Raw genomic sequence first — 144,179 nt, 5'->3', positions numbered from 1 at the left:
CGCCAGTGGTAGCTCTAGGAGTCCTTGGAGGTGTGTGATTACCATCATTGTTCTCAAAAGGATTTTGAGGATAAGTTCATTTATGTCCTTCATAGCATGCCTGATTGTCAGTGTTGACTTGTTTGTTTTCTCTTTCCATAGCTTATATCACCTCCAAAGTCTTTTGGGTTTCACATGCTTGTTCTTCTAGGCGACACTTAATTTCATCAAGGTGTACCATAGTGAGTATACCACTTGTATCCTTGGGTGTCTCAGAGGGTGTACCAAATGGATTTTCAAAACTATAGAGTGGACTATGCCTAACGTTAGCTGTTTGTGTTTGAGTAGACTCGAGATCTTCCACACAAAGTTGTTTGTGAGGATGCTTAGGTGGTGTCTCCAATTGCTTGAAAATGAAAGGCATGTGGCTACCATTACCAACTTGATATCTAGTTGTGACTGGCATGTAAAGAGTTGTCTTTGTTTAGTAGGAAAAGAAAAGCAAGCCAAATTTGAAGCTTTTACGATCAGGACCAGTCACTTGTCAAAATGTGATAGATGGCTTGTCAAATAGTGCTCAAGATCTTATAGCACAAGTGACTCGAGCTGAGTGGATGAGTGAGAAGCTCAATAGCGGATAGCTAGAATAAAATAATAGCTAAATTTTGACAAGTGATTCATCAAGATGTTTCAAGAGTTACATTTGACAGACTAAACCCATCTTTTCAACCTAGGATGAATTCTTCACACACTGATACGTAGCTAGGATCAAGAGTGACCAACATGATGCTACTTAGACCAAAAAAATCCAATTATAAACTCTTCTTTTGACCCAAAGTGACTCTACGCGATATTTTCTCAAAAGGAGGGCAACATAAGTTCAGCAAATAGTGTCGTGCAACAAAATTTTACCATAGGTGTGACACTTTTTGTTTGAGCGACAGATATTGTAACTGAGTGCGACAGAAGTTTATAGGAAGTGTGATAGAATTTAATATATACATGTAACAGATTTTTGGGTAAAAATATGTCACGCGATATTTCTCATGAGACCGTGCGACAGAGTGCTAGTTTTGTGCAAAAAAAAGTCAATTTTTGGTTTGAAGTTCGTTTCAATTTGTCAATCAGACAATTGTTTCAATCAGACAGTGTTTCATTTTAGTTTGTATCAGTAAATAGCAAGGTTTGAAAATAGTAAGTGTTTTAACATGTCTCAAAACAATTGATCAAAGGTAAAAAACAACCTTGTCAATATGCATTTGGGATATCAGAATAGCCTTCCTAACAACTTTTTATCAGAATGTTTATGTTGCAAGAACATTAACACTGGTCAAAACATAAAAAACAATAGCCAAGAAATCTACCTTAGAGTCACAGTTCATTACTCAACAACTTGGCCCATGCTTGATGCTCCTTTACCTCACACCAAGTGGTTTCCCACAAGATATATTGGCTTTGTCATGGAAGTGCTATAAGCACAACCAAGGGAACACATATGGTGAGTGTAAAATCTTGGGGTGATCCGGGTAGTCCACTAGGATTGATCTTTGCACCAAGAAGTTATGTGGCTAAAAAGGGTAGTTACTAACTTAGGGTTTTTAGATTGGGCTTCCATTTATAGTGTTCCTCTTGCTCCCAATCATGGGACACCTCACCTTGCGATGAGTAACTGATCTTGCAACCACAAGAGTACCTTGAGCATTCTTGCCTAGTGATCTCCCTATGGTTGAAATCCCATAAGCAATCACACTAGGAGAAGACAAACACTACATCTACCAAAGTTTTTTGTCCTTGGTAGCCTTGAGTTTATAGTGGTTTGGAAGAGCCAGGTAATTTTCTTGTCGCCACTTGGGTCGTTCCTCTTAGGTTGTCCGAGAGTAGGCCCTCTAAAGGATTCTAACTACACAGAGTGGATCAACTTTTAGAAGTCAAGATTTTTGGTTCACCACAAGGGTGAAGAGCATACTCTCCTATTCCAATCATTTTCTCCCAAACATGCCAAGAAGATTCAGTTACCCCTTGCTTTTGAAACCAAATGGCAAGTCAAGATTTTTGATTCACCACAAGGGTAAAGAGCATACTCTCCTATTACCAAAAGACTCCAATCACAAGTTTTATGTGCCTATGGAAAATGAACAATTAGTCAATGCCACACATGAAAACAAAAAATCAAGCAATTTTGGATTTTTATGCTTTAGGCAGCCCTGTAAACAATGTTAGTAGCCCTTGCGCATTTGAAGCTTTGACATGCGTTCTTTTTATGCAATGTTTCAATTTTTTTCACAAGGATGGCAACCTGCAATCATAACTTGTTAGAACCACAAGTTAGTGTGAAATAAAATTAAAAACTACAATAAAAAGTGGTTAGTTGCCTCAAATATCCAAGTTATCTTCCAATCAAGTGTATGCAAAGAAAGAGCAAACTAATCACAAATGTTCTCATTTTTACTCTTTGCTTTTGACCTAGTCAACAAGATTAGACTTTTTTGTTATGATTTCGGATCCAAAAATAGAAATAAAAAGAAGAGACCCCTATTAAAAATCTAAGAGCTTTCCGAAAATGCAAGAAATTCAAAAAAAATCTCTTCATTTGTGCCCTAGAGACCCATTTTTTCAAAATAGGCTAGATTTATCAAAGTGGGTTTTTGATCCCTAATGCGACCTCAAAAGTCAAAAAAAAAAGAAAGTACCCCAATTAGAATTCAAAAGAAATTCTAAAAATGTATTTTTTTCCAAAAAATATGCTGATTTGTGATCAAAAATGACTTTTTATGAAAAATAAAGAAAAAATCATAACTTCCACAAATCACGTCAAAATGCTCTAAAAATTGGATTGAGATATTTTGGAGACATACTAAACTTGCAAAAAAAATTTGAAAACCAAAATACAAGCGGTCTAAAAGATATGATAAAATCTTTAAACCAACTAAATTTTTGGCCTTCAAACCAATCTACTTATGAGTTGGCCTGAAAACCAAAATGATAATTCTACAAAGCACTTGATTATATCCATATGCTATTGTAAAAAACTAGAGATAAGAAATGAAAGCAAATGGAGCTAGAAACTTGATTCATGCCCCACGGTGGGTGCCAAAAATGTACACTAGAAATGTGTCACACTCTAAACCATTCTATCCAAACGATTCCATGAGTTGGAATGCTTGGATGCCAGCTTAGAACTCCCTATCCATGGAGTGCAAGAAGCTAGTATTAAAGAATGAAGGCTCTCAGCCAAACTTTATAAATGTGCTTCTTGCCAGTAAACCATGCAATAGGAGGTTCTTTGAGACAAGAGCAAGAGTGCAAATATCTAAAGGAATCCCTCAAGTATGCAATGCACGATGGAAGACTAAACTAGAATGGAAATGAAAGATGCAACTATGCTAGAATATGAATGAGAGTGTTACAATACTGTTATTTAAACTATGTGAGATAGATTATTGCAAGAAAATAACTAAACTAGCATGTAAGTATGAATCTAAACTAGTGTACAATGGTAATGAAGTTCTAAAAATGCACACTCAAAAGTGTCCTGCTCTAAACCCTTCTATCCAAATGATTTCATGAGTTGGAATGCTTGGATGCTAGCTTAGAGCTCCCTACCCATAGAGTGCAAGAAGCTAGTATTCAAGCATGAAGGCTCTCAGCCAAGCCTTAGAAATGTGCTTCTGATGCAGGAGCATCTAGAGGTATAAAGGGTAATCTTGTGTCACCCAAAAAAATGTACTTAGAATTAGTTTTTATTTCATGTGTTTTCATTTCTGGATACCCATTTGGGTCAAATAAAGGTTCCAACTCTCACAGTTCCACTATCAGTGTTCTAGGATAGAGTATTTGAACACCTTGGGATACATGTAAATGCCAAAAAAATAGGAGTATTTAATTGACCCATAATTTTGGTGAACTAGAAGGTGTAAATTGGTAGCATGATTTTCATTGTAATTTAGAGCATTCTTAGAAAAAAATTAGGTCAAAAGGCCCCACGGTTTGAAAGTTATCACAATTTCTCAATTTCTAGAGACATCCTAAGAATACTTCAAAGTCAGGTTAGGGGAATTAAATGACCTTGAATAGGGCTGGAAAATGGGGGATGAGTGAAGCTTGTGCATAACGCTATAGAGCGCTTTGAGAGCTTTACAAAAATGTAAACGGTTTGTCATTCGGAGCTATGGTTCAAAAGTTATGCCTCCCGAAAGTTCAATTACCATTTCTAGATTCTTCTAATTTTGTGCCAACTTCTAATGCAACTTCTAGAGCCTTCTATTTGGTCTATGGATCCCTACTAGCACTTTCTAAAATGTATTCCTAATCCTTAACCCTCTGAGGTCTATTTAAGAACATTTTTGACATTGTAAAAGGCAGTTTAGAGTAGAGTTTGAGAGGAGGTACTGAAAGGAGAAATTATCTCCAAATTTATACTATTGTAAGCCCATAGGGCATGTTTTGAAGTCTATTTTCTCTATACTAAATTTATTAGCTTATTTATAAAGTTAATAAAATTTTCCCTTTCTTGTTGTGTCCATTTTGTGCTAGGGTTGTGTCCCCATCAAGTGGTATCAGAGCAAGTTTTCCTGAGTGTGTAGATAGAGCATCGATTGTGAGGTAGTTTGCACCAAGACTGTGTGGTTGTGGGTTTAAGTTAAGAAGATGCCTCCACAAAGAGAGCATGGTGGAAGGGCCAGAGCTATTAATCCTGAGGAGGTTAGAGCCCTCCAAAATCAGGTAAAAGCATTGCATGAGGAGCTCCATAGAGGAACAAATGTTACTGCAGGTGACGAAACTGAGGATGATAATGAAGAAGAAGAAATTAGACCAGAAGGGGAATTTGACATGAAAATTCTGAATTAGGTAGAGGAAAGGCTTTTTAGGGCCATTACTAAGTTTGGAAAAAGACCTACAATTGATGTGGGTGTATTTTCAAGAAATTTGAAACCATATGAGTTGATCGATTGGATCAATGAACTGGAAGAGTATTTTGAGTATGAGGATATCAGGGATCTAGATAGGGTTAAGTTTACAAAGGAAAAACTAAAAGGTCATACCAAAATTTGGTGGCAAGAGGTTCAATTGAAAAGAAATAGAAGATGAAAGGAGAAGATCACAAGGTGGGATCATATGGTGGACAAATTGAAGAAGCAATTCATTCATGTTGATTATGAGCTTGATTTGTTTAAGATGACACATGGGTTAAAGCAAGCAAGAAAATTAGTCCAAGAATATATAGAGGAGTTTCATAGACTTCTGATTAGAGTGGGGCATGCAGAAGAAAATAAGGAGAAGGTTACTCGTTATATCAGTGGATTGCAACCTAGCATCTAGGAGGAATTAAGTCTAGTAAGAATGACCAGTATTGAAGAGGCATACCAATTTTCCATACAAGTTGAAGATAAGATAAATAAAAGGTTTGAAGGGAGACAAAGAGGGTGTGGTCAAGGAGGAAGGGGTAGTGGTAGGTCAACTAGAGGCTGAAATGAAACTCAAAAGAAAAATGAAGATGTGGGTACTAGCAGGAACCAGAGGAACGAGGGTTTCAACCGCTCCTGAGATCAATAATTTTCAAATCAGAGAGGAAGAGGTAGAGGATGTAGAAAAGGAAGAGGAGGCTTTCGTGGTACCTATTTCCATTGCAATGAAGAAGGTCATCATGCCTTTTGAATGCCCTCAATGACAAGGAAGGACAGATAGGAGAGCTGAGGGTCAAGCTAGGGTTACTCATGTAGATGAGGATGCACAATCATCACATTCAAAGGATGCAGAAAGAGGAGAGACTTTAGTAAATGAAAAGGTCCTACTAAGTGGTGAGATTGAACTAGGACAAAGGAGGAGTTTATTCTGTACCAGGTGCAAGTGTGAGGATAAATGTTGTGATGTGATCATTGATGCTGGTAGCACTAATAACTTGGTATCAGAGGAGATGGTCTCTAAGCTAAAGCTCAAGAGGGAGAAACACCCCCAACTCTATCACATTGCTTGGGTGAAAGATGATCATAAGGTCCTGGTAAGTGAACAATGTTTAATGAAATTCAAAATTGAGAGTTACCATGATGAATTTCTCTATGATGTTATTCCAATGGATGTTTGCCATCTATTGTTGGGTAGACCATGGTAGTTTGATAGGCATGTAGTACATGATGGTCATGCAAACACATACTCTCTAAAAAAAGATGGAGTACATCACAAACTGAAGCCCATGAAAAAGGAAGGCAAAAAGGTATGTAGCAGTGCTAGGATTTGTCTTGTTGATGGAAGGAAATTTTTAGATGGAATGAAACATTAGCACATGTGCTATGCTTTGATCCCTAGGAAAGATAAAGAAGGTAGTAGTGAAATACAACTTGAAGTTTTAGATTTACTAAGTGAGTTTGGAGATATCATCTCTGATAATGTTCTAGAAGGATTATCGCCGATAAGGCAAATCAGTCATCAGATAGATTTAATCCTAGGAGCTAGTTTTCCTAACAAAGCTGCTCACAAGATGACTCCTACTGAAACTAAGGAACTAAATAGATAGGTTCAGGAGCTATTAAGGAATGGCTTGATTTGGGAGAGCTTGAGTCCATGTGCAGTAGCTGCAGTACTGGAACTAAAGAAGGATGGAGAGTGGAGGATGTGTATAGACTCTTGAGCTATAAATAGGATAACCATCAAGTATCGGTTTCCTTTACCAAGAATGGATGATCTTATGGACTTCTTGAGTGGAGCTCAGTACTTCACAAAGATAGATCTCAAGAGTGGCTATCATCAGATATAGATACAAGAAGGAGATGAGTGGAAAATAGTCTTCAAGACCAAGGAGGGTCTTTATGAGTGGTTAGTCATGTCCTTTGGATTGATGAACGCCCCAAGCACCTTCATGCGGCTTATGAATGAGATACTTAAGAAGTTCTTGGGAAAATTTGTTATTTTCTATTTGGATGATATTTTAATTTTTAGCAAGACTTTGGAAGAACATTTATTGCATATTCGTAGTGTCCTTGAAAGGTTAAGAGAAGAGAAACTGTTAATTAATCTAAAGAAGTGAATCTTTGCAAAAAGAGAGTTAGTCTACTTGGGGTTTTTTATATCACCTGAAGGTCTCAAAATAGATCCAGAGAAGGTAAAAACCATCTTGGAATGGCCTACTCCAAGGTCTGCTATTGAGGTAAGATCATTTCATGGTCTGGTTAGTTTTTATAGAAAGTTCATTAAGAATTTCAGTGGCATATGTGCACCTCTGACTAACACAATAAGAGGGGATAGAAAAGAGTTCAAATGGACTACAACAGCTACAAAAAGTTTTGAATTGCTGAAGAAGAAGGTTATAGAACAACCTATGTTGGCACTTCCAAATTTTAGAAAGGTGTTCCAGGTGGATTGTGATGCTAGTGGTAGTGCTATTGGGGCTGTATTAAGCCAAGAAGGTAAGCCTATTGCATATTTTAGTGAGAAATTGAATGATGCAAAAAAGAAGTATTCTATTTATGATCAAGAGTTCTATGCAATAGTTCAGGCCTTAAAGAAATGGAGGCATTATTTATTGCCAAAGAAATTTCTTTTATATACTGATCACCAGGAATTACAATACCTAAATAGCCAAGGTAAATTGAATTAGAGGCATATGAAGTGGGTAGAGTTCTTGTAGAGCTATACATTTGTGTTGAAGCATAGAAGTGGAAAATCTAATAAGGTTGTAGATGCATTAATTAGGAGATAGTTGTTTCTTAAAGTAATGTAGGTTGAAGTAGTTGGGTTTGATGAACTCAAGAATTTGTACCCTGAGGATCCTGATTTTTTTGAAGCATGGAAAGCTTGTAAAGAGCCTGTTGTTGTAGATAGAACCAAGTGGCTAGACTATTTGATTCAGGATGGTATCTTGTTCAAGGGTAGTCAATTATGCATTCTAATGAGTTCCATGTAGAAAAATCTAATTAAGGAGAGACACAATGGAGGGATGGTAGGAAATTTTGGTTGAGATAAGACCATTTCCATTCTTAGAGAACATTATTTTTGGCCTTAGATTTCATAGGATGTGAAGAAGTTTGTACAGAGTTGTCAGATTTGTGAAGCTGCCAAGGGATTTAGTCACAATACTAGACTATATCAGCCATTGTCTATTCCATCAAAGCCATGGGAGGACATAAGTATGGATTTTGTTCTTGTATTTTCGAGGACACAAAGGGGTAATGACTCAGTATTTGTGGTGGTTGATAGGTTCTCCAAAATGGCACATTTCATTCCATGCCACAAAACTCATGATGCTATCCATATTGCAGACTTGTTTTTCAAAGAGGTGGTAAGACTACATGGTCTCCCAAGGAGTATAGTTTCTGACAGAGATACTAAATTTGTGGGGTATTTTTGGAGAACAATATGGAAGAAGTTGAGAACAGACTTGAAATTCAATTCCACACATCATCCGCAGACTGACGGCCAAACAGAAGTGGTAAACAGAAGTTTGGGCAATTTACTGAGATGTTTAGTTGGGGATAAGCCCAAGGGATGGGATTTGATTCTACCACAAGTGGAATTTTCTTACAATAACTCTATAAACTAGAGTATTGGAAGATCACCATTCCAAATTGTATTTGGAAGTAGCCCAAGGACTGCACCAAAATTGAGGAAGATAGAGCAAGGGGAGAGGACATGTGCTAAAGCTGAAGAATTTGTTGAACATATCAAGTGTCTACATGAGGAGGTTCAAGCACACATTACCAAGATGAATCAAGAGTATAAAGCTAGGGCTGATCAAATGAGAAGACATAAGGAGTTCCAAGTAAAGGATCTAGTCATGGTACACTTAAAAAAAGAAAGATTTCCAGCCAATACTTACAACAAGCTAAAGATGAAGAAATTTGGCCCCTACAAAATTTTGAAGAAACATGACTCAGGAAATGCATATGAAGTGGAGTTGCCAGATGGTATTCACATTTCTCCTATTTTCAACATTGCAGACTTAACAGAGTATCATGATGATGGTGCATATGAGGAGCCAATGTTAGAGCCATGTCTAATTCCTCCTTCTTAGAAGGAGGAGATAGAAGACATTCTAAATCATCGTGTGGGTAGGAGTACCAAAAATAGGTAGTATGAAGAGTATCTGATAAAGTGGAAAGGACGGCTGATAGAGGACTCAACTTGGATATCAACAGCTGAGATTTCCCATTTGGGATTTCCTCTACCATTCATAAAGTGACAGGGTCACTTTTTAATCTACCCTAGGTGTCTAATGCAGGAGCATCCAGAGGTATAAGGGCAATCTTGTGTCACCCAAAAAAATGTACTTAGACTTAGTTTCTATTTCATGTATTTTCAATTTTGGATACCCATTTGGGTCAAATAAAGGTTCCAACTCTCACTATTCCACTATCAATGTTCTAGGATAGAGTATTTGAATACCTTGGGATACGTGTAAATGCCAAAAAAATAGGAGTATGTAATTGAACTATAATTTTGATGAACTAGAAGGTGTAAATTGGTAGGATGATTTTCATTGTAATTAAGAGCATTCTTAAAAAAGAATCAGGTCAAAAGGCCCCATGGTTTGAAAGTTATCACAATTTTTTAGTTTTTGGAGACATCCTAAGAATACTTCAAAGTCAAGTTAGGGGCATTAAATGACTTTGAATAGGGCTGAAAAATGGGGGATGAGTGAAGCTTGTCCATAGGGCTATAGAGCACTTTGAGAGCTTTCCAAAAATGTAAATGGTTTGTCAATCGGAGCTATGGTTCAAAAGTTATGCCTCCCGAAAGTTCAGTTACCATTTTTGGATTCTTCTAATTTTGTGCCAACTTCTAATGCAACTTCTAGAGCCTTCTATTTGGTCGGTGGATGCCTACTAGCACTTTTTAGAATGTATTCCTAATCCTTAACCCTCCAGGGTCTATTTAAGAACATTTATGGCATTGTAAAAGGTAGTTCGGAGTGGAGTTTGAGAGGAGGTACTGAAAGGAGAAATTATCTCTAGATTTATACTATTGTAAGCCCATAAGGCATGTTTTGAAGTCTATTTTCTTTGTACTAAATGTGTTAGCTTATTTACAAAGTTAATAAAATTTTCCCTTTTCTGTTGTGTTCATTATGTGCTAGGGTTGTGTCCCCATCAGCTTCTTGCTAGTAAACCATGCAACGGGAGGTTCTTTGAGACAAGAGAAAGAGTGAAAATATCTCAAGTAATCCCTCAAGTATGCAACACAAGATGGAAGACTAAACTAGAATGGAAATGCAAGATGCAGCTATGCTAGAATATGAATGAGAGTGTTACAATACTATTATTTAAATTATGTGAGATAGATTATTGCAAGAAAATAACTAAACTAGCATGTAAGTATGAATCTAAACTAGTGTGCAATGGTAATGAGAGAATGAGACAAGAAATGAGAACTTCTCCACAAAGCTCCAAAGAAACCTGTTAGAAAACTTGGAACATAACAATATTTAAAAGATGGATGGATCCTTTGAGGGGGAAAGCTCTCTCCCTTTTAAAGTCATACAGATGGTAGAGATTAAGATGAAGATGGTGGATGATCAATGGTGGAGTTCAAAAATAGGTGTGATCCATGTGCACACACAAGTAAACCAATAGAATATAAGTTGACTAGTCATATAAGACAAAAGTCTCACAAGCATTTTCTTTTGATTGTAAAATAGAAAAAGGACTCTATGTGTGCACTTTAAGTGGGTTAGAAGAATGGGGTGTTTTATTTAATTAAAAAGGGACATGTTCTTTTAATCAAATAATGAACTTAGGATAACATAGTCAAACTATAGATTATAATCAAATAAATTGATTATTAGCAATTTGGTCTAGGTAAATGATTAAATTAATTTAGCCAAAATGCTGAGAAGGGGGCTAATAGTCTAGATGACCATTTTTAGGTGATTACAATAACATCATAGTTGAAATCTTCCTTACAATAGATCCTTGCATAACTTATGTTATAGAAACTGATAGTAAGCATGTATGAACTAATGAAGAAGTTACAATACTGTCTTAGTTGGAATCCTTCAAGAAATGGATCCTCTAGCATAACTTATATTATTGTAACCAGCAGTAAGCATATCTGAAACTGATAAAAAATTCAGCCTACAATGATAAATTTTTGACTTGGGTCTCTTCTCTTGTAGATCAAAGTATAAAGAAAGCATTACAAATGGACCATCCAGCTGCTTCTACAACTGATGAATTATTCCTTACCTCCTTTGGGAAGCACACTGTATTTATATGATATAAAGCTCTCTTATCTTTCTAGATGGGTACAAGGGTTTTCTCCTCTTTAAGTCTTGGGTGACTATATATAAGACTTCTATAAAACAAAATGAAGTCAAACATTTTGTTTGATACAACCTCAGATTCATGTAGCATATATTGTATTCTAGTTCTTTTTGTTTTTTTGGTACAATCTTATCTAATTCATGATATGTTTTTCATGGCAAGCATTGAGGAGAAAAAAACTATTAGTGGAAGGGGAAGCATTGAGAGAGAAGAAAGGGGGCCATAGCAGCAATAAGTCACCTGAGGGTAGCCATGCACAAGCCTCCAAGATTAGGTCTGACGATGAATTGACTTCAAATGAGATGACTAAATCACCTACTCAAGTGCACATACCTCCTTAGATGTATGGAAAACCTAATTTTAACATTGATTATAGTGGACTCCAAACCCACGGCCCTAAGCACCACTAAGTTGGTTCTACAATATTTGCTTAAGCATCATCAAAGCATAGCACACACGCTAATGTTTCATGCCATCTATAAACTACATATTCTTATTTGTTTATGGGTGTTTTATGTCTTCTTTAGGTAAGTGGGGTTTTTGAGGCTAGTTGGTGACAAAATATGATGGACAACTGTTATTTCTTGCTGCAGAGAAACATGCTTCTTCCATTTGGACAACTAGGGCAATACAAGTGGTCAATGGAGAGGACACATCCAACTTAGAGGTATTATATAACATTGTTATCTTTAGATCAATTTTTCTTTTCTAATTCTTATTTCAAACTTCTATTTCATTTCATACTAAATCATTAAGATTAGGATTAGGGTTAGGGTTAGGGTTGAAATTTCAAACCTATTGATACTAGTCATTTTATTTCATTAAGATAAGGGTTAGGATTAGAGTTGAAATTTCACACCTATTGATAATAGTCATTTCATTTTATCTTAACAGATGAATGAAAAAAAACACATGAGAACATCTTTGACATCATTTATGAGCAGCCTTCTTAGAACATTACACAAGAGGCCAATAGTGCTAAAGGTCTCCTCCAAGAAGATGTCTGGTAGAACTCTTGCTTCTAAAAATGTCATTCCAGATTCAAATAGTGAGAGACTTAGCCTGACAAGTTCACTTTCTCAAGAAAAATCTCAGACATTCTTCAACTCACATTCAACAAAATCAACTAATTATGATGATAATGGAGAGATTACAAGAATGGACTACACTCCTACTCAGAGAAACCCCCCTATTCACAATGAGGCATTACCTTAAATGTAATCAAATTAATGCAAATAATAATACTCTTAATCATATCTTGCACCATCTTTTCACCTTAAAGAATTGCTCTACTATAAAAGAAAAATTGAGACAATGTGTATAAGAGAGACATATGTGTTATCTATAGATAAGGACCCATATTTTATGGTCTTGTAAGTTACTTCAAACAAGGGTCAGATTTCAAGCATAGTTCCAATGCCATTGTGAGCTATTGTCCCAATGTCGATTTGTAATACTTATGTGCAAAAGAAATAAAATTAGTGTGTTTTATTTATTCATCTTCTATGTGTTGAGATTTCCAAACATAACCTTTTTTTCCTTAAGCATGGAACATTCTTTCTCTCTCTATTCCTCAATATAATAAGTTAACAAAATTTGTCTCTCAAACATGATATGCAAGTTTTATTTTCTGTTCCATCAATGCTGATGGGCTTCCATACCTTTACATTTAATGCATGTGGGCTTAATCTGGACTGAATAAAGAGGTATGTAAGAGTTTTTTTTGAGACTTCCATCACTTCCATGTGCTATGAAGTGGTTTTTCTATTTGGAAGAAACTATGATAAGCATGTGAAGATGATATAGGACTGGCTAAATGATGGAGACACAACCCAAGCATAGAATGGACACAAAAGGAAAGAGGAAAATTTTATTAACTATGTAAATGTGCTAGTACATTCAATATAGAGAAAACAGACTCCAAAACATGCCCTATGGGCTTACAATAGCATAAATCTAGAGATAAATTCTTCTCCCAGTACCTTCTCTCAAACTCCACTCCCAACTGCCTTTTACAATGCCAGAAATGTCCTTAAATAGACCCCAAAGGGTTAAGGATTAGGAATACATTCTAGAAACTGCTAGTTGTCATGCACCAACCAAGTAGAAGGCTCTAGAAGTCGCATTAGAAGTTGGCACAAAATTAGAAGAATCTAGAAATAGTAACCAAACTTTCGGGAGGCATAACTTTTGAACCGTAGCTCCAATTGATGAACCGTTTACATTTTTGGAAAGATATTGAAGTTCTCTATAGCCCTATGGACAAGATTAACTTGTAACCCATTTTTTAGCCCTGTTTGAGGTCATTTAATTCCCCTAACCTAAATTTGAAGTATTCATAGGATGTCTCCAGAAACAAAAAAAACTGCGATAACATTCAAACCATGGGGCCTTTTGACCTTATTCTTTTTCTAGAATGCTCTAAATTACAATGACAATCATATGACCAATTTACACCTTCTAGTTCACAAAAATTATGGCTCAATTACATACTCCTATTTTTTTGGCATTTACACGTATCTCAAGGTGATTAAAAACTCTAACCCAGAACACTAATAGTGGAACTATGAGAGTTGGAACCTATATTTGACCCAAATGGGTATCCAGAAATGAAAACACATAAAATAGAAACTAAGTCTAAGTACATTTTTTTGGGTGACACAAGATTGCCCTTATACCTCTGGATGCTCATGTATCAGACACCCAAGGTAGATTGAAAAGTGACCCTGTCACTGTATGAATGGTAGAGGAAATCCCAAATGGGAAACCTTAGCTGCTGAAATCCAAGTTGAGTCCTCTATCAGCCATCCTTTCCACTTGACCAAATACTCTTCATACTGCCTATTTCTGGTACTCCTACCCACATGATAATCTAGAATTTCTTCTATCTCCTCTTTCTTAGAAGCAGGAATTGGACATGGCTCTAACATCAGCTCCTCATCTGCACCATCATGATGATACTCTATCAAGTCTACAATGTTGAAGATAGGAGAAATGTGAATACCATCTAGCAACTCCACCTCATCTGCATTTCTTGAGTCATGTTTCTTCAAAATTTTATGGGGGCCAAATTTCTTCATTTTAAGCTCGTTGTAAGTACCGACTGGAAATCTTTCTTTTCTTAAGTCTATGATGACTAGATCTCCTACTTAGAATTCCTTATGTCTTCTCCTTTGATCAGCCTTAAATTTATACTGTTGATTCATCTTGGTGATGTGTGCTTGGACCTCCTCATGTAGATGCTTGATATGTTTAGCAAATTCTTTAGCTTTAGCACTTTTCCTCTCCCCTTGCTCTATCTTCCTCAATTCTGGTGCAGTCCTTGGGCTACTTCCATATACAATTTGGAATGGTGATCTACCAGTACTCCTATTTATAGAGTTATTGTAAGAAAACTCTACTTTTGGTAGAATCAAATCCCACCCCTTGGGCTTATCCCCAACTAAACATCTCAACAAATTGTCTAGACTTCTATTTACCACTTCTATTTGGCCATCAATCTGTGGGTGATGTGTGGAACTGAATTTCAAGTATGTTCTCAACTTTTTCAACAATGTCCTCCAGAAATACCTCACAAATTTAGTATCTCTGTCAGAAACTATACTCCTTGGGAGACCATGTAGTCTTACCACCCCTCTGAAAAATAAGTCTGCAATGTGGACATCATCATGAGTTTTGTGGCATGGAATGAAATGTGCCATTTTGGAGAACCTATCAACCACCACAAATAATGAGTCATTACCCCTTTGTGTCCTCAACAATCCAAGAAAAAAATCCATACTTATGTCCTCCCATGGCCTTGATGGAATAGGCAATGGCTGATATAGTCCAATATAGTGACTAAATCCCATGGCCACTTGACAAATCTAGAAATTCTTTATGAACTTCTTCACATCCTGTGATATTTGAGGCCAAAAAAAATATTCTTTGAGAATGGAAATGGTCTTATCTCAACCAAAATGTCCCACCATCCCTCCACTATGTTTCTCCTTAATTAGATTTTCCCTCATGGAACTCCTTGGAATGCATAATTGACTGCCCTTGAATAACATACCATCCTGAATCAGATAGTCTAACCACTTAGTTCTGTCTATAGAAATAGGTTCTTTACAAGCTTTCCATGCTTCAGTAAAATCAGGATCCTCAGGGTAGAGATTCTTGAGTTCATCAAACCCAACTACTTCAGCCTACATTACTGTAAGCAACAATTGTCTCCTACTTAATGCATCTGCAACCCTGTTAGATTTTCTACTTTTGTTCTTCAACAAAAATGTATAGCTCTGCAAGAACTCTACCCACTTCATATGCCTCTGATTTAATTTACCTTGGCTATTTAGATACTATAATACCTGATGATTAGTATACCAAAAAAATTCCTTTGGTAATAAATAATCCCTCCATTTCTTTAAGGCCTGAACTATTGCATAGAACTCTTGATCATAAACAGAATACTTTTTTTTTGCATCATTCAATTTTTCACTAAAATATGCAATAGGCTTACCTTCTTGGCTCAATATAGCTCCAATAGCACTGCCACTAGCATCAGAATCCACCTGGAATACCTTTCTAAAATTTGGAAGTGCCAATATAGGTTGTTCAGTCACCTTCTTCTTTAGCAATTCAAAACTTCTCACAGTTACCGTAGTCCATTTGAACTCTTTTCTATCCTCTCTTATTGTGTCAGTTAGGGGTGCACATATGCCACTGAAATTCTTAATGAACTTCCTGTAAAAACTAACTAGACCATGAAATGATCTCACCTCAGTAGAAAACTTTGGAGTAGGCCATTCCAAGATGGATTTTACCTTCTCTGGATCCATTTTAAGACCTTCAGGTGATATAACAAACCCCAAGTAGACTAGCTCCGTTTTTGCAAAGATACACTTCTTTAGATTAATTAATAGTTTGTCTTCCCTTAACCTTTCAAGGAAACTATGAATATGCAATAAATGTTCTTCCAAAGTCTTGTTGAAAATTAAAATATCTTCCAAATAGACGATAACAAATTTTCCCAAGAACTTCTTAAGTACCTCATTCATAAGCCACGTGAAGGTGCTTGGGGTGTTCGTCAATCCAAAGGGCATGACTAACCACTCATTTAGACCCTCCTTGTCTTGAAGGCTATTTTACACTCATATCCTTCTTGAATCCATATCTAGTGATAGCCACTTTTGAGATCTATCTTTGTGAAGTACTGAGCTCCACTTAAACAATCCATAAGATCATCCATTCTGGGAAAAGGAAATTGATACTTGATGGTTATCCTATTTATAGCTCGAGAATCTATAAACATTCTCCATTCTCCATCCTTCTTTGGTACCAGTACTGTAGGTACTGCACATGGACTCAGGCTCTCCCGAATCAAACCCTTTCTCAATAGCTCCTGCACCTGTCTGTTTAGCTCCTCAGTTTCAGTAGGAGTCATCTTGTGAGCAACCTTGTTAGGCAAGCTAGCTCCTGGGATTAAATCTATCTGATGACTAATTTTCCTTACTAGTGGCAATCCTTCTAGAACTTTATCAAAGATAATATCCCCAAACTCACCTAGTAAATCTAAAACTTCAAGTGGTATTTCACTACTAGCTTCTTTATATTTCCTAGGAATCAAAGAATAGCACACACACTAATGTTTCATGCCATCTAAAAACTACATATTCTTATTTTTTTATGGGTGTTTTATGTCTTCTTTAGGTAAGTAGGGTTTTTGAGGCTAGTTGGTAACAAAAAATGATGGACAACTATTATTTCTTGCTGCAGAGAAATAGGTTTCTTCCATTTGGACAACTAGGGCAATACAAGTGGTCAATGGAGAGGACAAATCCAACTTAGAGGTATTATATAACATTTTTATCTTTAGATCAATTTTTCTTTTCTAATTCTTATTTCAAACTTCTATTTCATTTCATACTAAATCATTAAGATTAGGATTAGGGTTAGGGTTAGGGTTGAAATTTCACACCTATTGATACTAGTCATTTTCTTTCATTAAGATTAGGGTTAGGATTAGAGTTGAAGTTTCACACCTATTGATAATAGTCATTTCATTTTATCTTAATAGATGAATGAAAAACAACACATGAGAACATCTTTGAAATTTTTTATGAGAAGCCTTCTCAGAACATTACACAAGAGGCCAGCAGTGCTAAAGGTCTCCTCCAAGAAGATGTCTGGTAGAACTCTTGCTTCTAAAAATGTCATTCCAAATTCAAATAGTGAGAGACTTAGCCCAGCAAGTCCACTTTCTCAAGAAAAGTCTCAGACATTCTTCAACTCACATTCAACAAAATCAACTGATTTTGATGATAATGGAGAGATTACAAGAATGGACTACACTCCTGCTCAGAGAAAACCCCCTATTCACAATGAGGCATTACCTTAAATGTAATCAAATCAATGCAAATAATAATACTCTTAATCATAGCTTGCACCATCTTTTCACCTTATAGAATTTCCCTACTGTAAAAAATAAAATTGAGACAATGTGTATAAGAGATTCATATGTGTTATCTATATATAAGGACCCATATTTTATGGTCTTGTAAGTTACTTCAAACAAGGGTTAGATTTCAAGCATAGTTACAATGCCATTGTGAGCTATTGTCCCAATGTCGATTTGTGATACTTCTGTTCAAAAGAAATACAATCAGTGTGTTTTATTTGTTCATCTTCTATGTGTTGAGATTTCCAAACATAACCTTTTTTTCCTTAAGCATGGAACATTCTTTCTCTCTCTATTCCTCAATATAATAAGTTAACAACATTTGTCTCTCGAACATGATATGCAAGTTTTATTTTCTGTTCCATCAATGCTGATGGGCTTCCATACCTTTACATTTAATGCATGTGGGCTTAATCTAGACTGAATAAAGAGGTATGTAAGAGTTTTTTTTGAGACTTCCATCACTTCCATGTGTTATGAAGTGGTTTTTCTATTTGGAATAAACTATGATAAGCATGTGAAGATGATATAGGACTGGCTAAATGATGGAGACACAACCCAAGCATAGAATGGACACAAAAGGAAATAGGAAAATTTTATTAACTATGTAAATGTGCTAGTACATTCAATATAGAGAAAAAAAACTCCAAAACATGCCCTATGGGCTTGCAATAGCATAAATCTAGAGATAAATTCTTCTCCCAGTACCTTCTCTCAAACTCCACTCCGAACTACCTTTTGCAATGCTAGAAATGTCCTTAAATAGACCCCAAAGGGTTAAGGATTAGGAATAAATTCTAGAAAGTGCTAGTTGGCATCCACCAACCAAGTAGAAGGCTCTAGAAGTCACATTAGAAGTCAGCACAAAATTAGAAGAATTCAGAAATGGTAACTGAACTTTTGAGAGGCATAACTTTTGAATCGTAGCTCTGATTGACGAACCATTTACATTTCTGGAAAGCTCTCAATGTGCTCTATAGCCCTATGGACAAGCTTCACTCATCCCCCATTTTTTATCCTTGTTTGAGGTCATTTAATGCCCCTAACCTAACTTTGAAGTATTCTTAGGATGTCTCTAGAAATTGAAAAATTGCGATAACTTTCAAATCGTGGGGCCTTTTGACCTAATTCTTTTTCAAGAATGCTCTAAATTACAATGAAAATCATCCTACCAATTTACACCTTCTAGTTCACCAAAATTATGGCTCAATTACATACTCCTATCTTTTTGGCATTTACATGTATCCCAAGGTGATTAAAAACTCTAACCCAAAACACTGATAGTGGAACTGTGAGAGTTGGAACCTATATTTGACCCAAATGGGTATCCAGAAATGAAAACAAATAAAATAGAAACTAAGTCTAAGTACATTTTTTTGGGTGACACAAGATTGCCCTTATACCTCTAGATGCTCCTGCATCACTAAATGCCTTGTGATTTTCAAATTATATCATATATGATGGAGGAGATAGTATAATTAATGCAATCAATTTTGGTTGACTTGGGTCTAGATTTAGGTATTAAGACAAGCCATCCTAATAATGAGGAATATTTCTCATCCATTTGGGTGTGGATGCATGAACGGAGACAAGGTGTCCTAATGAAAACAATAGAAGATCATTCCTTGGAAGTTTCAGAGCCATTCAGTCATTCATCTAGAGGATTCACCTCCATTATTATCTTAAAGATGACCATCTCTCTTTTATGGGGATGCTGACATCTCAACTTTCACATGTGAATGAGTTGATCAACTTAAACAACTATACCTACATGCTTTGCTTATCAATGTACTTACTTCTCCAATGGATTTGTTCTAATCAACAAAAAGGGAAAAAATGATATATTGATCTAAACTACCCTTAATTGCATACCCATGGCTTTTTCATTTCTTTATTTCGTGACATTTTGATCAAGTTGTTTTCATTAATATATCACCGTATATGTTGATGTATTTTTGATGAATGTTGGTGAATAATCTTATTTTAGTTTCATTTATATGTGTGAATCCTATAGGTCTAGATCTAGTTTTGGAATTTCTATTATTCACCACCTTAGTTTTGATTCATACATGCAAAGGTAACTCATCCAACTTTGATACACAAATTAGAGTCCCAAAATTTAACATGTTTTGACATCATTTTAATAAGGTTGTTTTGTAAATTGATTAGATTTAAAGTAGATGACTTTTGCATGGAAGTTGGTAAATAATATCAACCCAACTTCATTTACATGTATACATCCAAAAGGTCTAGCTCTAATCTTTCAATCTCTATCAAACATCACTGAAGTTTTGGTTCATAGATGCAAAATTGACCCATGTTATTTTCATTACTCATTTGAATCACTTGCATTCACATCTCCAAATTTAATTTTAACCCATATTCCATCTTTCCTACTAACTAATATGGGTTGCTAAAATACAAATTATTTTAAACTGTATCCTAAGATGATGCTTTAAATGATATGCTCAAATTCATTATTATTAGCTAAGTAGAAATTCAAGAGTAATATTGATATAGTATAGAGGGCATAGCTAGAGTTTTAGCATTGCATCATCATAGGCACACTACATGGATTTTGATAGTATTTGATATTTTTCATTTCCATTGAATCAACCCACTTTAAGGTTTGGCAAAAAACATACTCCCTAACTAGAAAACTCTTCAATAATATTTTTAAACATTACTGGCCAATTGTTACATGCCAAAAACACATTGGTGAATAGATCATAGAAGCATCAAGAAGAGAAGTTCACATCCTCAACTCTATGTGCAATTTTGCATATTGGTTTTATTTTGTAATAACATAGATCATTTTAACATGAGCATAGATGAGAATTGGATAGTCATGCAAAGGTTTTTAGTATTGGTCATGCATGCATGCAGAGAGCATAACTAGAACATTAGCATTACATCATCATAGGAACACTAAATGGATGCCTATTTTTTTTATCTTTGATCACTAACATTGAATTAAATCACTTTAAACTTTGAACAAAAATATATCCCCTATCTAGCAACCTCTTCAAACATTGTTAGGTAGTTGTTATAAGTCACAAACACATTAGTGAATAGGTAGGAGTCATCAATAGATGCTCACATCTCAACTCTAAGTATAATTTTCACATGGGTTTTATTTTGTAATCACAAAGATCATGACACACTCATCTAAATGAACCATTTTCTCATACCATGAAAAAATAGTATCTGTCTATCATAATAATTCCTTCTTGACTTTTGGAGTTGATTACACAATTTAATTCATTTGATTACTTGACTAGTTGTCTATATTTATATGAAATTTGTAAGTATTTAATGTTCTCCAAGTTTAATAATATTTCTATAGCATTATATTTCATTTTAAATTTATAATTATGATATTATGGTAGCATGAATACATAGGATGGACTTTTGTTGCCTCATAAAGTACATAAGTTGAAGCATATTCTGAATTCATGCAATGCCATCATAAGTTAAAATGTTCATTTGAACAATAAGGGGCCAAGGAGATATAATATCAAAGAACACCATATCATGGAGTCCATACTAGGTTTATATAATTAATGGCTTTTATAAATCTTCAAAGATTCATTGTGTATTGAATCTTAGGGCTCAAGGCCTCAATGTATTATAATTATTTTTAGGCAATAATGGATATCATCTCAAACATAGTTATGTTTTGGTATAATGTATTAATTTCTATGCTTTCTTTGTATTTCCATTATGCATTGGGCTAGTTGGTGTAGTGAAGTGAATTGGTTTAAGAAACCTTTAACTGGGTACTTTGATATTTTCCTATATCATTGATGGTATTACTATAGGCATTTATGAAGTTTAAATTGTGTGTTCAAGAGAAGAACCAATAGGAAATAATATATCTTCAAGGGTAACCAAGTTTTCTAAACCTATGTCCAAAATTTATATGCATAGTTAAATATACATAATTGCATAACTTGTTGTTAACATGCTAGTGAAAAGAAAGGTTGGAAGAAGTATAAATATATTTCATTATATAATGAGAATATTAAAAGAAAAAAGTGGAGATAATATTTTGAAGGACATAATTCTTCAATTAGTCATCTTTTAGTAAATACAACCAAGAAAGTAATAAAGGAGATCATAAAAGGGTCATATAGAGAGAACCGAGATAATATCAAGCCTCATGAATGGTGAGGCAATTGACATTGTGTAATGGAGTAAATGAATGATAGCACAAAATGTTATGATGTACATGCATCATTTAACTTTCCAAATGAATTGGGTATAAAATGCCCCACTTTTGTATCTGAAATCTAAGAAAAAAATCCAAGCTATATATCATCTTGGTATTGTTGTGGCACACCCCCATTTTTCATTCCCATTCTAAGATTCTTAGGCACCCGAGTTGACCCTAGTTTATTAAATATTTCTTTAGATATCTCATGATATAGCATCCCTCATTATATTTTAGGAAGTTCTATCTATCCCCAAATAGTGATGGTGAATTTATTATGGCATCGAATCATTTTTAAAGAGGGCTTGGTTTTTGTTAGGGTGATTCAAGCACTTTAAAAACACAAAGAATGAAGGCATAAAATCTCTAAGTAAACAAGAGGACAACACTCAAGGTTTAATATTTCCAAAAGCTTACCTACTATATTGAAAATTTGTGACAGACCAATAGAAAGGTCTCTTCAATAAGACCCACACAAAACTTCATGAAAACACTCATTCATCATGGAAATGTGAAATGAAAAAGTTGAATGAATAGGCCACAGGTTTTATGAGGGCCTCTGTAACTAATGCCTGCCTCTCGATGCAAGAAGTCATTGGATCGCGCACGATGCATACAATTAAACATTGATGTGGATATCTATCATAAAAATAAACCTATAAATCTATGTTTTCACTCAGAGCTCCTTGGTTCTTCAACTCCCGCACATGCATTGAAGCTGAATGGAGAATACAATGAAATGGGTTGCATTTGCTGAATAGAGAATACAATGAAATGGGTGGAATTTTCCCTTTTAAGATATTAAGCTTGTGTTGGTTGAAATTTTGACCAACATGGGCATAGATTTAAAAAAAGACATAGTTTCCCTTTCTATACCGACCAATTTAATAAATGGTCAAAAAATTTGGTCAAAAAATGACCTCAAATCTACTAGTGTTTACATATTATTTCAATTTATCTATTGAATATATGAGATGGACATATGGTGAAAGTTTTATGCATCCAAGTTTGAACTACTGATTCACCCCTCCTTCCCCACCTTAGAAGTTTTCTTTTCTTATTATAATTCCAACAAATATTGCTTTTCAATTATAATAGGCGTAGCTACAAAATTGAAATATATTAAGTAACTTCTCTTTATGAGGGAATACCTTCCCATGAGTATTTTTACCATAAAATACTTAAAAGGTTATAACAATCAATTCATCAATATGAAAAGAATGTGCAGTTTGAAAAACCATTCAAATTTAACAACAATAATCATCCACATGATTATTTATTAAAAATGAGATCGAACTATAACTTTCAATTTCTTCCATTAGTTTCTTCTTATTTCAAAATAAGATTTTATCCATAACAAGTCAAGAACACTTTAACATGTAATTCATTCCATAAGAAAATAAATCATAGTTTAAGTAGACAACAATATCTATCTGAAAAAGCACCAATCATAAAAATAGTAGAATTTTAAATTCCTCATCACCAAAATCTTACTTATAATTCAAAGCACAAATACTAATGAAAAATATTTTTCTCTCATATCTACTCAAACTCAACCATTTCTAGCCATTAGTTACTACATATATATCCCTTTTAGAGCTGGATAAACCATGATTCAAAATTAGCCCACTAGGAGTTAATAGTTTTTGCTTACTTAACTATGCTAATTGTTTAAAGAATGATAAAGTAAAAAATATAAAATATGGGAATGTTTTCCATCTAGATGGCTCTAGATGTCATAGGATCCTAAGATTTCACAATAGCAACAATAGCTAGTTTTCCTTATTTCCAAGTCTCATATGTGATAGTGAAGGTATAGATAAATAATTGATGTGGCAGACCCAGATATGCGATCCTCTATTTCTAGACCCCCTTTTTCTTATGAATCTCACCAATCTTTGATTCTTGCAATTCTTGGTGTTTTTGAATAATTATCAACATGGATTCCATGTGAGCTATGCTAAAAAAATCCTACTTTGTTGGCATCACCTTTTCTTTCACTTCTAGCAACCTCTTTTGTATGTCTTTGATAATTTCTTCAGTGGAAGTAATTGGATAATTTCCTTCTTTAGCCCATTATTTATGGAACCATTTTAGGTCACCCTAGATTATTTCATCAATATCATTAAAGCCATTGAGTAGATCTTTGATTTCCTAAATCCCTTGCATGATAGCTTCATTCCTCCATTTGATCCATCCTTTGATTACATAGAGTATTTTTCCATCCAACCCTATCACTAACCATTTTGAAAGGAAGATTTGTAAACCATATTTCTAAACTTTGTTCATCTATGAAACCTCTATAACCCAATTAGCCTTTTCTTTTTCATGAACATAAAAATTTAATTCTATCTTCCTAATCATGTTGGTAGTTTCCTTCCCAACTTTGTTCAAAAGATTTATCTACTTTACTATCTTATCCTAGAAAAAATGAATCCATCCTTTGAATATTTTGGTAACTTCCTTTCTCCTTTGTAGATTGTCTAATTTTTTTGGTTAATTGGTGACTTAACATCAATGATGGAAAACATTTCATTAAGTTGTTTCAGCTCTAGATATAGGATAGCATTAATATAATGGCCCATACTCTTCGTTATTTCTTTCATATTGTATTTTTCTTTGGTATCTTTGCACATTAGGTCGATAGTTTTCTTGTTGGAGACTTTGAATATTTTCCTATTAACTACCCTACTACCTTTTCCAAGGTCCACCTTTGATACTTGGAAATCCTAAGGATTTATCTCATCTTCAACTTTGGCCTGAGGTGGTTTGGCAATCTCGTCCAACTAGTGCACTATATCTTTATCAAGATTGTGCCAAGATTCAATTATTTTCATCTTAGCTTTAGAATATTTACCTAGGAATTTTCTTACTAGGTTATCAATGGGTAAGGATAATGAAACCATGCTTCACTTCTTTACAATTGAGGTCTCCAACCATTTTGGTTCTATGGGATTATTTTTAGGCATAGAGAAAGTATTTGTAAGGGTGAGGGCATCCATGGATACACTCTCATATCCAACTAACATTTTTTGACTTTATGTAATGCTTGAAATATTTTTATTAGTAACTTTCTCTATTTTGGGTTCAGCTTTAGGAGAGTCCAACTCTATTAGAGATTTTCATTCTTTAGGGTTGTGTCCATCCTTTATCTTTCTAATGCTCAAACAAATCATTCTTCTTATTAGCTTCCACCTTAAGATGAACTTGAACTCAAACTTTTGGAATGCCCACTTTAGCTTAAATTTTCTATTTACCTACAATAGAATAATTTACACCATGGTCATTTCTCTAGTCTTTGAATGCTCTATTGATGATTTGATAATAGTTCCCTGGCCTTTCTTCTTTTTGAGCCATTCCTCTATTATTTTGAGCACGTCTATTGTTTGGGAATGTAGATCATCTTATTCTCTCTTTCTCTAATCTAATTCATGAATTTTAAAATGTTCAATTTATTCAATACCAAGGGTTTATTACATCCTTTTCTTCATCATCTTTCACTCTAGTAATGTCTAGGTTGATTTTGAGGAATATTCCTGAAATTGGATGCAACTTTGAGATTCTCTTTAGAAAATCTTGCATAGTTGAAACCTTTCCTAGCAACATAAGGTTTAAGACAAAGATTAGACATCTCTACCTTTATCATCATAGCATGCTTGAGGTTTGGGTAGATGGAATGACCCATTTATATAGGGAAAAGAATCACAAACATTTTCTTAGTGATTTCAAAAATAAATTCAACAATGATTAGTTATTTGCATAACTACAATAGATCAACAGTGCCTAAACATTAACAAGGTAGGCTAAGGGGCTCACCATCAAAAGCATCAACTCTATCTAATATAGGAAAACTTGGTAAACTAGGTGTAATAGAAACCATAGGTTTGTATTGCTTCCATGGATTCCTCTAAAATTCTACAATTATCTTTTCTTCAGAGTTCAAATACCAGCCTTCCTAAGAATACATCATTGATCCTCTTAAATTATTGAGAGGGTTTTGTAGCCTTTAATTGTCTATAGTATTGATATATCATCATATCCTTATCTATGGTTCATAAGGAAGACCTTCCCACTCTCTAGAAACAAGTAGAATGTAAATAAGGAAAGATGACATGAAAAAGGGGGTGAAGCTAGTTAAACCCAGAAGCCCTTTATGCAACCCCCCTATTACCAAGTCAACCCAATCAATAAATTTCTCACCTCCTACAATCTTCTAGATGAAGAGGTACATCCAATCCTCCTAGTGGAAAGAAAGCTCATTTCCTTTTACTTTATTTAATAATAATACTATATAAATGATTTCTTTGATAAAATACTCAATATTCAACAGCTTGGTTTTAAGAGCCAACTTTGTGCCACCACAAAGTCATAATCCTTCTTATTCTTTCCATATAGATGCTTTGCTTCTTCAAAATTCCAAGGATTTTAAGGCTCTTTATGGAGAATTTCCAAAGATGGCATGACAATTACCCTATTAATTCATGACTACATTTCTCTTGAAACTTTCCTAATTCACCTGCTATGAGGATCATAGTGATTCACACATTCTATTATTAACTCAAGATATTCCATAGAAAACAAAAATGTTGTAGCCTCTAACAACCCACTACTGACTAGCTTCTAGTCTATGGTTTTTCTTTGGGCATATTTGGTTGTTTCTACTAGCTTAGTTAGATTTATATTTACCAAGAATGTATCTTGAATTTCCATCAGGGAGCTCAACAAACATGTCTTTTCAAGATTTTGGGAGCTTAGGCCTAAATAGGGTCATATTTTCTTGGAAAACAAGAATGACCCACTAAAAATAGCTACTTGAAATTCTTAAAAAGAAACTAGGAATGGAAACAGACAAGGAAAGTTGCTTTGTACTCACTTATTTTGCAATGCTAAATTACTCCTACTTAGTCCTTATTAGCTTGATGCTCTAGACTCTAGAATAGAAAGTTAAGAAAATAAGTAGAAAAATAAGAACTTAAGGTATAATTTCTAAGAAAGATCATGAATAGATATGGAAATGTGAAATCATTAATATGCCCATGTAAAAATTTATTTGACAAGACATTTTATTATTTTTAGTTGATTGCTTCTATCAAATTGGCTCATGATCTCACACTTAAGTGATGTTAGTTGGCCATCACTTTCCTTCTAATAATAAATCATACTTTAACATGTTCCTCCCATTTGTCACTATTATCATGTTTCCAACATTCAATTCTAGCATGGTGTATGACTTTCAAGAAATTTGTGCCTTAATATTTAGAAAATCCTTATAAAGAAAACAAGGTAAAACTTGTCAAAAAGGGGAAGTTGAATTTGAACTTGAACTTGAATCTATCAAGTTCAAGTTCAACTTCAAATTGACAAAAAATGGACTAACCATTGAAGACTCAAAACAAAGAGGTTTTAGGTTCTAAGCCCTTTCAACAACTTCGATTTGAACTTGAACTTGAACTAAATAGTGATAGTTTAAGTTTGATTTCAATTTGACAACACTAGGACACATAAAATGGGAAAGACAAATATGAGTGTAATAGTCAACTTTGACTAGGGATTGAGATTGTGAAGGATTAGGAAAAAACTTAGGATCACTAGTTTTGAAAACTAGATATGAACTAACTTATGAGAAGGGGAACTCCAAATGAGGACCAAAAAGAAAGAAAAGCAAGGAAAAACTACTCGGATTTACAAGTGGGAAGTATACTTCCGAGAGGGGGGGTGAATCAGAAGTAGTAAACTTTAACCAATAAAACTTTTAACTTTAAAACATTGCATGCATAAACATATGGAAATGATATATAAATAAAATGCATTCACATAAACACTTAACACCAAATATAATTACCCAAAAATCCTCCAATAAGAAGGTAAAACTAGGGTAGGGATGACACACACAACTCTTCACTACTACAAAAATAAAGTTAACCTATTAAGGTTACATATTTTGACCATTCTCATGATCTACCCTGTGAAAGGCTTGCCTATTAAAAGCTCACAAGGATTGTTAGATCCTATTTGAATTAAAGTTAGAGTAACTGAGAGGGGGGGTGAATCAGTTACTTACAAACATTAATCCACAGATCCCTTAGATGTTTTAGAGATCTAGTTACTGCTGATACTCGATAAACATAACAAAAATGTTGTAACTCAGTAAATTAAAATATTACTTATCTTCAAGCAAACATGCATGCAATTGAAAACAAAATGAACACAAGAGACACCAAATTTAATGTGGAAACCCAATATGAGGAAAAACACCAAGTAACTAGTCACCAATTTTTCATTCTTCTGAAGTGAGCCCTATTAGGAGCCAACCCTGTTAAAGGTTGCAATACACACTGTTAGGTGTGACCCCATTAGAGGATTTAATCACCCTATTAGGAGTGGCCTTACTAGAGGTCTTTAGAACAATTCAACATAACTATCACCTTGTTAGAGGATTTACAAAATGGCTGTTAAACCAACTCTGTTAAGAGATTTGAAATCACTACTACAATGGTTAGAAAGCAACAATGAAAACACCTAAACAAGATGCAACTAAATCTGCTGACTACAGGTCTCTATTCAGACTTATTAGATCCTCCTTGATCAAGTATAGCTTTGCTACTCCTCAATGATCTTTGATCATCCTTCAAATTTGCTTCCACAATAATTAGTCTTCATATCACATTAATTCCACACACACTTCCACTTCACACTTAGAATTTGCAACTTGACCTCTTAATTATACCATTTAGATTGTCAAGTTGGCCCATTTACATGTTAAATTTACCAATAAACCATACATCAATCGGCTACAAATATTACTCTAAACAAATAAAAGTTATTTCATAAAACAATGAAATCCTTTACTGGCTGACCATGCTCGGTAAATACTACTTCTAAAAATTTCCTAAGTTAACCTTCTTGACTCGGTTAACATTGCAATATTCATAAAATCCTTTGGCTACCGAGTTTACTCAGTAAGAACTAAATTCCTTCATGAGAAATTGAAAAGAACTAATTCTACCATATTTCTTTTGATGATCGAGTGAGCTCAGTAAGAACTATTTCTGCCACATTTCCTTTGATGACCGAGTTAGCTCGATAAGAACTGTACCAAGTTTTCTTTACTAACCTCTTGGGCTCGGTAGATTCTATCCTTTTGCCTTGTTGAACTTCTGAGCTTAGTAGACTTTTTCCTTTTCCTTGCTGACCTTCTGAGCTCGGTAGACTCTATCCTTTGCATTGCTGACCTTTTGAGCTTGGTAGACACTGTCCTTTGCCTTGCTAACCTTCTAAGCTTGATAGACACTATCCTTTTCCTTGCTGACCTTTTGAGCTCGATAGACACTATCCTTTTCCTTTCTAACCTTTTGAGCTTGGTAGACACTATCCTTTGCCTTGTTGACCTTATGAGCTTGGTAGACTCTATCTGATGATTGATATGACATTTGTGTGACATCAAATATAACACACAATTGAACAATTATATCCAACAATCTTCCTCTTTGGAATTGATGGAAACACAACATGTCATAGCAGAATGAAATTTGAAAACAAGTCTTTTACTGATAGAATACTTCACTTTCTTCTTCAAATATAGTAAACTCCCTCTTTCATAATAATCTCTCACTCTTGCACAAATTCTTATTATTTTACAAATTTTAGAAAGATATGACAATATATTCTCTGTCTTTGACAACACATGCCAAAGACAACTCAAAAAAATTGAATAACATTATACCTGACATACTAATTCATATGCAATGTCTTCATTGGTTTCCTGCATCAACTGATAGATCTTCAATTCTATTTCTATTGATGCATCACTAGAACTGTATTTTAGTGAGCTTCAAATAGGGGAATGACCCCTAACTTACCTCTTAGATACAAGAATGCATCCTTAGGTAAAGGCTTTGTGAATATGTCAGCAATTTGTTCCTTTGTATGGACATATTCCAATCTTATTTCCTTTTCTTGCACTAATTCTCTAACAAAGTGATACTTTATGGAAATATGCTTGGTTTTTGAAAGCATCACTAGATTCTTGGAGATGTTAATTTCACTTGTGTTATCACAAAACATAACAAAAAGTTCTTTGATTTATTGCTTCATACCTTCCAATAATTGTTTGAACCACACAATGTTTGAGCAATTTACTGATGCTGCAACATATTCAACCTCTACTGTGGATTGAGATGTACAATTCTACTTTTTGCTTGTCCAAAAAACCAACCTTTTTCCAAGAAAGGAAGCTCCTCCACTTGTGCTCTTTCTATCATCAATATTTCCTACCTAATCTACATCAATGAACACCTTTAAATCTAGATTTCCTCCAAGTTTATACCATAATCCATATTCTTCAGTTTCTTTTAAGTATCTCATGATCCTTTTGATTGCCATCATGTGATTTTCCTTTTGTTTTGCTGAGAATTTTGCTATAATCCCTATTGCAAGGGAAATGTTTGATCTTGTGTGCACTACATATTGCAACTTTCCAATCATAGATCTATACAATGTTTGATCTACTTCCTTTGATTCATCATCCTTGGTAAGTTTTAATCCAGTACACATAGGAGTCCCAACTGGTTTGCAGTTTTCCATACCAAACTTTTGCAGTATCTCCTTGATGTATTTAGATTGAGTGATGTAGATGTCATTCTTATTTTGTTGAATTTGAAGAAAAAATATGACAAAATATGATTCTTGTGTTTCCATCTTATCCATAGTCAAGTCAGTTACTACTTTTTGCAACTCATCTACATTGACTAATACTAGATTACTAATAATTGAGCTTGTAGAGTTGATTGGTTAAGAATCTTTTGAAGATCCTCTACAGTCAATGGATTGATTTTATGACTAGATTTTCCAGGAAGATCCTTTACTTTTATTGAATCTACAAGTGTCACATGGAGGACTTGGAGGTGGCAATTGTGTGTCTTGCTCACTCTATTCTATTTGCTACTCTTCAATAGTTGCCATATCATTTGTCTTTTATGTTTCCTGCTCCATAGTTTTATCTACCTTTTCTTTTTCACCTCCACCTTCCTTTTCATTATCATCTTCTTCTCCATTGTTTCTTCCCTCAAAGGGATCTTCTTCTCCTTCTTTGTTAGGTGTTAGGCCATAAATTTATTTTCACATTTGAGTGGACCTCTTAACAACATCTTCAACCTTATTTTGAAGAATGCTAAATGCTTTATATTTGGGTGCAAATTTGCTCCCATGCTTCTTATTGGCCTTGGTTATTTTCCCTATTGTGAGCTCAGGGATTACTCAAGCGAATGTTGAATCTCTTATTTATTTCTCCATATTAAGGTGATAATGCCATTTATTTTCAACAATAGAATATAACTCTTTGGGCATTGAATTGTCAAGTTCAAGTGGGGTGTTCTTGAACTTTGCCATCAAGGTGTAGACTGATTCTTCAATCATGTTTTGTTCTCCTCTACTAAACTTGTTAAAATAAATACTCTTTAAGCTAGTTAAGTTTGCATTATCTCTAATATTATTACATATATTTTCTAAATAAAACTTGGTGGTGTGACTTACCACTCTAAATTGGCTTGTGTCTTCTAACTCTATTCTCTCTTCATCTGAGTGAAGTTGAACAACATATTTTCTTCTCAGCTTCTTCTTTGCTAGACCTTGCTACTTGGTAGCCTTCTTCTTTCTTTCTCCTTAGCCTCCTTATTTTTGGGTCTTGTACTTGTCCTTATAGTAGGCTTAGTTGGGCTTGGCTTGGTAGTCTTTTTGCCCTTGGGCTAAGCTATAGGTTGTTTTTGAGCTTTTCTCTTCTTTGGCTTTGGCTTGGTAGGTGCTTCCTTGAATTACTCTTCCTCCTTAGCACCTTCTTCCTCTTCAACATCTTCTCCCATGCCTTATGTCAAGGAAAGTGGCTCTTGGCCCTTTTCTTCTTCTTCTTCACCTTATATTGTCCCTTCTCCAAATTTGGCCTTAAGCTTTTTTACCAATTTTTCCCTTTTCTTTAGGGTTGCAGTAGTTTTCAACTCCATCTCTACCTTAGACTTTACAACATCAAAAGTGCCAAAAGGTTTAAGGTTTTGCACTTTTATCAATGTCTTCTAAAAGCAATGTTGTGATTGTTGCTAAGGCCTCATCTATGTTTATCTCATATCCAAGTGGCCTTAGCCATTTCACCCTTGGTATTGTTGCTTGGATGTAAGAGTAGTCAATGTCAATTAAGAAACAAATGTCATTGATGTGTTGATCTACAAGAGAAACTGGTATTCTGAACCTTTGCTTCATAGATTTTTTGAAGTCTTTAAATAGCTTATCATTAAGGTTTCAAAATTGGTTCCCAATTTCTCTATGTACTCATTTACTTGTTATACTATAGACCTATTTTTCTTCCAAATTATCTTACTAAAAGAGGGAACTTCATTCTAAACATAGAAAAATATTCATATCAAAATTGATCCAAACTTACTTGTCCTTATAGTAGGCTTAGTTGGGCTTGGTTTGGTAGTCTTTTTGCCCTTGGGCTAAGCTATAGGTTGTTTTTGAGCTTTTCTCTTCTTTGGCTTTGGCTTGGTAGGTGCTTCCTTGACTTACTCTTCCTCCTCAACACCTTCTTCCTCTTCAACATCTTCTCCCATGCCTTATGTCAAGAAAAAGTGGCTCTTGGCCCTTTTCTTCTTCTTCTTCACCTTCTATTGTCCCTTCTCCAAATTTGGCCTTAAGCTTTTTTACCAATTTGTCCTTTTTCTTTAGGGTTGCAGTAGTTTTCAACTCCATCTCTACCTTAGACTTTACAACATCAGAAGTGCCAAAAGGTTTAAGGTTTTGTACTTTTATCAATGTCTTCTACAAGCAATGTTGTGATTGTTGCTAAGGACTCATCTATGTTTATCTCATATCCAAGTGGCCTTAGCCATTTCACCCTCAGTATTGTTGCTTGGATGTAAGAGTAGTCAATGTCAATTAAGAAACAAATTTCATTGATGTGTTGATCTACAAGAGAAACTGGTATTCTGAACCTTTTCTTCATAGATTTTTTGAAGTCTTTAAAATAGCTTGTCATTAAGGTTTCAAAATTGGTTCCCAATTTCTCTATGTACTCATTTACTTGTTATACTATAGACCTATTTTTCTTCCAACTTATCTTACTAAAAGAGGGAACTTCATTCTAAACATAGAAAAATATTCATATCAAAATTGATCCAAACTTACTTGTCCTTATAGTAGGCTTAGTTGGGCTTGGCTTGGTAGTCTTTTTTCCCTTGGGCTAAGCTATAGGTTGTTTTTGAGCTTTTCTCTTCTTTGGCTTTGGCTTGGTAGGTGCTTCCTTGACTTACTCTTCCTCCTCAGCACCTTCTTCCTCTTCAACATCTTCTCCCATGCCTTATGTCAAGGCAAGTGGCTCTTGGCCCTTTTCTTCTTCTTCTTCACCTTCTATTGTCCCTTCTCCAAATTTGGCCTTAAGCTTTTTTACCAATTTGTCCCTTTTCTTTAGGGTTGCAGTAGTTTTCAACTCCATCTCTACCTTAGACTTTACAACATCAAAAGTGCCAAAAGGTTTAAGGTTTTGCACTTTTATCAATGTCTTCTACAAGCAATGTTGTGATTGTTGCTAAGGCCTCATCTATGTTTATCTCATATCCAAGTGGCCTTAGCCATTTCACCCTTGGTATTGTTGCTTGGATGTAAGAGTAGTCAATGTCAATTAAGAAACAAATTTCATTGATGTGTTGATCTACAAGAGAAACTGGTATTCTGAACCTTTGCTTCATAGATTTTTTGAAGTCTTTAAAATAGCTTGTCATTAAGGTTTCAAAATTGGTTCCCAATTTCTCTATGTACTCATTTACTTTTTATACTATAGACCTATTTTTATTCCAACTTATCTTACTAAAAGAGGGAACTTCATTCTAAACATAGAAAAATATTCATATCATTCTAAACAGTTCTGCGAGATCATATGTATGATCCTTCTTGACAAGCTTACATCCCACATAAACAAAAATGCAAGGTAAACTATTTAGTCAACTTTACTAGTAGAATATATGGGATATGACCCTTATAGAAAATTCTACAATTGGATATCTTCTTGTGTCAATAGTCATGCCTCTTTTATTCCACTTTGCCCCAATGTTCTTCTCTATGGCTTCTTTTGAATCACTCCTCAGGGTTTTTGGCCATTCTAGGGTTGGGTATCCTATTACCCTATGTATGATTACTTTTGACAATTTAATAGGTACATCTTCCAACCATAGGCATCCATCATGAATTATGCTTAAAACTATTCTTATCCACTCCCTCTTAAAGACTATGGGGAAATCTAGGACATGGGTTAAGCCCTTCCTTTCAACAATCAAAATTTCCTCCTTTAATACCCCATTCTCACAAATTTTATCATAGGCTTGCTGAATATCCATGTCACCTATTGCTCCAACTTTACAATTATAACACTTTCTTACATCTTGCACCATAACAACTTTAGGTGGAATAATAGATAAAGCACCAGTAGGGTCATTTTTGTAAGTCATTTTAGGAATTGGCCTAAAATCCAATTGTTTAACTCATTACTAACCAACTAAACCTCAAATAGTTCCTTGGCCTTGAGATTCCTAGATCTAGATACCATTTCTGAAAACTAGGTTTTCAAGATGTAAAAAATTGTGTAATTGTGTAGCTTGACACTTGAGTAAATACCTTGAAATGATGATATCACTCTGAATCATTGTTGGAATCTGGTTAAATTCTTTTTCCTTGGTTGAAATCACTTCTATGATCTTCTTACTCTCACATTTTCTCTGCTCTATTGAACTTCACATTCTGCTCTCTCTATTACTTACAATTGCATCTTCATATCATGTATCTTTTCTAAATGATAAATGAAAATGTCATTACTTTATACTAAGTCCACAAGACAATTCCTTTAATAAACTATTAGACCTTCTTAATTAATCATTATAGGACCTAATTAAGAACATGTTATACTTAGTGATAACATTAATCTTCTACCTTGTAACGTTAGTATCTTTCTATACATGTTTCATCATGATGAGTGAACTTAGCCATGTAATAAAAAACATCTCTTCTTCATATCCTCAACCTTGATTTGCAGAATAACAAATCTACTAGGAGATATAACAATTACTAGAACATGCCTCTATAAACTCTATCTCAGAATAGACATAACCAAAACTTACATAACTTCTTCTAGACTTATCATTTCTTCATCCAATGTTAACTGAATATACTAGATACTCAAAAGTATCTTCCATAACCTTGGATAGTAAGAATAATCAACTAGCCATCCATACCAACTTGATCTTTTTGATGTTCTTCTATCATATACTATAGAAAATTTCTATGATGACATCAATGAAAAACTTAGTCATGAATATAACATATCATCATGGTAACATATCTATAATACTCCCCCATAGGAATATCATCAACATTCATGCTTCCAACTAGATCCTACTTAGAGATCAAAATCAATTGTGGAGGAGGGGATCCTACTTTAGTTAATCAATAAGTGGATTCACTTGAATATCTTTTGATGTTGGTTCTCAAGGTGAGATTCATCTCACCTTTGTAAATATGATAGGCTAGGTATATGTTTAGTGTAGTTGTCTTTTTTTTCTTCTCTCCTTATTTCTATGTGTTTCCTTTTCTTTTGTGTTGGTTTACCTATTTCCCCACCACCCAAATGCATAGCATCTCCCTATGCCATTTAAGACTCCGCAACCCAATGGACTAGGCACTGATCTTTGCTATTTGGTGTTTTTTGTAACAAATGAAGTAGGTAGCCTTTTGCTAAGTTTTTGCCAAGATTTTTGTGAAACCAAAGATTGCTAGGTTCCTACCTAGGCACTAACATGCCTAGTTCCCTAGTCAGAGCTAGTTGTTGCCATGATTTTAATCTCCTATATTTTTAGAACTTTTAGGAATAGGGTTGATCCAATGTGATGTCAATTCTAAGTGTAGATTGCCTATAAGATGATCTTTCTTCTCATCATTCCTTTGAGCTAACCTAATGCAGGAAATCATATGAGCAATGCATCAGTCCAAAGCTAGGTTATAAGGTTTTTGAAGGGTTTTTTGTTATGCTTTATGCTAATGAGAAGAAGGTATGGATATTCTACTGATTCATATTTTCTTGTTCCTAATGATGCTAAAGACAATAGTCCACCAAGATAACTGAGAGGAGGGGGGGTGAATCAGTTATCTAATAATTAAAACATTCATCTTCTTTAAAAAAACTTAACCATTCAACCAAAATAAATAGTAACCATAATAAAATGCACATAGACAATTACACTAGATATGTTGCCTAGGAAAACCCTTGATCAGAGGGAAAACCCCGGTAAGAATGATGCCTACAAGATGATGTACTAATATGAATATTCCTTGTTAGAGGATGGACCATATTAGGATTTTATTATAATATTTAGTACATAAAATTTTTGTTAGGAGACTTTGAATCCCTATTAGGAGTTCCAACCCTATTAGGAGTTGTAGTACAATGTATGCAAGAAGAGCCCACTACCCAAACATGCAATTTCAACTACAAGAAGAGATCAATACTCAAACATGTAATTTACTATTATTTTATTCTTTCCTTTATTCTTTCAACCAAACCAATCACTACTAGACCTTATAGACTAGGTAAAAAACCTCAAATCCAAATATCAAACCTTGGATCACTTAGCAAAACATTGGCAATGAAGTTTCCTTCACTTCTGCACTACTCTACTCAACTTCAAATTCCACTCTTGTATTGCTTAAAGAATTTCTTTTTGATTTCATGCTTGATAAAGGAAAATTTCCTTCCTTTATATTGACTCCATAAATAATTCCTTGAGTCGATTGTTAGACCTTCTCAGTTAATCATTATTTGACCACATTAAGAACATGTTACACTTAGTGATTACATTAATCTTCCACCTTGCAACTTGAATATCTTTTCATACAAACAATTTTATGATGAGAGAACTTAGCCATGTCATCAACAACATATCTTCTTCATGTCCTCAACCTTGATTCTTAGAATATTAACTCTGCTAAGAGATATAACAAATTTACCAGAACATGCCTCTGTAAATATTATCTCAAAATAAACATCACAAAAACTTACATAACATCTTTTGTACTTATCATTTCCTCCTCCAATATTAACTGCACATACTAGATACCTAGAAGTATCTCCCATAACCTCAGATAGTTAGAATACTCAACTAGTCATTCAAACGAACTTGATCTTGCTACTATTCTTCTATCAGATACCATAGAAAATTACTATGTTAACATCAATGAAAAATTTAGTCTTGAATGTAACATTTTGTTAGTAAAAAAATTTTCCTTTAGAAAGAAATGAAAACAATGATAAAATATGCTTTGAAAGAAAAATGAAACATACTAACAATTGGATAGATTATCATTTCATTGATAATCTTCCTCTGAATTGAGAGGTAAAACTCCATGATAAAAGATATCCAATGAATGTGATATCTAATTATATGTTTATTCTAAAGACACAAAAGTATTTCTAACATCTACCCATCAACATGGGATGAATTTTCTTACCAGATTTATTAATAAAGAGAGAAGACAAATAAATAACCCTATGATCACTTATTCAACTTCCCACATTACAAAAGAGTTAAGAGGGGCTACAAATATCATTATGAAAAAATGTGAGTACATGAACCATAAGATTACATACATCACAAATTTGAAGTAATAAGCATGACTATATCTAAAACAAGAAATAAAAGACCATAAGATCTTTTTGAACTAGAAATACAAGTGCACAGACCATAGAATCAAACACATGCATATCCTTTTTATTTCAAAGACATAATAGAATAACAATAGTATTATTCCATCCCTTCCATTACAATTAGACTGCAAAAAAAATCTCTCCTCCCTACTACAAGCATAAAATATTTTTCTCCTTCCTCCTACAACTATAGAACTCTAGAACCAAAAAAGAAGAACCCAGCTACAAAGGAATTTTCCCTTTTTAATGAATCTCCCCCAAAGAAGTTCAACCACCATAACTTCTTACCAAACTAATTTTTTATTCTTGGGCACATAACTATAATAATTAATTCCATTAAATAATTAATTATTTACATTTTTTTATTTAGCTTATTTCCCAAGAATTCCTCTCCATACAATTTTCCACTAAGTTTTATGTTACAATAATAATGAATTCTTTTGAAGAATTAATTCCTTTAAATTCCTTTTTCACTTTATCTTACCCCCGTTAATTAACCAAATTTATATCTCTTCCTATTATAATTATAATAAATCCTTATAAAATTAATTATGTGAGAGATTTATTTAGATTAATTTGATATTTAATTATTTTGCATTCAAATATTTTAATAATTAATTATTTTAAAGAATTAAATATTATATAATACAAAATAATTTATAAATGATCTTTAAGAGCTTACCTTTTATATTTTCTCACATAATTGAATGGCATAAATATTTAGGGTTCAAAAACCCTAGGTAACACATATCATCATAGTGACATATCTACAATTCTCTCCCATAGGAATATCATCAACATTCATGCTTGCTATGATCTACCCTTTGGCATTGATGGCAATATAGATGAAAAACATCTAGTTCCAAGAATACCAATAAAATATTGTTTATTCAAATCCTCTTCATCAATCATTCTCCCCCATTGATATACTTCAATGTGCTTTCTATCAAATTTTTATTTCATGTTGTAATTATTCTAAACATATTGTACTTATGCTAAACTTCTCCAACTATCATGTATACTACGTTACCATGTTTTTTTTCATGCCTAACATCTCCCCCATTGACATCAATGTCAAAGGTTTCAGCAACTAAATTTACTACATCAAATTTTGCAACAACTAATTTTTACTCAGCTTAAGTGTCCAAAGATGTTATTCAAAATAACACCCAACAAGATTCCTAGATGACTCTATCCATCATAGAAACTCCCCCATACAAGAAGCATTAGCATGTAGTCAAGACAACAATGGTGCTCTATTACACTAGATTGATGCACTCTTGCATCTTCTACTCTGATGTAGGAAGGGGCATAACCCCAAGCATACCTCACAAATACTCAAAAGCCTCTTTGGGAAGAGCCTTAGTGAATATATCTACAATCTGCTCTTTAGTGCTCACATACTCTAATCTAATTTCCTTTTCTGCAACTTTCTTTCTCAACATATGATACTTAATAGAAATGTGCATGGTCTTAGAATACAACACTAGATTCTTAGACATATTTACCATGCTTCTGTTGTCACAATGTATGATAATAGGTTAATTGATTTCTATCTTTATATCCTTTAGCATCTGCTTCATCCAAATGACTTGATTGCAATTGTTTTCTTCTACAACATACTCTACTTCTACTATACTTTGTGATTCACAATTCTACTTCTTGCCTAAGCAAGAGACCAATCTTCCTCTAAGAAAAAAGGCTCTACCACTTGTGTTTTTTCTATCATCCATACTATCTGCTCAATCTGTATCAGTATAAGCACTTAGAGTGAAATCATTAGATCTATTATACCACAATCTAAACTTAGATGTTCCCTTCATATTTCTATATATCCTTTTGAATACTGCATAATGTGCTTCTCTAGGATCATCTTGGAATCTTGTAACAATTCAACTTCATTTTCTATATCCATCCATGCGTAATTCAAATACTGCAATTGTATGATCATAGATATGTACTTTTTTTGCTCAATAGTAAGTGTCTCATCCTTTGTGGATAATTGTGTCTAGATACCATAGGTGTTCCAATGGGTTTGCATGTTTCCAAAGCAAACCTATTCAATAGATCCTTCAAATACTTAGCTTGAGAAATAAAGATTCCTTCTTTATTTTGTACAGTTTGCAATCCTAGGAAATATTTCATTTCTCCTATCATACTCATTTCAAATTACTTCTTCATCCCTTTAGTGAATTTATTACTTTCTTCATCATTTCTTCCAAATATGATACCATCAAAAAATATTACCAAAATCATCAAACCATCATCAGTTTCTTTCCAATATAGATTATTTTCTTCCATACCTTTTCTATATCCAAGCTTTGTCAAATGTTTGTCCAACCTTGCATGCTAGGTTCTAGGTGCTTGCTTGAAGCCATACAATATTTTCCTTGGTTTACATACTATGTCCTTGTCATCTATCAAAGAACATCCTTCAAGCTATTTAATGTACACTTCTTCTTCAAGTTCTCCATTCAAAAATGTTGACTTTACATTCATTTGATACATTTTGAATTTCTTTTGTACTGCATAGGCTAAGAATAATCTTACTACTTCTATTCTAGCTACTAGAGCATAAGTCTCCTCATAATCTCTCCCTTCTTGTTGTGAGTAACCTTTACATACCAATATTTCTTTGTTCCTTACAACTTTTCCTTGTTTATTTATTTTGTTTCTAAATATCCATTTAGTTCCTATCACATTCTTGTCTATTGGTCTAGGGACCAACTCCCATGTCTCATTCTTTACTATCTAATTTAGTTCCTCTTTCATAGCTTATTCCAATAATCATCTTTACATGCTTTTTCTACATTCTTAGGCTCAACTTGAGATATCAAGCATAATTCTTCATTGACTTTGCTTCTTGTCATCACACCTTTATCTTTGCTTTTGATGATATGCTCAGATGGGTGATTCTTTATCATATTATTTCCTAAAGTAGGAGTTGCTATCTCAAATCTTGGCTCTACTAAAGGTTTTAAGCTTATTTCCTACCTTTTCTCTCCTTTATTCTACAAATCAATGTTAGTGATAACTCGCACATTTTCATGGTTAGCCTTAGGATCAACAATAGTTACCAAAGCTATCTCTTCTACTACTTCTTTTTTGTTGGTGTAAATAAGTATTTATTATTTACACTTTACTTAAGTTTTCTTAGGTTAATACATTATTTTATTATATTGCATTATTTTATTATTTATTTAGGTGAGACACTTAGGATTTCAAGTACTCTCACGAGTTGTCATATTGACAATACTAGAGTATGCAACTCTAATTCAGCACATTGTGTCTACAACATTAATTTGCATACTAATCCTTTGTAGGCTTATCCTCTCATCATCTCACTTACTCTCGTGCTCAATGGAGGATAACCCATATATGGTGGACATGTGCCTACTTGTATGACTTATAATGTTGCTGACTTCTATGCATTCTAGAAGCTTTCTAGAGGCCTTTATATACAGGCACTCTTAATGTACTTTCAACTAAATATTGAATGAATATATTATCTTTCTGATCACTACTCTCTTTGGTCTACTTTTGTGCTTGTGCTTGAGTTCCCTTGTCTTGGGTCAATTCCACCCTAAGGCAAATTCTTATGTAGTATCAAAGCTTGGGGAGATTCTCTACACATAGTTGTTTGAGACCATTCATACTTTAGCACCTTGACCCAAATTTGGAGAATCTATAGAAATTAGGAGCATCTAGAGCCAAATTGAACCTTGTCATTGCATCCAGAATGTTGATTTGATGAAAATCGGCTATAAATTTTTTGATGTTGGGCTAAGTCGATGGTGAGGGAAAAAAAATTTGCAAACCAGCACCCAAAAGCACTGATTTTCAAATTGGGTATGGTCTTTTATTCGATCTGTGCATTTATTTTCATATCTGAATTGCAATTTTATTCTTTGCTATTTTTTTGCAATATTTTGTGGAATTTTTCAAAATATTTTTTCAGCCAATCGAGCTTGTAGAGAAATTTTTTTTGCAGAACCTGGCAGTGACACCCTGGCCCTACAATTTGGGAGGAATATTCTATTTTACAAATGGCATATTCTAATTTGGCGAGCTTAAATCTGGCTTCTCTATTTAATCTACCACCATAATTTGGTAGTCCATACTACACAACTAGATTAGACTACATAATAACCTAGAAATCTAGTGAGGGCTCCAACTCAGCCAACAAACCTACCCAACACACTAGCAACTGTTTGCATTACCAACTATGGTCTTGTGTTTTTAAATAGTACTAGCCTCACCTTCCCCATGAATGTGGGATATTTTTTAGGTTTCTCAGTGATCCAAAGACTTCCCTGCACCTTGTTTAGGAAAAAATCTGGCCCCCACAAAAGTAGACTCTTGGCCACACCATGCGACGTCACTAACACCTGCCACACATTTTCTATACATGTGATAGTTTTTGACACAATGTCTAGTTTAGAAACACATGTAGTCTAGTACAAATATGACACATGTACAAATAAACCTACCATGGTGGAACTTGCCACATAGACTACCAAATCCACATATAGTTAGCAATCCACCTCTTCAGCCAGCTAACTAGTTAGTAGACACCTAGGCAGATAGTTGGCACCCCATGTTAGCATATATAGTCACTACCCATGTTGTACCTAATCAAAATTTGTATGACACATCACCAATTTTTACAATTCTATACAAGTTGACATCATCATAACATCACACTAACATCATCATAGGGCCTTTGTACACTGACATCATTAGTTCAAAAGCCTGAATTTGATGGCCATCTAACCATCATCTAGGGGAAAAAGTGAATTGCTACAATGGCTATATGATTGTTAAATTTAACCCCATATTTTGTTGATACAACCCCTCTCTAGACTAATTTTTTATTTTGTAATCCGACTTTGCAAGGCCATATCTCAGTCATCTGGACTCCAAATCGGTTGCAATTTTTTGAAATTGGGTAGAGTTTCCTAAATTTTTTAGTGGTGTAGCTCTTTTCTAGTTTTAGTGCATGAATTTGTCAAAAATTACATCTTTTGGTGACTATAACTATCTAATCCTTCATTTTGTAACTTCAAATGCTCCATATGGGCTCATCTAAACATGAAAATAGGTTCTATTTTCTTTTGAAATTGCTTTATTTTTCATCTACATTCTAGATCTACAATCAGATTATAGGGTTGTATAGACAAAAGTGTCACTTTTAGAATTAGGTCCTTTTTTGCATTATAATACTTTGATATATCTTCAGAATTGTTGTATATCTTAGATACATTCTAATGTTCTAGTTTTGAACTCCATAAGGAGGTTGTAAAAAGGTGAAATTTGGTAAGTGGCCATTGTAAATGCACTACATGTGCCAAAAGCATCTTTTTAGGGGGGTTTCTTGATTTAGTGAAAAGGGGGAGTGTTCTTGGTGTTGTGTTCCTCTTTTTTCTGTTGTTTTTCTATCATTTTCTACATCATGGGAAATTTTAAATTTCCAAAATTAACTCCACATAACTATGCTACATGGTCCATTAAAATGTGGTCTCATTTAATGCATAAATGAGTTTCTCAATATGTAGATGGTAGCCTTCCTAAACCAACAGTGATCAAGTATCTGTCAATGAAATCACTAATTGGCAAATAATGGATAGGAAAGCCCTAGGTGATTTTTTTTGGGGGTTGAAGACAAGATCATATATCAGATTCAAAAGTCTCGTACATCCAAGGAAGCTTGGGATACCCTCCAAAACTGATGCATAAAATAGAAATTCCTCTTTTCTCCTTTTTTCCTATTTTATTTTATTTTTAATTTTCTTTCTATTTTCGTCACTTTCTCTCTCCTCCACAATTTTTTTTTAAAATTTAAATTTATTTTTATTTTTATTTTATAAATTTCCCATGCAAAATGCTCCTACATTAGACTCCCCTAGCAGATAGAAAAGTGTGCCCCACATTTTGATGCCAAAAGAAAGATATACAACCATTTTCATCTTCACTAACGTCTTCCTCATTTTTTTTCCTAATGCATGATGCTCCTGCATCCAAAACCTAATGGCAAAGTGTCCAATGAAGATGTTTTCAAAATTGAAGATAAGCGTGTCTCCTTGGATCCTAAGGCATTTAATTTCATACATGATTTTATCATAAAGGTGAATGAATTAAGAACAAAACTAGATGATTGTGGGAGTTCTATTAAAGATGATAGGTTAATCTATCTCATTCATAATAAGCTGCCATTTGAGTACTCCACATTTGTTTCTACTTATAACACCTCAAAGACTACATTAGGGTCTTCCTATCAGAAAGTCTCTTTCGATCATTATGTTGAACTATTGGATAAAGAAGAAAAGAAGTTGAAATCAATGGGGATTCTCAATTCACCAAAGTCAAAAGCATTGGTGGCCAAAAATAAGGGTTCTCAAAATTCAACTGGTCAATCTTCAAATAAAGGAAAAGGCAAGAATAAAAAGTGGAAGAATAATAAATTAGAGGATGCAAAAAAGACAACACCACAATAAAATCAATATGGCAAGTCTTCCTTGAATTCAAACAAGAAGGGGGACAATAATAAAGACAATAAAAGTGTGCTTATTGCTAAAAATTGGATCATGAAAAATATGAGTGTTATCATAAAAAGATTGATGAGTTGGTGACTATCATGAAGAGACATAATGTTCCACTATGTAGGAGATGGTACAAAAATGGACATTCAAGGGAAAGGAAACATGGAGATGGAAAATGGAGAGTTCAAAGATGTTCTCTATGTTCCTCATCTAAGTTCTAATCTCCTCTCAATTTACCAAACCATTGACCTTGGAGATGGTCATAATATTGAGTTCCTTCATAAATTAGTAAAGCTATGCAATCTAAAAGATGACTCATTGGTTGTAGTGCAGAAAGTTAATCATGACAAAAGGTTGTATTCTTTCTCTCACTTTGTGCCCAAGTCTCCTTCACAAGCCTTGTTGACTCAATCCAATTCTCAAATCCAATTATGGCATGAGTGGTTTGGTCATCTTGCCTTCCACTATCTTGTGAAACTTTTCTCAAACAAAATGGTCAAAGGTCTACCTATAATCAAATTTTATGTATCTAGAGGAGAAGTTACATAAAGGGAAGTCTTTAAGAGCACCAATTGTTCTTTAGTTGGTTCACATGGTACTAGAAAGTCCTTTTGTAGTAACATTAGTTAGCCAAGGTCACTACATACTTTCATTGATGAATTTTCACATTACACTTGGATCTACTTTCTTCATCACAAGAATAAAGTGTTGGATAAGTTTCTAGTGTTCAAGACTCATGTTGAATAGAAATCTAGGAAAGCCATCAAAGTTCTAAGGATGGAAAATGAAAGAAGATATCTGAACAAAAGACTTTTAGACTTTTGCAAACTTGAGGGTATTAATCTTTAGAATCCACTAGCATTTAGTCTGCATAAGATAGATGTTGTGGCATTGAGTATACAAACACTTAAGTCCTTGGCAAGTTGCATGATACAATCCAAGTCTCTTGACTGATCACCTTAAGTCAAAGAAAGTAGTAGTTTCAATCACATACTTAATTAGTCTCCTCATCCTACCTTAGATGGAAAGACTTCTTTTGAGGCATGGTGCAATAGAAAACTAGCAATGACACACTTCAAAGTCTTTGATTGTCTAGCATGGGAAAACATATCTTCCAAGGGATGCAAGGCACCATCACCTTGGCCTTTTATTTTCATTGGATATGAAGATGGTGTGAAGGTATACAAACTTATGGATCTTGAGACACATGAGATCTTTGTGGAGAAGGATGTTCACTTTGAGGAAATTTCACCCACCTTATCCTCTAATCCTCTCTACACATCATACATTATGAAAATTGATAGTGACACCAGTGATAGTTCTTCAATAGATTCAAACATGTGGGGTTCTATTGATAGTTTTAGTGAGAGGACATGAAATTAGCATACTCCACATGTACATATTGTCATAGTGACAGGTCCAAAAAAGCAGAGTACACCTAATCTCCCAACTCTAGCAATAGAGGATGACTACATGGAAGACATTGCAAGTTTTTTCATGGAGTCATACATAGTGGATTTTGGGGACATCATTGATGATATACATATTCTCTTTGATGGAGAAGATACATCTTCAATTGTTTCAAGGGCTCACTCTAACCCTCATGTCCATTCTCATGATCGATCTACAAAGGTTGATGTGATTGTGGATACTTATGTACAATAGTTGTAGGAGGTCTCTTTATCATTCAAGGAGATAGTAGATTCTTTGGGATAGGTTTTGCATTCATCCCTAATAGGGATATTTGAACATGTTTTAGAGACATCAGTGATCATTAGGATTCTTTCCATGTATAGTGGAAGCATCCCATTTGTACCTATGGTATTGTTTCTTCCAAAGGGGAGGAACACTATTCTACAATCTTGGATCAACTTCTACATTGAAGTAGCTATCATTTATCAACACTCTTCATTTGGGGGGAGACTATCTTGTCTCTCTTCTTCTTCTCTCTTGTGGGGGGGACCTTTTCCTCTTTTGGGATAGTGTTCTTCTCACATTTCTCTATTGTATATACTTGATGTATGTCATAATGGGGGGTTCTTGATTACTCCATCCATCCATGCATCTAGTTTTTTCATCTCTCCTTTTAGGGGAGGATTTTTCCCATGAGGTTTTCCCTCTTTCTCTTCTTAATGAGAGATTCCATTTCATTATGTACATGGGTACCTAACATGACCTAGTAGCTAGGACCCATCATGTATTTCATTTTAGTTCTTGTGAACTTAAGTGCATTCCCCTAAGTTGCACTTAAGAGGGGCGGGGGGGCTGTTGGTGTAAATAAGTATTTACTATTTCCACTTTACTTAAGTTTGCTTATGTTAATGCATTATTTAATTATATTACATTGTTTTATTATTTATTTAGGTGAGACACTAAGGATTTTGCATACTCTCATGAGTTGTCATGTTGACAACACTAGAGTAAGAAACTCTAATTTAGCACATGGTTTCTACAACACTAGAGTTTACATAATTTATTGAGTTGTCATGTAGACCACATAGTTATTCACACTCCTAATTTAGCACATGATGTCTACAACATTAATTTGTGTGCTATACCTTTATAGGCTTATCCTCCCATCATTGCACTTACTCTTGTACTTAATGGAGGATAACCCATATCTAGTGGACATGTGCCTAGTTGGATGACTTATCATGTTGCTAATTTCTATGCATTCTAGAATCTTTCTAGAGGCCTTTATATACAAGCACTCCTAGTGTACTTTCATCTAGATCAATACCTATCTTGACCTTCATGTCTGCTTCAAATAACTCACCATGATTTTCTATCTTCTATGATGAAATTTCCACTATCTAACGTAGGACTATCTTCTCTCACCATAATCTCCTAAAAGTTGTCAAGCTTTATCTTCAAGGACCTGATGCTCTGATACCAATTATTAGAAACAATAGTCCACCAAGATAACTGAGGGGGACGGGGGGTGAATCAATTATCTAGTAATTAAAACATTCATCTTCTTTAAATAAACTTAACCATTCAACCAAAATAAACAATAACCATAATAAAATACACATAGAAAATTACACCAGATATGTTGACTAGGGCAACCCTTGATCAAAGGGGAAACCTTAATGGGAATGATGCCCAATAGATGATGTATGAATATAAATATTCCTTTTTAGAGGATAGACCCTATTAGGAATCTATTACAACATTTAGTACATAGAGTCCCTATTAGGAGACTTTGAATCCCTATTAGGAGTTGTATAATGTATGCAAGAAGAGCCCACTAACCAAACATGCAATCTCAACTAAAAGAAGAGCTCACTGATCAAACATGTAATTTACTATTATATTCTTCTTTCCTTTATTCTGTCATCTGAACTAATCATTTTTAGACCTTGTAGACTAGTTCTTAAACCTCAAATCCAAATATCAAACATCAAATCACTCAGTAAAACCTCAACAATGAAGTTTCCTTCACTTCCACACTTCTCTACTCAACTTCACATTCTACTCTTTTACTACTTACACAATTCCTTTTTCATGTCATATATGATAAAGGAAAATGTCATTCATTTATACTAAGTCCATAAAACAATTCCCTAAGTTGGTTGTTAGACCTTCTCAATTGATCATTATAGGACCACAATAAAGACACATTATACTTGGCGATAACATTAATCTTCCACCTTGTAACTTGAATATCTTTCCATACATACAATATTATGATGACTAAACTTAGCCATGGATTCAACCTCAATGCTCAGAATATTAACTCTACTAAGAGATATAATAAGTTTAATAGAACATAACTCTATAAAATTTATCTCATAACAAGCAAAACCAAAAATTACATAACTTCTTTTGTGCTTATCATTTCCTCTTCTTATGTTAACTACATACATTAGATTCTTAGAAGTATCTCACGGGTATGTGCAGGATCATGGTGTGCCAAAAAGTGACGATGTGAAAAAAAGAGAGTTTGAAGACGCCTAAAAGCGCTTCAAAATCTGCTCTGACTTTTTTTTACCTATCCAGGAACCAAACTTGGAAGGTTAAGCCGAGCCTTATCGAATATCCGATATCATATCGGATATCCGATTTTAAATCCAATATCCAATTAATAATTAAAATCATATAATAGTATGATATATTATTTAATATTATTATTATTGATATAAAATAATAATAATATTATTAAATAATATATCATACTATTATATTATAATAATAATATTATTATTTAATATTATTATAATAATAATAATTATACTATAATATAATAATAATATTATTATTATATTATAATCGTATAATATTATACTATAATAATAATATTATAATAAAATATTATATTATAATAATATAATATAATATAATATTTCATATATTTTAATATATAGTAATGTAATATAATATATATATATAATATAATATAATAATAAAAAGTAATATCCTATAATATAATATATAATAAAAAAGTATAATATATTATAAATTATAATAATATAGTATAATAATAATATTTTATATTATAATATATAGTAAATTAATATAATAAATATAAAATTTAATATAAAAATATATAAAATGTAATATATATGTTATATTATATATATTATAATATCGGATATCTGATACCTGTGCATGGATTAAACACAAAATCACAGACCCGCGGCCCTTATTTTCATGCGAATTTGGGCCAGTCAGATCGGATATCAGATATCAGGTATGTTCCCCCCCCCCGACTCATTTTTAACCTAAATTTAATAGATTTTAACAAGATTTTGTTTGTTTTAGTTGAATCTAGGGTTTTTTTGACAAAAATGGTTAAAATTTAGATTTTTTTAAATATATATTACGTTTTGCAATTCAATAGGAATGGTTGATCAAAATGATGACACTGAGGCAGGGAATAATATTCCTTGCAACCCACCACCAAACGATCCAGTATCCCCACAAAACCGTCCACCAAATGATCCTCTACCTCCTCAAATCGAGGATTTGATAAATGAAAATCTCACTGAGTTGAGAGGTTTGCATAGAACATACAATAATGTACCTGCACTGCCTCCTATGTTATCCACGTTAAACACCATAGTGGATAACATTGAAACTCTTACAAACCAACAAAATGCCGCTCTTCATTGGCGTGATGAAATGCACTAGATGTTTGATGATGGTTTGGATTATGATGAGGTCGCGGCCCTCAACATAACTAAAGATGATTTGGCAAGCCTTTTTGCTAACCCAAAAATGGGTATACCAGTTGACCCAAAAAAAACCAAACTATCGATTAAATGGTGCACAAATGATGCCATACGTGCAAATTTTTGGGACCGTTGGCGGATGGTCTTTGATATCCCTCCACATGGCAATTTAGACATACCATTTTATTTCCTTAAAAAATTATATGCAGAATTTGTGTTGAAACTTAAAGTTAACTATTGGAGCATGAAGCCCAACATGGGCTTAGGACTAGGAGCTCCTCAGGATAGACCCTCTTCCCAGCGGAAGAAACTTGGCACTTTTGTCCCCCCCCTGATATCTCCCCCCCTCCTCGAGTGCAGCATCTAGATATTATGGCAGAGGCTAGCTCTCAGACCATCAGAGCCATTCATAGGCTGAGTAGCCTAATGATATCTCAGGCTAGGTCAGTCTTGCCTCCTCGTGTTGATGATGTTGGTGCCAGTTCATCATCGGCTAGCTCATCACACGTTTGTGTGCCTCACACTTGCATTACATGCAAGAATATTTTCCTGGGTCCCATAGGTGATCTTCCTGAGTATCATTTTGTATTAGATGAGGATACACCAGACGCACGTGTAGAGGCTACAAACCCTGATGCGAGAGAGGAGGGGAATGTAGAGGCATGGACTCCTTCGGTGTCAGTACGTGTATACATTTTTTTGTTATGACATATGTGATTTAAAGTTAATTTTTATAATAGAGTAATTTTAATTTTTAAGCCATACTGACTTTTACATGTATGTGATCTTCATTCATGTTTAGTTGATGACCGAGGAGGAGCTCAGATAGATAGATGATGCTACACTCTCGGCCATTTCATTTGGCCTTGAGACATCTATGGTACATTATGTTGTGTTTGCATTTCTTTTTTCTATTTGATATTGTAGCATATATGGTTGCTAATCTTTCTTTTATCTTGCAGATACCACCTGCCCCGGGGGGACAAAGTGCGGGGGGTGAGCCAGCATGCATTGACAAAGGAAAGGTAATTAGATGTTTTCTAATTGATTAAATATTGATGCATTCTTGTAAAATGTTTGTGGTAATCTCATTTAATTACATTATTTATTGTATATAGTGTGTGGCTACTGGCGATGAGCCTGTATAGATTCGGTGTCCTAGATCATCAGGGATTTTCATTCGCACAGAGAGCCCCATTGTATGTATAAGTATCATTTATTTTTTATTTTTTTAATTGATGCAGAGGAAATTATGATTGTTGTTCTATAAAATTTCTATGATTTTTTCCATACCAATAATGATTCATGTCTTGCATATGTTCATTACAACTTAAATAGGCTTATATGCACCTGTCCAACCGACCAAGTTGGTTACAAAGGTTTATTTAATCAAACAAATACCAAATTACTACTTTCCCTCCAAAACTAATATGACCGTTTGAATTTGAAATTCAAATTTCAAACTATAGTTTTTATGCATTCCCCAACTTTCTAAACTATTCCATTGACTCAAAATTGGTCATATGGATTTATTAAATGCAACTAAGTAAATTTCCAAAAAATTGAAGTTTTTATTATTTTTTCTCCAAACCACCGTACACTCTGATCTCCCCCTTTCAACTGAGATCACATATGACATATATAAAGGTCTACATGACCGTTGGAACAACCATATAGGCGTTCCCAACCATAAAACAAACAAACAACCACTTTTTGCTAATACTGTTTAGACTCTAAATACCCTATTCTAAGGCCTTTTGGTCCCATGGAGTTACTTGGTTTATAACCACACCAAAATTCTTGTGGGCCTTACATGTGCCTTTATTACAAAACATAGACCAACTTGTAAAATATGGACCAAACCTTTATTCCAACTTCCTAATCTACTTGAATCCTCGCTTTCATGGAGTGGCAAGGTGTCCGGCAACAGAGATACTTGTTCCCCCCTACCACATAGGTTAGGTGCCCTGCACCACCTTTCCTCTCTCTCATTCTGAACACTAGTCCACCAAGTGAGTGATGTTCCTCTCAGTCTTGTTGTTGCTACTTTTACCTTCTTATCTGCCTCTCTGTCTTCAAGATCAAAGTAGTTCTCAAGGGCCTCTATCCACCCTAGCACTTCTTCACTATCCATTTTACCCTGGTATATTGGAAAATCAATATGGTTCTTCCCACCATTACCTTGTACTGCCTTAATGATTCTCATAAATCTCCTTTCTTCAGGATCATCTGTTGTCTCATGCTCTTGCCTTGCATTACCAACCTCTTCTTCTTCATGGTTCTCTCCATGATTTCTTCCTCTAGCCTCTTCTCCTCTAGGTTCTTGCCTTTCCTTTTCTAAGGATTCTATCCTTGCAATAAGCTTCAACCTCTCTCTTCTCATCTGTCTTTCTTCCCTCACTCTAGATGCTTCAAGTTCTCTCCTCTCTCTTTTCTCTTTTGCCAACTCTTCTCTCAATTCTTCAAGTTCTCTAGCCATTTGATTTTTAGGAGGCATTTTCACATCAAGTTTTCTTCCTTCCCAAGGGCCAACTCACTGATTCTCTTTCTTTCCTCACCAAGAAATCTCTGGACACCAGTTATGTACCTTTCAACTCTGGGACACACAAGGATGAATTAGACACACCAAGGCTTCAACAAAGGGACCAACACACTAAGGATTTTCAAGATTATAGGTCTTGGTCACACTTCTAAACACCCAAACTTCAAAACCCTCCTTAAAATGGCTTAAAAACCAGGGCCTGCTTGTTCAAACCCCAAAACTCAATTCTAGAACATTTTGACTTGTCTAATGACAAGATATGATCATGACAACCTACATGAACCTATCAAATGACACATCTACCATATGAAATCCTAAAATCCTATCTCATGCCCAATTACAACTTTCTTCCACATATGAGTCCAACATTATAACTTTGTATGCTTCCATGAGCCATAATTGGTGCAAGGATTGCCCAATTGACTTCAAGAGATGTTCCATGACCTCTGTAATGCCTTGGATCTTCAATGTTCCCCTGATGAGCATGGGATGCTCTTGCATCACTTATCTTCAAAAATAAATTCAAAACTAATTTCCGTGATATTAACAACTACTATTTTGTATCTCATAGGAGACTCCTAGTGCACATGATGTTCGACGGGACAGTTATGTAGATTTGATGACGCGGCCACTCACTCCTGAGGAGGAGCCTACAATAGTAAGTTGTATTTTGAATTCATGATTAAATATGTTATAAATTTAGCATGCTATGAATTATAATGTTATAGTTTAAATTGTAGATTCATCTGACAAAGGTATTTGAACATATACAGCCCACAATCACAGAGGTACCAACATTGTCGAGGGCATACGAGAGGACTCCTGACCGGCACATGAGGTCGATGAGAGAGGTATTTATTATGAAATTTTGATAGTATTAATCTCCAATACAGAAAAGATCATTATTCATTTGAGTAATTCAATGTTAGATACGTAGAATCATATAAATTTAGTAGTCTAACTTTGGGTTTTCCTTTTTTGTTTATGTAGGAGGCATCTGATCCACCTAGTGCAGTGAAGAGGCTGCATTTTGATCATCCACCAGCACCCTAGGATAGTATAGTTTTCGTAGGATGCATCATGAGACATTTTGAGATGGCATATGCCACATTGTATATAGAAACATTGATATTATACACATTCTGATGGCAGGATCAGCCACATTTTGTATATGGATCTATGTATTTTGATATATATATATTTGAGTACTTTGTCTATGGATACATGATCTTTCATATATATTTGTGTAAAATTTTTTCTATGGATACATGTATTTTGATATATATTTTTATCATTTACGTGCACAATGATATACATATTAATTTAGTATCTAGCATTGTTCAATTTATCGTGGATCATGTGTCATGCCCTAAATTTTACTAGTAAAAACACAACAATTTTTTTTTTTTTTTTTTAGCTTATGAAGTCGCATAAGAAATTACATCTTGTAAAACAAGGTTATCATTGAATAGGAGTTCAAGACTCATGTGAATAGTGTGAAGGTGTTAACATTTTAGTCACAGGTGGTTTTCAAATAGATTAGATGACAGTCTAGTTCAAGTTAGCGTCACAAGTCAAATGAGCAAGTTCAAGATACAACACTCATAAATTAGTGAGGTAATTCATATCCTAACAAGCCTCTGATACTAATATTCTATTAGGGTCTTTCAGTTGTATCATATGGACTAGGTCGTGATTCTAGCATGTAAGGGAAGGGGATCAGAATTACTTATTATCCTCATTACCAATGTACACACATTCATTAATCATTACAATATATATTAATGTGACAATTAGTATATTACTATATCCTCATTATCTATCAACATTGCTTCCTCACCAAATTATTGAGTGCACAACAAGATTGTAAGCAATCTACTAAGTTTTAAATTTATACAATCAATGGTATCACATAACATCTATGGATTGTTATTATCAACTAGTCATTTACAATACCACAAGGAGAAAAATTTCTTTCACATTTTCAAATGATAACAATGATGTCAAAGCAAATTTGTGACTTGTACCAATGCTTCCATAACAATATAAACTCCAAATGAAACATGCATATACAACCTTATCAATATTTTCTTCTACATGTACATTAGGTAACAATGATACAATCTGCTTCCATCACAATGGGGCAACATAAGGGACTTTTCAAAATCATAAGGAACATGGACATTGAAAGATATGGACAATGAGTAGCATGAACATTGTCCAACATGATCGTTGAGAACATGAACAAGCTGGTGAATCCTCCTTCACAAATGAGGGCACAATGTCAAGTTTTCTCATCCAACATCAATCTGCAAGATGATCTAGCCATTTCCATTGCTCCCTTGGACACAAATCTGCATATGCAACACAACAAAATAACAAGGACCATGGGTGCTTTCCACCCAACCATAGGCCTCAAAGAGACCACCCCTGCGCTAGGGAACAAGGCTCAAATTGGGATACACATACAATCTTTCAATGCATAAACATTACATTTCAAACTTGAAAAATCCCCCCCCAAGACTATTTCACAATGGCTTCACAGATGGAACCATAAACATAGGGTGAAGGTGTGTTCTAAAATGGAGACTTGCCATACCAAACCATATTTTCAATAAACAATTTTCATGCCCTCTCAGGGCTATCATAATTCACCAAATTTCATGCCCTCTCGGCGCTATTATAAATGAACCATTTAATGCCCTCTTGGGGCCTCCACATTTCCTCCTCCAAACCCACTACCATCAGCTATAACTCCGCAAACTTCCTTTCTACACCATACTTTCCTTATCACCCCCAGCAAGATATGAAATGTTATGGCATACAATGGACTTAAGCCCTTCACCATGGACTTCTCTTCCCTTCCCACAAGGGTGAGTGTAAGTCCCAATCCCATAACAATACTCAAGCACAAAACAAGAAAACAAAACCAAGTAGAAATAAAACAAGAAATTTTGGCAAACACCCCACTAGTTTGGCCAAGACCCTCTAATAAAGCCTTCCCACTAACTTATTTTAGCAAAAACACTAAGCCACTCCATCCTTACGAACTTGTCTCCTCTAACGGTTCATCGATAGCCCTCACAAGCTCTGAGTTATGACCCTCGAAGGATCAACCTCAAAATGCACTTAGAGCACCTTGAAGACTCCTCGGTACGGGGTGGCTACAAATGATGGATGGTCTTCGTGGCTAGAAAAAAGGTGTGACTAGGGTTCACCCGCTCATCTGGAGCTAATGGGACTGATGATTTGATGCCAAGATCAGCGGTTTCAAAGTTACGCTATGGTGCACCTATGAACTGAGGCACACTGCGAGTTTTGGCATCGAGCAAGATCATTGTGTTGAATCCAAATAGAATGTGATCTCTCAAAAATGAGATAGGTTATTTTAGGCCTTAGGATCACCGTCTTGTAGCATTTTACAATTCGTCGATAGCCCTCACGAGCTCTGAGTTATGACCCTCAAAGGATCGACCTCAAAATGCACTTAGAGCACCTTGAAGACTCCTTGGTACGGGGTGGCCGCAAATGATGGATGGTATTCATGGCCAAAAAAAGGGTGTAACTAGGGTTCAACCGCCCATCCGGAGCTAATGGCACTGACGATTCGATGCCAAAATCAGCGGTTTCAAAGTTACGCTGTGGTGCACCTATGAACTGAGGCACACTACGAGTTTTGGCATCGAGCGAGATCGCTGTGCTGAATCCAAATGGAATGTGATCTCTCAAAATTGAGATAGGTTATTTTAGGCCTTAGGATCACCGTCCTGTAGCATTTGATAGTTCATCGATAGCCCTCACGAGATCTGAGTTATGACCCTCGAAAGATTGACCTCAAAATGCACTTAGAGCACCTTGGAGACTCCTCAGTACAGGGTGGCCGCAAATGATGGATGGTCTTTGTGGCCAGAAAAAGGTTGTGACTAGGGTTCACCCGCCCATCCGGAGCTAATGGCACTAACGATTCGATGCCAAGATCAGCGGTTTCAAAGTTACGCTGTGGTGCACCTATGAACTGAGGCACACTACGAGTTTTGGCATCGAGCGAGATCGTTGTGCTGAATCCAAATAGAATGTGATCTCTCAAAAATGAGATAGGTTATTTTAGGCCTTAGGATCACCGTCTTGTATCATTTGATAGTTCATTGATAGCCCTCATGAGCTCTGAGTTATGACCCTCGAAAGATCGACCTCAAAATGCACTTAGAGCAGTTTGGAGACTCCTTGGTACGGGGTGGCCGCAAATGATGGATGGTCTTTGTGGCCAGAAAAAGGGTGTGACTAGGGTTCACCTGCCCATCCGGAGCTAATGGCACTGACGATTCGATGCCAAGATCAGCAGTTTCAAAGTTACGCTATGGTGCACCTATGAACTGATGCACATTGCGAGTTTTGGCATCGAGCGAGATCGCTATTCTGAATCCAAACGAAATGTGATCTCTCAAAAATGAGATAGCTTATTTTAGGCCTTAGGATCACCATCCTGTAGCATTTGACAGTTCATCGATAGCCCTCACGAGCTCTGAGTTATGACCCTCGAAAGATCGACCTCAAAATGCACTTAGAGCACCTTGGAGACTCCTCGGTACGGGGTGGCCGCAAATGATGGATGGTCTTCATGGCCAGAACAAGGGTGTGACTAGGGTTCACCCGCCCATTCGAAGATAATGGCACTGACAATTCGATGCCAAGATCAGCGGTTTCAAAGTTACGCTGTGGTGCACCTATGAACTGAGGCACACTGCGAGTTTTGGCATTGAGCGAGATCACTGTGCTGAATCCAAACAGAATGTGATCTCTCAAAAATGAGATAGGTTATTTTAGGCCTCAGGATCACTGTCCTATAGCATTTAATAGTTCATCGATAGCCCTCATGAGCTCTGATTTATGACCCTCGAAGATCGACCTCAAAATGCACTTAGAGCACCTTGGAGACTCCTCGGTACGGGGTGGCCGCAAATGATGGATGGTCTTCGTGGCCAGAAAAAGGGTGTGACTAGGGTTCACCCGCCCATCCGGAGCTAATGGCACTGACGATTTGATGCCAAGATCAGCGGTTTCAAAGTTACGCTGTGGTGCACCTATGAACTGAGGCACAGTGCGAGTTTTGGCATCGAGCGAGATCGCTGTGCTGAATCCAAATAGAATGTGATCTCTTGAAAATGAGATAGGTTATTTTAGGCCTTAGGATCATCATCCTGTAGCATTTGACAGTTCATCAATAGCCCTCACCAGCTCTGAGTTATGACCCTCGAAAGATTGACCTCCAAATGCACTTAGAGCACCTTGGAGACTCCTCGGTACGGGGTGGCCGCAAATGATGGATGATTGTTTGAAGACTACTCCATGTGTCACTATCTTTCTTGGAAAAAAAATTGCTTTTGAACATCAAGCTTGCAATATTATCAATTATTGTCAAACTTTTTCAACCAAGTCAAAATGTCAAATGCAAATATTTGTTTGCATTTTTTTGCTAAGGGGAGTTTCATAAATTGACTTTGATTTTCTATGTCTCTAGTGCTTGAACATACTTAAAATGGCTCTTTGGTCTTAGAGCTATTGGTATTTTCTAACTTCATGGTCTATGATATGAATACTAAGAATTTCTTTCACTAAATGGTTTCCTTGATCTATTGACTACACTTAAATTTGTTCACTTGTCATCTCTCTTTCTATATGTTCAATACAAAGCGCTATAAGAGACAAATAATCTTTCTTACTTTCATCTCTCTAAGCACATGATAGAAATCAATTCTAAACTTGAGAAAAGGTTAGAGGAGAACATTGCATTCTTAAATTAATCTCCCTTAAGACCTTTACATACACACGGGGCATTCTTAAATTAATCTCCATGGAAGAAAATTTCATAAAACTAAAGATTCCATAGTGTTGAAACATAAAATCCAAGATCTCATTTATGATGGGATTGTTGATACCTCTAATGACTCATCCACTCATAGCCTTCATATCCACCTTCATATCATGTCAGTATGCATGTGCTATCTTGCTTATTGGCTTTAATTTCTTATCCTACATGCTATCTTCTTTCATGGATTTTATGGCTTATCCCAAATGTGCTTCATACAACTTTTCAATATGAAAGTCTTTCAAAACATTATACAATATTATGACTCTTTATGCTTTCAAATGCTATGATTGGTTGTAAAATGGAAGAAATCAAGTATTCTAATTGTTCATCCGTACTTTATGGATTTTTCTTATTTGATTAGTTTGATAAAAATAGTTTTAATAATCATAATGTCAGCTTTATGTCAAATAAGGAAAAAACCAAATTTGTAATAAGATATCCGCATGCAATTATCTTTCATATAGTTATAAATGCTCTTAAAATTGTCGTTATAGCCTTGTATCACATGCAAATATGATTTGGAAGAACTTGTTCAATATCTTCCTCTTATAATTCCTTACAAAGAACCTACCAAAATACAAAAACCATATACAAAAAACTACACATTTTACATCATAATACATCATAAATTTTAGAAATTCTCCCCAATACCACCCCCTCCAGCTCTTCATGATGTACCTACATTCCAATATCATACAAAAATTAGTAACTTATTGTATTAAACAAGATAATCATCAATTCATTAAATCATTATGAAGAAAATAACATAAGAAGTATATATACCTAGTCAAGTATTCCAATAGGGTCCTCTCTCTGTTTTAGGGTCTCCAACAAGGCTTCATGATCAGCATTAGCAATAGTAAAAAATTATTTTACTTTTGGTCTTCCTTGATGCTTCAATAAATTTACATTTGTTGCTATAATAAGATGCGAATATATGAGAATTACTTTGTGCTTCTGATAGTCTTTGAATGCAGGAATTCCGTTCCTTCTAAGCATGTATGTCTGCAACCATGTTCCAGCAACAACCACTGAACCAGTAGGATATGTGAATCCAACATCATCTGTGATCTATTGTGCAAGTTTTTGTTTTCCTCTTACACAACGTGCTAACCAATAATCGGATTTCTCATCATTCCCCTGTGGTGCAACCAATGCAAAGACATGTCCTGGCTGAAGTAGATCTGATAGATGATTATGCTCAAGTGAACTTTCAATGTCATCATTTTTTATAGAGGGTATGATAGACAATGGAGTAAGATAATGTGGAGCCCATGTGTCCACCCACTCACTTGACTCACAGTGATCCCAATCACACTGAAAACAAGTACAACAAAAAGAAGCTAGTTGTCGTGTCCAAATGGTCCATGTACTAGAATTAGAGCTCCAAAATGAATGCATTTTTGATGAGTTTGTCACTGTAGCACAATCTGATCTATCACCTATGGACCCTTCCTCAACCAACCAAAAGAACCTACGTACCACTGAATTAAGAGTCCCCCCCTGTGATAATGCTAAACTACACCAATCAACAATGCTACGAGCATCAAGAAGCTCTGTTGTTGAAATCTTCAGTTGCTCCTTAACTAGAGCTCTCCTCACACATGCCCCTGCTCCATCATGTTCCCCTTTTCCATGGCCGGACTCAAAAAAACTCCAAATATGAGGCACCCCTCTCTCTACGTGCATCCTACACAACCAATAAAACATGCAAGCATTCTTGAATTGACCTGTACAGTTATCTGACCAAATGATATGTCTATCCATAGCAATTGCATGCTCGTGTAAGAAATAAAAAAAATTCTCGAAACAATGTTGCACAAACTCGTGAGAGTGAGATCTATCATCACTCATATAAAAATGATACTCTCTAATAATCTTTCGATTATCTTCCGCACTATCAGGGGCATGTCTATATGTTATGTGAACAAAAATTGCAATCTGAATAGAGTTGTAATACTGAGATTGTGTCTCATTCTGAGGTTGCAATGTGTAGTTCTCAGCAAAATCAACAACTGATATAATAGTGTCAATGGGAAAAGTCTCCTTACACGTTCTAAATTGTTGATCCAACCATTGAGACTTGTGACTATGTCTTGCATACTTGTAAAAAAGATTTGCCTTGAAATCTAAAATAAAATTAGCCACATTGATATCTTTTCCAACCAATTCACATCTAGAGCTCTCACTCCCACTCTTCAATTTGTATTTCACCATTTCATAGACCCTTTTTTTCACTATTGTCTTTCCAAGATCTTGTTCACACCCCTCATGGAAACATGTGTCAAACTTGGATAAGCCACCACATTCTGAACACTTCTCATTTAAGCAAGCATTTTTATAAAAGGAACAACCATCAACTCTACGACATAAGAGTTGATCTAACAAGTCTCTTGATGATTTTGGAAGCCCACTAGCCCCACAATCCTCCAACATTTCTTTACTATGCAAAGTAGAATGGATGGAGCATAATAGTTCATGGTGCATAGAAAACTCAACATGATATTTGCAACAACATGTATTTCGAATTTTGAGTGGCACACAATAAAATGGCTTCAAAGATTCAAAAGCCCTTTGTGATATATGAACACTTGGATGACTCTCTCTAAATTGTTTGAACAACATAGTTTGACTTACCTCCAAATAGTGTTTAGGATGTGGCGTGCGGTCTCTGATGCCAATTCTCAACTTTAAGACATCTTTAGCATTGGGTGATACTCGTGAGTTAGAGTGCCAAAATTGTATAATTTCTTCCTTCACATCGTCGGATAGCTTCTTATCAAAACGTGGAAGTCTCCCACCAAATGCCCATGTTTCATTTTGAAGAGGATCATCAATTTTCTCTCATCGACTAAGTGCTCTTCTCAAAGTAGTACGATTTAGATTCAAATCAATACAAGTTTGTCTCATATATCTACCCTTTCCCAAATGATGACTTACCAAAGAGGTTGTAATAACCCTTCGAGCAACTCTATTATCCTTCTCTCTGCTATTTTTTCCAATGCTATTGAGAGCACTGAAAAGATTCTTCACAATAATGGCATTTCTTTCTAACTTTTTATTGACACGAATTTTCAATTTGGAAAGCATAGGTCTCATCTTTTGCATCTTTAATAAGTGCATGAAAAGCTGACATTGCTCTACCACTGTCTTGTTACTGAAAAACATCTGATATAGTCTTGAAGCCCATAACCGAATGGTTCTTTCTGATTTTTTTCCTTCCAAACTAGTCATAATAATTTCATCAATTTCAATTATCCATTTTGGTGTTTTAGAATCTTCATGTCGATTATAATTAGGAGATATGTAAGGTTCTTGTGCATTAAGTTCCTGTGCATTGTCATCTTCGACATGGTCAATTATGCAATTTGGATTATGACTTGGTGGCATTTCTTCTTCAAAATTTTCAATCTCTACATTTTCAATTTCCGCATTATCATTTTCAATAGGTACATTTTCATTCCCCAACTATACATTTTCATTATTTGACTCTATGATTTCACCTTCTATTAATTCATCGTCAACTTGATTGATATTTAGCATACCTTGTCTTTTTTTTCGGTGTTTCATTTTGTCCTTTTCCCTATATGCTACAATGTCTTTATTGGATATCTTCCTTTTACGTTTATTCTTTCGAAGACTGCTGCTCCCCATTTAGATGACAAATTCGAACACCTAAGGTTATATTTTCGAATTCTTTTCGATTGGTTGGGCCCCAAAACACGGCTTTTTACAAATCCCGTGAAAAAAGAGGTAAAAAAGTAATGTTGTCAGGTCTGTAGGGATAGTCAAATATTTGAAATTGATGCTAGTATAATCGGATATCCGATAATAGATCAGATATCCGATCCAGGATCGGATATCCGATATAGGAAGAGGACTTTTGGGGGGAAAACTTGCTAAGGTTTCCCTCCTTTGCCACAATAATATTAATATTATAAAAATATTTGGAGGCAAACGACTTTAATTTATAACTAAGTTAATAGTATATTAGTATTAGTATAAAATATCAATAATATGAATATAAAATAGTATTAATATACCTATAGTATCAATATTATTATTATACCTATAATAGTATTAATATATATTATTATTATAGCTATAATAGTATTATTATTATTACTATACATATAATAATATTAATATTTAGTGTTTATTTATATTATAATTATTATCCTAAAATAGTATAAATAGTATATCCTAAAATATTATGTTATATATACTAAAATATTACGTTATTATATTGATATATTAATAACAAATATATTAATATAATAATATTTATAATATATATTATATTTAATAAAAATATTACGTTGTTATATATATATTATATTATTATACATTAATATAATAATATATAATACAAAGAGGGTCGTCATTTAATGGGTCAAAGGGGGGTCATAGGTCACCCTATGACCCCCTTTGACCCATATGAACGACTCAACTATGTCCCTAGGCGTCCTAGGACCCCTAGGGACATACGTCGTCGTTTAAAGGATCAAAGGGCCTTTGACTCATATGAACGATTCAAATATGTCCCTAGGGGTCCTAGGACCCCTAGGGACATATGTCGTCATTTAATGGGTCAAAGAGGGTCATAGGTCACCCTATGACCCCCTTTGACCCATATTACCCATTCGAATATGTCCCTTGGGGTCTAAGGACCCTTAGCGACATATGTCGTCGTTTAATGGGTCAAAGAGGGTCATAGGTCACCCTATGACCCCCTTTGACCCATAATATCCATTCGAATATGTCCCTAGGGGTCCTAGGACCCCTAGAGACATATGTCGTTGTTTAATGGGTCAAAGGGGGTCATAGGTCACCCTATGACACCCTTTGACCCATATTACCCATTCGAATATGTCCCTAGGGGTCCTAGGACCCCTAGCGACATATCTCGTCATTTAATGAGTCAAAGAGGGTCATAGGGTGACCTATGACCCCTTTTGACCCATATTACCCATTCGAATATGTCCCTAGGGGTCCTAGGACCCCTAGAGATATATATCATCGTTTAATGGGTCAAAGAGGGTCATAGGTCACCCTATGACCCCCTTTGACCCATATTACCCATTCGAATATGTCCCTAGGGGTCCTAGGACCCCTAGAATCATATGTGGTCTTTTAAAGGGTCAAAGAGGGTCATAGGTTACCCTATGACCCCATTTGACCCATATTACCCATTCGAATATGTCCCTAGGAACATATGTCGTTTAATGCATCAAAGAGGGTCATAGGTCACCTTATGACCCGCTTTGACTCATATGAACGATTCAAATATGTCCCTAGGGGTCCTAGGACCCCTAAGGACATATGTTGTCGTTTAATGGGTCAAAAGGGGGTCATAGGTCACCCTATGATGCCCTTTGACCCATATGAACGATTGGAATATGTCCCTAGGGTCCTAGGACCCCTAGGGCCATATGTCATCGTTTAATGGGTCAAAGAGGGTCATAGGTCACCCTATGACTCCATTTGACCCATATTACCCATTCTAATATGTCCCTTGGTGTCCGAGGACCCCTACGGACATATGTCGTCGTTTAATAGGTCAAAAAGGGTCATAGGTCAACCTATGACCCCCTTTGACCCATAATACCCATTCGAATATGTCCCTAGGGGTCCTAGAACCCCTAGCGACATATGTTGTCATTTAATGGGTCAAAGGGGCTCATAGGATACCCTATGACCCCCTTTGACCCATATTACCCATTTGAATATGTCCCTAAGGGTCCTAGGACCCCTAGCGACATATCTCATCGTTTAATGGGTCAGAGAGGGTCATAGGTCACCCTATGACCCCTTTTGACCCATATTACCCATTCGAATAAGTCCCTAGGGGTCCTAGGACCCCTAGAGACATATATCATCGTTTAATGGGTCAAAGAGGGTCATAGGGTACCTATGACCCCCTTTAACCCATATGTACGATTCGAATATGTCCCTAGGGGTCCTAGGACCCCTAGGGACATATGTCGTCGTTTAATGCATCAAAGGGGGTTATAGGTTACCCTATGACCCCCTTTGACTCATATGAACGATTAAAATATGTCCCTAGGGGTCCTAGGACCCCTAGGGACATATGTTGTCTTTTAATGGGTCAAAGGGGTTCATAGGTCACCCTATGACCCCCTTTGACCCATATGAACGATTGGAATATGTCCCTAGGGTCCTAGGACCCCTAGGGAGATATGTCATGGTTTAATGGGTCAAACATTTGACCCATATTACCCATTCGAATATGTCCCTTGGGGTCGTAGGACCTCTATGAACATATGTCATCATTTAATGGGTCAAAGAGGATTATAGGTCACCCTATGACCCCCTTTGACCCATATTACCCATTCGAATATGTCCCTAGGGGTCCTACGACCCCTAGAGACATATATCGTCGTTTAATGTGTCAAGAGGGTCATAGGTCACCCTATGACCCCCTTTGACTGATATTACCCATTCGAATATGTCCCTAGGGGTCCTAGGACCCCTAGCGACATATCTCATCGTTTAATGGGTCAAAGAGGGTCATAGGTCACCCTATGACCCCCTTTTACCCATATTACCCATTCGAATATGTCCCTAGGGGACCTAGGACCCCTAGAGACATATATCATCATTTAATGGGTCAAAGAGGGTCATAGGTCACCCTATGACCCCCTTTGACTCATATGTACGATTCGAATATGTCCCTAGGGGTTCCAGGACCCCTAGAGACATATGTCATCATTTAAAAGATCAAAGAGGGTCATAGGTTACCCTATGACCCCATTTGACCCATATTACCCATTCGAATATGTCCTTAGGGGTCCTAGGACCCCTAGGGACATACGTCATCGTTTAATGCATCAAAAGGTGTCATAGGTCACCCTATGACCCCCTTTGACTCATATGAACGATTGAAATATGTCCCTAGGGGTCTTAGGACCCCTACGAACATATGTTGTCGTTTAATGGGTCAAAGGGGGTCATAGGTCAACCTATGACTCCATTTGACCCATATGAACGATTGGAATATGTCCCTAGGGTCCTAGGACCCCTAGGGACATATTTCGTCGTTTAATGGGTCAAAGAGAGTCATAGGTTACACTATGACCTCATTTGACCCATATTACCCATTCGAATATGTCCTTTGGGGTCCGATGACCCCTAGGGACATATGTCATCGTTTAATGGGTCAAAGAGGGTCATAGGTCACCCTATGACCCCCTTCGACCCATAATACCCATTTGAATATGTCCCTAGGGGTCCTAGGACCCCTAGCGACATATATCGTCGTTTAATGGGTCGAAGGGGGTCATAGGTCACCCTATGACCCCCTTCGACCCATATTACCCATTCAAATATATCCCTAAGGGTCCTAGGACCCCTAGCGACATATCTCATCGTTTAATGGGTCAGAGAGGGTCATAGGTCACCCTATGACCCCCTTTGACCCATATTACCCATTCGAATATGTCCCTAGGGATCCTAGGACCCCTAGAGACATATATCATCGTTTAATGGGTCAAAGAGGGTCATAGGTCACCCTATGACCCCCTTTGACCCATATGTACAATTCGAATATGTCCCTAGGGGTCCTAGGACCCATAGAGACATATGTCATCATTTAAAGGGTCAAAGAGGGTCATAGGTTACCCTATGACCCCATTTGACCCATATTACCCATTCGAATATGTCCCCAGGGGTCCTAAGACCCCTAGGGACATATGTCGTCGTTTAATGCATCAAAGGGGGTCATAGGTCACTCTATGACCCCATTTGACCCATATAAATGATTGGAATATGTCCCTAGGGTCCTAGGACCCTTAGGGACATATGTCATCATTTAATGGGTAAAAGAGGGTCATAGGTCACCCTATGACCCCATTTGACCCATATTACCCATTCGAATATGTCCCTTGGGGTCCGAGGACCCCTAGGGACATATGTCGTCGTTTAATGGGTCAAACAGGGTCATAGGTCACCCTATGACCCCCTTTGAACCATATTACCCATTCAAATATGTCCCTAGGGGTCCTACGACCCCTAGAGACATATATCGTCGTTTAATGCGTCAAGAGGGTCAATTGTCACCCTATGACCCTTTTTGACCCATATCACCCATTCGAATATTTCCCTAGGGGTCTTAGGATCCTTAGAGACATATGTCATCATTTAATGGGTCAAAGAGGGTTATAGGTTACCCTATGACCCCATTTGACCCATATTACCCATTCGAATATGTCCCTAAGGGTCCTAGGACCCTTAGGGACACATATCGTTTAATGGGTCAAAGAGGGTCATAGGTCACCCTATGACCCCTTTTGACCCATATTACCCATTCAAATATGTCCCTAAGGGTTCTCATGACCCTATGACCCCCTTTGACCCATATGAATGATTCGAATATGTCCCTAGGGTTCTTAGGACCCCTAGAGACATATGTCGTCGTTTAATGGGTCAAAGAGGGTCATAAGTTACCCTATGACCCCATTTGACCCATATTACCCATTCGAATATGTCCCAAGGGGTCCTAGGACCCCTAGGGACATATGTCATCGTTTAATGGGTCAAAGGGGGTCATAGGTTACCCTACGACCCCCTTTGACTCATATTAACGATTCAAATATGTCCCTAAGGGTCCTAGGACCCCTAGGGACATATGTCGTCGTTTAATTGGTCAAAAGGGGTCATAGGTCACCCTATGATCCCCTTTGACCCATATGAACCATTCGAATATGTCCCTAGGGTCCTAAGACCCCTAGGGACATATGTCTTTGTTTAATGGGTCAAAGAGGGTCATAGGTCAGCCTATGACCCCCTTTGACCAATATTACCCATTCGAATATGTCCCTAGGGATCCTAGGACCCCTAGGGACATATGTCATCGTTTAATGGGTCAAAGAGGGTCATAGGGTGACCTATTACCCCCTTTGATCCATATTACCCATTCGAATATGTCCCTAGGGGTCTTAGGACCCCTAGAGACATATATCATCGTTTAATGGGTCAAGAGGGTCATAGGGTGACATATGACCCCCTTTGACCCATATGAACGATTCAAATATGTCCTTAGGGGTCCTAGGACCCCTAGAGACATTGGTCATCATTTAATGGCTCAAAGAGGGTCATAAGTTTGTTTAATGGGTCAAAGGGGGTCATAGGTCAGCCTACGATCTCCTTTGACTCATATGAACGATTCAAATATGTCCTTAGGGGTCTTAGGACCCCTAGGGACATATGTCATCATTTAATGAGTCAAAGGGGGTCATAGGTCACACTATGACCCCCTTAGAGCCATATGAACGATTCGAATATGTCCCTAGGGTCCTAGGACCCCTAGGGACATATGTCGTCGTTTAATGGTTCAAAGAGGGTCATAGGTCACCCTATGACCCCCTTTGACCCATATTACCCATTTGAATATGTCCATTGGGGTCCGAGGACCCCTAAGGACATATGTCGTCATTTAATGAGTCAAAGAGGGTCATAGGTCACCCTATGACCCCCTTTGACCCATATTACCCATTCGAATATCCCTAGGGGTCCTAGGACCCCTAGAGACATATATCATCATTTAGTGGGTCAAGAAGGTCATAGGTCACCCTATGACCCCCTTTGACACATATGAATGATTCAAATATGTCCCTAGGGGTCCTAGGACCTCTAGAGACATATGTCATCGTTTAATGGGTCAAAGAGGGTCATAGGTTACCCTATGACCCCATTTGATCCATATTACCCATTCGAATATGTCCCTAAGGGTCATAGGACCCCTAGGGACATATGTCATCGTTTAATGGGTCAAAGGGGGTCATAGGTCACCCTATGACCCCCTTTGACCCATATGAACAATTCAAATATGTCCCTAGGGTCCTAGGACCCCTAGGGACATATGTCGTTGTTTAATGGGTCAAAGAGGGTCATAGGTCACCCTATGACCCCCTTTGACCCATATTACCTATTCGAATATGTCTCTTGGGGTCCAAGGACCCCTAGGGACATATGTCATCGTTTAATGGGTCAAAGAGGGTCATAGGTCACCCTATGACCCCCTTTGACCCATATTACCCATTCAAATATGTCCCTAGGTGTCCTAGGACCCCTAGAGACATATCCCATCATTTAATGGGTCAGAGAGGGTCATAGGTCACCCTGTGACCCCCTTTGACCAATATTTACGATTCGAATATGTCCCTAGGGGTCCTATGACCCCTAGGGACATATGTCGTTGTTTAATGGGTCAAAGAGGGTCATAGGTCACCCTATGACCCCCTTTGACCCATATGAATGATTCGAATATGTCCTTAGGGGTATGTCATCGTTTAATGGGTCAAAGGGGGTCATAGGGTGACCTATGACCCTCTTTGACTGATATGAACGATTCGAATATGTCCCTAAGGGTCTGAGGACCCCTAGGGACATATGTCGTTGTTTAATGGGTCAAAGAGGGTCAAAGGTTACCCTATGACCCCATTTGATCCATATTACCCATTCGAATATGTCCCTAGGGGTCCTAGGACCCCTAGGGACATATGTTGTCATTTAATGGGTCAAAGGGGGTCATAGGTCACCCTATGACCCCCTTTGACCCATATGAACAATTCGAATATGTCCCTAAGGGTCCAAGGACCCTTAGAGAAATATGTCGTCGTTTAATGAGTCAGAGAGGGTCATAGGGTGACCTATGACCCCCTTTGACCCATATTACCCATTTTAATATGTGCCTAGGGTTCCTCGGACCCCTAGAGACATATATCGTCGTTTAATGGGTCAAAGAGGGTCATAGGTCACCCTATGACCCCCTTTTTCCCATATGAACGATTGGAAATTGTCCCTAGGTGTCTTAGGACCCCTAGGGACATATGTCGTCGTTTAATGGGTCAAAGAGGGTCATAGGTCACCCTATGACCCCTTTTGACCCATATTACCCATTCGAATATGTCCCTAGAGTTCCTAGGACCCCTAGGGACATGTCGTCATTTAATGGGTCAAAGGGACCTATGACCCCCTTTGACCCATATGAATGATTCGACTATTTCCTTGGGGGTCCTAGGACCCCTAGGGACATATGTCATCATTTAATGGGTCAAAGGGGGTCATAGGTCACCCTATGACCCCATTTGACCCATATAAACGATTCGACTATGTCCCTAGGGGTCCTAGGACCCCTAGGGACATATGTCATTGTTTAATGGGTCAAAGAGGGTCATAGGTCACCCTATGACCCCCTTTGACCTATAATACCCATTCGAATATGTCACTAGGGGTCCTAGGACCCCTAGCGACATATGTCATCGTTTAATGGGTCAAAGGGGGTCATATGTCACCCTATGACCCCCTTTGACCGATATGAAAGATTCGGCTATGTCCCTGGGGGTCTTAGGGACATATGTCGTCATTTAATGGGTCGAAGGGATTCCCTTTGACCCATTAAAGGATGACATATGTCCCTAGGGGTCCTAGGACCCCTAGAGACGTATATCGTCGTTTAATGGGTCAAAGAGGGTTATAGGTCACCCTATGACCCCCTTTGACTCTTATATATTAATAATATACATATATATTAATAATATACATATCAATATAATATATATATATATATATATATATATACATATACATATTACATTATTATATTTAATAAAAATATTACATTATTATATAAACATATTAATAACATACGTATTAATATAATAATATATAATACGTATTTTATATATATATAAATTACGTTATTATATTTAGTAAAAATAATAATAATATATATTATATTTATAGATTGTAATAAGATTAACATAAGATATTATTATATATTACTACATTATATCTTGTATGTTTACATTACGTTATATATATATAATATATTAAAATATGCATTTACATATTAATATAAGTGAAATAATTTAAAAATAAAAAACTAGAACGTTTAAATCGAATTTCTCTCCAAAATTTGAAGATTTTTGGAATTTGACTACCGAGCCATATCGGATATTCGATGTCAAATCGGATATCCGATTTTGAATCGGATATCCGATCAGGCTTGGTATTTACCAAGCCTGCCCGATCAACCCCAAAGATGTGTTTATAGAGAATTTTAGTGATACTCAGACTTCGGGTAGCCGTCTGACAATGTTATTTTGATCGAAATTGAATGAAACGAAATGGGTTTTTTAATATCACTCTCTAGATTCCATCAATATAATTTCTGTCAAATTCTAAGTTCGATAAGTATTTATTAGTTAAATATCAATGAAGATTATTGTAAAGTGCTGATTGACATACTGAATGAAAAATAGCTATAACTTTCAAACGGTATAACATTTTTTAAATCTAAAAGTTGTGTCACATTCTATACTTTGCCTAGTATAAGAAAAAAAAAAAAAGAAAAAAATGATCAAATTTTCTATTAGTTAGGGTGGTCAGACACGGGACTTTTTTTAATCCGAAAAAGTTTTGGTAGAAAATTCATATTTAATTATTTATTTGGAATAAAAATATCAAAAAACATGCGTCACATCCGGGCATGAGTCTAGTTTTCATATCTATAATTATATTAAAAAAATATTATGATTTGATTTTTATTAAGGTGGTCAGACATACACCTACTTTTTATTTTCGCCCTGAAATTTTCTTAGTACTACATTAAAATTCAAACTTTTGACCAATCAATTATTTTTTTCTCCTGATAAGGCCTAGTAGTTTAGAAATTATATTCAATTTTTTACAAATTATTTTCTTACAACTTTTTGATATAAAGTCCATAACCACTTCAAAATTATGTGTCAAGTTGACATAAACCTGATTTGCTGATTTTTCACTGCCACTTAAGGCCATAGTTTGGTACACCATGATCTTGCACATACCCTCACATAACCTTGGATAGTTAGAATACTCAACTAGTCATCCATACCAACTTGATCTTTCCATTGTTCTTTTGTTAGATATAATAGAAAATTGTTATGTTGACATCAATGAAAAACTCAGTCATGAATGTAACATATCATCATAGTGACATATCTACAATAATCCCCCATAGGAATATCATCAACATTCATGCTTGTAACAAAATATTCATGCTATGAATTAGTTCTTCATGAAAGCATTCCTAAAATCTCTAAGAAGCCCTAACTCTATGATCAAGTATTCCATCAAAGGTATTATGCAAGTAGAATGGAGAAATAATAGGCATATATAGAGAAAATACAATAGAAAGCCATCAAAGACTCAAGCTTGAAGACAATATAAAGATCATGAGAATGGGCTACAAAGATAATTAGTAGAATTTGAATTTAGGAGAAGTAGATAAATCATCAAAAATGTTAAAAAAAACTAGGTCAAAGTGGCAAAGATCAAAGTTGAAATTGAATTGATGAATCAAAACAAGTCTAATCATCCACATCTTCAAGTTAAATAGTCAGATCACATTGGAGTAAGTCATGACTATCAAATGAAGACTAAACTGATGGATAATATTTTAAGATGGAATAGTGAACTATCTAACAATGTATCTCATTGACTATAAGATCTACAGAGGTCACTTTCCCAATTTTTAGAGATACTCAAAGTTTAGACAATGTGAGAAAATGATGATTTGACATGTATCCAATAGACCAACACCTTTCATAAGGTATAGTTAGAAGTTAGCCACAAGCCAAAATAGGTCCATGAAAAATTATCTGGTCAATAAAGTACTACCACCTATTTACCATGAAGTACATGAGCTATATAGTTAGCATATGCACCCACATCACAAACTAAACAATGAAGTCATTCCATGAGCTACAAGATCTTAGAAGATCTATGGACATCTCTTTCTCACTCTTTTAAGATGCTCAAACTTTAAAAAATGCAAACAAGTAACTTTTTGACATGTGGATCTATGGGCCCTCATTCATCAAAATTATTTATTGTACAGTCATAACAAAGGTTACAATGGTTTCATCATGATCATCAAATCAAGTAGGATCAATGATGGAAATTCAAACTGATAGTAATCGTTGGAATATGAAATATGCAGTTTGGTGAAAAATAGAAAAATATGAAAGATTAAAAGGTTTATATAGGATTTGTGAAATTGTGGGAAGTTGAAAGGTCATGGGGTGTTTTTAGGAATATTATGGATCATCAGTAGAAGAGATACCAAGTGCTCATATCATGATAATTTCATATTTTATTCTTTTCTATTATATTACTATCGCTCTACCCCAATTAAAAGATGATAACAACAAACTATAAATGTTACCTCATTTAATAATGAAATGGTCAGAAAACATGATGGTGAATTGGTCTATAATTCTATTTTTCCTATTTGTTTGTCATGGTTTATTTTTCATGCATAGATTAGTTCTACATTAAGAGTTGAAGGAAAATAAATTGTGATCCTATGATAATTACGTGGATTCCATTTTATTTTGATGTTTTCACTAGAAGTGATTCCATTTACTTTCCTCATATAGGATTCTACTTCCTCTCTTATTTATTTCATATCCTGTTAGATAGTTTCATTTAGAAATGAAAGATAATGTATATGAATCTATTAGTTATTGGTTGGATTCCATTTCATTCAAGGTTGATAGTGAAAGAAATTCCATTTTCCCTCATGTGCTTATCTCTTCATTCCTCTTTTTCATTTAGATGGTAAATATGCACTTAGAAGTAGGAGTAGATGTTAGAAGAACTTCAAGGTAGCTTGTGATATCCATTCCCCTAGGTGTTATGAGTTGCCCAAATCTATTTCTTCCTGGGGTGTTTGTAGTTATGAACATCCTAGTTTATCCTTTTCTACTCTCAAGTTAATAGCATACCCCATAGTCTAATGATCTATTAAAAACAAAATTCATTGCATATATTGCATATAAGGGAGATGCACCTTAAAATTTAGAAGGTAGTGATACAACACATGCACTGACCCATTTTTTGGTAACATCCTTTTTTTTCCTCATATTGGGTATCTAGAGTTAAGGTAAAGCCAAGTTAGCAAGAGGGATAAATTTTTAACCAACATAGATCTATTGGTGTTTGTGATGGAAGAGTTTGAAGGTACTTGAAGATAAAGATCAAGATGTACAAAAAGGAGATACCCAAGTTAAACAAGGAAAACTTTTTTGCATGGAAAAGTTTTATGAAGCTACATCTAGGAGGACTTAGAGATTTTTCAATGTCATCTATGACCACTGAGTTTGTAGAATTTAGAAGGTAGTGATACAACACATACACTAAACCATTTTTTGGTAACATCCTTTTGTTTCCTCATATTGGGTATCTAGAGTTAAGGTAGAGCCAAGTTAGCAAGAGGGATAAATTGTTAACCAACATAGATCTATTGTTGTTTGTGATGGAAGAGTTTGAAGGTACTTGAAGATAAAGATCAAGATGTACAAAAAGGAGGTACCAAAGTTAAACAAGGAAAACTTTCTTGCATGGAAAATTTTTATGAAGCTACATCTAGGAGGACTTAGAGATTTTTCAATGTCATCTATGACCACTGAGTTTGTAGAAGTGACTAGAGCCCTAACTGCATAAAAACTAAAAGAGAATAACGAACATAATCAAGTAACATTGGAGATTTAATCTACCCTAAGATATTCAGAGTTTGATTACATAAAAGAATGTATTTCTACTAAATAGATGTGGGATACCCTAAAGAAGATCTTTGGAGGATATAAGAGCCAAATCTGAAAAGTCTAAGAGGAAAATTTGGTGATATAAGCATTTAAGAAAGTGAGACTATAGTCTAGTATTCTACAAGAATCAAGGATCTCATTAATACAATTAAGGGATCAAATGGAAATATTAAAGATGAGACTATGATCAGAAAATTCTTGAGAACCCTTCTTCCTATCTATGTTATTAGAGTCTCTTCTATACAAGAGCTGAGGTGTACTCCTAGTAATAATCTAACCCTTCAAGGACTAGTTGGTAGTTTTACTGCTTTTGAGCTTTCAAATTTTGATAATTTAAAAAGTGACAATATGGACTCTACTTTCAAAGCTAAACTAAAACTGAATGAACCTAAAGATAAGAGAAAGAAAAGGGTCAAACATGTTGCTAGTGACAGTGATATAGATGATGAAGATGTAGAAGAACTTGAATCATTGTTGGCTAGGAGATTTCATAGATGCAAAGGAAAATGAAAAGGTAATTTAACCATCATATGTTTCAATTTTACTGGAGTTGGTCATATTGTAGCAAGGTGTACTAAGACATCAAACATAAGAAGTGGACACAAATACAAAAGTAAAAGAGATGAGAATAGAAAATACTATAAAGACAAAGGAAAGAAGGTTTGCTACATTGTTGAAAAGGAATTCAATGACGAATCAGATGATCATGATTATGAAGTTATTTATGTTTCTATGAAGGATAATTCTAATGAAAATGAGGCAATTGTATTACTATCTTATTTTATTAAAAGTGATAGATGGATCATTGATAGTGGTTTTCCTAATCACATGACTGGAGACAAAAGTAAGTTCAAATATTTTGAGCATTATAATGGAAATAGCATTAGATTTTGTAATGATGCACCCTATCTAATAAAAGATAAATGATCAATATTGCAGAGAACCTAAGAAATTTTTTTTATTTTTTTTCCAATGTAATAAAGTCTAGGGGTTGGTCATGTGATCTCCCTAAGGCCATCCACCCATGTAATGGATATAAGACCCCACGGTGTTATTATAGACTTGGGCATCATTTAGTCCAAACAAGGTGGAATTTGGTTTTTTTAATGTTTTCTAGGGTATTTTAAGTGTTTAGAGCCTTAGGATAACATTTAGGAATGGTTGGAAGTCAATTAGGAAGAAGATTTGCTAATATAGTAAAAATTGTAAAAATTGGAAAAAGTTGCATTAACAACTTTTGCAAGTTTTTGACAACTTTTTCAAATAACCATCCTCATTGGCTACAACTACTATAGGGTGGTCCTACCCATTCAACATGGCCTATAAAGGCTCTAGACACTTGAAGTAAGGCATAGTATGAAGAACACAATTGTACTTGCTCTTTTGGTGAATAAGTATTGTTGTTTTAGGATAGATTTCTCTGATTTTTTTGTATAGTGCGGCCTTTAATGATTGGAGAGTAAAAATTTTCTCACTAGTTTGATAGCTTGTTCATTTTTGAAGTATTAGTTTTGATTTCAAGTCTCTATCAATAAGGGTGCACAAGTTATTGAATTTTCTAAGCCACTACCCTGTAGAACCCTCAAAATCAGGGTTTGGCCAAAGAAATGGCCTTAACTTGAAAATCCACTATTGGAAATTGTTCCAAATTGGTATGGGGAAATTTAGGGTGATGTATTATCATATTTTAAAAGTCTTGAAGTAGGTGGTTGCAGAAGAGATTTATGGGAGCAAGCCCTAGGTCTAATATCCCTTATGTATTAGACCTTATTTTATGCAATTTGGTTGAGTAATGTGAAGAAGGGAAGTTGGGGACTTGGTTTAAAAGAAAAACATATTTATTTGGGTTAGGAGAACACTATAAAGTTTGAGGTTTGATTTCATGAACCCATCTCTTGGCTATTTCCTTGTAGACCATGCCTAAAGTAGCTAATTAGGCCTAAGTGCATGGTTTGGGTTAAGGCATGCTGGAGTAGAGTGAAGCCTTGTAACTTTGAAGTCTATCAAAGCTTGAAATAGGGTATTCAAAACTATAACTTATTTTCTAGGTCCTTTGGAAGGTTTTTGAGTTATTGCTTAAAAACTGAATTAGGAGGCCTAATTGGGCTACTAGGTCAAATGTTGCATTTTGCATTTTGGGTTGTTGAGAGTGAATCCAATCATTGATTTGCCTTTTTTTGATCATGTTGGAGTTTTCTCAAGCATTTCTTGGTGTTAGGAAGGTTGGGAACATCAAAAACACATTTTTTACCAATTTGGGGGTAGTGGGCCATTGTTGATACAAGTAGGAAGTAGTTGGTTTTATGATTTGTTTAAGGGATTGAGACTATAAACTAGTTGAATATTTGTAATATTAGAGTATTATCTATTGGAAGTGAGTCAAGCCCTTGCATAGCCCTTTTTGGAGTTTGGAGGTTTGCGTAGAAGATTGGTTCATTTTTGCTTCCTTGTGCTTACTTTGCATCAATCAATAAGGCTGATAGACAAGGTCATTTATAAAAATTATTACTATGTGGAATAAATTTTTAAGAAATAGATAATATTGAGAGGGAGGTAGGATGAATGAGTATTCTACAAACTTTTGCCCACAACTAAATATTGTTAATTACTTTATAACTTACATATGAAAGTAAACCAACAATGATGAATAGTAAATATAACCATGCATATAGATAACTCATAACACCATTATTTATTAACTAGGAAAACCTTGACCAAGGGAAAACCCTAGTGGGGATGATATTCACTAGATGATTCACTAAACAATAGGATCCTATTAAGGATATTGAAACTATTAGGAGTCTATGAAGTACATATAGTGTCTTGAGTCCATTTTAGAAAAATAGGCATTGTTAGAAGACACAACCCTGTTAGGATTTTCTTCAACCCTATTAGGAGTTGATCAAACAAATATAATGGATGCAAGAATATCCCACAACCCTAGCATGCAATTATACAATTTAGTTCTTCACAAGAATAGATATACATGCAATACTTGTTGTCTGTTGTACTTTACACTTGTTATAATCATACATAATAATTCACATAACATAATGCTCACAAATCTTTCAAGATCTCTATACAATAATTCACATCACATAACATTTTCTTGTCTATCATGTATAACACACTTATCTATGCAAGATAAGACCTTTACTTATACCTTGCATAATTACAAAATTTTGCTCAGTCAGCCCTCATGTGTTCACATGCTAAACATAATATAAAATAACTTATGGAATAATATCCACATATTTTCTCATCATAACTTAGTAATTATCTCATAACCAAAATAATTACTAAAGTCATACAATCCAATTCTTTACTATGCTTTGTTTTGCATTGTTAAATACCCATACTGGTACTTTAATCATAACTCATGTCATACTATTCATACACATTTGCATACTGGCACACATCATCATGATACTATCATAAATATTTCCTCAACTACACATGAGCTAACTCTCAATGATTCATTCATACACTAAACATTTTTTCTCTGTGCTGCTATAAACTGTCTAACATTTAGACAATTTTCTAACTCTAAGTGCATAAATGAAATGTTGAATGTATGTTGCCATAAGTAAAAACCATCAAGACATTTATCTAACCATATTTCCAATAATCTCCCCCTTTCTAATTTATGGAAACATTTGGAAAAATTGGCTAAGTCCCAAAATGATGCTATACATAAATAACAAATAAAAGTAACTACACATAGTTTCCGTCAAAACATAACAATTTTATTCATGTTTTGATGGATCATTATATTCCTTATCATTCCTTTACATTGATACATACATAATCTCCCCCTTACATATAAATTTACATCTATACAATTTTCGTTCTACATAATACCCCCCATTTGACATCAATAAAAAAGGTGTCAAAATTTGTACATAAAAATTTGGGTGTTCTATTGTTGATAAACCTATTAATTTGGAAAAACAATCTGCATAAAAACCCTTTCATCTTTCTATCTCATTCTTCCAGTTTTCTTTTACTATCTTTGAGATAATAATTAGTGTGCAAAGAACATAGGATGCCACTTCAGCTGCACTCAAGTCAATATAGGAAAACTTTTCATAGGAAGCCTTAGCTTTAAGACATTCCTCAAGTTGCTTTTGCAAAATATTAATTTTTGATGACAAAATTTCTCTTAGACTAGAGAGTCTCCTTGTTGCTTTCTCTTTATTAGATTCCAAGTCTCTAATCACACCATGTGTCTTCTCTACTTTTTCTCCATAGTCTTGAATACTAGATGCTAGGAGTTGTAACTTGACAATGAGTGTTTCAAGTTCACTTAACTTACCTTTTATCTAACTCTCAAAGTCTACAAGGTACTTATATAACTATGCACATTGTCCATGCAATCTTTTCCCTTTATCAATATGCTTTCTTAGTCCCTTGATGTTTCCATCAAGTGCCTTTAGATCATTACACACATTGGTGCACATTGTGTTAAATAAAGTTCCATCATGTCTTACTTGAGCTTGTGTTGAAGTTGTAATACCCCAAAATTGGTGCATTGTCATGCTAAGCCAATTCTAGTCTATTTGGTCAATCTTAAGTTCTATTTTACTGGGAAATTATGATTTTGATACATGCTACTTGATCTAAGTGTCAAATGTAGAAAAATCCCAATCTGCATTAATCACACTCTTTATTTAATTCCTAAATATTGACTCAAATTGGCTACATTAAACCTATTAATTAAGTTTAATTTAATTATAAGTCTTCATACTTTAATTAAATTAAAATTACCTCTTTAGCTAGTGTACAAGGAATTAGATGTATTTAATTTAATAAGGTAATGTCCTTCTTTTAATTATTGATTTTAATTATTTAATAAATTAAGATTATACATTTATGAGGTCATATCCTATTTTATTAAGTTAACTATCTTCTCCAAAATCTTCTCTTCAGCTTGAAAATGAAAATTCTAAGTAAACTAGAACTCAAAATTGAATTAACTTAGTTAACTCTCCATCACACTCAAATCTAAAATAGTTAACTTCATCTGCACAAGGAATTTTCCATTCTAACTGAGTCTCATCCCCAATCTTGACTGCCAATCAATTCTAGAATTTTATTTAAGGAGCCTTCAATTCCTCATCATAGAGGTTGAATTAATTTTTCATAAAACTTATGCTGAAATATTTGTCCATTTTCTTATACATCCATAGCTTAAATTTCTTGCATTATAATATCATCTTAGTGTTAAAATGCATACATATAGTATAATTTGCTTTCCTTTATTCTTAGATTGATTGCATCTCATTTAGTTTAACATTGCATTCTCATCTAGTTTAATTAAATCCTTCATACTAGAGATCTAGTTGCTAGCTTCTCATTCTAAGAGCAATAGCATAATCCATCTAGTTAGGAGGCAACATATCAATTTGCCAATTATTTTTTGATGAACAACTCAATGTTCATTCTGGGATGGTTTTTCATATAATGATCATGTTGAAGTGTGTGTGAAGAATGAGGCCCACATTTCTTGTGTGAAGAGCAAGGTCTTAGAACAAGAGAAAATCCTAAGCCAAAGGCACAAACCTGTCATATCTCAAGTCCAACCCTATAAGCCTATTCAAACAGACCATGTAGAGCTTGTTGTAAAGTAGGCAGATAAAGGGAAAGGTAAGGTTGTAGGAATCCAAATAAATGAACCTCAAGGTGTATAAAATAAGTCTATAAACCCTCCCATATCTAAATTCAATTTGGATCTAGAAAAATCTAGAAAGGAGAAAGAAGATCTAGCAAAAGAGTTTGAGAATTATGATATATTTTTCATTAGTGCAAACTCTTATTCAATTTTGAATGCTTATCTAGCTCATCAGTTAGTCTTCATTGTATACTGAGCTTTCAGTGGTTACCTTGTAAGTTTAGTAGGTAAACAGTTCTCACCAAGCATTCCAAAGGATACTGAGTGAATGAGAAGTTCAGAAGTGTTTACCGAGTGAAAAAGGTAAAGGACTCAGTGTTTACCAAGTGAAGAAGGTAAATAAAGGACTCAGTGTTTATCAAGTAAAGCAAGGTAAACAAAGAAGTTAGTTTCTACTGAGTGACACTATATCTACCGAGTCACCACTGGTTACCGAGTTCCAAGCAATTTTGTGTGGCTAGTATGAATCGAGCCTCTACTCCTACCGAGTGCATGACAATGTTGAGTAACGTAGTGAATGTTGTGTATTAGAAAGTCATCAAGTTAGCTTGAGGAACCTAAGTTTTCTACTATCTGGCTGACTCTATAATATTTTGTTCACTCAGTTTTGGCTAACCTTGCAATTGTAAATATTGGAATGGTATATATGTAATGTATGATATCATTTGCAATAAGGACATATAAAAAGAGAGTAATGTTTGCATGTGAGGAAGGTATTTCTATATTTTGAGAATAGTGAAAGTGAATCAGCAGTAGAGTAAAAGGAATACAGTAAGGTCAACATAGGAGCAAAAAAGTTATATCTATCACATCAAGTGATTAGTGCAAAAAGGGATCTTATTAGCAAATAGTTGTAAGAAGATCCAATGCTTCATCCTAATAGGTGAATTAGTTTATAAATCCTTTAACAGGGTAGACTTAACAGTCTTTTTGTAAATCTCCTAACAAAGTGCATACTTTACTATATGTTTGTAAATCTTCTAACAAGGTGGATCTAGAATTCCTACTTGCTCCTAATAGGGCAGGTCATCAGCAGTGATCATTGTCAGCCTTAATAGGAAAACTTTATGCTATAGTATTGAAATTTTGTGGGCATCATCCCCACTCTAGTTTTACTTTCTAATTGGAAGTTTTTTGGGTCACCAAATCATTGTGTTCATGTGTTATGAATGTTTATCTTTCCATGCATACAATAAATTAAATAAATAAATGGTTAATGCTTTCAGTGCTGAATTGATTTAAAGTTTTCAAAGTTATTGATTCACCCCTCCCCTCTCAGTAACTTAGCTAGTCTTTATTATTTCCAACAAGTTGAAAATGAAGTCTAGATAGCAAAAACTAGAAGGAAGATCCAATTTATTAAATCCAATTTATTAAATCCAATTTTTCCTTAGCTTCATGACCCAATTTTTCCTTAGCTTCATGACCCAATTTCTCTGCAAAAGCCACAACTTTTGTACCTAATTGTTCACCAGTAGTCTCTAACCAAAATGCATCTTAGTCTACCCCTGCTTCATCATCAACTACTAGTACCCAAATCCCTATTTTTCAAATGCAACAGTCACAAAATGTTATTCATAACTAGACTAATATAGAAAGCACATCAAATGTTTTTTTTTTCAGAAAAAAAGCCTATATACATGGATAAGTATAGAAAAATATCATTTGTAGGTTTTCCTCATTTTCTACATCTAATATCATTTGATTTAAGAAACAAGGTGGTGAAATTTTTAGGAAATTATGTTGTTATTGGTGAGGATCATTTGAGAATCTTTATAGATATGTTAAATGATTTTGAAGTTGAACATGAGGATGTAGTGATGAACTTATTTGTACATTCATTAATTGAAGATGCAAGGGACTAGTTTAGAAGACTACCAGATCATAGCATTAGTTAATGGAATGATTTTAAAAAGATATTTAAAGAATAATATGGAGATAACACTAATGATGGCTTCATGTTGAATGATTTTAATAAAATTAAGAAGAACCCTAATGAATATACCTTTGATTTTAATGTAAGGTTTTAGAATGGAATGTATAAGCTATTTTAGGTTATGAGACTGAATGAGGATGTGTGCCTCACAACATATTTCAATGCCTTTGATAGTAAAATGGCTTATTACTTGAGAGACAAAGATCCCAAAACTTTAAGGGATGCTTACAAGGTAGCTATGAATATTGAAAACAATAAGAAAGCATCTAGTAAACTAGGAAGGAGAGATGTGTAGATGCTTAAAATCGTCCCAAAAGACTATATTAATTTATTTAATATTTCCCTTGACATTATAATTAATTATTTATTAATTAATTATATGTTTCATATTCTTCTACCTATTTAATTAAATTTATTTAATTAAGTAGGTTCACTTTTCTAAGGTATTTAAATTTAATTTAAATACTTCCATCCTTAGTGTGTTAAATTTATTTAATGCATGACCCTCCAAAAATCCCCCTTTTAAATAAATCTTATTTATTTAAATCCCTACCATTTCATTAATTCTCTAAACCAATGATTAAATTAAATCTTATTTAATTTAGTCTTAAACCTAGCCTAAAACTAGTCTACAACCATCATTTTCATCCTTCTAAGCCTACCCAATACCTAATCCCACTTAATTACCTTAAACACCTTTCTAAACCCCCTATTAAGCCTAAGTGTGTGCTCACACATGTGTGAGGACCACTCACACTTCCCACACCCCTCACACTTCTCACACCTCTTACAACTTTGTCCCCCACTCTTTTCTTCAAGTTTTCTCACACATGTCTGAGCAAACTTTGAATGTTGACTACTTGCATGACTTTCTTACTTGTTTCTCATGTGGCACCTATGTAGATGCCACATAGATTCCACCTCATTAGGACCTCTCTCAAGCCTATAAATAGAGCCCTTGTCTCAAGAATTTTCATCTCCCTCACATGTATTATTATCATGCTAGTTTGTCATTTGAGCTTTGTAGTAATTTACTAGAGTTGCATGCATACTAACCTTTGGTAGTTGTTAGTTTTTATTTCATCTTGTATTGTTAGATTAGTTTATTTTCTTGCATTTGTCTCTACTTCCTTGAATGCTCTCAAGCATGGCTTCTTCCATAGCCATTATTTGAGGTTTTCTTCATCCATATAGCATAGTTTCATCATCACATTTTCATTTCAATATCAAGAGATTCACCATAGTTGTGTTTTGGGAGAGCATATCAACATCCCTCCAATCTAAACACACCAACAAGACCTCTCATGGGTGCCTTTGTTGAGTTTTTTGAAGTTGCTTGACGACTTGGTCTATTGGTTGCTTTGAGTTACAAAACTCAAGCAAGTGTTAGTCTTCATTGTATTTAAAAATTTTGATATATGTATATTGGCTAATGTTTGCTTATTTTTTCTTGCTCCCAATAGGTCTAGTTTTCTTACAATACATTTTGGCACACTTGATGGTACCCACGTCCCTATTTTTCTTTCAAAAAAATTTCAAGAATTTGTAGTTTGTCGTCAAAAACTTATGCATTATTGTCTAAACAACACGCAATTTTATTTGCATTCTGTCATCTCCGTAGACCAGTGTTTGTGCAAATTAGCATCTCCACCCCACTGCATTAAGCCCACCCAGTTTGCATTAAATCCTAATACTATTGTCTACATAACCTAAACTATCATTTGCATGGTGGGCATATTTGAATTATTAAAATCCTAGTTTGGTGTTTGTGCAAATCATTCTATCATCTGTGTTGTGAGAGAGTTTTAAATTTGAAAAGTTGTACTATCATCTACGATTATTAGTCTGTTAACTACGTTTTCCAAACTATCATCTATGTTTACCAGCTATCGTCTATGTTTTGTACTTTTTCATCTGCATTGTGTTGGGTGTCTTTTGTCATCTATGTATTTTAGCATCTCTGAATCTTGAACTTTTGTCTATGGTTGACAAAAGTACTATTGGACCACAAGCCATATATTTTTACCTTCTATCATCTGCACATTTCAGCATTTGCAAGTTCTGTCATCTGCACCTATCAACTATTGTCTATGATTTTTGGTAGAATTGTTAAATTTTAAACACATTATTCACTGACTGTTTGTTTGTAGGGATTTCTAATAAGTTTACATTGCAAAAAATAGACTTTGGAAGGCTTAAAAATACTCATAGTGATTTTTATCACTTTAGGATTAAAGGGTTAATGAATTTGTATGAATACCCATTTGTCCTTGAATGTATGTTGCAAATCCAAACACACTCTTGAATGCCATTAAAGGAGTGAACAATCTTTTCAATCGAATGTATGTTTAGAATAGCAAACATTTGGACTTGGTGCTTAAAATAAACTCATACACTCTTGAATGCCTTAAAAAATTTGACATGAATGTCTAAGATAGCAAATATTTAGAATTGGTTCTTAAAATAAACTCACACAATCTTGAATGATTTAATGGAAATTGTTTCATTTTCAACAATTTGCTTATGTTCATGAGTGATTTACATTCTTGTTGAAAAATCTATGCTTTTATTTATTTTGACAATAATTTCAAGTTGGAGAGAACATTGTATGCTATAAACATGTGTGTCTTCAAAGTAGATTACAAAACCTAAAGCTTCATTAGGAAAGAACAAGTGTCTTTTAAACCTCAAGGCCACTTACGTGTTCTCTCCCCTCAGGCCTTCGGGTGATCTTGGGTGGACAAGAAATAAATGGTCTTTTTTTCCTTTTTTTCTAAGAGGCCTACTTGAAGATTTCATCACCCCTTGGGATGTCCTCAACTCTAGTATTTTGGAAGAGTATAAAAATTGGGAGGTGAATTGAAAGACACCTCTCTTGAAAGAAAAATCTTGTCACTGTTGGCTAAGCCCCAAAGAACTTTATACCTTTGAGAAGTGAAGGTGGAGATTTGGGTTACCATCTCCTCCTGGTTGTGTGGCATTATTTTCTTTCATCTATAGATTTGGGCCTCACATACCTTGTGTATATTTAGGATTCCTTTTAGATAAGCCTTGTACATCCTAGTTGCAACCTTATTAGGATTGTTGGCATGTTCTACATGCCTGATTGTTTAAATATTCAAAACCAACACCAAACATCAAAAAAGTTTAAAATGATTGAAATTGTGAGCTAAACTTTAGTAAGTGAAATAGTGGTAAGTGGGTCCTCTTGACTCACAGTTATTTTCAAGAGTTCTATATTGGTCTAGCATTTGAAATTGGTTGAGTCTAGTCACAGTTTGTGCTTGAAATTAGGTTTTTTTTTGTTCTTGCCATGACTAACAAAGTCAAACATAAGAAGGTAAAATTGTCCAAACCATTTGTCTACAAGGAAAGGAAAAACCTAGCACATAGTGATAAATAATTCTAATATGCTATCAAAGACATCCAAAAAGAAGAAGCTAAAGAAGACTGCTACGATAGAATTGAGTACAATGCAAAACTTTGAAATTGGTCTACCTTCCTAGGAGTAAACCCTAGATTTTTGTTCCTAGTAAATGAGGATTGAGTTAACTACATAAGTGATGACCACACCCTTACTTTCCACATCAGCTGTATTTTTCCAAATTTCTAGTCTTCCATTTGCAAACTTCCTCTAGAGAGCTTGATCATTTGAACCTTAAAACTTTAGCATAAGGACACCTTCCAAGATTACAACACTAGACCTTTTATCCACAAGCAAAGACGTATCACTCATTTGGGATCACAATTCTATCGCCAAATACCGAGTAATCAATTTAGTATCCTATCTTTCCTAAAGATCATTTAACCATCTTTGGTAGGAGAAAGATACTTTTAGCCTATAATCACATTTCATTTGCTAAACCAAGGTCTTTTGTTTACATCTAAGTTATTGGCCCCTTTCATTACATTAGGTTTAACAATTCTCTCTCACATTTCCCTCTTTCTTCCATAGTCTTCCACTCATTGGTTTGGTCACTATTGTTTGGTACATACACAATTTGATAGATTTACATTTAATCCTATGTCTCGCTTATTGGAATCATTAAGGAAAAAAGAGATGGAGAATCCTTTTCCTCCACATGCAACATCATTGTGGGAAGGATTTCCCTCTAGTTCAAACTTTGGTATGCCTAGCTTAACATCCACACAAGAACTAGAAGATCCTTTCCACAACACAACTTTGGGAAGTAATGATGAAGAAGTATACCAAGAGGAAAACCCTATTAACAACAAAAATATCCCTAATGATGTCCAAACATTACTTATAGATCCATACAATGTCGCAATGATGGAAAAATCTATTAGGGCAAACAAAACTGAGATCTTTTTAAACTTGGTTAAAGATGGTGTTAATGTCCCTACAAGCTTTGATGAGACCACCTTGTTTAGATGGATTACAAAGGGTAGTGCTCCTATATTTCCAAACACAACCCAAGCATCTAGCCAAGGACCAACAATGATAACTAGTGCTAAATCCACATTAAGTGGCACCACACAACTGACATTCCAATTAAGTGTAGAACATATCCAACAAATCATTAGTTCCATACCCAACACTACTATGCATGCTAGTATTCCATATTCCACCTTAATGGGTCCAATTGTAGGATGCTTAAACATTGGGGAAGTGTCTACTTAATAGATGGAAATTCCAACACAACTAGTGTATTCTACTTATTCACAAATTCTAACAAGTATGGTGAAAACATCTGTGCCAATTCTAACAACTGCATATCAATACATTGGCCAAAGTGGAGTACTCCCACCACGTCACAATATGTTTGGAACTCTTTATAGCTTGGGAGGTGAATTTACAAATTCTTAATAGTTACAAGCACAACCAAACCAAGATTTAGCCCAATAGTTGCATGAACTTCAAAACTTGGTACATTCCATGACCAACAAAGGGATAGAAGATTTCTCTTTTGAGGAAGTTTGTCCCTTTCCATTTGATAGATCCATTAGCACAATACCACTCCCACCAAACTTTAAGATTCCTAAATTTGAAAAATACATTAGAGAAACATGTCCTATCACAAATCTCAAGGAATTCTTGGTTTTGTGTCAAGAAGTAGCCTATAATGAAGATTATCTTAAGAGGCTCTTCATACGAAGTCTTGGAGGCCCCACACTAGAGTGGCTAATGAACTTACCCAATGGTTCAATTACCACTTTCAATGATTTAAGAGGGGAGTTTGTAGCATAATACTCTTACAACATAGAACACCATGCCTTGTTAAGTGATTTGTGAAACACAAAACAATGAAATGGTGAAACATTTGCTAACTTTCTATAATAGTAGAGGCATCTTGCTAACTATATGCCCTACAAAATTGAGGATTCCCACCTTGTGGATATATTTATCAAAAAATTGATACCAACTTTGTCTTTTCACATGAAGATGGCTAACCTTAAGGATTTTTCTACATTAGTCAAGAGAGGCAAGAGCATTGAAAATGGGCTTTTAGACAAAGGTTTCATTAAACACTATAGCTCATCATCCTCAAACAATGACACAAACAACAATAGCAAACCCAAATTTTGGTCCAAAAACAAAGGTGTCAACCATGACAATGTCACTGATGTTAAAAATGTACAAAACCTTCAAGGAGGAAACAACAACAACTATTGTATCTGAAACAACAATTCAAAACATGACAATCTGAATCAAAAAAATCAACAATCTCACAATCAAACACAATTTTTCCCTCACAACAACAATAATTACAATCGTGACTATGATTGCAATAGAAAGTTCAGTAACTTTTGTCAACCCTTGGAAGCCATATTCCAAAAATTCTTGGATCACAATTTGATGGTATTTCCCAACACACAGCCCTTTGATGAGAATCAACCCAAATCAAAATGGTATAGGAAAAGTGAATATTACAAATACGCCTGCATCAAAGGGCATGACACAAACAAGTGTATAAAACTCAAATTCCTCATTCAAAATCTTGTCGATGATGGGGAAATTGAGGTAGAAGGAGGACCATCCTCTAAAAATGCTAAGCTAAAGATATTCCAAAAGCCATTTCCTAATCACAACAATGACAATAACAACAATGGTAACAACAATATGAACAATGCAAATCGAGCTTCCACATCAAATGCATTACCCTATGACTATTCTACTAATCACATATCAAGTTTTGAGTCCTTGTGTGGTATAATAGAAACCGATGATATATGTGGATTTGACTCCATGTGTGGTTGCATTGAAGAGGTAGACACTCATGTGAATACCCTTGTCCTACAAGCAGCTGATTGTGATGCAACCACTCAACGGAGAAGACTTACTTTGCAAGCCACCACTCCTAACACCACTAATCCATCAGTTCCACATGCACCTACTATGCCATCCACTTCACAAAGGCCCGCTTTTTGCTATGATGTGTTGTCCTAGTTAGGTAAGACTCCAGCACAACTATCCATTCTAGAGCTCCTAGCCACATCACCCATCTGTTGGGACTAAAAATTGCATGCTTCATTTTTAGTCACATTTCAAAAAATTTGAGAAAATCAGGCCTATAAATGCTTTGTGAAGCCTATGTACCCCGATGTTGAGTTAATGCATAAATGGTGTTTAATGTTTCTAACACCCTTCATTTAGCCCATTCACATATTCTGTAATGATAAATTGATATTTGGAGCTATTTGGCGAAGTCCTGTTTTGAGCCAATGTCTAATTTGCATTTTACCATGTCAAACAACGATAGGAAGCCGTGTCTGCACCTGAATATCTCTCACCCAAAATTGTTTCATGATTCGCCACTTTGGGAGTGTCTAGTGTCCATACCTAAGAGCCTATGTTTTAGATTTTGAGTCATTTTGAATCCGTTTGACTAGGTTTTGAATCCCTCAAAGTTGGTCAATTACTATTTTCATGCTTTTGCAATTAATTTTGAATTTTGGGAAGCCCTATTTGACATGTTATAACTTTTGACCAATTGACCAAAATGCTAAAATTCTTTTTGCGTCACATTTTAGATGTCACAAACTTGTTATGTTTCAAATTTTAGTTCATGATGAATCCATTTGATTAGTTTTCAAATGCAATTCCAAACGCAATTTCTATCTTTTTACTGGTGTCATTATTTGCAGATTTGTTAGGACCACTGTTCATGATGTTATAAATTGAGATATATGATTCCCTAGATCAAATGTATTGTACCACTATGTAGTACTCTAAAAATACTTTAAGTTTGTCAGTTTGCAAGTCATGACGAATCAATTTACACTCTTTTCCAGGTCCATTCGATTTGCAAAAATCAATTTTATCTCATTGTTTCAACCTGTAAAATCCAAGTAGCCCACTTTGAATGATTTCCAAATGCATCATGTTAGTTTTCATGAGCCCAGATCATAGATCCATAATGTCCTCATGACAGAGAATGAATACCCCAATTTTTGTCTTCTTAAGTGTCAGTTTGCCCAGTTTTCAAAGCCAAATCCAAACCTAGTTTATTGTTTTCTAACGTGTTTACTTGCAGGTAATTTTGAGGAGGAAAATTTGACAGTCAATATCTTTTGACTCCAAATTTTTCATGAGATGAGATTCGATGGGGTAGAATTGTGCGGAATAGAGAATCAGTGCCCCAATTTTCAAAGCCTGGTTAGAGGTTTGGATCAGTTTTCAAAGGCAGTCAAGAGACCCTCTGGCATGAAATTCATAGTTTGTAGAAAGTGAAAATTTGAGTTTTAAATCATCAATCTACGATCAAAATTGATTCTAATCAGATTGAGAAGGTCATTGGATTAGTTTGAAGGTTCAGTTGTCTGGGAATGAATTTTTTTTTAGCTAGACCCACTTTGGGGTCCAACTAATCCTATCAAATTGATATGGTGTTTAAGGTGAGGGTACTTTTATATGAGGGCATAATTGTAATTCAAATCAGTTGGAAAACATTGAGAGATTAGAATATCAATAAGTCTTGTGATGCTTTCTTTGGCACAAGCCTCCTGCAATGTGTGCTTGATTGGATAGGAGAAAAAATCTCTTTCTTATCTCAATATAGGAAAAAGGTTGAAGTTTGAAATAATGTTTTATATTCATCAAACTTCTTGGGTACACGTGAGAAAGTAGAGGGTCATCATTTGGATTCCTCCAATGCCTGAAGCCACTCAAGCCACAGCCTAAATGCAAAGAATCAAGCAAAGTGAAAGCATTACCAAGGGTACATTTTCTCAAGTGATAAGAGAAGAAATATGTATTGTCATTTCCTGAAAAATATATGAAAAGGAAGGGGGCAGAACACACAAGGTCAGTGGTATACTATAGCGCCAATGTAGAAAAGAAGGTCCATGCATGCGTGGAAGGCACAATAGCTCATGTGCAACAAGAAATAGGGACCCCCACATTTGAGAGAACATGTGAGTAGCAAGGGTTGATGCAAAAATCAAGCTGCAACAACAAATTAAAAAGAAAAACCACAAAGAGAAGCAGAGAAGCTGCCAAGTAACAGACATCCAGCTCCAAACTCACACTAAGCACATTAAGAAGAACAATCAATGCAATGAAATAGAGGAGATTTCAAAGACTTAGCCGCATGCCAAGATCAAAAGCCACTGATTAAAAAAGAGATCTGCTAGCAATGCCAAGGTAGCTCCACACGCATTGGCAGAGAACCTCCACACATAGACAAAGACCACATGCAGGCAATTGAGGCACCATTGAAAGAAGGGAAATAGAAGCTATTCATGTGAATGAAAATAGAAAAGCTGCATCAGTAAGAAACAAAGTTAGCGACATGATTAAAGGAATCCACGCAGCCATAATAGAGCAACGAAATTAGAATTACCTATGAAAGACAAATTTACTTCACTCATGGATAGGGATCCCTAGCTTGTGTTTACCTTATTTGACTTACATCTAAAGGAGAGCTTGTAGGAGTTACAAATGTCACGAGTCAAGGTTTTTGTTGTAGAGAAAATGCAGTCAAAAGAGCAAAAAATAGTGATAAACTTTAATCCCACATTGAGAATACTGTAAAGCTTTTAACAATATAAATACAAAAGTGCACATAAAAAAAGTGTCTTTAAGGACAAGTGTTTTTGAAGTGTAAGTATTGATGATGGGCCCCATGGATGCTAGTGCATAGTGACATAAGCATGATATAGGCAAATTTTTAAACAAACATGCATGTAGGATGATGTGGCACCCAAAACCTAGATGCAAGGAGATGCCAACACGTGGCAATATCATGCGATGCCAAATGCTCACATTTCTAAGTTGCACCTAGGATAAATAATGCGAGAAAGCAGAAATAGGACAAGTGGCACCATGGGTCTGATGGGGACACAACCCAACAACCAGAATAGACACAATAGAAAAAGGAAATTTTATTAACTAAGAAAATAAGCTGGTACAAACAGTGCAGAGAAAATAAACTCAAAACATGCCCTGCGGGCTTATAATAGCATAAATCTTGAGAATATTTCTCCTTTTAGCACCTCCTCTCAAGCTCCAATCCGAACTGCCTTTTACAATGCCAGAAATCTCCTTAAATAGACCCCGGAGGGTTAAGGACTAGGAGTACATTCTAGAAAGTGCTAGTAGGCATCCACCGACAAAATAGAAGGTTTCGGAAGCTGCGTTAGAAGTCGGTGCAATTCTAGAAGAATCCAGAAACGGTAGCCGAACTTCCGGGAGGCATAACTTTTGAACCGTAACTCCGATTGACGAACCGTTTACATTTTCGAAAAGCTCTCGAAGCGCTCTATAGCCCTATGGACAAGCTTTGCTCATCCCCCATTTTTCGACCCTTTTCGAGGTCATTTAATGCCCCAAATCTGACTTTGAAGCATTCTTAGGGGGTCTCCAAAACCCGAAAAACTGCAATAACTTTCAAACCGTGGGGCCTTTTGACCTGATTTTTTTTCTGGAATTCTCTAAATCTTGATTACATTCATCTGGCCAAGTCACACCTTCTAGGTCACCAAAATGATGGTCAAATTTCATGCTCCTATTTTTTTGGGATTTTTAAATGCACTGATAGTTGAACTATGAGAGTTGGAACCTTTAATTGAGCCAAATGGGTATCCAAAAATGCAAAGACATAAAATAGAAACTAAGTCTAAGTACATTTTTTTGGGTGACACAGGATTGCCCTTATACCTCTGGATGCTCCTGCATCAGACACCCAGGGTAGATTGAAAAGTGACCCTGTCACTTTATGGATGGTAGAGGAAATCCCAAATGGGAAACCTCAGCTGCTGAAATCCAAGTTGAGTCTTCGATTGGTCGTCCTTTCCATTTGACCAAATACTCTTCATACTGCCTGTTTCTGGTACTCCTACCCACACGATGATCTAGAATGTCTTCTATCTCCTCCTTCTTAGAAGCAGGAATTGGACATGGCTCTAAAACCAGCTCCTCATCTGCACCATCATCATGATACTCTGTTAAATCTACAATGTTGAAAATGGGAGAAATGTGAATACCATTTGGCAGCTCCACCTCATATGCATTTCCTGAGTTATGTTTCTTCAAAATTTTGCAGGGGCCAAATTTCTTCATTTTCAGCTTGTTGTAAGTACCAACTGGAAATCTTTCTTTTCGTAAGTGCACCATGACTAGATCCCCTACTTGGAATTCCTTATGTCTTCTCCTTGCATCAGCCCTAGCTTTATACTCTTGATTCATCTTGATAATGTGTGCCTGAACCTCCTCATGTAGACGCTTGATGTGTTCAGCAAATTCCTCAGCTTCAGCACTTGTTCTCTCCCCTTGTTCTATCTTTCTCAATTCTGGTGCAGTCCTTGGGCTATTTCCATATACAATTTGAAATGGTGATTTTCCAGTACTCCTATTTACAGAGTTATTATAAGCAAACTCTGCCTGTGGTAGAATCAAATCCCATCCCTTAGGCTTATCTCCAACTAAACATCTCAGCAAATTGCCCAGACTTCTATTTACCACTTCTGTTTGGCCATCAGTCTGTGGGTGATGCGTGGAACTGAATTTCAAGTCTGTTCTCAACTTCTTCCACAATGTCCTCCAGAAATATCCCACAAATTTAGTATCTCGGTCAGAAACTATACTCCTTGGAAGACCATGTAGTCTTACCACCTCTTTGAAAAACAAGTCTGCAATATGGACAGCATCATGAGTTTTATGGCATGGAATGAAATGTGCCATTTTGGAGAACCTATCAACCACCACAAATATTGAGTCATTACCCCTTTGTGTCCTTGGCAATCCAAGAACAAAATCCATACTTATGTCCTCCCATGGCCTTGATGGAACAGGCAATGGCTGATATAGGCCAGTATTTTGACTAAACCCCTTGGCAACTTGACAAACCTGGCAACTCTGTACAAACTTCTTCACATCCTGTGTAATTTGAGGCCAAAAATAATGTTCTCTAAGAATGGCAATGGTCTTATCCCGACCAAAATGTCCTGCCATCCCTCCACTGTGTTTCTCCTTAATCAGATTTTCCCTCATGGAACTCCTTGGAATGCACAATTGACTCCCTTTGAACAACATGCCATCCTGAATCAAATAGTCTAACCACTTGGTTCTATCTACAGCCACAGGTTCTTTACAAGCTTTCCATGCTTCAACAAAATCAAGATCCTCGAGGTACAAATTCTTGAGTTCATCAAACCCAACTACTTCAACCTGCATTGTTGTAAGCAACAACTGTCTCCTACTTAATGCATCTGCAACCCTATTAGATTTTCCACTTCTATGCTTTAACACAAATGTATAACTCTGCAAGAATTCTACCCACTTCATATGCCTCTGATTCAATTTACCTTGGCTATTTAGGTACTGTAATGCCTGATGATTAGTATACAAAACAAATTCCTTTGGCAATAAATAATGCCTCCATTTTTTTAAGGCCTGAACTATTGCATAGAACTCTTGATCATAAACAGAATACTTCTTCTTTGCATCATTCAACTTTTCACTAAAATATGCAATAGGCTTACCTTCTTGGCTTAATACAGCCCCAATAGCGCTACCACTAGCATCACAGTCCACCTGGAATACTTTTCTAAAATCTGGAAGTGCCAACACAGGCTGTTCAGTCACCTTCTTCTTCAGCAATTCAAAACTTCTCGCAGCTGCTGTAGTCCATTTGAACTCTTTTCTATCCCCTCTTATTGTATCAGTTAGGGGTGCACATATGCCACTGAAATTCTTAATAAACTTCCTGTAAAAACTAACCAGACCATGAAATGATCTTACCTCAGTAGCAGACCTTGGAGTAGGCCATTCCAAGATGGCTTTTACCTTCTCTGGATCCATTTTGAGACCTTCAGGTGATATAACAAATCCCAAATAGACTAACTCCCTTTTTGCAAAGACACACTTCTTTAGATTAATTAACAGTTTCTCTTCCCTTAGCCTTTCAAAGACACTACGAATATGCAGTAAATGTTCTTCCAAAGTCTTGCTGAAAATTAAAATATCATCCAAATAGACAATAACAAATTTTCCCAAGAACTTCTTAAGTACCTCATTCATGAGCCGCATGAAGGTGCTTGGGGCGTTCGTCAATCCAAAGGGCATGACTAACCACTCATAAAGACCCTCCTTGGTCTTGAAGGCTGTTTTTAACTCATCTCCTTCTCGAATCCGTATTTGATGATAGCCACTCTTTAGATCTATCTTTGTGAAGTACTGAGCTCCGCTCAAGCAGTCCATAAGATCATCCATCCTTGGTAAAGGAAACCGGTACTTGATGGTTATCGTATTTATAGCTCGAGAATCTGTACACATCCTCCACTCTCCATCCTTCTTTGGTGCAAGTACTGCAGGTACTGCACATGGACTCAGGCTCTCTCGAATCAAGCCCTTCCTCAACAGCTCCTGAACCTGTCTATTTAGCTCCTCTGTTTCAGTAGGAGTCATCCTGTGAGCAGCCTTGTTAGGCAAACTAGCTCCTGGAATCAGATCTATCTGATGACTGATTTGCCTTACTGGTGGCAATCCATCTGGAACATTATCAGAGATAATATCTCCAAATTCTCCTAGTAAATCTGAAACTTCAAATGGTATTTCACTACTACCTTCTTTATCTTTTCTAGGAATCAAAGCATAGCACATGCGCTGATGTTTCATGCCATCTAAAAAATTCCTTCCATCAACAAGACAAATCCTAGCACTGCTACATACCTTTTCACCTTCCTTTTTCATGGGCTTCAATTTGTGGCGAACTCCATCCTTTGTCAGAGAGTATGTGTTTGCATGTCCATCATGTATTGCATGTCTATCAAACTGCCATGGTCTACCCAACAATAGATGGCAAACATCCATCGAAATAACATCACAAAGAACTTCATCATGGTAACTCCCAATTTTGAATTTTACTAAACATTGTTCACTTACCAGGACCTTATGATCATCTTTTACCCAAGAAATCCGATAGGGCTGGGGATGTTTCTCTCTCTTGAGCTTCAGCTTAGAGACCATCTCTTCTGATACCAGGTTATCAGTGCTACCACCATCAATGATCACATCACAACATTTATCCTCACACTTGCATCTGGTACGGAATAGACTCCTCCGTTGCCCTGGTTCATTCTCCCCACTTAGTAGGACTCTTTCATTTACCAAGGCCTCTCCTCTTTCTGCATCCTCTGAATGTGATGATTGTGCATCCTCATCCACATGAGCAACCCTAGCTTGGCCCTCAGCTCTCCTATCTGTCCTTCCTTGTCATTGAGGGCATTCAAAGGCACGATGACCTTCTTCATTGCAATGGAAACAGGTACCACGGAAGCCTCCTCTTCCTTGCCCACGTCCTCTACCTCTTCCTCTTTGATTTCCAAAATCTTGATCACGGGAGCGGTTGAAACCCTCATTCCTCTGGTTCCTACTAGTACCCTCATCTTCATTTTTCTTTTGAGTTTCATTGCGGCCTCCAGATGATCTACCGCTTCCCCTTCCTCCTTGACCGTGCCCTCTTTGTCTTCCTTCAAACCTTTTACTCAGCTTCTCTTCAACTCGTAGGGCAAACTGGTATGCTTCTTCAACGCTGGTCATTCTTACCAGACTTAATTCCTCCTGGATGCTAGGTCGTAACCCACTAATATAACGAGCAACCTTCTCCTTATTTGCTTCTGCATGCCCCGCTCTAATCAGGAGTCAGTAAAACTCCTCTGTATATTCTTGGACTGATCTTCCTGCTTGCTTTAACCCATGCATCTTTTTAAACAGATCAAGCTCGTAGTCCACAGGAATGAACTGCTTCTTCAATTTGTCCACCATGCGATCCCATCTTGTGATCTTCTCCTTTCCTCTTCTAAGTCTTTCCAGTTGAACCTCTTGCCACCAGATTTTGGCATGGCCTTTTAGTTTGGCCTTTGCAAACTTAACCCTATCTGGGTCCCTTATATCCTCATATTCAAAGTATTCATCTAGTTCATTGATCCAATCGATCAACTCATCTGGTTTCAAATTTCCCGAAAATATACCCACTTCAATTGTAGGCCTTTTCCCAAACCTAGAAATGGCCCTAAAAAGCCTTTCCTCTACAGGATTCAGAACTTCCCCGTCAACTTCCATTACTTCCTCTTCATTTTCATCCTCACTATTATCATCTGCGGCAATATTTGCTCCTCTACGAAGCTCCTCTTGCAATGCTTGTACCTGTCTCTGGAGGGCTCTAACCTCCTCAGGATCAACAGCTCTGGCCCTTCCACCACGCTCTCTTCATGGAGGCATCTTCTAACTCAAACCCACAACCACACAGTCCTGGTGCAAACTGCCTCACAGTCGGCGCTCTGTCTACACACTCAGGAAAACCCGCTCTGATACCACTTGATGGGGACACAACCCAACAACCAGAATAGACACAATAGAAAAAGGAAATTTTATTAACTAAGAAAATAAGCTGGTACAAACAGTGCAGAGAAAATAAACTCAAAACATGCCCTGCGGGCTTACAATAGCATAAATCTTGAGAATATTTCTCCTTTTAGCACCTCCTCTCAAGCTCCAATACGAACTGCCTTTTACAATGCCATAAATCTCCTTAAATAGACCCCGGAGGGTTAAGGACTAGGAGTACATTCTAGAAAGTGCTAGTAGGCATCCACCGACAAAATAGAAGGTTCCGGAAGCTGCGTTAGAAGTCGGTGCAATTCTAGAAGAATCCAGAAACGGTAGCCGAACTTCCGGGAGGCATAACTTTTGAACCGTAACTCCGATTGACGAACCGTTTACATTTTTGGAAAGCTCTCGAAGCGCTCTATAGCCCTATGGACAAGCTTTGCTCGTCCCCCATTTTTCGACCCTTTTCGAGGTCATTTAATGCCCCAAATCTGACTCTGAAGCATTCTTAGGGGGTCTCCAAAACCCGAAAAACTGCAATAACTTTCAAACCGTGGGGCCTTTTGACCTGATTCTTTTTCTGGAATGCTCTAAATCTTGATTACATTCATCTGGCCAAGTCACACCTTCTAGGTCACCAAAATGATGGTCAAATTGCATGCTCCTATTTTTTCGAGATTTTTAAATGCACTGATAGTTGAACTATGAGAGTTGGAACCTTTAATTGAGCCAAATGGGTATCCAAAAATGCAAAGACATAAAATAGAAACTAAGTCTAAGTACACTTTTTTGGGTGACACAGGATTGCCCTTATACCTCTGGATGCTCCTGCATCAGGGTCTTATGCATTGTCAAGTGGCGCGATAGGTTCAAAATAGTGTGGATTCATCAAATGACGCACAAGATCATGAAACATGTCATGATCCAATGCCATTCGCATTCCCACAAAAAAAAATGCAGGGTGGTTAAGTAATGCAGGAATGTGGGAAGGTGACATGTGGCACTGGGTCTGGGTAGATGATGATGTGGCATCTGATGATGTGGCAATGCAAGTTTTGGGGCCAATCAAAGACTGCCAAATGGTAGTTGGTCAACCAAAGGTCAATCCTAGATTCAAAGGGCAAGGGAATATAAAAATGTTTAAAATACCAAAAAAAATTAATCATTTCCCAATTTTGAAGTCCCGTGCAGATTTTAAATTGAAAAGGGGATAATTCTAAAGTTTTAACTTTAGAAATTTTTTAATTTTTCGAAAATTTAAAAATCAAGAAATGAAAACCAAGGTTTTCTAGTAGAGGATTCATTTTTGAAATGACTTTTTGGGGCTTTTTGAAAGGCTACATAGGCGATGTTATATATCGCCGAAATTGTGAGAATCTAAATTTTCAATTCTAGAGTTAGTTTCTGCACAGGAAGCAACCGATTCAAGCTATAGGGGGATTTGTCTCAGGTGCCTAAATTGCAACTATATTCAGGTAATCAGAGTCCATAACTAATTTTTAACATAGTAATGACTTGAATATCGGTAAAAGGTAGTAAAAACTCAGTTTGGGTCAAATTTTGTTCAGATTCATTTAGTAAAAATTGAGATTTCACTAGCATTTCATGAGGCAAATCAGATATTTTGGCAAACAAGTTTTCATCATTCAGAAAAGGAAATTTTCAAATCAATAACAAAAAAATGATGAAATCAAATCAAATCAAAGAGGTAGAAAGATGAAAGAGGTGACTCAGTTGCAAGAGATGGGATTCCAAGTGGACACATGTCATTTTTAGATCAGATCCGAGAATTCATCTTGGTCTATATCTTTCTTTCTTTCATCCATTGTAGGGGTTCCAATTTTTGTTACTAGGAGACCAATGTTGGTTGGAATTTCTCAATCTTTCTATGAAACCATTTTGTTGGATCCAGATCTGTGATTCCACCTTCATTCTTCAGCAAATTCTTCTTGTATGAATAGTAGTAGGAAAGATAAATATAGATAGTCCAGATCCATTAGGGTTTTTCTATATCTTCATTTCATGCATTTGGTTGTATTATTTCAAGGAAATTAATACAAAGAGCAGTAAATGATTGAGTTTCAGTTTAAAACTTGTCTCCATTCTCAGTGAGTTGTGATGTTTTATGGTCTTGGAACAAAGAGCCTAGGTCATAGTTCTAGTCCCTTAAGGCTGTATGTTGTTTCATTGTTGCTAATAATTCAAGGAATTGTGTAAATGCTTCATAGAAATCAATAGGGTTATAGATTTATTGAGGAGGATATCAAGTAAGAATGAGAATTAAACTGAAAATAGATGTCTATTTACAAGTTGAATAGATAGATCAAATATCTGAAGATACACATATGTCTTGGATATTCATATGTATGTTTGTGATTCATGGATTTGCCCAATGGTTAAGGCACTGATCAGTTATAGGATCATTAGGTCTTACTGCTACATATCTGAGGGTTTGTTGAAATCAACATTATTAATCAAAAGTGTTTTCACCTTTCATGTTGAAGGATTCAAATGTAATGCCCTCACTCAACTTCTGAGATTCGTAGATCTGCATTTAGCTACTATAGGTCGATGTCTTTCCATAAGCCATTAGGATAAATAAGGGTAAAATCTGCTTAATAGATTTAGGGATATGTTTTTGCACTGGTACGGTATCATTTCAAACTAAGGTCCACCCGCCTAGGTTTAGTAGAGCCTGAAGTAGAAGAAGGGTCATGCCTTATAGTTGGCCTATTGTCAGAAATGGCATGTTGAAAATGGGAGTTAGTTGCCCCTAGATATGTCAGTTTCTCAGTGGGATAATTGAAAACCCTCCAGCATTTTCAAACACCAACAAGATGGTGACTCTGCTAGGGAGATAAGATGGCAATCCATTTTGTTGAAAGTACAAGAATCTCTGGTATGTATTGAATCTGAACAGTAGATAAACCTTGAGAATTTAAGAAGGGATTCAATACAGTAGGAGAAGGGCATGAAAAATTTGCAATAGTAAGTTCTCTGATGTGTTTTTCTAGATTTCTTACTTAAATGTCATGCACCCTAGTTAAGTTTTATCCATTACAATAGTGTTTTCAAGGTTGAATACAGATTGTGTTGCTAACAGTGTTCATCTTTAGTCAACTCAGCCAGTTGTTATTTTCAAAATATTGTTGGTAATTCAGAGTTAGAATTGTTTAAAGATGTTTTCTCTCTTTTGAGTATTTAAAGATTTGCAAAATTTTTCAAAGTAAAATTTTAGTTCAGATCTGTAATGATGCAAATTATGTTTCAAATCTTTCTCACATAAGTGAGTGGCAACTCTATCTAAAGGATCTCTGAACCAGTGTAGATCAGTTGTATAATTTCTTTCAAAGAGTTTTCAGTTGAAATAAGTAGATCTAAAAGTTGTGTGAATTTTCAAGCAAGAAGAGAGATCTATATAAGTTTCTAACCAGTAAGTTTCAAAGTGTTGTTTGATTTGTTGTTAAAAGTTTTTGAAATGATAAATGCAAATCATTGCTGTGATTTCATTTCTCTCCTCAAGGAGATGGCAACTCTGTAAGGTTATGATTAGTGGTGTGAGGAATTCATGTTAGAACTAGGCCAATCATTAGATCAATGGTTTCATGCAACAACACTAAAGGTATTCTCATTTTCATGTATTTTCTTTTCATGAAAATTGATTGTTATACAAGTGTGTTCTCTGTCAAGTGAAGTTTCAGTAGTGAGAAGAGGAGAATGGTTTTAAGGTTATACATTTCATTAGATTAGTTTCAGTTGGTTGTTTTTAAAGTGGTGAAGTATATTTCAGAAGTTGAAATGGGTAGAAGGGTATAGATCTACTACAAAATATAAATTAGAAGTTGTTATTGGTGAATGAGGTTCAAATTTGTTAAGAATGTCAAGATTCAGTTCACCTAAGATGCAACTAGTTAATGAAATGACTAGATCCATTTCTACCATGCGGTATATGCCATTGAATTTCAATGGTATTCATGGTTTCCCAAATCTCATTCCTAATGATGTTAGGAAAATTTTTCCTAAGTTTAGTGGGAACCATCTTGTTTTAGTCGGTCATCATATTGAGTTGTTCATTGATTTGATGGGTGACTAAAAAATTGCTCATGAGGATGTGCACATGAAGCTATGTATTCAGACCTTAGAAGGTGATGCTAAAGACTGGTTTTCTTTTCTACTAGCATGTTTCATTTCATCTTGGAATGAGTTGCATTCCTCCTTCATGGAGAAATTTGGAGAACGAGTAAGCATGTCTAATTCTTATGATAAGTTTTTCAAGATCCACATTGGGAGTGATGAAATTGTGCCTCAATTTAATATCAAATTTGCTAGAAGTTTGAATGATATCCTTGAGAGTTATAAACCTGATGATCAAATGTGTCTAGCTATTTACTTCGGTGCATTTGATAAGAAAATGAGTTTTCTACTAAGGGATAAAGAACCACAGACATTATACTAGGCTTTTCTAACTACTAGGAACATTGAAAATAATTTGAAGCATGGACTAATCAGAAGTTATTTTTCTATGAATGATTGCCAGTATAATGGTCATGAAAGAAAAGTGGAACACAGTGTTGATGTTTGAGTTTCAAAATAAAATATCAACACCCCTGCTATATGTTTTAATTAGATTGAGAATTTAAATCAGAATGTGTGTATGAGAAAGGTTAGTCTAGTTGCAAATAGAAACATACATGTTCATGATGCTACAATAGTGAATAATATTTCAGACTCTGACAGGTTTCAGTGACATGTTGATTTTACAAATCAAACATTACTTACAATAGAAAGTTCTTCTCATGACAGTTATGTGTATGATGATGTTACTAATGTTTCCAATTTTGAAGTTGCTGAACCTAGATCTCAGTCTTGTGCAAGTGAGAAGCCTAAAAGTTATCTCTCTAATCATGAGTTTGATGTTGTTGATTCGACATGCCATGGAGAGTTAACACAAAGTGAAGAGTGTGAATCACAGTCATCTTAGCCACAATCAGAAGAATAGAATGCACATGTTGATAATGTTTCAGCAGTAAATGGTAAGATTTATTCATTTAATCAATCGAATAGACAAGAATTGAATTCTCTTATTGAGAGTTTTCATTATGTTAATAATGAATTAGAAAGATATGAATCTCAATGTGGGTATGAAGAAGTTGTAATTCATCTTCCAAGTGATGACAATGAAGTTGTTTATCTAATGTACAATCAAGAAGCATCATATGAAGCTGATGGTGAGAGTTTTTGCTCAAATCATAGTGAGAAAAATGGCATTGTATGTTCATCTTTATATGAGTCTGATATTGATTGGGAGGAAGAAAGCAATGATGGCAGTGAACATTCATCTGAAGCTAAAGGTATGGATTCTTCCTTTGATTCTAAAAAGTAAAGTGCATCTCAATTTTTGCATCATACAAATCAATTAGCCAATGAAGATTTTAAGGGTGATCTGTCCCCAAGGTATGAAGATAAAAGAATGTTGAGTCCAGTTAAGGTTAATGATTCTGAAGACTTCAGTAGAAGGTTGTCAAATGCTTTTACATTAGACAATAAAAATCCAACATGTACTGAGGTGTTTAGGAATGAATCATAGTCTATTCATAATGGTTATCCTAAACAAGCTAATGAAGAGAGTGTAACTATGAACACTATATGTTTGGTAGAAGAAATAGAAAAGGATTCTTCATACAGTTCTGACTTTTCTTGATACGCTGAAAGTTTCCACGAGGGTAGGGTGGGTAGTGAATTTCAAGTCTATAATAATGTTTTATATGATCATGCTTGTGAGGATGAGCAACCCATGTTTTGTCCTAATGTTTAGAAAGGATCACTGCATGGAGTCATTAACCCATTGTTTGAAGACAATATGGAGGTTTCAGGTTTAGCAAGGTTAGATGCAAATTGTGATACACTGTCATGTTGATATAACATATCAGATTATTGTTCTTCTATTTTTTATGTTGAATCTTCTAATGATGTTGTATTTGGTGAGTGTGAAGATGAAGTGTCCAATGGAGTTGTCTTTGAAGAGAAACCAACACTTCATGGTAAGTTCTATGATGATTCAAATGAGGTAAAAGCCAATACATCAGAAGGTTATGAAATATTTTCAGATTGTGATGATGATGTTATGTGTGAATACAAATTTGATTGTTCATTTGAAATTCAACCAGCAACACTTGAGGAAATGCAAAGTCAAGGTGAGTTAAAAATGCATGATATATATAACTTTTTCTATGAAGTTGAGAATGAGCACTTTGGATTTCTAGTAGACAACATGCATGAATCAGTCAGTAATGATGAGTTTCAATTTGACAGTGATATTCATGAGCATGCTGATCATTATTTTCATAATGAGCTAATGGTTTAGAATGAAGCAAGTTTTTATATGCATTATGAAAGTAAGAGTGATGATTTTGTTTTTCCAAGTGATTTGTTATATGATGACAATATGATTGGTGAAACTAATAGGAGAAGAAATTTTAGTTCACCTCATGAAAGTTTAGATAAGAATTATGTTTATGATAGAGGTAAACAATTTTGTTGAAGTTCGGTGGCTTGGGGCCATCGTGTGTACATAATCTTGGTAGTTGTAGTTGTTTCCTTGTTTTCAATAAAGCTATTCAGGAGAGTTTTTGAAGTTCAAGAGTGTGGTCTACTTCTCCCAGAGATTTAAAATCTTTTCATGCACGCAAGGGGCATGCATCCCCAGATAGAGCCACTATTGGGACTAAAAATTGCATACTTCATTTTTAGTCACATTTCAAAAATTTTGAGAAAATCAGGCCTATAAATGCTTTGTGAAGCCTATGTACCCTGCTGTTGAGTTAATGCATAAATGGTGTTTAATATTTCTAACACCCTTCATTTAGCCTATTCACATATTATGTAATGATAAATTGATATTCTGAGCTATTTGGCGAAGTCCTATTTTGAGCCAATGTCTAATTTGCATTTTACCCCGAGTGTCAAACAACGACAGGAAGTCCTGTTTGCACCTGAATATCTCACACCTAGAATTGTGTCATGATTTTCCACTTTGGGAGTGTCTAGTGTCCATTCCTAAGAGCCTATGTTTTAGATTTTGAGTTATTTCAAATCTGTTTGACTAGGTTTTGAATCCCTCAAAGTTGGTCAGTTACTGTTTTCATGCTTTTGCAATTAATTCTGAATTCTGGGAAGCCCTATTTGATGTGTTATAACTTTTGACCAGTTGACCAAAATGCTAAAATTATTTTTGTGTTGCATTTTAGAAATCAAAAATTTGTTATGTTTCAAGTTTTAGTTCATGACGAATCCGTTTGATCAGTTTTCAAATGTGATTCCAAATGCAATTTCTATCTTTTTACTGCTGTCAGTATTTGCAAATTTGGCAGGACCCCTATTTGTGATGTTATAACTTGAGATCCATGATTTCTTAGATCAAATAGATTGTACCACTATGTGGTACTCTAAAAATACTTTAAGTGTGTCAGTTTGCAAGTCATGACGAATCAATTTACACTCTTTTCTAGGTCCATTCCATTTGCAAAAATTGCTTTTATGTCATTGTTTCAACCTATAAAATCCAAGTAGCCCACTTTGACTGATTTCCAAATGCGTCATGTTATTCAACATGAGCCTAGATCATAGATCCATAATGTCCTCATGACAGAGAATGAATACTCCAATTTTCATCTTCTTAAGTGTCAGTTTGCCCAGTTTTCAAAGCCAAATCCAAACCTAGTTTATTGTTTTCTAATGTGTTTACTTGTAGGTAATTTTGAGGAGGCAAATTTGATGGTCAATATCTTTTGACTCTGAATTCGTCATGAGATGAGATTTGACAATTAAGTTTAAAAGAATCTCAAACATACAGCTTGACACCTTAAGCCAGATGATGAATGCTCATCATGAGCTAAACATGAACGACATTGAGATTTCTACCTTGAGAATGCAAAAATGAGCAATTGTAGAATGAACTAAAAAGAGAGAAGGAAATAGTTGAAAGCTTCAAAAAAGCCAATGAGGCTATCAAATACTTTGAGCAACTACTAAAATCACCAAGGGCTAGTAATGATACTTTAGGACTTGGTTACACCAACACTGAGCAAGCAGAATTATCCAAAACTATAGAAGAAAGTAGTAACAAAGGTAAGAACACTAAACCTACTTGTCATTTATGTGGTAAAAAGGGCCATACCTCTAATATATGCAGGAGCAAGAATATTCATCAGCATAATAAGCCTAAAAATGCAAGTTTTTGTCACAAGTGCAAAAAATAAGGACATTAAGCACATGAATGTAGAACCAAGACCATGAGGATACCAAGATTTGAAGATCACTGCTATAACTACAAGAAGTATGGACATAGAGCATCTGAATGTAGATCAAAGCCTATGTGGACACCTAATTAGCCTACAAGAGAAAAAACTATGTATACCACTACATTTGAGATTACAACACCAGGTAAAGTTGTCACTATTGTTAGGAATATGGACACATTCTTGAAAATTGCATAAGGACACATTTCAGAGGGAATTATACTAGATGGTTGAGTCAAATCACACATTTCAATTGCTTGAAAATTGGTCATATCAGTAGAAATTGCCTAACAAATTCAAAAGCACCCAAGACAGAAGTCAAAAAAGGAAAAGAGAAGATTGATGTTGAACAAATAAGAGGGAAAATGAACAAGACTTGGAAGAAGAAAGATGAGTGCAGCACATCAAATGGAGAGATCACTTCACCCAATAGGTCAAGTGATCACACCTCATCAAATTAAGCATGAATAGGTGTATGATACTGATATACAAAGTTGTATCATACATTAGCCCCAAGACAAAGAAGTACTGCGAAGAAGAAACGAGCATGAATAAAGATGCCAAAACAAAATTCAAAGTTTTTACAAATACTGTCAAACTATTCTTAGATGCTGACTAAAGTTTCAATAGATTCTGAGTTGCTAATAGCGACCAAGTTGATAGTTGAAGTAGAATGAAAAAAATCTAGTGGAAGCTAAGTTATTTGAAACATTCAAGTGCCAAGTGTACAGCTATTCATACTAAGCATTTTATGCTAGTTTTGGAAAGGTATAAGGTCAAATTTTTCTCATTTTCATGTCATTCAAACATAGAGAAAAAATAAGAAGAGTGTAGGAGAGATCATACAGCAATCTTGAAGCTATTTACATCGATCTGGACAACAATTTAGCATACATTTTGATGATCTAAGGTATTTATCAAGTGTCGAGCTTCGCAGTGTTAAAGTTTTTAATATATTAATACCCTAGTTTGGTATAATAGCTACTAATAGTTAGTTAGTAATGAGGTAAAATAACTTGAGTTTAGGCCAATCTTTGAGGTCACCTATAGAAATGACCCTACTAGCACATTGTCCATTATCCTACCGAAGGTTGTTATGGTACAAGATGTAAGAAAGTGTTATAATTAGAAAATAGGAGTAGTAGGTGATCTTGAAATTTTTCAAGCCTATGATAAACTGTGTGAAAATAAAATTCTAAAAGATGAATTTCAGATAATCAAGAGGAAGGGTTTAACAAATGCCCTAGTTTACCCTATAGGTTTCAAAATAGAATGGATACAGATTATTCTCAGCAGAATTCATAATGCATATTTTTGGTTGGAAACAGGACCAATTAAGATTACCAAAAGAATAGTGCATAGGGTTATGGGTTTCCCAACCCTAGAATGGCCTAAAACCTTGCAAAGTGACTCCAAAGAGGTAATTGAAAAGTGTAAGAATTTTCCTAAGGGAAAAATTCACCTAGGAACTAAGAACTCAAACACAAGTACAATTGTAGATGAAAAATGGATATGATCAATTAATCAGAGTATGTCCAAATACATTGCTCTGTTTAGAATGTGATTTTCAACACACTAGGAGTGCTTGTATATAAAGGCCTCTTAGGAAGCACCTAGAATGTCTCTAGAAACAACTAAAAGATAAGGCAACTAAGCACCTTATCCAACATTCTAGATGAATGGATAAGAATGACAAAGTGTCATGTGTGTAGAAGATTCATGTGTTGTAGACAACATGTGCTTAAAAGAGGTGTAGACCCTTGTGATGTCATCATGACAACTCACAAGAGTGCACATAATCCTAGGTGACTAATAAATAAAATGATGTAAAATAATTAAATAATGCATTAACCTAAGTAAACTTAAGTAAGTGTAATAAGTAAATACTTATTTACACCAACACACCCCCTTAAGTACAACTTAGAGAAATACCCTTAAGCTTATGAAACTAGGATGAAGATGCATAATGGGTCCCGACTACTAGGCCATGTTAGGTACCCATTTACATAATGAAAATGCAATCTCTGATAAAGTGAGGAAAGAGGGAAAACCTCATGGGAAAAACCCTCCCCCAAAAGAGAGATAAATATGGATGTATGGATGGATGGAGTAACCGAGACCCCCCTATTATGACATGCATCCATGTATATACAAGAAATAATGGAGAAGGACAAAACCTCCTATGAGGAAAAAGTCCCCCCCAAAAAGGAGAAGGAGATGATGTAGTCCCCTCCCCTTAAAAGTGGTGTGTCGATTAGTGAAGAATGCTCCGATGTAGAAGTTGATCCATGACCTCTGTATGATGTTTCTCCCCTTGGGAAGAAACAAAGGCAAGGGTACCTACAAGATACATCCCCTATATGGAGAAGGAATCTCAATGATGAATGGTATCTTTGAAACCTGTTCAAAAGTCCCTGTGTCGATACTAATGATGGCTTCTTCCAAAACTACTGAAGAGAAGAGAAAATCAAACAAGGAAGGAGGTAGAACCTATATCAGGAAAACAATAATCTTCTCAAATGTGAGAGAGATCTCTTGTAGATGTTGTAAAGAAGAATCCACAATCACACCAATTTGGAAGGATTGATCATGTAGAGCATGGAGTTGAGGGTCAGAGTGGGCCCTTGCAACAACTATAGAAGACTCCTCAGCAAAGAAAAGTGAGAAATCATCATAAAAGTCTCCCATATCTACTATGTGTGACTCCAAGAACAGAACTGAAATGTTTGGCAAGAAATCATCACCTGGAAGACCATGAGTACCCTGTAGTGCTGAAGTACATGAATCTATCACTGTGGCAAAGGATGAAGTATTCACCTCAAAAAGAAGATGAATGTCATCACGAATATCTTCCACATCTTGAATGTGAGACTCCATGAAAAACTGTGCAATGTCTGAGAGGAAGTCTTTGCATGAAGGTAGAGTAGGAAGACATAAAGTATCATATTGCACTGATTCCAAAGCATCTGTGGCTAAAATAGAATCAATAGGAGCAACAAGAGCTGGAGATGTGATCTCATCTGAAGAGGAGTTAGATGCTACTGGTGGAAGAAGATCTTCTGGGAATGGAGGAATAGCTGGATCTCCATAATGCTCCTAAAGATACATCCAAAAAATATATGGATCAGATGACTTAATTTTGATCAGCTTTTTTAGAACTTTATATTCCATATGTAAATAAAGAGTATGCCAAATGATGTCACACTGATCAAAAGTAAACTCAAGATCTAGTGCATAGGGTAGTACATTGTGTTGACGGAGATATCTGATAGCAAGTTGACTCCATTCATGATAGTTATGTGGGGTCAATTCAATCAAATCTTCCTCTTCCATGATGGATCAATCAATGAAACCTCTAAAAAAATCAAAGAACCCCCCTTGAAAAAGATGTCGTTGGCACTTGAAAACCACTTGGCAATTTAGGGCCTACTTCTGAAAGTAGTATTTTTGTTTACAAAACCTATAATGTGATTGCAAATCTGAAAAGTAGACAAAAAAAATATGCACTTTCAAAAAAAATGGAACCTGATTTGGAGTCCAGATGAGCCCATACCAAGCATTTTAAGTGGCAAAATTCATAATTTTGGAGTTGTAGAAAAATTTAGAAATCGAGATCTCAAACCACCTACACCAATCTTTAGATCACGAAATCTTACCCCAACACAAAAAAAATTTCTCGCAAAAAGGAGTCCATATGACGAAGATATCACTGTTTGAAAATCACTGCTGCTGTTATTTTTTATGAATTGCCGCCGCACCTCCAAAAAACAAATGGCTCTAGATTTTGCCTCAGATGTCTGATTTGGATGAAACAAAATCTGATCTAGTAGTTTTTGGACATTCTAAATGTGATGCAAATATCAGATTTGCACCAAAAAGCTTTAATCTTCACCTGCAAAAAATCTCTCCTATGGCCCTATGGCCAAAAAAAATTCAAAAAATGAAGCTGATAAAAAAAAAATAGCACAGATGTAGATGAAAAAATGTAGATCTGAAAATTAAATGTACAGATCTGAAAATCATACCAATTTTGCAAATCGGTCCTTCGAGTGCCAATTTGTAAAAAGAATTTTCCTCACAATCGACTTTGGCCTAGGTTAGGTAGCTTTGTAGCCAATTTTCACCGATTCAGCATTGTGGATGCCATGGTGAGGTCAGATCTAATGTTGGACACTCCCAATTTCAGCAATACTCCAGAGTCGGGCTGCAGTGATGAAGCAAGCATGGTCTCAAAATGGCTATGTGATGAGAAAATCTCCAAGTTGCTCTGATACCATGTAAGAATTCATCGAAGGGAAAAATTCACCCAGGAACTAAGAACTCAAACACAAGCACAATTGTAGACCAAAAATGGATATTGATCAATTAATCAGAGTATGTCTGAATACATTTCTCTATTCAGAATGTGATTTTCAACACACTAAGAGTGCTTGTATATAAAGGCCTCTTAGGAAGCACCTAGAATGTCTCTAGAAACATCCAAAAGATAAGACAACTAAGCACCTTATCCAACATTCTAGATGAATGGATAAGAATGAAAAAGTGTCATATGTGTGTACAAAATTCTTGTGTTATAGACAACAAGTGCTTGAAAGAGGTGCGGACCCCTATGATGTCATCATGACAACTCACAAGAGTGCACATAGTCCTAGGTAACTAATAAATAAAATGATGTAAAATAATTAAATAATGCATTAACCTAAGTAAACTTAAGTAAGTGTAATAAGTAAATACTTATTTACACCAACAAAAAGAACATAGGGGCTAAATGGAATAAAAGAGGTATGTTAATTGACACGATCATAGATCCTCTTTTAGACTTTGTTGTGAGAATCAGTTCTCACAAGTTCTACTAGTCAAGTAGATTAAATAGTGTACCATGTATTGCTATGGATGCAACCTATAAGCTTGTGAAGAGAGATCACAGATATGATCTGTCAAAACTAATGTTGCAACAAATAAATGAAAACCTTGGAGCAATAAGAAGATCAAAAGGTGCTCAATGCAAGTTTGGTTTAGTTCTTATGTGCATATTCTTTTATGTCATGGAAGAGTTTCCTTCTATTGGAAAGCTGAATTGGAATCCAAACAAAACTGTAATCACACAATTCAATGAGTTCATTGATTAGATGGGGGATAATTTTGAGACCCAAATGACAAGCTACTTTGAGGATTTCAAGAAATCCATGAAACAAAGAGTAAGAATACCAGTTTCTCTAGTGGAAAAACATATCAATGAAATTTATTTTTTGGTTGACATTGACTATACCTATATCCAGGTAGCAATTCCAAGAGTAAGATGGCTAAGGCCATTAGGTTATGAACTTGATGTAGATGAAGCCTCAGTAGCAATCACAACATTGCTTACAAAAGAGATTGATAAGGAGGCTCCTCATTTTGGAACATATGATGTTATCAAATCCAAAGTTGAAATGAAATTAAAGATAGCCTCTATAATAAAAAAGAAAGAAAAATTAGTGAGAAAGATAAAGAAGAGCTTTGGTGTAGATATTGAAGAAGAAGCAGGTGCAGAACAAGAAGGAGAGAGTGAAGAAGAAGATAAACAAGGGTAAGGCCCAATGGAGTTAACCCAAGACTGAGAAGGAGACACGGAGAAAGGTGTAGAAGAGGTAGAAGCTGAGTCAAAGAAGACAAAGGCTAAAACTCAGTCTCTAGCTTAGCCCAAACCCAAGAAGGTGACCAAGCCTACACAAGCCAAGCCAGCACCAACAACAAGAGCCAACATAAGAGCATCCACACAAAAGGCCACGGAGCAAGTAAGAGAGAAGAAAAAGGCCACTGAACTGACTGATGAAATTCCAAAGAAAAGAAGAAGATATGTGGCATAGCCAAACACTGATGATAAGGAGAGAATAGAATCAGAGGATATCAACAAATTTAGAGTAGTAAGCCATCCTCCCAAATCTGCCATAGATAAGATCTATGAGAATACTAAGATTGCAAAATTGAATGATTTGAAAAATCTTGATTTCAACAAACTGAGTAGAGAAGAGCAAAGATAAAATAGAGGAATCGGTATATGCCATGATGGCTAAATGTAAGAATACACTTCTAGAGCTAGACAATACCATGCCTAAGGAGTTATATGAGACAATTAAGAAAAAATGGCATTATTGTCTAAAAATGGAAAAGGAAATTAGAGAATGTACCTTAGCTCAAGCAAATCTTGACATGAAAAAAGTTCAAATAACAAAGGCTAACAAGAAACATGGTCACACATTTGCACCCAAATACAACGCCTTCAGCATCCTACAAAACAAGATTGAGGATGTAGTAAATAAATCCACACTATTGTGGAAAACAATTTAAAAAATAATTGATGGCAAAGAAGAGGAAGCAAATAAGGTAGAGGTCAATGCCAAGGAAAAGAAAATAGAACATAAGGAAGGAGAGGAATAGAAACAAGAAGAGGAGAAGGTAGAAGAAAAGAAAGAAGAAGAAGAGGAGAAAGAGGAAGAAGACAAAGAAAAAGGTGAGGAGGAAGAAATACATGAAGGAGAAGACATGGAAATAGCTAAACAATAGCAAGAAGAGGAACAGAGTATGCAAGACACATAAATGCCACCTCCTAGCCCTCCTCATGTAAGTGTCACACCTGTAGATACAATAACTATCAAGGATGTTCCTAACAATTCAAGTCAGAACATCAATCCCCTAATTGTAGAATATATCTCCAACGTCCTTAATCAATCCACTCTATAGGCATAGTTATGCACAAACCCTATATTGGTGAGTGTAGATGAGCTATAGAAGGTAGTAGTAGAAACAAAAAGAGACAAGGTGAAACCACAAGATGCACCTTTCACCTATACAACTACTAGCACTAAAATTCTAATGCTTCCACCACCTCCAACAACTACAATAGCAACAGGTGACACTATTAAAGAGCCAATTGTAGAAGAAGGGAAGTCTAATGAGAAGAAGGAGACATCCAAGAAAGAGGAGCAGGCCGCTATTCAGACATTTGTAGAACTACCAAAAATAGGCACTCCCACAAAGACCCCTTAGAAGTCAAGCAATGAAGCCATACCTTTGCAAACCTCCACACCAAGATTGAGTTCAACCAAGGTAGCTAGGTCACTTCACTATGGAGACCTTAACTTAGATGAGGAGATAATCATTCCTTCTTATGACTCCAAGACCATCACAATGGCACAAATCAATGAAATGCAAGATGCATTAGACAAAAGGAAGAGGCATGAAATACTTAGAAAAGAGTATAAACATAAGCAAGCACTACATGAGATTAAGGACATCTTTATGGATGTCTTTAGCTTTTAGTCACTAGATGAATCAAAGCCCATAATGGAACAATTATCTAATACAGTTGACGAGGTGACTAGTGAAGACCAGTATACAAGTGTTAAACTTATGGAATGGTCTAAAAGGAAGTTTAAAGGGAAGATAAATGAGAAAATATCCAGTGGTACATCACTTGAAAAAGTAGAATTGGACAAGAAAATTGAAAAGGTTAAAATTTTACTTTAGAACATTTTCTCACTGTGCAAAAAGTTGTGTAATTTTTCCAACTTCACACAAGAGACAGGCCAGAGAATAATGAGCTTGGAGAGAAATCTAAAAATTTCTAGCATGCAGTTACTAAGAGATCCAACTCAAAGTGAGAAGAATTTTGCCCAATCACTTCACACTCAAAGAGAGCTAGTTGCATTAGCAAGTGAAGAGGCCAATATAAAGGAAAAATTAATGCACATAAAATCCTCCATAACCTCACATTTGGAGGTCCTCCACAAAGAACAAGTCTATGCAGAAACTATCTTAAGGAAAGATCCAAATCTTTCTACATTAGATGGACTTGTACATCTTACTGTAGAGACTGCCATCCACCACAAGTCACTAGACATTTCTTTGGAGAACTAGGATGTAGCTCTAAAAATAATAATGGAGGTAAATAACACATTTTTGGCAAAATATGGTATTACTCCTTAGAACCCTTTGACATAAGTGCCAAAAAGGGGGAGAAATAATAAGGAAGATAGGGAGAGAAATAATAGTAAGGAAGATATATCTAAGGGGGAGTATACTAAGTTTTAATTACATTACTTCATGGGGAGATATGAATAAAGTAGCACACAGGTATAGATTATAGATATCGACAAAGGCAAAAAAAAAGTCTCAGATACATTAGCACGAGAATTTTGGATTGCAAGAATATTAAGGCACAATCAGCTCAGGGGGAGTTATAAGGTATTTTGAACAAATTTTCAAATTTTTTTGATAAGGTACTCATAAGGATAGATTAGTAATGTTTAGTTAAGTGTTTTTGACACTCATGTCAAAGGGGGAGATTGTTGGTCATAAATGGTTTTGACATTTGAGTGTCAACACACTTAACCACTTTTATATTGAAGCCAAGTACACTATATATGTTGAGCCATAGTGTGTGCTAAGACAAAATTTTAATAGGAGCCGAGTGACTTCAGGTTCCAAGTAAGCAATAGATGCCAAGTGATATATAGGTGCCAAGTCATAGTTGATGTCAAGCAAGACATAATGCAATAGGTGCCAAGCACCAATTTTCTAGTATGTGCCAAGTAATACAGAATCATCATATGATTTTATGTCCTCACAAACTTAGATGTAAACCATTTTTGGAGCTAACATAGAAAAGATTTCAAAGATGAATAAGGATAAGAATGAATCTTGTATATTTCCTATGTAATCAACATGTAACAAATCAAAAAAATGGAGAAGGCATGCAACCAATGAGAAAAATGCAAGGAATGAGTGGGAATTCAAGATTCAATATGGATTGTAGATCCATACCTAACCCTAAATCTTCACAATCTTTAAAAGGAGGTCAAAAACCCCATTGCATGTATAGAAGAGAGTTGTGTATGGGTAAACTATAGAAAAATTCAGTGTGAAAGTGTGAAAGAATTAGAGGAATAGAGTAGCAATTACATATCCAATTGATCAGAATAGTACAAGGGACAAGAGACACAATCAAACATCAGATCTTAGAGGATCAAGACCAGAAGGAGCAGATCAAGTGCCTAAAATCAGAAATTGAAGATTGTAAGAAATTAGGTCAAAGGTTTCTAATATACTCTAGCCATTGTATTAGATAGTGAAAACGCTATGTTGATAGGTTAGCTTAACAACTATTTTGTAGATCCTTTGAAGAGGTGACTAAATCCTTTAACAGGGTGACACTTCATGTAAAGTCTTGGTAAATCCTTTAACCAAGTCACTATTGACATACTATAAAGCCTTTAACAAGGCAAGCCTTTCATAAGGTAGACCATCAGAAGTGGTCAAACAATTATTGTTGTAGTAATTTTTGTGGGTATCATCCCCACCCCAATTTTACCTTCTTATTCCTAGAGGGTTTCTGGGTTACCAAATCTAGTGTCATGTGTGTTATTGCATGTGTTTACTTTATGTTAACTCAATATGTTTACATGCATGCATTTTTTTTCAGTTACATATTTTAAAGGATTAAAAAAGGGGTTAAAAGTGTGGTACTTCTAATTCACCCCCCCCCCCCCCTCTTATAAGTACTCTTCCCATTTTGAATATTTCAACAGATTTTCCATATAACATTTTTCTTTGTCAACCTTGGATACATACACTAAAGGTGGTACCATCTACCTATCATTAATGCTTGAAATTTCCTCACCAAGGAAGAGAGGTCATGATTCCAGGTGATCCCACACCTTTTGCCTTTTGTAAAAGATTGGAAGGTGCACCAGAAAATTTTTGTCCAATTAGTGAGTTTGCTAAAGTTATACCCAAGCCTCTCACAATAATAGAATCAACTTCTACAAAAGTACCAGAGTTAGCCAATAATGATTTCAATTCCTGCAAAGGAAAAGAAAAGGTGGAAGATATTAAGGTCAATACTACAGAGAAGAAGGTTGCTTTTACTAATTTAGGAATGGAAGAGTTTAAGTTTGAAAATTCCATGTGTGCTAGACAACTACCACTCTCCCCCCATTCCTTTGAAAAACCTTCACAATTACCACCTCCTACCAACAAGGATACTCTGCATGTTAACAAGACAACATTTGAACATTGGGGTTCACTTAGTGATGAACATATGGAATCTAATATCCTAGATTGCCTATATTTTGATGGAAAAGATGAACCTATGGAATTCCCTAAGGATAAGTATGTTAAGGCCCCTCCCATTATAAAGAGCATGGGATATCATGGTACCAGCCTTGGACCTAAAGAATATGGAACCCTTGAAGCTAATAGCTATACTAAAGAATGTGGTTTGGGCTCTATTAAACCCAAGGTATCCTTTGTTGACAACTATTGTATGGTTGACCCTGATTCTAAGAATGAAGAGGAGGAATTCTTTGAAGTACCCTTCCAATACATTGAGGATGACCTAGATAACCATATCCATGCAATTACCATAGCTGACCTTTCATCCACATACCTATCTCTCACCAACCCTAACATGATAGACTGGGATCTTTAGGATACACCACTAGCTCTCAATATTTGTAAGTCTGATAAAGTAGTGATATCACCTACATTGCAGCTACCCTAAGTCTTGATGAACAAAAGGAAATGACAAAATTATTGAAAAAGGGTAAAATCAATTTTGCATGGACATATAGAGATATGTCTGGTTTAGACAAAGATTTGGTTGTGCATCACTTGACAGTAGATCCCAAGATTAAATCAGTAAAGAAAAAGTTGCACAAAATGCATCCTAAGGTAGCACTTTTAGTCAAAGTAGAATTGCAAAAAATGTTAGAGGAAAAGTTCATCTGCCCTATTCATTATCTTGAGTGGGTCTCCAACATTGTTCCCATAGGGAAAGCATCTAGGGGCATCTGTGTTTGTTTAGATTTTCAAGATTTAAATCTCACATGTCCTAAGGATTATTTTCCACTTCCTAACATAGACATCATAGTGGATTTGACTACTGAACATGCGATGTTGTCTTTAATGGATGTTTTATCCAGTTAAAACCAAATCAAAATTGCAAAAGAAGATCAACATAAAATGGAATTTACCACCCCATGGGGAACCTTTATTATCAAGTCACGCCTTTTGGCATGAAGAATATCAACACCACTTATCAGCACACAATGACCACAATATTCCATGATCTTCTACATGTCATAACGAAGGACTATTTTGATGACATCTTAGAGTCCCACATTGATGTCCTCACCACCATTTTTGAAAGATTAGAGAAATATAAAGTGCACCTAAATCCAAAGAAATGTGTTTTTGGGGTCAAATCTGACAAGTTGTTAGGCAATATTATGTCAAGAAGAGGTATTGAGGTAAATCCTGCCAAAGTAAAAGCCATCATGGAAATGCCTCCACCTACCACATTGAAACATCTCCATATTTTTTCAAGGAAATTTACTGTCCATCAGATGATTTGTGTCCCAATTAGTAGATAAGGTCCATCCACTTCAACATTTGCTTCATAAAGACACTAAGTTTCAATGGGATTGTCTATGTTAGAAGGAATTTGAACAAATTAAGGCATACTTTGCTAATCTTCTAGTTCTAGTCCCTCAAATTGTAGGATGACCATTGATTCTATACATTTCAGCCACTTCAGTTGCCTTAGGCACCCTTTTTGCACAACTAGATGACAATGGTAATGAGAAAACTATATATTATCTCAGTCGAACACTAGTTGGTTATGAGTTGAATTACACTACTATTAAGAGAGCATGTTTGGTCGTAGTCTTTTATGCATAGAAGTTATGACATTATATGCTGAATCATACTACACATCTCATTGCCAAAATAGATCCACTCAATTATTTTCTATCAAAAGCCTCCCTCACTAGTCAAGTTTCAAAATGGGTCTTGATTTTGAGTGAGTTTGACATTTTTTATAAGGAACGCAAGGAAATTAAGGGACAAGTAATTATAGATCATCTTGTTGAAGCTCCTCTTCTAGGAGACCATCCCATAGTAGCAGACTTTCCAAATGACATAATTATGACTCTTACCCCTAGTACACATTGGAAGTTATTTTTTGATGGTTCCTTCACACAAAAGGGATCAGGGGCAGGAATTTTGTTTATTACAATTTAACAAGATCTCATTCCTAAGCCTTATAAGCTTTCATTCTCTTGCACAAATAATATAGTCGAGTATGAAGGATTAGTCATAGGGTTATGTCAGGCTATCAGATGGAATATCAAAAACCTTCTTGTCTTTGGAGACTCGCAATTGTTCATTAAACAAGTTACAGATGAGTACCACATAAAGGATGAAAAGTTGTTGCCATATCATAGAATAGTTGAGGATCATAAACAACACTTCTCATAGATAGTCTTCCAATAGATACCAAGAGCTAATAACAAAGTACTAGATTCTATGGCTATCATTTCCTCCATGATTGCCATGCCTGAATATAGTCCTAAATGTGACTTTCTTATTGAGAATCTTTCTATTCTTGCTTATGAGCAAAATGATTCAAATTTGGTGTGCGAGATTGTTGATCCTGAGTCTCCATGGTACACTGACATTTTTTCCTATCTATGAACAAAACCATTCACATAGCCCTCACCCAAAATCAAAGCAAAACCTTCATCCATCACATTACCTGATATACCATCCTAGGTAACACACTTTTCTGAAAACACTTTGATGGAACCTTCCTCTAATGTCTTAGTTCAGATGAAGCTAGAATGGTGTTAGAAGAGGTCCACCAAGGGATTTGTGGTGCCCACTCTAGTGGCCTTACATTAGCCAAAAACTTCGTAGAATTGGTTACTATTGGCCTACTATGAAAGAAGATGCCTATCATTTTGTGAAGAGATGTGTTCTGTGTCAGTAGCATGGAAATTTGATACATGCTCTTGCCCAAGACCTCCAACCCACCATTACCCCATGGCCCTTTTCTCAGTGGGGATTCAATCTTGTTGGTCAAGTATACCCAAATTCTATAAATGGCCACAAGTATATTATTGTCGCCATTGAGTATTTCACAAAATGGGTCGAGGCTATCCGATTAATCTACACCACTAGAAAACAAATTTTGAAGTTCATCTTGAACTACATTATCTATCATTTTGGTATACCTCAAGATATCATGACTGATAATGGAACACCTTTCAAAAATTAGGAAGTTGTCACATTGTGTTGGAAATTTGAAATCACCCAGTATTTTTCCACCAAATACTACCCCCAAGGCAATGGCCAAGTTGAAGCTTCTAATAAAACCATTTTGAAAATCCTAAAGAAAACCTTTGATGTAGTTGGTCATGGATTGGAACTTCCAAATTTCTCCTACCCTTTGGGCCTACCATACCTCCATCCATACCCCCATAGGAGCCACTCCATTTTCCCTTGTTTATGGTTCTGAGGCTATCTTACCCATCAAAATTGAGTTCCCTTCCCTCAGAATCTCTCTCAAGAATCTAATGTCTAAAGAAGAATATAGAGTTTCTCACTTGCAAGAGCTGCAACTACTCAATAAGAGATGCCTTAATGCCCTAAATCACCTCTACATGTATCAAAATTTTCTTTAGTTTCAATATCACAAAAAATTCAAGCCACGAGAATTTGAGATGGGTGACTTAGTTTTGTAGCATAACATGAGGAATCTCCAGAACTATGAAAAGAAAGGAAAATTTGAAGCTAATTGGCTTGGTCCATTTATCATTATGGCCAAGTATGGTTCTAGGGCATATCAGATTGCCACTCTAGAGGGAGATCCACTCCCTGAGTTTATAAATATCCAACATGTCAAGTAGCTTATGCTTGAGTCTTGCAATTCCTATATAGTGTTGTTATAGTCCCACAAAAATACAAAAAAATTAGAAAAATTATCAAAATCCAAAAAAAATCATAAAAAGTTCCTAGAAAAAGACTAAAAAGAAGAAAAAGTTCCTGAAAAAGCATTTTGATCCATTATCTATAAGGCTCATTTCACTTCACCCTATTCCATCATTTCATCTTCCTATTTGTGCAGAGTCTTATCTAGCTTATGCATTTCATACATCCAATAATAAAAAAGACCTCTTGTCTGCAAGGCTTCATTTCACTCCCATTTTTCAAAAGACCTCTAGTATGCGAGGCATTTTCCCATCGAGTGCTTGTTCAAATTCCATCACACTGAACTTTTTTCACAATGGTGACTACAACAAAACTTAAACAAAATAACCATTGAGATTTAATAATTTGAGAAACTTTTTCTTTTCATAGCCCTTGCCAAAACAAAAAAATGATTTGTGATAACTGATGTCAAACACAACATTCTATATGTGGCATTATGACATTCACTTCTAGACCTAAGATTCTTGGTAGGAATTGTGGACTAAATGACTACTTGGTCATGAGGTCTCTTTTTGGTTGATTTCATTTTGTGTTTTTGTGGAAACCTTTTATGGTGCACCTTGATCTTCCATATTTTGGTCATACCTGAATCGCTTTTATTGACTACACATGTTGTTTGTGGTATGACCTATTTTTGAGGCTTTACTACATATGTGTCAATTTCAGGTTATGTTTATGCATTGTGCAATGAGGGCAAAGGGTTAGTACACTTCTTCCAAAGATCACTGAAAAGACTTTCAGTGTACCTAGACCTTGCTAGGGCATATATGATTTGTTCCATCATGACTATGCAAACTACACCTATTGTTCTAAAGTCTCTAGTCTACACAAAAGAGTCATGTCATTTATGCTTCTATAGCATATAATGCATAAACTCATTTTCAAAATCAAACTAAGGTGTGCTCTTTCATATAAACACAACTGAATCTCTTGGTATCATGTAGTTAGGGTTAATGTAGTATAGGATTTCATTGATCCATGCTTGAGACAAGGGTCCTATTTATTCCCCCTCCTATGCTATGCTACTTGGTTTCTATGAGTGAGGAGTTTTGACATATGATCATTCCTTAGGTTCATTCATATTACATTTTCATTTTTGGTTGCATTCATTAGTGTCTTATTAGGATACATTCATTGTTATGTTCATTAGGCATTTTTTATGAGATTGAATCATTAGTTCATTGCATTAATTCATTATGTACATCCCTTCTAAACATCACATCTATTGGCATACACATCATAAAAACATCTCATAATACACATAGTGCATCCATACATGTAAAAATAACACAATGCATACATCTCATAGTTGCCAATAAACCTACATCATACACATGTTAGGCATCATATATATGCATCATATGCAACATCACATCACACACATCCTACATCACAAATGTTAGTATCCACATCATAGATATCATATGCATAATCATAATCATACATATACACATAGGGTCATTCAATCATGTCATACATATATCAAAAGAATAGTGTCTATATAGTCCATATACAAAAAGAATCATATAGAATCATCCTATACAAATGCATCATCAAAAAACTCATTGTATGTGCACATGTATGTAAAAAAATGCTCACTATACAAAATTTGGTTGCTGGTTATGAAGGCCCAGCCCCCCTGTGTCACACCCTCAAGGAGGTTGGCATTGTCCCATAGACTACTTTGATCTCTCTCTACCCCCTTATGGTCCACAAGCTAGAGGCTCCCTAAAAATTAGGCTACCATTGATCGACAAGCATGACATCATGATATAGTGACCTATAATAGGCCACCTCCCAAACTGCTCATGTCTCTGATTGGTGGGTTGACATGGCCTCCCACATAACTATCATGGCCACCCCAGCCTATAAAATCTACCTTGCTATATCCTGCTACCCATGGCACTTGTCTACCTAGGCTTGATGGGTGTCATGCTCTGCTCGCAAAGTGGCCACCTCTCACTAGAGGGTCTCTATCTCAATGAGCTCATCAACCTCCTCTTGCATTTGGACATTGGAAAACTCCCCCACATCCACCCATGCTTGCAAGGTCATGAAGGCCTCCTATGCGCTATTGACTCTAGCCCTCTCCACTTGCATCTCTACCTATAGTGTCGCCAAGGCCTATTGTGCATTGTTTGCCTATGCTTGCTCCACCTATACCTAACCCTAAAATCAGGCAACCTTTGCACAGAGACTATCTTGTTCTGACCTCACCATATCCACATCCTCTAGCCCTAGTGGCCCCTATACTTATGGCCCAGTGGCATCTATACTCATAGCCCCTATGGTGGCTATTGTCACTTAGGTTTGCACCCTTGTCCAAGGCCTATGCACGAGGACAACCTAGTGAAACATCGAAACAACCTCCAAGCTGTGGGACTTCAATTGCGAGGTTGAGTCTCCAGAGAAGGTCGGCTTCCTCTTACTATCAAGGTGCACCTAACTACTCTTGGAGAGGAAAAGGGAGAAGGAGAGCACGAAAGAAAATCTACCTAGTTCTAATCTAAGGAGGTGATGCACCAAGATAGAGTGTTCAGACCAATCTCTGCCCATACATGTGCTACTGAACCAGAATGAAACTAAGGATATACACATCCAGACTTGCTTTAATCAAATAACCACATATAGATCATAAAAAAAAGATGAATGACACAAGGAAGAAGTTACTTATATATTATTCACAGGCTAGCAGAGATACGGTCATGCAGATTACAGATTTCCACAAAGCAATGGCACAGGCAAAGAATTCTTGCACTTTAATACCAATGGCTGAAGGAGATAAGTAGAGAACCAAATAGTTTAGAGGCACAAGGGAATTCACAGTAGAATTGCAGAGCAATAGCAGAGGAAAATCATAGAGAAGGTCCCCCCTTTAAAAAACTACAAAATCTGCCTTTATAGTTTAGGCATAACTGAGATCTTTTCCAGCTGAAGTGACCCTATAGCTACCTACCATTAAGTCCTGTAGAGGACAATCATGGGAATCTAAATAAAATTTGATCTTTGTTGCAACAGGTGTCGTGAGAGGATTGAAAATGGTGCCATCGATGTTCTGATTGGGTAGATGGATTGACTGAGGTGGTGGAGTGTTCTTCCTCACTCTGCATTCATTTTGGGTAGGTTTAGGATTGATCATGAAGATTAGATCACACAACAAAATTGATTACCTTCATTTATTGGTTCATGAATCAGCAGGGTCAGCGAGGTCAAATGGTTCCACATGCTGACTAGGCCACACAAGCCAATCACATTATTTCCTTCTACCATTCTGGATACCTTTTCCACATTTGACCACCCTTAATATTGACTGGGTGCCATGTCGCTATTGAAAAGTCTTCAAAAATCTTGATGGCACCATAGCGCCTAGTGGTCTCAACCTAACTGCGCCACCTTTCCACCATCTAGCCATAACATCAAAACTAACTACCACGTTGACTGTGACAATCACTCTGACTGCTAGCCATTAACCATCAACCTTAGCTGAGCTAGTGAGACACATGTCAACAAGGTGCTATGTCGCCATGGTATCCACCATGCAGCTTTCGATGGCGAGATAGCGCCAACCGTCGATCTACCTTAAATCTGACGATTGTGGAGACTTGTCGTACCACTATACTGTTCTTACCCTAGGCCCATCATATCTGGCACCACCTCAACAACTACACCACACTCCTATGACACCCAATAGTACTTGACAGATGTACCCTAGTGAGACCTGGCCCTACTGATCCACATGGCAAAAGAGCGCTATGTCGCCATGGTATAGATCGTGCAACTTCACCATAGAAAAATGGCACCTTCTGTTGATTTTCCTTGATCTGACGATCATGAGTGACCCAAACCCTTTACTGTACTGGCTACATGAAAATATGGTCCCACAAGACACGTGGCACCCAGGCGCTATGTCGTTGTTGATATCTCTTGAGCAGTTCCTCATAGCGCGATGGCACCCATTGTAGATCAATCTCAATCTGATGATCAGAACCACCTTGTACTCTGCACATCCCCTGAAAATCGCTGGGCTCATGAACCACATATGCTCTGGCTCATACACTTGGCACCTCCCTATTGGCCTTCAAATCACCAACCTAGAAGACCCAAGGCTTTGACCCCACAAAGCGGCCATGTGTCAACTAAGCGCCATGTCGCTATGAGGAAATTGAGGCCAAGTCCCCATAGTTCCATAGTGCCCAACTGTAATAATTCCTTCCTTCGCAGACATGTTCCATTTTGATTGGCTAGCATGGCATGGAACTTCAACTGAGCTGACAAGGTACTAGCAAGGACCCATCCATTTGCTTGAAGTCTTGTCGTGGTGACTTTTCTGTTCAGGCGCTATGTCACTATCAAAAAACTTGTGAGTTTTCCGATGGTGACATGGTGCCCCACCGGCATTTCTAACTTCCCGGCCTGCTTCTGTTGATCTTCCTGTGAATATTTTTTGGTACCACAAACCTTGCCCACCGAAAGTTGGGACTCACTATAGAAACACCCTCCGACCAGCCAGGCACTATGTTGCTAACGAAAAACTCATGAGTTTTTCATTAGCGCCATGGTGCCTTGGTGCCTTTTGAACTTTTCGGCCTGCCAAAATACGTTTGCCCGGATGTGGACCCACCATTGCAATGTGTCATCAGGGCATCATGTCACTAACATAAATCTCATGCAGCTTCTCTATAGCACGATGACACCTGCCCTTGATCTCTACAGATCTGATGATGGAGAACTTGCAAGCCGCAAAATATATCATAAGGTTTAAAACTTTGGTATTTAAATATCTCCACGGGTATTTGATTATGGATATTTAAAATGGGGGAAGGGCAATATGAATTATGAATTTTGGTGGGAAGATTAGAATACAACATTTCTGGTGAATCACAGGGGGCATGAGCCTGCTTGATGCATGACCAGTGCCTGTAAATAATCCATTGGGCCATGGAGTCAAAAAAGGTATGAATCTGAGAACTGCAAAACCCTAACCCTTCTGTGAGGAGATCAAAACATTGAAAACCCTAGCTCTGCAATTACAACTAGAAACAAAAAAAACAAAACTTCCTCTACAACCTGAGACACCTCAAAATTTGCTACCTCATAGGGAGACGACTGTGCCCATGTACTTCTTAAAAAGTAGGAAAAAATAGAAAAGAGACTAATCTACTTATGTATATGGATTCCCAAATTTTCAGAAATAGGACTTCAGATAGATCCCATTGATTGGAATGGGCAAAATCTCTCCATTGGGTTGGCTTAGCTGGAATGCATTAGCCTATTTGCAACTTGCAATCAGATAGGGGCCACTCCATAATGTGTCAAATTTGAAATGTCTTCCTAGTTTTTCCCTATCTGCATCCCACTTTAGAACTAAATCTACTTCTCTGAAGGTTCTGACCCTAGTTTTCTTATCAAAACTCCTTTTCATCTACTGCTGATGCATCTCTAGGGTCTACATAGCTTTATTTATTTTCTCTTCTAACTCAATTAGCTCTGCCATTCTCACTGTCACGACACTATCTTCAATCAATTCATGTTGATGAGCCAACTCCAAGGATGGGAATTCCAATGAGATTGGGAGTCTGGCTTCCCTACCATATACCAACACAAAAGGTGAATTTCCAATAGATCTCTTGGGTGTTATCCTATCAGCCCATAGAGCAGTTCTTAATTTCTTATGCCAGACCCTCTAATTGTCTTCTATTGTCCTCTTCATGATTCTGATCAGATTCTTGTTGGAAGACTCGGCCAAACCATTACCCTGGGTATAGTAATTTGATGGTGTGCTTAGGTAGATATTGTGATTCATTGCCCATGTACAAATCTAGGTTCCAACAAAAGACTTAGCATTATCCAATATGATAGTAGAAGGAGCACCAAACCTAGATACAATTCAATCAAGGAATTCAACAATTAATGTTTCTGTGGCATCCTTCAAGGCAACTGCCTCTGTCCATCTAGTGAAATAATCAGTAGTAGCCAAAATCCATTTATGACTTGCACTAGATAGAGGATTAAGGGGGCCTATAAAATCCAACCCCCATTGGGTAAAGGGCTGATCCACCTAAATAGGACGAAGGGGGAGAGCTGCAAGCCTCTGTTTTCCTGAGAAGAAAGCACATTTCTCACATTTTCTGACATATCCATAACAATCATGCAATAGAGATGGCCAATAATAACCAGCCCTCATGATCTTCATGGCAGTTGTTCTTGCAGAGAAATGGCTACCATCAGGGCCATCATGAAGTTCCTTAATCATCCTCTCAGCCTGATCCTCTTCAATGCATCTCAACAAGGTACCATTAAAATCCCTCCTGAATAGGATACCATCAATTACAACATAGGGAATAGACTGCAGTCTATATTGTCTCCTTTAGTTCTGTCCAATCCCTGAGGATATCCATTCCCTGATAAGAAGCTCTTCATATCATTTATCCAGCTCCTTGGACCATTAACATTTCCTACCTCCTGCTACTCTGTTAATACCATAGCAGCCTCTTCATCTAAATCCTAGCCTAATAACATTTCTTTGCACAATCCTCTCCCTCTTACCAGCTTGGTAATCTAAATATCAACATCATACTCCATTACCTTAGTGATCCATCCAGCTCTCTTTTCACTGATATCTTTGCTTAACAAGAAGTCTTTTACATTGACATGCGACACCAACAAATAGATCTTATTGTGGGACAAGAGGTGCTTGAATTTCTTCAAGGCTCTGATGATCGCAAGGGCTTGCTTCTCAACAAAGCTGTACTTATCTTCATATTCCTTAAGCCCTTCACTAAAGAAGGCTATGGGCTGCTCCTCATTCTTGTCATTTGTTTGAGTCAAGATAGTAGAGATACTTGACTCACCACCTAGAGTGTAGAGGATGAAATATTTCTCAAAATTTGGGTTCATGAGAGTAGGGGTTGAGGCTATAGCTGTCTTGATCTCTTCAAAACTCTCCTTCCCTTCCTTGGTCCATGAGAAGATGATACCTTTCTTAAGCATAGCTATAAGAGGTTTCACCATGGTAGCAAGATTAGGAATAAACCTTCTTACAAAATTTATTCTACCAAGGAAACTTTGCAGCCCCTTCTTGTGTTTAGGAAGAGGAAGGGCAAGTATTGCCTTTGTTCTTTTTGGATCAATGGTTAGCCCATCCTTAGATACAATGTGTCCCAATAATTTTCCTTGGTTTGTAGCAAAGACACACTTGGCTGGGTTAAGGGAAACCCCAAACTTTCTACATCATAGAAATATCTATCTCAGATGATCAAAATGATCTTCTATATTTTTTGAATATACAGTTATATCATCAAGGTATACTAAGACAAACTTGTCAATCAATTTTTTAAAGGACATCTCCATTGCCTTTTGAAATGTGGCACCTGCATTTGTTAGTCCAAATGGCATCTTGCAATAAGCATAGGTGCCCCATTTAGTAGTAAATGTTGTTTTATGTCTGTCAGATTCTTTAACCAACACTTGATTATAACCAGAGAATCCATCAAGAAAAGAGAATCTCCTTGACCCACTGACTCTAGACAGGATTTGCTCCATGGAAGGGAGAGGATGGTGATCTTTAAGAGAAGCCTGATTAAGATCCCTAAAGTCCGCACACAGTCTAATTTCTCCATTCTTATTCCTTATAAGGACAAGGTTAGCTACCCATGGCGAGTGTTTGATAGAAAATATTATATTAGCCTCTATCAACTTGGATAGTTCTTTTCTCATTAGAGGCTTAATCTTAGGATTCACTAGCCTCTATTTTTGCCTTACTAATTTGGCCTTATCAACTAAATATATGGCATGCTGAAACAAACTAGGGTCAAACCCTTTTAATTCATCATATGTCCAAGCAAATACATCATTAAATTCTTGACATAGATGAATGAAGTTTTCTTGCTCAGTTTCGGAACATAGCTTCCCCATATTCAGAGATTTTCCATCAGCAATTGTAACCGAGGCATAATCATCCTTTTCTGTAGCTAGATTCATTCCTTTGCCTCTTGTTTGATCATCAACATTAAAGACACTCTTCAAGGTAATGAGACCCCTGGGAAAATTGTTAGAATTGAGATGAATGATCTTGTCACCATACTAATCTTGCAGTCTTGACTGGTTTCTATCCAAGAATTCTACCTCATTCTGCAAAAAACTCACAATTTGCTCATCAGAATCAAACACCTGCCAATGAGTGTTGTTGTTTGGGATGGTAGGCCTCACTACCACCTTTATTTGTTGCTTCTTCTTCTCCTCAAGATTCCCTGGCACATCATAAGATGCACCTATTGCTGCAAGTCTATCAGCATGTTTATTTTCTTTCCTAGGAATGCTTTGAATCTTAAATGCATTGAAGCCCTCAAGAAAACCCCAGACTCTGTGTTTGTAAGACTTGAGCAGGCCATTTTTGGTGATATTCTAGTTTCTCACTTGGTTAACTACCAACTCACTATCCCCATATACTCTCAAGGCTTAAGTTCCTCTCTTTTGGGCAAGTAAGAGACCTTGAATCAAAGATTCATACTCGGCCACATTATTGGTGCAACTGAATTGGAGCCTAAAGGAGAAGTAGTATCTTATTTGTGCAGGAGAGATCAACATAACACCAGCCCTTGATCCATTTCTATTCCTTGAACCATCAAAGTACATAATCCATGTTCCACTTATATCATCATTAGTTTTGATTAGATCAAGAACTTGAGCATCTTTCTCTATTATGCAATATGTACTAAGACCTGTCTCAAGAGTCTCTGAGATAGGTTCAAACTGATATGCATTTTCCCATTCATCTAAGAAGAAATCAGGAATCTCTGCTATGGAAGTGGCAGGCTCATTTACCATGTTATTTTCATCCATCTCTAGAATAGGGCAATTCATGTTGATGGGATTGGGGGTGTAAGATTCAGTGTGATGAAGGGCTTGAGGTTCTACTCTAATTGAGGCATTGGCTCCATATCTGGTCTTAAATGACATATATGACCAATCAGTGGATATGAATCCACCAATTTGAGTAGTGAAGTCTCTTGAAAGATAGATAGCAAAGTGGGGCTTAACTTCAGCAACGGATATGTCTTGAATCACAATGCAACTAGGGCATGCATGTAGGGCCATCTTCACATTCCTAAGGATACCTACAGTTTTGATAGTACTACCATCTAATTGTACCACATCCCTAACAATGGGCTCATATTTCATTCCTAAAGCATCAGCAACACACCTAGGCATTACTGAGCTACTAACCCCTGAATCTATCATGCAATTGTGGACTAATTTTCCCCCTATAATCTGAGAAACATAAAATGGAGTAGGTCTAACCTTTTTATTTGTCTCCACCTCCCCTACTGGTTGTACTAGACTTGTGGCACTCTCCATGGTAGATGGCTGATCCTTGGGTTCAATCTTCTCTCATTCTTACTGTAGCATCCTCTTCTGCATTGGTATGGTAGCAATAGCATCCCACATAGTAATGTTCACATTTGTCCTCCTCATTTTCTCTACCACAATGAATGGTGTATTGGGAACTTTAGTAGAAACTTTGGGAGCTGCATTTATAAGAGGTTGAGATGGGGCAACATAAGGATCACTTGCATCTTTCTTTCTAGGATCTTGCTTTTGCTACTGTGAAGTACTTGTTTGTTCATTTGCTGCTTGTATATGAGGTGTAGCACTTAAAGTTGAGGCCTGCTTAGGAGGAGGAGGGGCAACATGTTCCATAGCTATCTTCTTACTTCTTGTGTTATGAGCAATGGAATCTTGGGTTACATTACAATGCTCCCCAATTTGATGATTCATGAAAGAGCAATCATCATGCCCTTGAATGTATGAGGCCTCCTTGGGATGATCCTCCTTGTATGATTGCTTTGCTGCAGGTTCTTGGTCAGTTAGGGCCAAATAAGATTTTGCCTTTTGGCACATGCAATAGGCATAAAAATAGTTGCAGGAAGGATAGAAATCTTGATCTTGGGACAAGTTATTTTGAGGGACTATAGCTCTATTCTGATTTGAGCTTGAAGTAGAAGCATGATTATTTTTCCTACCCTGATCAAAAGAGCTATTCCACTAATTAGGAGGCCTACCACCATTTGGAGCCTAGTATTGCAATTGGGGAGGTTTGCCACTTTGGGCTTGCTGCCTTTCTAAGGCCACTACCTTGTTACTCATTTTTTGTATTATAGAAAAACTATCCTCTAATCTTTTTCCTTGGTCCTTCAACTCCCTCCCCTGCTCTTGCAATTTTTTATCCAGGGTCTTCTCTCTCTTATCTATATTCAGTACTAGACCTTGGAGCATCTCTTTGAGTTCATCTATCCCATTTGAGGATGTGGAAGCTTGAGGGACTAGAGGAAGGGCTTGTGATGTAGAAGTTGTAGGAAGAGGGGTCATTGCTGGCTGGTGGTTGGGAACGTCAGGAAATAAAGGCATAGGGGGCCTTGGAGCCAACTTTCCTCCTTATATTAGGATGTTCTCATCTTTTATGTCTATCTCATAAGCATTAGGCAAGGTATCTCCTCCCATAGTTTGGATTGTAGTTGCAATATCACTATTAAAAGCTCTAAGGTAATGCAAGAAGGCATTACTAGGGGTGGGTTTCACCAAAGTAGGTATTCTATCCCATGTCTTTTGAAATCTATAGTTAAAATCAGTTATACACTCATGGGGGGCTCTTTTTATAGTAGTCAGCTACTCTAAAAGTGACAAATGGTCACTTCTATCCTCAAAATGTTTGCATAATCCTGCTCCCAGTCCATCCCAATCAGTTATGGAGCCATGAGCTAAGCCTCTATACCACTGTAATGCTTTTCCTTTTAAAGATGAGGCTAGAAGCCTGACAACAACATCATCCTTTGTAATACCATGAATGTTACAGACATTTGCTACTTCTTGGATATGCTCTAAAGGGGAGATGGAAGTTTCACCAGTAAAATCAGGTATACTTTTTAATGCAGATACTGGTATATCATGTCTTTAGGCTAACAATAGAGGACTTCCACCATTAAAGGTGGCAAAAACATGGGCTCTTGGTTGTGCCATGTAAACAAGTGTTCTATTGATGAGTGTTGATGGCAATCTAGGCTAAGTTCAAGTAACAGGAGGAGTAGAGACAGATCTTACAGGTATATTGACTATTATTGCACCCCTAACTGGTGATAATGAAGTTCTAGTCCTCCTTCTTCTAGGATTTGAAAGAGAAAGCTCTTGATATTGAAATTTACCTCTAGAAGATGCCCTTGTTTAAGCTCTGGGCATGAATCACTACAACTTTGGCCTGGAACTGGATTTTTTGATGTTCAGAGTTGCCAAGTACTTTGAAGAATCAGCCTCTTGAAGGCTTGAATACTGAAGCCAGCACTACCTCTTCAGCATTAATCTCTGAAACTCTTTATTCTTTGACACTAGTAGACTTTAAATTTTGTTTGAAAATAGTCCCACTGGGTGTGCCAAAAACTGTTTTCACTTAGGTTTGCACCCTTGTCCAAGGTCTATGCACTAGGACAACCTAGTGAAACATGGAAACAACCTCCAAGCTATGGGACTTGAACTGCGAGGTTGAGTCTTTGGAGAAGGCTGGCTTCCTCTTACTATCAGGGTGCACCTAACTACTCTTGGAGAGGAAAAGGGAGAAGGAGAGCACGAAAGAAAATCTACCTAGTTCTAATCTAAGGAGGTGATGCACCAAGATAGAGTGTTCAGACCAATCTCTACCCATACATGCGCTACTGAACCAGAATGAAACTAAGGATATACACATCCAGACTTGCTTTAATCAAATAACCACATACAGATCAGAAAACCAAGATGAATAACACAAGTAATAAGTTACTTATATATCATTCATAGGCTAGCAGAGATACGGTCATGCAGATTATAGATTTCCACAAAGCAATGGCACAAGCAAAGAATTCTTGCACTTTAATACCAATGGCTGAAGGAGATAAGTAGAGAACTAGATAGTTCAGAGGCACGGGGGAATTCACACTAGAATTATAGAGCAATAGTATTGGAAAATCACAGAGAAGGTCCCCCCTTCAAAAAACTGCAAAATTTGCCTTTATAGTTCAGGCATAACTGAGATCTTTTCTAGCTGAAGTGACCCTGCAGCTACCTGCCATTAAATCCTGCAGAGGACAATCATGGGAATCTAAAGAAAATCTAATCTTTGTTGCAACAGGTGTCCTAAGAGGACTAAAAATGGTGCCATGAATGTTCTGACTAGGTAGATGGATTGACTGAGGCAGTGGAGTGTTCTTCCTCACTCTGCATTCATTTTGGGTAGGTCAGGATTGATCATGAAGATCAGATCACACAACAAAATCGATTACCTTCTTTTCTTGGTTCATGAATCAGCAGGGTCAGCGAGGTCAAATGGTTCCACATGCTGACTGGGCCACGCAGGCCAATCACATTCTTTCTTTCTACCATTCTGGATACCTTTTCCATGTTTGACCACCCTTAATATTGACTGGGCACCATGTCACTATTGAAAAGTCTTCAAAAATCTTGATGGTGCCATAGCACCTAGTGGTCTCAACCTAACTGCGCCACCTTTCCACCATCTAGCCGTAACATAAAAACTAACTACCACATTGACTGCGATGATCACTCTGACTACCAGTCATTAATCATTAACCTTAGCCAAGCCAGCAAGACACATGTCGACAAGGCACTATGTCACCATGGTATCCATCGTGCAGCTTTCGATGGTGAGATAGCACCAACTGTCAATTTGCCTTAAATCTGATGATCGTGGAGACTCGTCGTACCACTATACTATTCTTACCCCAGGCCCATCATATCTGGCACCACCTCAGTAACCACACCACACTCGAATGGTACATGGTAGTACTTGATAGACATACCCTGGCGAGACTTGGTCCTGCTGATCCACGTGGCGAAAGAGCGCTATGTTGCCATGGTATAGATCACACAACTTCACCATAGCGAGATGGCACCTTCCATCGATTTTCCTTGATCTGACGATCACAAGTGACCCAAACCGTTGACTATGCTGGCTACATGAAAATATGGTCCCACTAGGACACGTGGTGCCTAGGCGCTATGTCACTGTTGATATCTCTCGAGCAGTTCCTCATAGCATGATGGCACCCGTTGTAGATCAATCTCAATCTAATGATCAAAACCACCATGTACTCTGCACATCCCCTAAAAATCACTAGGCCTGTGAACCACATATGCTCTGACTCATACACTTGGCACCTCCCTATTGGCCTTTGAAGCACCAACCTGGCAGACCCAAGGCTTTGACCCCACAGAGCGTCCACGTGTCAGCTAAGCGCCATGTCGCTATGAGGAAATCAAGGCCAAATCCCCATAGTGCCATTAGCGCCCAACTGTAATAATTCCTTCCTTTGCAGATGTGTTCCATTTTGATTGGCTAGCATGGCATGGAACTTCAACTGAGCTGACAAGGTACTAGCTGGGACCCATCCATTTGCCTAAAGTCTTATCGTGGTGACTTTTCTGTTCGAGCGCTATGTCGCTATCGGAAAAATTTTTGGTAGTGTGAACCTTGCCCGTCGAACATTGGGACTCACCGTAGAAACACCCTTCGGTCAGCCAGGCGCTATGTCGCTAATGAAAAGCTCATGAGGTTTTTGTTGGCGCCATGGCGCCTTGGCGCCTTGGTACCTTTTTAACTTTTTGGCCCACCAAAATACATTTGCCCGGATGTGGACCCACCATTGCAACGTGTCATCAGGGTGTCATGTCGCTAATGTAAATCTTGTGTAGCTTCTCTATAGTGCAATGGCGCCTACCCTTGATCTCTGCAGATCTGACGATGGAGAACTTGCGGGCAGATCTGACGATGGAGAACTTGTGGGCCACAATATATATAATAAGGTTTAAAACTTTGGTATTTAAATATCTCCACAGGTATTTGATTATGGATATTTCAAAGGCGGGAAGTGCAATATGAATTATGAATTTTGGCAGGAAGATTATAATACAATAGTGGCCCCTATGATGGTACCCTCCTCACCTGGGCTCTACACCCTCATGGCCCCTATTGTGCTCCTTGTGCTGTTGGTGGCATGACTACTGTATTCTCTCCTTCCCCTACTCTATCACCCTCTACTCAAGCCTACTCTACTAGAGTCAATACTCTTGGTACTATCAGTCTGATGGGCTGGTGTGTTGTCCACCATTAAGCATAAGTTGGTTTCATCCTAGTATCTCTTTGATCCTGCTCGTGTACCTAAGGCACTAGCTGCATAAACACCCAAGAAATTTGTGCCAGCCATAGATTGGTCCCATGACCCCATAACCTTCCATACTCTCATGACATGATAGAGTATAAAAACCTATCAGGAACCAAGTCTTGCACTCTACTAAACTACCACTGCACCCTAGAGGGCATATATCTCATGATGACATGTATGGATCTCTCGATCAGCTAGTAGTCTATCTATGTGTACAAGAGATATAGCTAATCCTCTATGTTTTCCTCCCCTCTCACTTCTAGCATGGTACCCAATCAGTCCACTCCATCATATGGGGTCTAGTTGAACATAATGATCTCATCTATACATTGACGCCAACATCCCACTGACTCTATAGAGGTATATTGGATGGGAGGCTAGTATCTATAAGTAAATGGCTTGCTAGGATGTCTAGTATCCTACCTTGTGATTAGCCTTGTGACCTCGATATGCTCCCACAACCATACCATCACTAGTGTGAGTCCTACCCCCATGGTCCTTTGCATCTTGTATGCACACATGTATAGATCATGATAGAGCTCTATCAGAATGGTCTAGCCCCAACAGAACACTGCATCATCATCCTGTAATCGGGTGCTCAGCACCCATTCCCAACCAATGGAAAAGCCATGCCTAGCATGGTCCGGTACCATCCTCAAGATCAAAGATGCAAGATACACCACTAGTCTAGGAAATGTCTACTTCAATGCCTCCTACCATGTCAGCCAAGATCTCTATATTGGTAGCCTCTATCGGTGCTGCCCAAAACACTCCCACAGAAATGTATTTGCACCCTCTAGCATGCACTCTGGGTACATCCCCCTGATTGGCACTCATATTATCCACCATACATCCAACAGTGTCACTATAGCCTCCCTGGTTGGTAGATGGAAGCTTGATGTGGGTGTGTGCCATCGCTCTATCAGCATTGACAACTGCACTAAATGTACTCTAAGGTCTAGCCACACATGCACATGCTCTAGTCCCTAGAGTTAGACATGTCCCCAATATAGCTCTATGAGTCTCTCCTCTAGCACTGTTGTTAAAAGATAGTGCTCCCTTGATTATAATACCACCATCTCCTCCTATAGCACAGACATGTAGATTGTCAATTTCCTCTATCTCATGACTACCCCCTATCTAGAGCATCCTCTCCTACCCTCTGCTAATTTTTCCTAATTGGTGAAGACATTAATCAACATAGATTTTGATTTTCATAGATGCTAATTAGTGTAGGGACCAATAAGAATAGATGATAGTTCATGGAGATGGCATTCTAGTGTCTCTAGTGGCTATGCAGACATCAATTTTTCCACTGGTGGCTACCAATTTGTCATTTTTGGAGATAGTGACCTATCGATCATTTTCTCTACTTGCTGAATCTCACCTTTTGTTGTCTACAAAGATGACAAGAAATATCCTCTCATCTTCATAAATCCCCTTTTCCCTCTTTTTTTGTATGCACAGATGATAGGATGGATCCTATCATCTCCATAGACGACACGGTCATGATTTTATCATTTGCACAAACGATAGGGAAGTGACTTTCATCTTTGCCCCAACCACTTTTGTACCCTATTTATGGTATAATAAATGCACCTAACCTACCAAAATAAAAAATTTGAGAAAGAGGATTAATTAACTCATTAGTGGACCCATGTCTACTAACCTTTGGTGCTCTTGAATGCACTTGCCAAGTTGTAATCGATCGATGGGGTCCATCCTCACTCTGGATTCAATGCTCTCTTGGTATGCAAATGACCTTTCTTTGACCCCTAGGAGGCTTATATAGGCCTTCCAAGGTCCCCTTTTCACCTTGTGTCCCTTTTGAGCCACGTCAATTCCCTATTTTTACCCACAAGTCATTTAGTGTCTTCATTGAACCCATTTTCTTCTCATTTCGTTTCTCCCAAAGACCTTTTCGCAAAAATTGCTCAAAATTTATTTTTTGCACAATTTTCATCAGGGGGCACCCTTCTCCTCTGTCATCACTTTGACACCACTCCTAAGACTCTTACCTTCTTTGGATCAACCTATATTTTCTTTTCTTTGATATGATATCGTCCTAACATCACATCAAAGAGGGGCAAAATGTAGATGCTTAAAATATCCCAAAAGACTATATTAATTTATTTAATATTTCCCTTGACATTATAATTATTTATTAATTAATTAATTATATTTTTCATATTCTTCTACCTATTTAATTAAATTTATTTAATGCATGACCCTCTATAAATCCCCCTTTTAAATAAATCTTATTTATTTAAATCCCATCCATCTCATTAATTCTCTAAACTAATTAATAAATTTAATATTATTTAATTTAGTCTTAAACCTAGCCTAAAACTAGTCTACAACCATCATTTTCATCCTTCTAAGCCTACCCACTATCTAATCACACTTAATTACCTTAATCACCTTGCTAAACCCCCTATTAAGCCTAAGTGTGTGCTCACACATGTGTGAGGACCACTCACACTTCCCACACCCCTCACACTTCTCACACCTCTTATAAATTTTTCCTCCACTCCTTTCTTCAAGTTTGCTCACACATGTGTGAGCAAACGTTGAATGTTGACCACTTGCATAACTTGCTTACTTGTTTCTCATGTGGCATCTATGTGAATGCTACATAGATTCCACCTCACTAGGGCCTCTCTCAAGCCTATAAATAGCCCTTCTATCAAGCATTTTCATCTCCATCACATGCATTGTTATCATGCTAGTTTTCCATTTGAGCTTTGTAGTGATTTTCTAGAGTTGCATGCATACTAACCTTTGGTAGTTGTTAGTTTTCATTTCATCTTGCATTTTTAGATTAGTTTTTATTTGATCTTGCATTGTTAGATTAGTTTATTTTCTTGCATCCATCTCCACTTCCTTGAATGCTCTCAAGCATGGATTCTTCCATATCCATTGTTTGAGGTGTTCTTCATCCATATAGCATAGTTTCATCATCACATTTGCATTTCAATATCAAGAGATTCACCATAGTTGTGTTTTGGGAGAGCACATCAACATCCCTCAAATCTAAACACACCAAGAAGGCCTCTTATGGGTGCCTTTTTTGAGTTGCTTGAGGTTGCTTGAGGACTTGGTCTATTGGTTGCTTTGGGATGAAAAACTCAAAAAAGTGTTAGTTAGTCTTCATTGTATTTGAAAATCTTGATATATGCATATATCTCATGATGACATGTATGGATCTCTCGATCAACCAATAGTCTGTCTATGTATACAGGAGATACAGCTGATCCTTTGTTTTGTCCTCCTCTCTCAATACCAACATGGCACCCCATCACTTCACTCCATCATATGGGGTCTAGTCGAACATAATGATCTCATCTATACATCAGCACCAACATCCCACAAACTCTGTAGAGGTATACTGGATGGGAGGCTAGTATCTACAGGCAAATGTCTTGCTAGGATATCTAGTCTCCTACCTTGTGATCAGTCTTGTGACCTTTATATGCTCCCACAACCATACCATCATTAGTTTGAGTCCTAGCCCCATGGTCCTTTGCATCTTGTATGCACACATGTACATATCATGATAGAGCTCTGCCAGAATGGTTTGGCCCCAATAGAACACTGCATCATCATCCTATAATAGGGTGCTCAACTCTCATGCCCACCCAATGGAAAAGCCATGCCTAGAATGGTCTAGTACCATCATCGAGATTAGAGATACAAGATACACCACTAGTCTAGCCAATGTCTACTCCAACACCTCCTGCCATGTCAGCCAAGATCTCTATAATGATAGCCTTTGTTGATGCTACCCAAAACACTCCCATAGAAATGGATTTGCACCCTCCAGCATGTACTCTAGGTAGATCCCCCATATTTTCACTTGTAGTATCCACCATCACTATAGCCTCCCTAGTCAATAGATGGAAGCTTGATGTGGGTGTGTGCCATCACTCTATCAGCTGCACTGAATGTACTCTAAGGTCCAGCCACTCATGCACATGCTCTAGTATGTAGAGTCAGACATGTCCCCAATCTACCTCTATGCATCTCTCCTCTAGCACCATCATCAAAGGATAATGCTCCCTCAATCAGAATACCACTATCTCCTCCTATAGCACAAACATGCAGATTATCAATTTCCTCTATCTCATGACTACCCCTTATCTAGCGCATCCCTTCCTACCCTCTACCAATTTGTCCTAATTTTTGAAGATGCTAATTAACATAGATTTTGATTTGTATAGATTCTTATTGGTGTAGGCACTAATAAGTGCAGATGATAGTTCATGGAGACATCATTCTAGTGTCTCCAGTGGCTATGCAGACATCAATTTTTCCACTGGTGGCTACTAGTTTGTCTTTTGCAGAGATAGTGACCTACCAACCATTGTCTCTACTTGTTGAATCCCCCCTTTTATTTTCTACAAAGATGACAAGACATATCCTCTCATCTTCATAGATCCCCTTTTCCCTCTTATTTTGTATGCACAAATGATAGGATGGATCCTATTATCTCCATAGATGATGCGGTCATGATTTTGTCATCTGCAAAAATGATAGGGTGGTGACTTTCATCTCTGCCCCGACCACTTTTGTACCCTATTTATGGTATAATAAATGCACCTAACCTACCAAAATTAGAAATTTGATAAAGAGGGTTAATTAACTCATCGTTGGTCCCATGTCTACTAACCTCTAGTGCTCTCGAATGGACTTGCCAAGCTATAATCGATCGATGGGGTCCATCCTCAATTTGTATTCAATTCTCTCTAAGTATGCAAATGACCTTTCTTTGAGCCCTTGGAAGCTTATATAGGCCTTCCAAGGCCTCCTTTTGAGCCTATGTCCCTTCTGAGCCATGTCAGTCCCCTATTTTTACTCTCAAGTCATGTATTGTCTTCATTGAACCCATTTTCTTCTCATTTCCTTTCTCCCAAAGACCTTTTCACAAAAAATACTCAAAATTTATTTTTTGCACAATTTTCATGAGGGGGCACCCTTCTCCTCTGTTGTCACTTTGACACCACTCCTAAGACTTGTACCTTCTTTGGGGCAACCTATATTTTCTTTTCTTTGATATGATGGTGTCCTAACATCACATCAAAGAGGGACAAAATGTAGATGCTTAAAATCATCCCAAAAGACTATTTTAATTTATTTAATATTACCCTTGACATTATAATTATTTATTAATTAATTAATTATATTTGTCATATTCTTCTACCTATTTAATTAAATTTATTTAATTAAGTAGGTTCACTTTTCCAAGGTATTTAAATTTAATTTAAATACTTCCATCCTTAGTGTGTTAAATTTATTTAATGCATGACCCTCTATAAATCCCATTTTAAAATAAATCTTATTTATTTAAATCCCATCCATCTCATTAATTCTCTAAACTAATTATTAAATTAAATCTTATTTAATTTAGTCTTAAACCTATCCTAAAACTAGTCTACAACCATCATTTTCATCCTTCTAAGCCTACCCACTACCTAATCACACTTAATTACCTTAATCACCTTGCTAAACCCCCTATTAAGCCTAAGTGTGTGCTCACACATGTGTGAGGACTTGGTCTATTGGTTGCTTTGAGTTCAAAAACTCAAAAAAGAATCAGTTAGTCTTCATTTTATTTGAAAATCTTGATATATGTATATTTGCTAATGTTTACTTGTTTTCTCTTGCTCCCAATAGGTCTAGTTTTATTGCAATACAAGATGATACAAAGTTGTTCAAACCGGAGAACAATAAGAAAGAGAATGATAAATATCCTATAGGAAAGAAGCCTAAGGAAGCTACAATAGGTTAGGTATTGGACTTATTAGAGAATATAAACCCACCAACCTTCAATACACACAAACCTAATGTTGATGAAAAATCCCCAATGAACAACAACCATTTCAATAGACAACCAAGAATGCAAAATTACTCGTATATCACCCAATGGAAAGATGGTACACCTATTCCTAACTAGACTCAAAATTTAAAGGATAAAGGTACCCTTGATCCTTTGCAAAAAAGTTCTATCGACATGAATGATGATATACCATGGTGCATCATATGCCAATAGCCTCATTCCTTAGACTATTGTGTAGTTGCTCAATCATTTTTCTACAAATCAGAACAAAGTGAGGAAGATGAAGAAGGAAAGCATCATGATGATGTAACTTGTAATATGGTCACTATGTGTGATGATTATGTAGACTCTAATCTAGAAAAGCATGAGAATGACATAGTTAATTAGAGAGTTTCTTACCAACTACACCACCAACAAGTATTTTAAAATGATGAAAATCATGATGAAGATAGGGTATGTGTTACATCTTTTGATATAGGTCATATAAATTTAAGAATGCTTTCTAAAGAAGAGATTGATAGAATTACTTTAGAAATGATTTCTCAAGTTCTTAGAAATGATAGTTTGAGAAATAAAATAGTGAACAATGAAGTTGATAAGCCTTCTAGTATCTTTATAAAGTATATTACTCATAAGATGAAGGATGATAGTAAGAAAGATAATTCAGAAAAAATAAAGTAAAGGTTAAAGATAATAAGACCAAGAAGTGGGAACCTAAAAAGAAGGTCCAATTCCAAACAATTGAAACAACTAAAGAAAATGTGCAAGAAAAGTTAGGATCTAATATTATTAAGCAAATAGTTTTTCTTATTATTCAAAGAACTATAGCTCAAGGTATGCTTTTAAAACATACTATATATGAACCAATTGACATGATATCTATATTGTCACAAATAACTATCAAAGTACCTTTATCTTAATTGTTTAGGATTGATGAACATAAGAGCAAAGCCTTGTCATGGTTTGGGGGAATAGGTAATAACAATGATAATACTGTTGAGCAAGATACCTTGCAAAAAATTCTAGTGGTAGTGGCAAATAGTCGCATTGTATCCAAAATTCCCCAAAAAATTTTATATGATACATCAGTAGCTTATTTAGAGGATGTTGACCCATTTTTTCTAAGTTTGATTATAAAAGGAAAAACTCTAAAGAATTGCATGATAGACTTAGGAGCCTCAGATACTATTATGCCCTTCAAAGTCATGGAAGCCATAGGGTTGAAAATAGATACCAAACAAGGTAGATGTATAGGTATGGATGCTAGGGAAGTGCCTATCATAGGTAAGATCAATGCATTTCCCTTCAAACTAGTTGTATACCCTGATGTAGAATTAACTATGTTAGTTCTCATAGTTGATGTACTCCACATTATGGAATTTTTCTCTCCAAAAAATGGAGTGCTACCAATGAAGATAGCCTACAATGTGACTTATCCTATCCCACTTTTCATATAGGTGATAAGGTTGTTAGGGTAGAAAGGGAACCAAGGGTCAATCAAACTTTGGAAGATGAAATTGATAAGGATTCTACTTGTTTTCTAGATACGGGTGTAAATGCATTTAGGGAAGAATTTATTATCCAATAGGTTGAGAAACTTCCAGCTATGATTGCACATGAGGTTCAATGTTACATTGAGTCACAAATTTTGTGGACCATTTATTTGATGGGGCAAGTTCTAAAGAAGCTTCAAGCATAGGAGTAGTTTTTGGATCTCCTAAAAAGAACACTTTCATATATTTATTCACCTTGAATTTTTCATGTACAAATAACAATGCAAAATATGAAACTCTCTTATTAGGATTGAGAGTTGCAACCCATCATGGAATTAAGAAATTGCATGTTCGTGGTGATTCTAAATTAGTGGTTTCAAAAGTTAGATAAATTTATGCATCAAAAAATAAGAGACTGAAGCAATATGAAAGTGTTGTATGAGATCAAACTGAGTTATTTGATGATTTGGTATTTCTTGGGTGGAAAGAAATTATAACAAGATGGCTGATTTGTTGGTGATTGTAGCTATTTAGCTGAAGGATGTACCATTTGTTGTGATTCCATAGATTTAGGTACAAAATTGACCTTCAATACCTAATTATATAGAACATTGGAAAATCTTTGAAGATGATAGAGATATTTTAAACTTCTTGTCAAGTGAAGATAAATATCATGATCAATAATTGGATTGCAATTCCCTAATTGAAACAATAAATGGCAAGGAGACAATTTTTGGCCAAGAAATTATGCAATTAAAAAATAATAAAGTACCAAAAGGGTTAGTGGTTTTGGAAAGCATGTTTGATAACCAAGATAGGGTGAATTTTGGGATCAAGGATCATAAACCACAAGAACTTGAAGAGATAAGCCTAGGTGCTTCTGAAGCTCTTAAGAGTATTTATATTGGTCAAAACTTATCAACTAAAATAAAAAAGCCTTTGATTGATTTGTTAAGAAAATATAGACATGTCTTTGCATGGCCTTATGATGATCTTAAGGCCTATAGAGAATATTTATTCTAGCATGTCATAACACTCAAACAAAATGTTAAACATTTTAGGCAAAAGCAAAGATAAGTAAATCCCACCTTAGTCCTCAAAATGCAAGAAGAACTAATGAAGCTGAGGGATGGGGGAATAATTAAACCAATTAGGCATTCCACTTGGGTGTCAAACTTGGTGTCTATCAAAAAAAATAATGGAGACATAAGGCTATGTGTATATTTTAGAAACTTGAATATTGCTTCTCTAAAAGACTACTATGGATTGCCAAATATGGAGGCCATGCTACAAAGGGTGACCAGTTTTAAGCTAATTTCAATGATGGATGGATTCTTAGGATACAACTAGGTCCTTATGAATGAGAAGAAATAGTTGAAGACAACCTTTACTACTTAATGGGTTACTTATGTTTATGCAAGAATGTCATTTGGATTGATTAACATAGTAGCAACTTTTCAACAGGCTATGGATGTGGATTTTCATGATTATATTGACAAGTTTATGGTGGTGTATCAAGATGAGCTCACAACATATTCCAAGAAGGTTGAAGACCATTGTACACATCTAAAAAATATCTTTATCAAAGCCTTAGAATATGTAGTATCCTTGAACCCAAAGAAGTGTACATTTGGAGTAATAGAAGGGAGATTGTTAGGTCATGTAGTGCCAAAATATAGCATGAAGATAGATCCTGAAAGAGTAGTTGCCATCGATAAAGTTCCTAAGACAAAGAATGTAAAGGGAATACAATCATTTTTTGGGCAAGTCAATTTTCTAAGAAGGTTTGTCAATTTTTTGTTGAAATTAGTACAACAATCTCTATAATGCTCAAAAAGGGAATCGTTATCAATTGCGACGGAGAACCTTTAGAAGCCTTTCTAGATAATAAAATAACTATAAAAAAATGACCCAATCCTTAAAACTCCTGATTACACAAAACCAATGAACATATTTTCTTTTGCATCTTTCCATACTGTAGCAACAATTTTACTATAGAAGAATGAAGAATGGTATGAAAAACCTATTGCATTCTTTAGTAAGTCCCTTTAGCCTACTAAGCTTAAGTATGAGATAAATGAGAAATAGGCTTATGCCTTTGTAAAATTTGTCAAAGTAGTCAAGTGTTACCTTGTAAGGGATACTATTATAGAATTTGTACCTAATGCAGCTATAAAGGATATATTTTCTTAGTAGAAAGTGTCCGGTAGAAGATGTAGATGGATCAATAGAATTCAAGAGTTTAATATTGATATTGAGATCACCAAACTGGTAAGAGGTCAAGGACTAGAAAATATCATGACCCAATCAAACCTAGATGCAAATCAAATTAATGTGGTAGCAAATGACTTAAAATTAGGGTTATTTTATATGGATCATTGTGAATGGTACACCAACATCATATATTACTTGTAGCACATGGAAGTAGCTCCATCCCATTTCACAAATAATGAGAACAAAAGCATAATGTTATAGGCTATTAAGCATATTATTGTTAGGAACAATTTGTGGTGGAGAAACTTTGAGGGAGTGAAACTAAAATGTATTGATCGAGAAAAAGCCAAAGAGATATTGAATAAGATGCATGTAGGAGTCTATGGAGGACACTATATGGCTAAAACCACCACCCACAAAGTGATAAGAGTTGTATTTGGTTGGCCTTCTCTTTTCAAAGATGCTCAGTTAATGGTTAGAAAATGCGATGCTTGTCAAATATTTGTAGGTAAGATAAAAATTTCTCAAAATACTCATTTAAAACTAGTTGAAGTCCAAGCACCTTTCCAAAAATGGCATATAGATTTTATAGGGGAGATTTCTACCAAATCAAGCACTAGTTATTCATGGATTCTGGTAGCCACTAATTATTTTTCAAAGTGGGTAGAGGCTATTCCTACAAGGAATGATGCTAGAAAAGTGTTGAATAATTTCCTTTTGAATAATATTATGTCAAGGTTTAGATGCCCACAAAAGATTGTAACTAATAATAAAATGTGTTTTAGGTCATAAGAGTTCATAAAGTTCTATGATAAATATGGTATAACAAGGTCAACATCTTCCTCTTATCATCTACAAGGAAATAGACAAGCTGAATCTATAAACAAAAGCTTGTTAGAAGTCATAAAGAGGACTATGGATGATAACAAAATAGTATGGGATTCCAAACTATAGTTGGCAATATGGATTGACATGGTAATAGTAAAGAAAGCAATAGGTGTAGCGTGCTTTGATATTGTGTATGGAATCCAGGCAAGAATACTCTAGAACAATCTAGTTGGCTTATACAATTACATCCAAATGTATAATGAGGATATTCTTGATGATATGAAAGAAAGGATCGATGAATTTTTGGTAGGGCTAACTAAGAACAGAAAGCAAACTTCTCTTAGAAATGAAAATTTGCAGTTACAAGTCAAAACACTTTATGTTAAAAAGATAATGAATAAGAAGTTTGAAAGTGAAGACTTAGTTCTCATGTGTAATGCTAGGATTAAGGATAAAGGAAAGCAAGGTAAATTTGATCCTATATGGCTAGGTTCCTATCTAATTGAAGCTATGTAGGGAGAAGATTCTTATATATTGAAAGATTTATCAGGAAATATTCTCAAACTGCCAGTTCATTGACAATTCTTGATGAAGTATTTTTGCTAAAATACTTGTTTTCCATGAATAGTAGTTTAGTTTCCCCTATATTTTGTGTAAATCTTGTATATCCTTGTCTTTTCTTGGTGTTTCCTTGTGCAAAGTCTTCCTAGTTGTTTTTGTAGTTTTCTTTCCTATTTGGTTTGTTGTGCTCTCTAAAAGAAGTTGTCTAGATTTGTAAGTCATGTGTTTGGTCTACTTTTGCCAAAAATTTTGTATTCTTGCATGGATACAAGTTATCCATCATCTCTATACAAAGCCACTGATAGCCTAAATTTTTACTTACCCAATTTGTGTGGAAATCCCAAAAATCAAGAAGAATTATGGACAAATAATTTAGGGTTTATAAAATTTTTTTCTTTTTTGAGAAAACATAGGCAGGTTCCTTTGTATTTTCATTTTTTATAAATGAGGAGTATGTAGCTTCCATGCATATTTCCTTGTCCTAAGTCTAGAAATATTTTTGTTCTTATCTTTCATGAACATTTCAAATGGGCTAAGTTGTGATGGTGTGAAACGAAGGAGAGCACATGTCCACATGTTTATTTCAGCTTAAGGCATCTGTAGTTGTGAGTGTGTGAATCAAGGAAAATATTCAATACAAAATGTAAGTGCATCATCGTAGGGCTAAGATGGAGGTCAATATTATAATCTACAAAATTGGGAAGTAAAAGGTGTATATGAGCAATGTTAGTATGCTAATAGAAACCAAATTTAAATAAAGCTTCTACAAACTAAACAAAATTCATAAACTTCAAGATAGACTAAGATGAGCTCTCAATTGAGAATATGAGCCATTAATGGACTCTCTCAATAAGAAGCTCTCTTGTTGAGTAGCTTTATCTAAATGGATAGGATGTATGCTCAATATGCTTTCAAAGGCTTCAATGGATGATTGTGGATTTTTGGTGTGGATAGATGGCTTTAGTATGGATTTGGCTCTCAAAATAGCATTATAACTTTACTTCATGGATTGTGTTATTTTGCAAAGGGGAAGGATCCAATTTATAGGCAAGAGGCTTGAGGGTTTGAGGGCTAAGATGCAAGGATGGGAAAAAGCTTATGGAGGGCTCAGATTGCATGAGAGGAGAGCACATGGATTGTGCTTCCTTATAGCCAATCAAGGAGTGACACATGTCACATGGTGAG

Source organism: Cupressus sempervirens, chromosome 5 (assembly GCF_028749045.1).
Source record: "Cupressus sempervirens isolate cs-2001-9-10 chromosome 5, ASM2874904v1, whole genome shotgun sequence".
Taxonomy (NCBI): Eukaryota; Viridiplantae; Streptophyta; class Pinopsida; order Cupressales; family Cupressaceae; genus Cupressus; species Cupressus sempervirens.
The sequence above is the reverse complement of the archived record's forward strand: the minus strand, read 5'-3'. Positions refer to the sequence as shown.